General features: G+C 41.0%; 1 protein-coding gene across 2 annotated transcripts; it reads right to left on the bottom strand.

Moving 5' to 3' along the window:
- Window positions 1-25,969: 25,969 nt before the first annotated feature.
- Window positions 25,970-119,986, bottom strand: pip4p2 (phosphatidylinositol-4,5-bisphosphate 4-phosphatase 2). Of its 2 annotated transcripts, none has more exons than XM_072570267.1 (7): window positions 119,819-119,982; window positions 88,947-89,095; window positions 76,689-76,795; window positions 73,545-73,668; window positions 67,349-67,401; window positions 44,169-44,259; window positions 25,970-27,022 (listed from the first exon to the last, which is right to left on the bottom strand). In XM_072570267.1, the coding sequence occupies exons 1-7, from the start codon at window positions 119,922-119,924 to the stop codon at window positions 26,879-26,881; spliced, it is 774 nt and encodes a 257-aa protein (XP_072426368.1). In that variant the 5' UTR covers window positions 119,925-119,982; the 3' UTR covers window positions 25,970-26,878. The 2 variants fall into 2 exon arrangements, with proteins under 2 accessions (XP_072426368.1, XP_072426369.1); XM_072570268.1 differs by lacking the exon at window positions 25,970-27,022 and adding an exon at window positions 41,540-41,578 and having other exon boundaries at window positions 119,819-119,986.
- Between the last annotated feature and the right edge of the window lie 24,193 nt (window positions 119,987-144,179).

Below are 144,179 nucleotides of genomic sequence, written 5' to 3'. Positions count from 1 at the left end.
CCTCACGTGGAAAGGGAAAGGTAGCACTCATAAGGATAACTTACCACAGGATAAGAAAGAAACCTTTGAGGGGACAAAAGAGTTAAAAAGCTCTGGTATTTTCAATGTAATAAAGTGGGCCCCCCAAAATCACAGTGGGCTAGGAGAAAGCCAGATGTAGGAAAACCGGACAAGCCTGGGAGTTTTGTTGGACTAGTAACAAAAAGTGCAAGGGAAGTTAGACAACTGCCTCCGAGTATTCAAGGTGATCCTTGATTAAGGAAGAAGTGCCAGATCTGCTTAAAAATATACATGCAAGGGTAAAGTTTATTCACATAGGCCAGGAGTAGCAGGTAAAGAGGTTACAATATTAATGTAATGCTGAAGGATGAGGACATATGTACTCCTGAGGGACTATTCCCAGAAAAGGTACTGGTAACAGGAACTCATGGTGAAATAAAAGCATTCAATTATGTAAAGTGAGGCTAGAGAGTCCAGAGAAGACTGGAGAACTTGTGGTTGGAGTCCTGGACAAACTCTCAGCTCCAGTAATACAATTTATCCTTGCAAATGATATAGCTGATTCATCGGTGGGCATGCTGCCTACTCTAGTTGAAAAGCCAGTGGAGAACCAGGCAACTGAAGAAATGAAGAATCTTTATTCAGGAGTTTTCCCTGATTGTGCGGTCACAAGATCATAGAGGCACAAGTTAAGCAGGAGAGATCAAAAGGCACAGAAAAGAAAGCTGACATAGTTTTATCTGAGACCTTTTTTGATCAGATAAGTGGAACAGAGAAAGTGCAAAGAGGTAAACATGCAAGTATCTTTAGCTCTTTTAAGCTGATCGAATTACAGCAGGAAGAAATTAAAACAGTTTTAGCAAAAGGCATTACAGAAAAGGAAAGTGAATGCATCCCTGTGTGTTATTATTTAACAAATTATGTCTTAATGAGGAAATAGAGACCATCACATTCAAGCAGATGGGAAATGGGCACCGATTCATTAAATTGTTTTGCCAATAGGGTATAGAAAGAAGGTGCTGCAAGTGGCGCATGAACGACCACTTGGAAGTCATTTAGGGGTGAGGAAAACACAGGTTAAAATACAAAGACATTTTTACTGGCCTGGACTACACAAGGATGTAGCCGTGTCATAAATGTCAGCTCATCGGAAAACCATAGGCAGTAATAAAGCATGCATCTTTAATACCTATTCCAGCATTTGAGGAACTTTTCACAAGAGTCCTGATTGATTGTGTGGGTCCCCTACCTCAAACAAAAAGTGGGAATAAGTAACAATAATGGATGTGTCGACTAGATTTCCAGAGGCAATCCCATTACACAGCATCACAGCTAAAAGGTTGTAGAGACATTACTTAAAGTGTTTACTAGATATGGACTACCAATAGAGATCCAGTCAGATCAAGGGTCAAACTTCACATCCAAACTATGGATAACTTGGGAATAAAGCCATTCAAATCTACTGTGTACCATACAGAATGGCAGGCAGTGCTAGAGAGATGGCATCAAACTCTAAAGACCATGTTGGGGGCTTATGGTCAGGATTATCCAGATTATTGGGATAAGGAAGTTCCATTGTATTTTTGCGATCAGAGATAATTCAGTTCATTTGAATTATTTTTTGGGCATGAGGTAAGAAGACCGTTAAAACTGATTGAAGACAAATTAATAAGTCAGAATTCAGAGACCACCCATTTGGACTACATGTCAAATTTTAGAGAATGATTAAATAGAGTTGGTGAGTTGGTTAAACAGTATTTAAAGGTATCACAGCATACAATGAAACAGGAAGTGGATAAGAAATCATAAATTTGCAATTTTGCAACTGGGAATAAAGTATTGGTGTTACTTCCAGTAACAGATGAGCCTTTAAAAGCAAGAGTTAGTTTATCATACCAAATCAAGAGGAAATTGAGTGAGGTGAACAACTTGATAAGGACTCCAGACAGGAAGAAATCTCACAGAGTGTGTCATGTGAATGTGCTCAAAAGGTATTTTGAGAAGGAAGGAAAGCAAGAGGAGATGGTGTTAAGATTACAGCACAGAAGGAAGAACCAAGTTCAGAGGATTCTGAATTGGCCATTCCTCAAATCAAATTGGACAATGAGGAAGTTGTCAAAAATTAGGATAAAATATTGAGTTACCTTCCACAAGAAAATTGAAATGACCTGAAAGACTTATTACTATTACATGGGATGATATGCAGAAATAAACTTGCAAGTACTAAAATAATTGTGCATGATGGAGATATAGGAGTTGCTGTTCCGATTAAGCACCATCCTTACAGGCGTAACCCTCTAAAGTTGGCACAGGTTCAGACGGAGATAGAGTATATGCTTCGAGATGGCATAATCAAAGTGAGTTACAGTGACTGGAGCTCACCCATAGTCATGCTGCCAAAGCCAGATGGTATCCAACAGTTATGTGTGCACTATCGCAAAGTCAACGCCATTACAAAGACTGATGCATATCCAATTCCACAGCTGGAGGATTGTGTCAAAAAAGTGGGACAAGCAACTTACATTTATAAGTTGGGCTTGCTCAGAGGCTACTGGCAAGTCCCCCTGTCAGAGAGAGCAAAGGCAATTTCGGCTTTTGTAACACCAAATGGACTATATCAGTTAAAAGTCATGCCATTTGGTATGAAAAACGCTCCAGCCACATTTAAGAGACTGACTAATAAGGTCATTGCTGGATTACCCAACTGTGTGGCGTATATTGATGACCTGGTGTTTTTTTAGTCACTCATGGAAGGACAATTTACAGCATTTATCAGATTTGTTCCCTCGACTTTGGAAGGAAGGCTTGGTGATAAACCTAGCTAAAAGTGCATCTCCCAAAGCCCAAGTCACCTTCCTGGGGCGTGTTATTGGACATGGACAAAAGGCCCCTCGGGATGTGAAAACAAAAGTAATTGGGGAATTTCCCACAAGGTCTACAAAATAAGCAGTACTACGGTTCCTGCGGTTGAGTGGATTTTACCAAACATTTGTGCCAAACTTTAGCACTGTGGCTGCTCCACCCACTGCATTGTTAAAAATGGGAAGAAGTTTCAGTGGACAGCAGACTGTCAAAAGGCATTTGACAGCCTATAAATTGTGTTAACCACTGCCCCAGTATTAGCCACACCTGTTTATATGAAGCCTTTCAAAGTGGCTGTCGATGACAGTGATGTGGGTGTCGGTGCAGTGCTCCTGCAGGAGGATGACGAGAGAATAGAAAGACCATCGGGTATTTTTCCAGGAAGTTGAACGTTCATCAACAGAAATATTCAATGGTGGAGAAAGAGACCTTAAGCTTGGTGTTGGCATTACAACATTTCAGAGTTTATATTACCAGCAATGCATCTGAGACAATTGTATACACTGATCATAGCCCATTGACATTGTCGAAAAATTTAAGGACAAAAATGCCAGACTGTTTAGATGGAGCTTGTTGTTGTAGCCATTTAATTTTACAATTGTGCATGTGGCAGGTCACGAAAATGTGATTGCTAATGCATTATCAAGGCCCAAATGAAGTACGGAAGGGTTCGGTGGCAGGTGTACCGCAATCTGAATTTGCATGTGGTTGTGCATTTTGCATGTGTATAGTTAGTCTAGTATACATGTGTGTTTAGACTACTAACCAGTTTATTTTTGAAGAGTTTTAAAAATGAAGCCATCGGGTTCATTTGGTATTGATGGTTCTTTGTTTTAAGGGGTGGGATGTCACAAAGCTGGTTCCTTTTTTCTAAAAGCTGTTCCTTTTCTCAAGAATATTATATCCTTGACTTTTCTCAGAGGGGTTGTAAATGCTTCCAATCGGACTGGTTTGGTACAGAGATTAAAGGGTATTGAGAAGCCTTTTTGTTTATATATAAACAGATGAGACTTCAGGTCAAAGTCATCATGTTTTAGAAGTGACCTGTATAATGAAAGGGGAGTGGTCAGCTTTCTAGCTGAGCAGTTCTGAACTAGTTAAGAGTTCAACAGGGAGCTGTGTGGGAACTCTCTCTCCTTCTGCCCTTCTAACTTCAACCTGTAAGCATCTGTTCATTTTATGATTGTGTTTTAAGGTGGTTTGCTTAGTGGGACTGTTGTGCATATTCAGAACAGCATAATTAAGTCTAGTTTGGATAAACTGAGTTCTGTAGGGGTTCTTTATTCTGTTCTTTGTGTTTCATTGTGTAATTTTGTGAATAAATTTCTGTCTATTTTAAAACCTAATAGTCAACCTAGCTAGCTTACTCCAGATAATTCTCACATACACTTCCCAAAAGAAATTGCAAAGTTATGATCTAGGTTGCCTGCTCAAGAATGTTTTGAGTGGTCTGGCCTAGCCCATAACAATGAGCAACACCAGTCACATCAAAAAATCTGGTGGCAATCTAAAAGGTACAACAGAATTACATAGATACTAAACAGTGAAAGCAGTATGTCATGGAGCTAAGTAGTCCCATAACCAACAAATCAAAGCTTTGGAATCCTGTTACATCAAATCATGAACAATAAAGTCAGCTCCATAAGCATTCTCATGGATGGAAATGGATTAACCACTGAATGCTCTAGCTGAAAATGGTTGCAAAAGGTTTAGCCTTGTCTTTTACCTCACATACATGAGGAATGTTGGTACATTGGATGTTGCAAATTGGAATACCTTTAAAACTAAAATTTAATAGTATTGCCTGTATAACATCAGTTCTCATTTAACTGCTATTACTGCAGGTACTTGATTATTTCCTGAAACCATTATATTCCATAAATTGATGTCAAGAGCTATATGGCACCATATATACCCCATTATCAATGCATTGTTTCATAAAATAAAAGTTTTGTTCCCCCCAAAAATGCAAAGTAACCTTCAGATGAAGATGGACAAAGTGAAGAACCAATATCTTGACATCATGAATAAAGTCCCATGTCCATTGGCTGAAAGGGTTCAAATTATGATTGCCACAGAGTAAACCACCAGCTCCTCAAAATAAAGTACATCATCATGTTCTCATGGTTAGTGGGAAGTCCTCATCAGGCAGGCTTACGTGGTGCAGTCGTCAGGAACTGTCCTTTTCAGATGGGAGCTGCACCAGAAGGGAAGACCAGACAAGAATTCGTGACACTTCAGCTAGAGTGCAGGATACTGCATTCACAACTTCAATGAGATCAACATGCTCTATGTTAACATCCTGTTCATCCTCTGGCATCAGGGAACCATCCTCAATTATCAGGGTTGTATGCTTTTGTTTTGCTTAATTAACTTATGTATCAAATCTAACTGCTGCTTAACCAACTTAATAAACTACCTGAAAATTCCTTAAGAATTATCAACTGCCTTTATTAGGTAACTGTACTCACAAACACCCAAAATCTAACAAAGGACTGCATGTTTGATGGGAAGATATAATTCTCCAGAATAAATTGAGGGATTATGGTCTGCTATAAGTACTGTCTTTCAGATGTTAAAGCAAAACTTCATCTGCCTGTTTGTGTGAATGTCAGAGATACCACACCACTACCATGAAGAAGAGCAGGGCTATTATCTCAAACATATTGGCCAATATGTATCCCTCACAAGACAAATTATTTGGTCAGTATCACTGCTGTGTGCAAACTTGACTGCTGAGTTTTCTATGACAGTGACTACCTTCAAAAGTACTTTACTGCCTGCGTAGCGTAAGGAAGTGATTTTAAAAACTGCTGGACAAATGCAAACCTTTCCTTTTCACTTTATCCTGCAGCTTGTTTCTTATATTAGCCTCAAAGCTTGTTGATTATTTATACTGATACTGAATACTGGCTTAACTTATTTTCTAAGATACTGGCCAGCAGCCTCGAAATGCACTTTCACTTGGTATCCTTATTAGTCAGTAAACAGGCAGAGACAACAGAAAATTGTGCCCATGGTTTTCTCATGTCAATTAAAATGTAAATTTCCTCGCTATTTAAAAAAAAACATTCCTAATGATTAGGGCAATCTATGTAAAGTGAAAGAATTTAAAATTTGTCTGACAGAAATTCTGGAGTTAAATTTTCAACTGTACCTTTGCCCCAAAACTACTTAAATAATCATTGGTCACACGCAAAATATTATAGAAGTAATTGGGAGAATATTTAAAACTACAATTCCAGTCTTTGAGATATACAACACATTGATATTATGAGTCATTGTTTTCAACCTGAGTTGACATTGTAAAAGTAACTTCCAAAACCAGAACACAGAAAAACCATAAAGAAGCAAATTCACTGAGAAATGATAAATAGGAAACATCATTTTATATCTGTATTGAAATGTTGAACTTAGATTACAATAAACCTATTTTAGTTCTCTCTATACTGCATCCAGTGTGGTGCAACAAAGGCATTCTGGTATGATGAGCATTTGCTGACTTTGTACAAAATGTTATTTCAATTCACTGAATTGAAATTATTTTCCAGCTTGCTTTTACAATTATTACTGAAAATACTGCCATCTTCTGGGAAAGACACTTAAAACAAATTATAATGTTTTCAGCACAATTCAGAATTCAGGATTGTCAAAACGCGAAGATATTATTGTAAACCTCAGAGCTGGCCCATCAGAGCTAATGTAGTATTTATCATGTGACCTGTTTCTTGACATACTATACAGATTTTCTAATTGTCCTGTTCGGCTAGCATTTTTGGTTTACAGACAAATGGAAGCATTCATAATTTTGGATGTCAGTAAACAGGATTTAAACCTGTTCCACAAGTTAAGAAAAATCTGGAGCAGAGATTAATTCCTGATTTCATACTATTACTCTTATAGCAAAAAAAATACTGTCCCAGAATGATGATCAAAATCAATGTGAAATACTGTGTTAATAGTCATATTTTTAATATCATACACAATTATTAGACCTGACGTTTATATCTCCCTTTACTCACAAATTATTTAAGACACTTTCTATGTAAATTTGTATCTATTATTTTGAAGAAAATTATTCTTTTAAACACAGATTCTAATCAATCAGGAGATTCTGACCTTATTCATTTGAACGCACACCATTTCAATGGCTTGGGTCTTACTTCAATTTGATATCTGGGCTGACCATGTTATAGGAGTGATAATCATCCCTCACACATGCAGACTGGAATTTCCTGTTAGCTGTCTAATGGTATTTTCAGGATGAATGCCCCACTCAAAAGAAGACTGCATATCAATTGTTATTATACTTTGTTGAAACTGAGAAATAGAACAATGAAGAATGAAGTGATGAGCATCAACATTCTCCAAAGCAGCTATGGAAACATTCCTATTTAATGGAAAAAAAATTTGCAGGTAAAATTTGCAACTAGCTTGGAGTTAAAAATTGTAATGCCTGGATTTATGCCAAACAATATTTAAATTCTTTGACTACTACAGTTTTCATTATGAATGATGGTTCTTAAAAAAATTGCCAGTAAACAGGCAATAACATTAAAATTTTAAGTAACATGAAAAAATCTGTAGAAAGTATGGAGCCATCAGTCAATCATTTCCAATACCAGTTGTATCACATCCAAGACCTGAATTTATTGCTAGTAAAATACCTCCATTGCCTATACAAAACAGAATGGGAAATACAACTTTTTATGTTGCTATTTATTTACATTATACCTGCTCACGGAGGTTTTGTTCTCTGAAGCACTTTATGCTTCTCTCTCTTAATCTGCTTCTCCATCAATCACAGAGAAAGATTTACAGGCAGAAGTAATTCTCACTTAATTGTATAAGATGAAAGTTGAGTCAGCTAGTTCAGATTTAATCACTTACAAAAAAGGATGCAGACAGAACAGAGACTAAATGGAACAAAGTATTGTCATTGGTGGGCTCATCAACTTTCCACAAGCAAACACTACCTTCTCAGAGAGGTAACACCATCAATTCAGCCATTTAGTCCATATAAATGAGATGTTATGATCCCTGTTATGGAACCATATACCTAAATCATCAAATGTTAAAAATTAATCCATGGTATATGGGCATTACTAGCTCAGCCAACATTTACCACCCATTCCCAGATAAAGAAATTACCAACAACATTCCGCTTTTTGCAACTTTTACTTTGATACAAATCATAACTTATGAAAAGTCTTACAAATGAACAGGAAAATCATTTCTGATATAAAAAGGTATATTTCACTTTACACAGTTAAAGAAACAAAAATACATCACATGCAACTATAAAGGCTCACCACCTGTACAAATTTGGGGCCGTGTGTAGCTCAACCTCTGATAAATAAGGATTTGGTGAGTTGAGGATATATTAATCGCTTTCCAAAAAAAATGTAAATTTGTTTGTATTTTAACATTTAAAAGTTACAATTTAACTGAAAGTTATTGCTTAATTTTAGGAGCCAAAGAAGAGCCATTTGAACTGCCCACTGTGGAACAGCAGAAGTTCGTCAAAGAAGCTAGTCTGAATTGTTTTTTTTCTGTAGTTAAAGTTCAGCTAATTCTTCAATTTCAGAACATATAAATACAGCACCTCAGTACAACTTTGTGCTCAGTGTGGCTTGAATGGATTGCTGAGAGTGTGGTTAGTTCAGAACATTAGGTGAATAGGGGAAGGAACCTTTTTATTCTGTAGGAATTGGATCCTATTCTTTGCCATATATATTCAATTTTTTGGTTTAGAAGGAGGAACAGATTGTTAATGGTGAGTAACTCTACTTTCTATTATTTTTGATCTTAAATCTATCCTAAATTCAAATTAATCTTAAGGCATGTCAGAGCAGCTAACTACATGGAAACTCCTGTGACATATAGGGAGTCATACACACTTCATGTGACCTAAATGAATATAGGTGCAAAGAGTGTCTCCATTTGCAAAAAACGCATACTCCATTTTTCAGAGCTCAAATCGCAACCGGCATCACTGAGATTTTCACCGACGAGGCAAAAGACTAAGTGAATAATATGTTTAGGGATGTGGTCACATGGCAGGATAGGAACATGTGAGCAGAAGGAAATAGGTGACTGACATGGAGTCCAAGAGAACCAGGAGGATTGTACAGCAACCAGAGATGATTTTGCTCACTCATCAGCTTTGTGTTCAAGATAGTGGTAAAACCAATAGCTCCTCAGAGGTGTACAGCAAGAGCCAAACTAGTGACTTAGGTTGCTCAGTTGTTCAAGGGGGAAAGAAAGAGAGATGACCTGATAGGGGATTCATTAATTAGGTGAATAAATGGACATCACTGCACCCTTAGATGTGACTCCAAGGTTGTATGTTGTCTCCTTGGTGCACGGGTCAAAGATATCAGAAAGCAGCTGCATGACATATTTCTGGGGAGGGTGATCAGCCAGAGGTTGTGATCCATTTTTGTACCAATGATATGGGAAGAGACAGTGATGTGCTTCTGCAAATAAAACTTAAGGAGTAGGTAGAAATTTAGCAAGCAGGACTTCAAATGCAGTGATCTCAGGATTACTCAGAGTTAAATTCTCAAGTGAGTACAGAAATAGGAGACTACTACAGATTAATGCATGGCTGGAAAGCTGGCATAGTAGGGAGGGCTTTAGATTCCCAGAATAGTAGAATTGCCACCTGTACAAATAAATGGGGTGCAACTGAATCCTGAGATCTCTAATGGGGTAGTTTACTTTTACTAGTACTACTGGGGAGAATTTAAACTATAAAATGGCAGGGGTGCATAAGTCTGGAGAATATGAGAGAGGAATGCTACAGTGAGCAAAATGCCAGGAGAGACAGTTGGCATTAAAATAAAGAATAGTAAGTTAATAGTTGGGAGTCAGAATTAAGAAGAAATTTAAAGGTTGTACCCCTGGCCACCCTGCATTGTGGGGCACAAACATACTTTTGTAATTGTTGACTTATTCAGCAAATGGGTGGACGCTTTGCCTACCCAAACCAACACCATTAAAGTCACGGCAACCATCCAAAACCAGGAAGTTTTCACTAGTTGGGGCTTCCCTTGCAGCATAGAATCAGACCAAGACACTCATCTTACTGCCCCAGTGATGCAAGATGTGATTAAAGAAAAAATAAAATCTACAAATGCTGGAAATCTAAAAATAAAACAGAAATAGCTGAAGAAACTCACTAGGTCCAGCAGCATCTTTGGAGAGAAAGTACAGTCAGTGGTTTGGGTGACCCTTCTTCAGGACTGTACGTAGCTAAGAAAAGGTTGGTCTATGTACTGAAAGACAAGGAGAGCCCTTAGCCATGAAAAGACAGTCAAAACATTGATGAACAATGCCAAAGCTGCCCAGAAGGAAATTGCTGTTAGGACGGGTCAGTTAAAGAGACAAAGTAAAGCTAACTTGATGGCTATGTCAACCCCACCGAGTTCAAAATAGGATGAGGCAGGTCATGCTCGAGGCCTTCCAGCCAGGAACAATCCTGTGCCCCAGATACTCAGGAACCTCACTCAGAGGTGAGCAAGCCAAGTCCCTCGGTTTATAAGTGCTGGTCAACTCCAGGAAGACCAAATGGGATCACATAAACCAGATGAAAGAAACAACTCCTAAAACATAAACCCACCATTTTCACATGTCCGCGGAGGGATTCAAGACAAGGCCTCGCACTTAACTTTATCTCCAGGTGTTGAGGAATTGGTATTCTATCTGGTACAACCACAACATTGAAAAGTCATCTGGATAGGTACACAAATAGGAAGGATTTAGAGGGATGTGGGTCAAATGTTGGCAAATGGGACTAGATTACTAGAGGATATCTGGTTGACATGGATTAGTTGGACCCAAGGGTCTGTTTCCATGCTGTACAACTTCTACAACAGCCAACTTGAGTCCATCAGAAAAGGAAACCATTAGTGGTCTGGCCACACATTAAGGAATTTAAGTGCCACCAGAGCCCACAGAAGTATCTGATCCGGTGCTCCAATGGGGAAGTCGAGGAAGAGTCGGTCCCCAGCAGCCAGAGCCCACCCACTTAGAGTTATGACTCCATCAGAAACATATGCAGCACCACCTGCAATTGGTTTAGCTTTACGACCCAACAGCCAGCCCAGCAACCGCATTCCTGAGGCAGCTTTAGGACCCGACAGCTAGCCCAGCTACCACATTCCTGAGGCAGCTTTAGGACCCGACAGCTAGCCCAGCTACCACATTCATAAGGCAGCTTTGCTTTTTTTTCAGATAGTGTATTTTCACCAATGAAATCTTTGGAATGATCGGAAGACGTTCCATCTATCTCACGTGTTTACAGACCACCTACAATCCACCAACTAAGAGTTGCTCACATAAGCAATCTAGTTGTCTTTTTATTGCTTTTTTTGTCCCATCTCATTTTCATCCCAAGGATCTCTGCAAGCTTCCACAACATTTTTCTTCCAGGTGATCCTTTTTCACAGTCTGAGAATAATCTATAAAGCTAGTGTGCGATCCCGTCACATGTGCATTGAGTTATGTAGCACAGAAACAGACCCTTCGGTCCAACCAATCCATGCTAAACATAAAACTAAACTAGGTCAGGCAGCATCCAAGGAGCAGGAGAATCAATGTTTCCTGCATAAGCCCTTCTTCAGGAAGGGCTTATGCCCGAAACGTTGATTCTCCTGTTCCTTGGATGCTGCCTGACCTGCTGCGCTTTTCCAGCAACACATTTTTCAGCTCTGATCTCCAGCATCTGCAGTTCTCACTTTTTCCTATAAAACTAAACTAGTCCCATCTGCCTGCTCCAGGCTAATATCCCTCCAAACCTTTCTTATTTTTGTATCCATCCAAATGTCTTTTAAACATTGTAATTGTACCTGCATCCATTACTTCCACAGGAAGTTCATTCCACATGTGAACCACCCACTGAGTAAAAAACATTGTCTCATGTCTTTTCCAAATCTCTGTCCTCTCACTTTAAAAATCTGTCCACTACTCTTGAAATTTCCTATCTTAGGTGAAAGACAAATACCATCAACTATCTATACCTTATTTTTTTTATGAACATCTATCAAGTCACTTCTCAACCTCCTACCCTCCAGTGAAAAACATCCCAGCCTATCCAGCCTTTCTTTATAACTCTTATCTTCCATACCCAGCAACATCCTGGTAAATCTCTTTTGAACCCTCTCCAGCTTAATAATATCCTTCCCATAACTGGGTGACTAAGAACTGGACACAGTATTCCAGAACAGGCCTCAGCAATGTCCTGTACAACTTCAACATAACACCTCAACTTCTATACTTAATAAAGGCAAGTGTGTCAAACACGTTTTTAACCATCCTGTCTATATCTGACGCAAACTTTAAAGAATTATGTACCTGCACCCTTATGTCCCTCTGTTCTATAACACTACCCAAGACCCTACCATTAATTGTCTAAGCCCTATCCTTGCTTGTTGTACCAAAATGCAATACCCCACATTTACCCAGATTGAACTTCATCCGCCATTTTTCAGCCCACAGACCCATTTGATTGAGATCCTTTTGTAATCTTAGAAAAACTTCTTTACATCTACTATACCACCAATTTTAGTGTCATCTGCATTCTATATTCTTATCCAAATCCTTACAAAAGAGGGTAATCCAAGATGGAGAACGGGAAAAATTTCTGGCTGTAAGAGCTGCTCCTTTTTTTGAGGTATTTTAGGTGTTGGAGGTGATTTCCTCGAATTCCAGGAGCAGCAATTACTGTTTTATATGCTGTTGCATTGTTTTGGAACATTGGAAAAAAAAAGTCAAAACAACAGCAGTTTAAAAGGGAGAAGAGTAGACAAAGGAAGCACGTGGTGAGGACAGTGCAGGAGAGAGACAGACAGAGAGAAAACCTGCATAGTTTACTGCCTTTGAGGTTTGAATTCGTGTATCGCTGTACATTGGAGTGCATCTGGGAAAATTAACGAACAGTGAAATTCACAACTAATCTTGGAGGAACTGTTGGGCGAAGTTCACAGCACGGAATCAGATAAGTTAATTGTTGTTTTAAGTCTGTCCAAGAGAAAGGCTGCAGTAGTGAGGATAGTGGATTCTTTCTTGATTATATGTTTTTGGAGATAAGTCTCATGATTAAACTTAAAATATAAGCCATAGCTATGAATTTAACCTGGGGCAGTGTTTGTAGAGGAATAAGATGGTGTTATTTTCTGGGTCTGTAGATTGTGAAGGAGCAAAAATGGCCTTTGCAGTAATATGTACTTCTTGTCAGATGTGGGAGTTTAAAGAGAGTTTAAGGGTTACCGCAGATTATATCTGCCATAAATGCTGTTGAATGCGAATCTTATCAGATCGAGTGGATTGGTTGGAGAGACAGATAGAAGCGATGAGGAATTTGCAACAGCAACAGTATGTGATGGATGGCAGTTATAGGAAGGGGGGAAAGTCTCAGATACAGTCACATAGACGGGTTAACTCCAGGAAGGGCAAGAGAGGTAGGCAGCTCGTGCAGGAGCCTTTTGTGGAGAAACTCATTTCAAACAGGTATGCTGTTTTGGAAAATGTAGGGGGTGATGGATTCTCAGGGAAACGTAGCACAAACAGCCAAGTTTCTGGTGTTGAGACTGGCTCTAATGCAGCGAGGGGTATGTCGGTTTCCAAGAGATCAATTGTGTTAGGGGATTCTGTAGTCAGAGGTACAGACAGACGTTTCTGTGGCCAGCAGAGAAAAAGCAGAATGGTGTGTTGTTTCCCTGGTGCCAGGATCAAGGATGACTCAGAGAAGGTGCAGAATGTTCTCACAGGGGAGAGGGGCCAGAAGAATGTCATTGTCCACATTGGAACCAACAACACTGGAAGGGAAAAGGTTGAGATTCTGAAGGGAGATTACAGAGAGTTAGGGAGAAATTTAAAAAGGAGGTCCTCAAGGGTAGTAATATCTGGATTACTCCCAGTGCTACGAACTAGTGAGGGCAGGAATAGGAGGATAAAGCAGATGAATTCATGGCTGAGGAGCTGGTGTATGGGAGAAGGATTCACATTTTTGGATCATTGGAATCTCTTTTTGGGTAGAAGTGACCTGTACAAGAAGGACAGATTGCACCTAAATTGGAAGGGGACTAATATATTGGCAGGGAACTGCTTGGGAGGATTTAAACTAGTAAGATTGGGAGGTGGGACACAGAAAGAGATCGATCTGAGATGGGTACAGCTAAGAACTGAAGTGAGTCAAACAGTCAGGGTATGCAGGGACAAGGTAGGACTAACAAAGAAAACTACAGTTATTTCAATGCAAGGGGCCTAACAGGGAAGGTAGATGAACTCAGGGCATGGTTAGGAACATGGGACTCCAATATCATAGCAATTACGGAAACATGGCTCAGGGATGGGCAGGACTGGCAGCTTTATGTTCCAGGATACAAACACTACAGGAAGGATAGAAAGGGAGGTAAGAGAGGAGGGGGAGTAGCGTTTTTGATAAGGGTTAGCATTACAGCTGTGCTGAGGGAGAATATTCCTGGAAATATATCCAGGGAGGTTATTTGGGGGGAACTGAGAAATAAGAAAGGGATGATCACCTTATTGGGATTGTATTATAGACCCCCCAATAGTCAGAGGGAAATTGAGAAACAAACTTGTAAGGAGATCTCAGCTATCTGTAAGAATAATAGGGTAGTTATGGTAGGGGATTTTAACTTTCCAAACATCGACTGGAACTGCCATAGTGTTAAAGGTTTAGATGTAGAGAATTTCCTAAGTGTGTACAAGACAATTTTCTGATTCAGTATGTGGATGTACATACTAGAGAAGGTGCAAATCTTGACCCACTCTTGGGAAATAAGGCAGGGCAGGTGACTGAGGTGTCAGTGGGGGAGCACTTTGGGGCCAGCGACCATAATTCTATTCGTTTTAAAAGAGTGATGGAAAAGGATAGACCAGATCTAAAAGTTGAAGTTCTAAATTGGAGAAAGGCCAATTTTGACAGTATTAGGCAAGAACTTTCAAAAGCTGATTGGAGGCAGATGTTCGCAGGTAAAAGGACGGCAGGAAAGTGGGAAGCCTTCAGAAATGAGATAACAAGAATCCAGAGAAAGTATATTCCTATCAGGGTGAAAAGGAAGGCTGGTAGGTATAGGGAATGTTGGATGACTAAAGAAATTGAGGGTTTGATTAAGAAAAAGAAGGAAATATATATCAGGATAGATTGAGTGAATCCTTAGAAGAGTATAAAGAAAGTAGGAATATACTTAGAGGGAAATCAGGAGGGCAAAACGGGGACATGAGATAGCGTTGGCCAATAGAATTAAGGAGAATCCAAAGGGTTTCTACAAATATATTAAGGACAATAGGGTAACTAGGGAGAGAAAAGGGCCGTTCAAAGATCAGCAAGGCTGCCTTGCGTGGAGCCACAGAAAATGGGGGAGATACTAAATGAATATTTTGCATCAGTATTTACTATGGAAAAGGATATGGAAGATATAGACTGTAGGGAAATAGATGGTGACATCTTGCTAAATGTTCAGATTACAGAGGAGGAAGTGCTGGATGTCTTGAAACGGTTAAAGGTAGATAAATCCCCAGGACCTGATCAGGTGTATCCGAGAACTCCGTGGGAAGCTAGAGGAGTGATTGCTGGGCCTCTTGCTGAGATATTTATATCATCGATAGTCACAGGTGAGATGCCGGAAGACTGGAGGTTGGCAAACGTGGTGCACTGTTTAAGAAGGGCAGTAAAGACAAACCAGGGAACTATAGACTGATGAGCCTGACCTCGGTGGTGGGCAAGTTATTGGAAGAAATCCTGAGGGACAGGATGTACATGTATTTGGAAAGGCAAGGACTGATTTGGGATAGTCAACATGTCTTTGTGCATGGGAAATCATGTCTCACAAACTTGATTGAGTTTTTTGAAGAAGTAACAAAGAAGATTGATGAGGGCAGAGCAGTAGATGTGATCTATATGGACTTCAGTAAGGCGTTCGACAAGGTTCCCCATGGGAGACTGATTAACAAGGTTAGACCTTATAGAATACAGGGAGAACTAGCCATTTGGATACAGAACTGGCTCAAAGGTAGAAGACCTTTGGTGGGTTGTTTTTCAGACTGGAGGCCTGTGACCAGTGGAGTGCCACAAGGATTGGTGCTGGGCCCTCTACTTTTTGTCATTTACATAAATGGTTTGGATGCGAGCATAAGAGGTACAGTTAGTAAGTTTGCAGATGACACCAAAATTGGAGGTGTAGTGGACAGCAAAGGGGGTTACCTCAGATTACAACAGGATCTGGACCAGATGGGCCAATGGGCTGAGAAGTGGCAGATGGAGTTTAATTCAGAAAAAATGCGAGGTACTACATTTTGGGAAAGCAAATCTTAGCAGGACTTATACACTTAATGGTAAGGTCCTAGGGAGTATTGCTGAACAAAGAGACCTTGGAGTGCAGGTTCATAGCTCCTTGAAAATGGAGTCGCAGGTAGATAGGATAGTGAAGAAGGCATTTGGTATGCTTTCCTTTATTGGTCAGAGTACTGAGTACAGGGGTTAGGAGGTCATGTTGTGGCTGTACAGGACATTGGTTCGGCCACTGTTGGAATATTGTGTGCAATCCTGGTCTCCTTCCTACTGGAAAGATATTGTGAAACTTGAAAGGGTTCAGAAAAGATTTACAAGGATGTTGCCAAGGTTGGAGGATCTGAGCTACAGGGAGAGGCTGAACAGGCTGGGGCTGTTTTCCCTGAACCGTCGGAGGCTGAGGGGTGACCTTATTGAGGGTTACAAAATTATGAGGGGCATGGATAGGGTAAATAGACAAAGTATTTTTCCCTGGGCTTGGGGAGTCCAGAACTAGAGGGCATAGGTTTAGGGTGAGAGGGGAAAGATATAAAAGAGACCTAAGGGGCAACTTTTTCACGCAGAGGGCGGTACATGTATGGAATGTGCTACTAGAGGATGTGGTGGAGGCTGGTACAATTGCAACATTTAAGAGGGTGGGTATATGAATAGGAAGGGTTTGGAGGTATATGGGCCGGGTGCTGGCAGGTGGTACTAGATTGGGTTGGGATATCTGGTCGGCATGGACGGGTTGGACCGAAGGGTCAGTTTCCATGCTGTACATCTCTATGACTCTAAACCAAATATTCGCCAATAGCAGGTGCACTGAGCTAGGGTGCTACAGGCTCAGAAAAAGGATTGGAATAGGAGACAAATTTAAAACTATGGTAAAAACAATGACTGCAGATGCTGAAAATCAAATACTGGATTAGTGGTGCTGGAAGAGCACAGCAGTTCAGGCAGCATCCAACGAGCAGCGAAATCAACGTTTCGGGCAAAAGCCCTTCATCAGGAATAAAGGCAGTGAGCCTGAAGCATGGAGAGAATGCCTGAACTGCTGTGCTCTTCCAGCACCACTAATCCAAATTTAAAACTATGCTGAGCAGACAAGAATGAAGAAGACCACACGCAGACACAGAGGAATACCTAAAATGTGAGCCGTCTACTTTGAGAATGTGCTGTTTCTGATCACACGTCTACAGTGTATTATTCACCATCACTGCGTTGTTTGTCATTGTATTTATTTGCTAGTATTTATGCTTGTCTTTTCAATTGCTGTACAGTTTATAACATTAGACAATAAAAGCTGTCAACCTAGGGCCAGGTGCAGTGTGGTGGAAGAGCAAAGTCAGAGCTGTGTGACTTTTTCGCTGGTTTTCATTTGGATCGAGAAGAGGGACAGTAGTCAGATAGCCCAGGGCCTGAATGCTACACCAAAAACCAGAATGAGCAACCTTTGAGCAGAGAATCCCAAAGGGACTTTCAGGTGCAAAGCATTTGCACAAGATAAAGGCAGGCAAGGACAATCCCAGACTTGCTCTGGAAAACAATGCTGGTTTGTGAATTATTGAGTCATACAGCATAAAAACAAACTTCAGTCCAACTTGTCCACACTCACCAGACATCCTAATCTGATCTCGTTCCATTTGCCAGCATTTGGTCCATGTTCCTCTAAACCCTTCCTATTCATAATGCTGTAATTGTACCCTCCTCCACCACCTCCTCTGGCAATTCGTTCCATATATGCTGTGTGAAAAGATTACTCCTCATGTCATATTTAAATGTTTCCTCTTAACCTTAAATTTCTGCCCCTTAGTTTTGGACTCACCTATCCTAGAAAAAAATACCTTGGCTATTCACCCCATCCATGCCCCTCGTGATTTTACAAACCTCTGTAAGGTCATTCTTCAGCCTCCAGCGACAAAAGCTCCAGCTTATGCAGCCTCTCCCAATAACATTAACCCACCAAGTCCCGCACCATCCTTGTAGATTTTTCCTGCATCCTCCCAAGTTTAACATTCTTTCTACAGAAGGGTCACAAGAATTGTATACAATATTTCAAAAGTGGCCTCTCAAATGTCCTGTACAGACACATGACATCCCAACTTCTATGCGCAATGTTCTGACCAATAAGGAGAGAGACAGAGAGAGGGAGAAAGAGAAATGATGTGTGAAGATAACATTCACCCAAGCTCATCAGAGCTGACTACATAGCCTGGTCAAGTTCAATTGCATGGGTAAAACCTAGTCCTAGTCTCGTGACCAGTTGATTAGGATTGCGATGGGCTTAGTGTTGTGGTTGATAGAGTAATTAAGGTAAGAAACAGGAGTTTTATTACAAAACAGTAAGCTTTTAGCTAAAAGGCCGCTATGACCAAATATTGCATCCTTAGTGTATTTTGTGAATAAAATTGTGTCGACTGTGACCCTTTTATTTATCTGAAGTATAGTGCCAGAGTAAAATGAGTTTACATGGAAACTGGTCAAAGTGTCCAAAGCATAACAAACATATGTTGGTGGCATTGATCTAAAATTTACTGCTTATGAAGAAATTTGCTGGTAAGTTAACATTAGAATTATGCTGATCTTAATTTGCCTATTACAATAAAAGCATTAAAAAGTGAAATATTGTTCAAACTCTTCCAATGAGAATTTGTTTCCCAAATGACTTAAGTTGTTACTCTTTAAGGAGACTGTGACACTAAGAGCTTCCTGAATCATGCCTGTATGTTGCACAACCTTGTCAGAGGAAACATTAGCATTTGCAGAGCAATAATCTCCCCAAATGAGCAAGAATAAGCAAAACTGAGGAAACAGGAAAATGAAGAGTGTCTTAATGTCAAATCAGTACTAACATGCAAGAATCAAGTTAGTTTGTGGTGTTAAGATAACAAATATATATGTCTTAAATTAAAAGGTGCGGTATTGCAGCATGCCATCAAGATCAAGGGTAGAGAAGTGGAGGACACAGGTGTCATGATATTTTAAGTTAAAAGCTAAATGCTGGAAATCTGAAATACTCAGCATCTGAGAAAAAGGGAAAAGATGTAATGCTTCGGGCTAATGGTCCTCTGACTGCATTGTGGCAATGTGTGTAGTAGTCCTTTGCAACAAAGATGACAGTTGCTCAATGACAGAGTAAACCACACAGTCAGAATGAGGGAGACTTCACTGGAGTGAGACCGAGATAGAAGGACAAACTGAAAATTTGATGCAAACTGGGAATTCAACTGGCAAATCTTTTGCAAGTTTGATTTTAATGTAAAAGTCAGAATCAGACCTACAATCAAAAGCATTTGAGGAAATTTAAATAACCTAGTTAAAAGGCATCTGCTGGGTGGTGGCTGTTTCTATCAAACACCTGAAATTCCTGTCCTAATTTAGGTGCTTACTGTTACGATACAAAGACAGCCAGCCAAATCTAGTCAGTGTCTCTATCCCTGAATTACAGCACTAAAATTAAAACAATCAATGATCCTTAAAACTGACCCCAATGGTCCCTAACCAGACATTACGAAGAACAACGAATACCAGATTCCAAGTTTATTGCTTAAACAAAGCAATTTACAATTATTAATACAGTAGGTTTAACTGAACAAAGCTAAACAAGATGATATAATTCATGTCTACAAATGAAACCCATTTGATTCTCATAAACAAAGACAGACAGATGCAGTAAAGGATAAACTAAAAGAAGAAGAGATGTAATGCCCACCTCACTTAAGCAGTTTCTGTCACGCATCTTATGCCACACACATGAAATTTATCTTGCTTGATTAATGAAGACATCAATCAATGCAAATAGCTTCCAGCAGGATTCAAAAATATTTATTTAATTCTTACAACTGAGATTCTATTCTTCAAACTTTTGATAAGTTGACAATAGGAGGAGACAGGTGTTGTGATGTTCTAAATTAAAAGCAAAATGTTGTAAATGCTGGAAATCTGAAATAGTCAGCATCTGAGAAGAATGGAACAGATGTAATGCTTCAGGCCAATGGTCCTCTTGGTTTGCAATAGTCCTTTGGAACAATCAAATCTCTACCCTGTAGCTTTGGCAGCCACAATCCTCCTGACCAAAAACACATTTCAAAACCAGTTTAAGCTTTGGACTTTACTCCTTTTTCAACGTTCTCTTTGTTGGACTACTTGGCACCAGCCTTCCTGTTAACATCTGGCAACATGAGCAATAATGCATCTCTGGACCCAAAAACTCAGTCATACTCTTTGAACAAGAATCAATCCGCAATTAGCTTCCAGGCCTCCTACAAACAAACTTAAAGGCAGATTGATCAGTTTGTACTCGCCCTCTTTCAAATAAAACACAGCTCACAATTCCAACCAAAAAATGAGGAAAATAATGAAGATCTCAAAAGTAGCAGGAAATTAGAAAAAACAAGTGACTCATTATGTTCTGTACATAAGGAGGGGTTTGTTTAAAATGCACAGCCAGTGTAAGCTACACAGTCAGAATGAAGAAGACTTTGCTGAGTGCAACTAAGACAGAGCTGGTAATTGAAGACTTGGGGCAAATTACAAATTTTAGCAGAGGGTATTTAATTAAGGTTTACTGCAAGAAGTAAAGTTTCCACTCAGACGAACAAGGAGAGGAAATAAATTGGAGATTGAGAGGCCTGCCAGCATTGAAACCAATACAAGGGAAAACAATCACACATATCGATATATGTATCAACACCAATTAATTAATTAATAAGGTCTGAGGTCGTACATTCAGAATATAGAGAGTAAGATGTAAATTAATAGGTAGTACCTCAAAGTTAGTAATCTCAGGATTACTACTGGTGGCCAAATTAACGAGAGTAGAATAAGATATAGCATATTAACACAATTTGTGTGTGGGGTTGGAGAAATGATGTAAGGAAGGATTCATATTCCTGGGACATTGAGAGGACCAAGCATGTGGATGAGGGTAGAGCAGTGGATGTAGTGTACATGGATTTTAGTAAGGCATTTGATAAGGTTCCCCATGGTAGGCTTATGAGGAAAGTCAGGAGGCATGGGATAGAGGGAAATTTGGCCAATTGGATAGAAAACTAGCTAACTGGTCGAAGGCAGAGAGGGGTGGTAGATGGTAAATATTCAGCCTGGAGCCCAGTTACAAGTGGAGTTCCGCAGGGATCAGTTCTGGGTCCTCTGCTGTTTGTAATTTTTATTAATGACTTAGATGAGGGAGTCGAAGGGTGGGTCAGTAAATTTGCAGATGATACGAAGATAGGTGGAGTTGTGGACAGTGAGGAGGGCTGTTGTCGGCTGCAGAGGGACTTAGATATGATGCAGAGCTGGGCTGAGGAGTGGCAGATGGAGTTCAACCCTGCCAAGTGTGAGGTTGTCCATTTTGGAAGAACAAATAAGAATGCGGAATACAGGGTTAATGGTAGGGTTCTTAGTCAGGTGGAGGAACAGAGGGATCTTGGGGTCTATGTACATAAATCTTTGAAGGTTGCCACTCAGGTGGATAGAGTTTGTAAGAAGGCCTATGGAGTATTATCGTTCATTAGCAGAGGGACTGAATTCAAGAGTCGTGAAGTGATGTTGCAGCTGTACAGGACTTTGGTTAGGCCACAGTTGGAGTACTGTGTGCAGTTCTGGTCGCCTCACTTTAGGAAAGATGTGGAAGCTTTGGAGAGGGTGCAGAGAAGATTTACCAGGATGTTGCCTGGAATGGAGAGTAGGTCGTATGAGGATAGGTTGAGAGTTCTCGGCCTTTTCTCGTTGGAACGGCGAAGGATGAGGGGTGACTTGATAGAGGTTTATAAGATGATCAGAGGAATAGATAGAGTAGACAGTCAGAAACTTTTTCCCCGGGTACAACAGAGTGTTACAAGGGGACATAAATTTAAGGTGAAGGGTGGAAGGTATAGGGGAGATGTCAGGGGTAGGTTCTTTACCCAGAGAGTGGTGGGGGCATGGAATGCGCTGCCCGTGGGAGTGGTAGAGTCAGAATCATTGGCGACCTTTAAGCGGCATTTGGATAGGTACATGGATGGGTGCTTAATCTAGGTTAGAAGTTCGGCACAACATCGTGGGCCGAAGGGCCTGTTCTGTGCTGTATTGTTCTATGTTCTATGTTCTATGAAGATGATGAGACTGGTACAAGCAGGACAGGTTGCTCTTGTCTGGACCACAACCAATGTCCTCCTTGGGGGTGGTGTTTGCCACTGTTAGTGGAGAGGGATGTAAACCTGAGCAGGTAGACAGAGGAGGGGAAACAAAGGGCAAAAGATAGGAGCAGAAATACAAGACAAAAAAATACAAGGGGAAAAAAACAAATGCAGCATTAGTGCAATATCAAGTTATGACTATAAAGTTTAAAAGACAAGTCATACAGTTATATAGTACAGAAGCAGACCCTTCGGTCCAACTCATCCGCACCAACCAGACATCCCAATCTGACAGAGTCCCATTCATTAGTATTTGACCCATATCCCTCTCTAAAGCTTGTGTATCTTATATGGACAGAGCATTCACAATGAAATAGACAGATTAGCAATGCAAATAGATAAAAACAATTATGATATAGTTACAATCATAGATAATGGCTGCAGGGTGGCCAAGGATAGGAATCAAGCATCCAGGCTATTCATTATTTAGGAAGGAGAGAGAAAAAGATGAATGATGATTTTATTGTCACATGCATTTTACAGTGAGAAAAACAATAAATTACATTGAAAGGTTTCTCCACTGTCACCACAATCCACTGCCGTTTTAAGAATAAGAAAAAAGGGAAAGGAAGTGGGTAGCATTGTTATTACAGGATAAATCAGTTCAATATTGAGGGAGGATATTGCTGATAGAACTATGTAGAATCTGTCTAAGTGGAGATACAAAACACCAAGGAACATATTTTGGGGATTGTCCATAGACTCCCAAAAGGTACTGGAAATGTAAGGGAAGACATTAAACAAGAAATTCCGTGAGGGTGCAACTATAACCACATAACTTTAACTTACATATTTGGACATACCAAATTAACAATGTGTAGAGGAATTATTGCTGGAGCAAGTACATTATATTTTTTAGACCAGTACACTGAGTAAGAAACCAGACAACAGGCTACTCTAAACTGACCACTTTGCAGTGAGGAAGCATTCATCAACAATCTTTTGGGGGGAAACAACAATAGGAAGTTATAATTCTTAATTAACATGGAGCATGAAGTAGTCAAATCAAACCTGGATCCTGAATGTAAATAAAGGGAACCATCAGGATATGAGATGCAAATTGGCAAGGGTGAATTTGGAAATCTTATCAGAAGTACTAACGGTTAGATATAAAAAGCATAAGAGAAGAAACGGAGAATTATAGACCAGTTGGTCTGACATCAGCATTGGCAGTAACATCCAGGTGACAGGCAGTGACCAGTGAGCACAGACAAGGATCAGTGCTTGGTACCCAGCTATTCACAATAAATGTAAAATCGCTTGGATGAGGGAACCTAGTGCAACATTTCTAAATTTGTTGATGACACAAAACTGGGCAGGATTGAGAGTTGTGAGGAGGATGTAAGGAGATCTCAGGTGATTTAGCCCAGCTGAGTGATGCGCAAAAAGGCAGAAGCAGGAAATGGTGGCTAAATATGAATTTAAGCACTTCATTGTGAAAAACAAGCAGAGTATTTATTAAATAGTGAAAGTTGGTAAATGTAGATGTACAAAGGTATCCGGGTGTACTTGTACACCAGTCAAAGTAAACAGGCAGATGCAGCAGGCAATGGAAGGCAGATGGCATATTAGCCTTGATAGCAAGAGGATCAGAGTTCAGAAATAGGAAAATCTTATTGTAGTTATCCATGGCCTTGGTGTGACTAAATGTTAAGTACTGTATAAAATACATATTTGCTATGGAGGAAGTGCAACAGAAGCTCATTAGACTGAATCACAGGCAAGATTGTCCTCTGAGGAGAGACTGGCTTACTGGACAATATTCACTCAAGTTCAGAAGGATGAGCAGGATCTGATTGAAAACTCTCGCAGAACTAGTCAGAATTGATGCAGGGAGAATGTTTTTCCTGATTGCAGAGTCTAGAACCAGGGGTCAGTCTCAGGATAATGCTTTTAGCATGCCTGCCTTCATTGCTCAGATCTTAGTATCAGAGTTGAGACGTCATGATGAGGTTGGTGAGGGGTGTGCAGTTCCAGTCTCTCTGCTTTGGGAAGGACATTATAAAATTGGAGAGGCTCAGAAAAGATTTACCAGAATGTTGCCAAAAATAGAGGGTTTGAGTTAGGAGGACAGGCTAGATAGGCTGGGACTGCTTTCACTGGAGCAGAATAGCTTGAAGGGTAACCTTACAGAGGTTTATAAAATCATGATGGACATAGATAAGGTCAGTAGCAAGGGTCTTTTCCCTAGTGTTGGGGTGTGGGGGGGGTTTAGATTAGATTCCCTACAGTGTGGAAACAGGCACTTCGGCCCAACAAGTCCACACTGACCCTCCGAAGAGCAACCCACCCATTCCCGTACATTTACCCAAGACTAATCCTAACACTATGGACAATTTAGCATGGCCAATTCACCTAACCTGCACATCTTTGGACTGTGGGAGGAAACCAGAGCACCCAGAGGAAACCCACGCAGACACAGGGAGAATGTGCAAACTCCACACAAACAGTTACCCGAGCCGGGAATCGAACTCGGATTCCTGGTGCTGTGAGGCAGCAGTGCTAACCACTGAGCCACCGTTCAAAGCTAGAGGGCATTTTTTTTTAAGATGGGAGGAGAAACTTTTAAAAAGGAGCATGAGGGCCAACTTCTTTTTTAAAAAACACAAAGTGATTTGTGTGTGGAACGAACTGTCAGAGGAAGCAGTGGATGTAGGTATAGTTACAACATTTAAAAGACATTTGGATAAGTCCATGAGTATGAACTGCTTGGAGAGATATAAGCCAAATACAGGCATGGAACTAGTTTAGTTTAGAAATATGGTCAGCATGGACTGTTTGGACTAAAGGATGTTTTTCCATGTTTGTGACTCTATATGAAGTAAGCCACTTAGCACTGAGATGAGGAAACATTTCTCAAATCAAAGAGTAGTGACCATGAGAATTCGCAACCATAGAAGGCTATGGATACCAAGAAATTGAATATATTCAAGAAAGAGATTGATTTTGTTTTTAAAGTTACATTTTAATTTTAAAATCAAGGGGTATGGGTATAAATTGGGAACATGGTCTTGAGATAGAGGACCAGCTATGATCATACTGTATGGTGGCACAGGCGTAAAGAGCCAAATGGTCTACTCCTGCTCTAGTTTCTATCTTTCAAAGAATCCGCACGTGGAGTTTTATCGTGGGAAAAGCTGTGGCACAGTGCCTATCTTTTAGTTCTGGCTAAGTAGGAACTCTTGCTCTTACTACTTGCTGTGAGTTACAGATCAAAAGTGTACCAGTTTGACACCATTACGACATAGCTTCTAAGGCCATATAATGATACACTTTCTGTGGCCATCAAATCCTAGGGTGGGATTTGAATGCAGGAGTCCTGATCAGAGGTAGGAACACTCTTCCTGCACCATAACACTTCCATTTTTGAGATATACTGGTTAGACGTGGGGAGTGTGCAGGGTTGCATCCATCTTTGTCACTCCTGGAGTAATTAAACTTCTCTTACATTGAAACTTTGTTCTTCTGTTCTGCCTACACAAGTGGATAACTTCACTTTTATCTACATCATTTTCCATCTACCCAATTCTTTTGCCTGCTTAATGTGTATTCATTTGCAGTTTTAAAGTAAACGCTTGTCTCTTATCATTGAAACTTTGCACACTTTTCATTCATAACATCATAACACTGTAGTGAACAAATGTTTATTTTATTTATAGAGTAATTTTTATCACATTATTAAAAAAAAAGACTGCATCCAGTTCAGCAAAAGCAAAGTTGTTAATAGATTGGTGGTTAATTTGGTACAAATTTTGACATCACATTCAACAATTGAGGTTTGTGTTTCTTCTTAAATTACATAATCCTATTACAATATTAGCAAAAACTAACTTCTGATGTTTTCCCAAATAGATGTTTGTCAAATGGTTATATTATAGATTGTTACACAATAAGATTAATATGATCCAATATGTAAAGCATCACTTACTGTTTTCACTATAATGCTTTGACAATCTCATTACAGGCATTTTAAAAAGCTTTATACTCTAAAAAGCAAATACTTAAAATTATGGAAGTATTCAAAATATTACATACAGAGCTTATTTTTATTTCTTAACTATGATGCAGTTTTGTCCAGAATGTTCAGAAATACAGGAGCAATTTAAGCATCAAGCCTGTGTAGAAGTACCTTGAAATGTACAAAGCCAAACTGTTTATTATGATGCTTCTCTGTTGCAGTTTGAAAGATCAAGAGTGGCATCAGTAAACATTAAAAATATCACTGTCACCAGAAAAACCAAAAACCGTTAAAAGATTTGTTTTAACAAATTTCAACAAAAGTATAACAAAGACAAATTGAGTTGTATACTACAAACAAATTAAATTCAGAATGTATTTTAAAAACATAGCAAGCTGGATGCAACAAACTGTCTACTTGCTAAAATCATAGTGCAATATGCACATGTTCTAACACCATTGCCCTCTTTAGGCCTAGTAAGTTTATGAAGTAGATATACATGAACTCAAAATGTCCATTTGCTTGGAATTAAAGATTTTGTAGAATATTGTATCGTTTGCAATGAGTCATCTGATTGGTCTATGCAAAGGTGTGCTCAGGATAGCTAACTTTTATGGCTCCCCAATAACAAGCTCGGATTAGACAGATCAAACCTAGGAGATAAGCAAAAATCCAGGAAACGTACGTTGCAGTATAACGCCTGGCAAATTCTTGGGTCCCAACCTTTTAAAAAATAAACACAATAGTTAGATCTTCTACAATTACATTGTATTTTCAAGACCAATTCAAGATTCAAGTCAACACAGACGTTAATTATTTATTCTGTTAATTGTCTAGCTAAGAGTCACCATTCAGGATACAAAATGAGCAAACTGCTGAACTGTTCATACCCTTCATAAATTGACAAATTTACTTATAATACTGAGAAACAGAAGCAAATATCAAGTATGAAGGAGACAAGATACAGCTGTATAAGATGATTTTCCAAGCTTAGTTCAGACATTTAAAAAAACACATCTAAACTGCTTCCCAAACCTACTCTCACAAAACCAAACACACAGCAACTGCCTTTGGCAAATAGGTATGAAAGAATTATGGTAAAATTAGGAGCCAAAAAGACAATTTCAATTGGAAGCAAGGATAAATAGCAGATATTATATGAAAACTTGTCATCTTTCCAAACCAAGAAAACACTACCCAGGGCATAGAAAGAGGTGGTAATTCAAACAGTAGAGGGATTTACAAGTGAAAAGGTGGTCAAGGATAAACTGCCTTTATTTAAAGGTGATTAAGCATCAAATGAGATAAATGCAAGCATAGGTATGGAGGAAAGTGAGAGGAAATCGTATGGACACTGGCTGTAATTTTCCACACTTTCTTAAACTCAGTGATGGCGTTGAGACAACTGGAGGATTGCAAATGATGCATAGTTCAAAAATCTTCAGATTAGAATTAGAAACAAACCCTTTGGCCTCAAGTCCACATCGACCCTCCGAAGAGTAATCCACCCCTATGCTATATTTACCCTTGACTAATGCACCTACACATCCCTTAACACTATGGGCAATTTAGCACGGCCAATTCACCTAACCTGCACATATTTGGATTGTGGGAGGACATGGAGAGAATGTGCAAACTCTACACAGATAGTCGCCAGAGGCTGGAATTGAACCCAGGTCCCTGGGTTTCAGTCAACATAACTTCAGTGGTGGGAAATTTCAAGAAACAATGAATTGGGATAAAATTAACAGTCACATGGATAAAAGCAGGTTGATTAAAGAAAGCCATCTTGGGCATACTTTTATGCATTCTTAGGACGTGAGTTGTGCCAGTGGTTAGCTGCCTTTTTGAACCACTGCAGGCCATTTGATGTTGATAGACTTACAATGTTGTCTGGAAGGGGGTCACAAGAGTTTGATGCAGCAACGCTGAAGGAATTATGTATTTGCAAGCCAGCGTGGTGAATGGCTTGGAAGGGAACTTGCAGGTGGTAATGTTCCCGTGTATCTGCTGCCCATGTCCTTCTGGATGGTCGTGGTCATCGGCTTGGACAGTGTTGTCTAAGAGGCCTTGGTGATTTGCTGCAATTCATCCTAGACAGTACATTGGTGGAGGACGAACTGGGGGTTGGTTTAGATCAGCTGGCTGGACGATTAGTTTGCAAAGCAGTGTGATCTGTGGGTTCAATTTCTCCCACCAGCTGAGGTTACCATGAAGGTCTTTCCTTCTCAGTCTCTCCCCTCGCCTGAAGTATGGTGGCCCTCAAGTTAAATTACCTCAAATGAGAGTAGCTCTATGGTCTGGCAAGACTATGGTGACACATATGTTTGTATGTATGGTGCTAAACAATGCTTTGGCCTGGATAGGGTCAAGCTTTTTGAATGATGTTGGAGCTGCACTCATCCAAGCAAGTGGTAAGTACTCCATCTAACTCCTGACTTGTGCATTATAGATGATGAACAAGCTTTGGGAGTAAAGAAGTGAGTTACATGCTGCAAGATTCCGAGCATCTGAGCTGCTTTTGTATGACAGTATTTGTATGGATTGTTCAGTTTCTAGTTAATAGTAATTACCAAGATGTTGGTAATAGGGTATTCATAGCGGCAATGCCACTGAATGTCCAGGGATGATTGCTAGAATCTTTGTTGAAGATGGTCATTGCAGGGCACTTACATGGAGCAAATGTTACTTGCTACTTGTCAGTCCAAATCTAGATATTGTACAGGTCTTTTGGATATGGATTGCTTCAGTGTGCAAGGAGTGGCAAAAGGTATTGAACATCACGTGGACACCACTACATCTCACTTTATGATGAAGGAAAGGTAATTCATGAAGAAGCTGAAGATGATTAGACATACAACACTGCCTGCTCTGACGTCCTACCTCCAAAATCACCGCCATCTTGCTTTTGCCAGGTTTGACCCAAACCTGTGGAGAGATTTCCTGATTCCCATTGTTTGCAGTTTTGATATAGCTGCTCGATACCACACTTGGTAAAATGTGGTCTTGATGTCAAGGGCTGTCACACTCATCTCAAATCTGGAAATCTGTTCTTTTGTCCATTTTTGAAACAAGGTTGTAATGACATTAGGAGCTGATGAGCTTGAACAAATCCGGGCTATTCCTGAGAAATGCTGCATGAGGATGACATTTTTCATCACTTTACTGATGATTCAGAGTAGACTGATGGGGCAGTAATTGATAGAGTTGGATTTGTCCTACTTTGTGAGCACAGGACTTATCTGGGCAATTTGCCACATTGTCTAGTCGATATCAGTGTTGTAGATATACTGGAACCGCTTGGCTAGGGGCATGCAAAGTTATAGATCACACATTCAGTACTATAATGTTATTAGCCTTGGCAGCATCTAATGTCTTCATACATTTCTTGATATCAAGTGGACTGGATGGAATTGGCTGAAGACTGGCATCTGCAATTCTGGTGACCACTGGCAGAGGTGGAGATGGATCATCCACTCAGGACTCTAGCTGAAGATTGTTGCAAATGCAAGGACAGTCACTCTCAATTCACACCTGGAATTCAGCTCTTTTATCCATGCTTGAACAAAGGCTGTAATGAGGTCAGGAGCTGAGTGGACCTGGCAGAAACCAAACTGAGCATCAGTGAGCAGATTATTGCTAAGGGAGTGCCACTTAATAGGACTTTTGAGGATGTCTATCACTTCGCTTGATCATCAGTAGACCGATGGGGGTAATAAATAGCTGGATTGGCTTTGTCCTGCTGTTGATGTACACAACATACTTGGGCATTTTTCCACTGTTGCAGCTAACTGATTGTATTCAAGTTACTTGGAGGTTTCTTTTTCCAAAAGACATTAGAGAGGGTTGGTGAGGATCATTTTGTTGATATAACTTCCAAAAGACAATTGATTTAATGTTGCACACGGGCGGACCTCCAGCAAATTTATAGCCTATGGCAACAGGAAATATATGGGAATAGTCACTTGTTACTTTTCAGGCTGGAGAAAGGTTTGAAGCAAAACTCGCAAGGTGTCAGTATTAGAAGCCTTTGTTTTCCTGGTATATGCAAACAATGGGGAAGACCTTGGTGAACAGGGCACAGTTCCAAAATTTACAAATGATACAAAACCTGGAAGCATTTTAAACTGTGAGGACAGTACACTGTAAGTGGACAGACAGGTTTGTGGAATGGGTATACAAATGCAAATGAAGTTTAGTGTGGACAAATGTGAAGTGATTAATTTTGGTAGGAAGAATATGTACAGACAATACAAAGTGTACAATTTAAAAACGGGTTACAGGAGCAGAAGGACCTGCGTGTGTATGTGCAAAAGTTATCCAATATGACAGGAAATGTGGAGAGAGTGATTCATAAACCTTATAGCATCCTATCGTTGTTTATTAATAGAGGCATACAGTCCAAAAGCAGGGAGGTTATGTTAAACTTGTATAAGATACTGCTTTAACTGGTCTGGAATACTGTGTCCAGTCCTGATTGCAGTTAGGAATGATGCAGAGGTGCTGGGGAAAGTGCAGAAACAATTCATGAGAATGGTTCTAGGAATGAGATTCTTCAGAAATGAAGTTACATTGAAGAGCCGAGGAATGCTTTACTTGGAAAAATACAAGGCTGAGATGAGACTTGATTAAGATATTCAAAATTCTGAGCAACTATAATAAAATTATGACCACTTGCGAAAGCATCAGGATGAGAAGACACAGATTTAAGGTATTTGAAAAAGCAAGCAAAGACAAAATGAGGAAAATCTCATCAATACAAGGAGTGGTTAAGGCTAGAGACCTGAAATAAAAACAGAAATTGCTGGCAAAACTCAGCAGGTCTGGCAGTTTCTAAGAGTTAACATTTCAAATCAAATGACTCTTCCGCCATTCTGAAGAGTTACCAGACTCGGGACACCAGACTTACTGAGTTTCACCAGCAATTTTGGTTTTTGAAACAATACATACTAATGAGAGAGGCTCAAGGCTTACTCATTACAGATCAAATTACAAAATATCGCATTAACAAAAAATGCAAATGTTTAAATGCAAAAGACATCAAAAATAGAAATGAAAGCATCCGCTATAATTTCAGGAAAGCTATTAAGATAATGGTTTTATTGGCAGGATAAAATACCAAACATGGATGTAATGTGGCTATGAAAAGCACTGCTCAGACCTTTATTCAGCAGTGTTGTGTAACAGTTTAGTCACTTGATCACAGGAAATATTGTACTGCCCTTGAGACTGCAGAGATGATGATTATATGATTCTTTCTCACTCAATCTCCACACCCTGACACAGCTGCACACTGTTCCGCATTCTTAAGCCAAATTCTTATCCCTAACAAGTTACAAGCTCTGAAACATTCTCTAATGAGAAACATTTGAGAGAGTTGATAATATTTTCTTTTTGAAAATATGTGTCAGAGAGAGTCATAGAGATGTACAGCATGGAAATAGAGCCTTCAGTCCAACTCATCCATGCCAACCAGATATCCCAATCTAATCTAGTCCCATTTGCCAGCACTTGGTCCATTTCGCTCTAAGTGCTTTCTATTCATATACCCATTCAGATGTCTTTCAAATGCTCTAATTATACCAGCCTTCATCATTTCCTCTGGCAGCTCATTCCACACACACACCACCCTTTGCATGAAACGTTGTCCCTTAGGTCTCTTTTATATTTTTCCCCTCTCACCCTAAACCTATGCCCTCTAGTCTGGACTCCCCCAACCCAGGGAAAATACCTTGTCTATTTACCCTATCCATGCCCCTCATGATTTTATAAACCTCTACAAGGTCACCCCCTCAGCCTCCAATGCTACAGGGAAAACAGCCCCAGCCTGTTCAACCTCTCCCTATAGCTCAAATCCTACAACCCTGGCAACATCCTTGTAAATCTTTTCTGAACCCTTTCAAATTTCACAAGATCCTTCCAATAGAAGGGAAACCAGATTTGTACACAATATTCCAAAGTTGTCTAACCAATGTCCTGTACAGCTGCACCATGAGATTTGATGATTATATAATTGAGGTTTTCATGAGTACAAAAGAATCCAACAACTTTGCTATTTCTGCTCATATTTCTTACGTTCTTATGACAAGATCACCAGATAACTAAAGTGGATAGTGAATTTTCAGTAAATTACAAATTAAGTTAGAAGTACTAAGAGGAGCGATGCTAAAAAGAAAACTGATGAAAGCACACAGCCCTTTCATAATATAGTCCATCTACTTTCTTTCCACTGACTTCAGATACCACCAAAGAGAAAGTCATCTCCAATTTAATGATCTCAACCAGGTGATTCTTAATGATAAAGAATATCACTATAATTGTTAATATTTTAATGAAAAAGGCACATATCTATGGGCATTACAATGTGAATCAGCAAGTAGCAACTCTTATGTTCAGTAGATAGTCCAATATGGGAAGCCATTCTCCAGGCTTTCTGTATGTTCTGTAGTAAGGAAACTCCAACAAAGCAGTCTCTTGCAGCTCAATTATAAAGAAGCTAGCTATTTGTTGTAAATAAGGTTATCCAGATGACAAGAAAATGTGTTTCAATGCAGAGACTGATCTGCATATAAAAGTGGTTTGGTAGTACTCCTTCAAACCAAAAGCACATTTATAAGAAAGCTTTTCTAAGTCCTAGTAGCAAACATTACCAATGATGCATGCCGCTGCATATCAAAGATGGTCATTGATCAAGACGGTTCCTTCCAATTGCAAATATGTTGTCTGTAGTATTGGATAAGGGAAATATAGGGTTCCTTTTACCCATGCTTGATGCAGACATTAGGACCTATGCACATTTACTCAGAGAAACTGGTCCTAAACATTGTCTGCAGTAAAGGTAAATAACCAGAGCTGAAGCCCTTCCAAACTCTTTCCACACAATCAGCTGATGAAGGAGCGTCGCTCCGAAAGCTAGTGTGCTTCCAATTAAACCTGTTGGACTATAGCCTGGTGTTGTGTGATTTTTAACTTTGTACACCCCAGTCCAACACCGGCATGTCCAAATCATGACCTTTCCACACTAACAGCTCCCACCTCGCTCCCCACACGGCCACTCCATCACTAACTATATTGCCAATCCAAATATCCTCTCTGCTCCAAGCTGAACCAAATATTGAACCCACAGACTGATTCCAAAGATAATTAAGCTTTTTGTCATCTTAATCTCTGGGGGTCTCTAATAAGATGAGATTTGTGCTAGGAACCCAATATCTGAATAACCTCAGGACACCTTCAGTTACAGGAATCATAAATGTGCAAAAAACACAGCCCACAAGCCAGGAAGTCCAACCAATCCTAAACAAGAGATAGGGCCCATAGCCTAAATGAAAGGTAAATAGGGAAAGGGAAATTATATATCTTATCAAGTAAGACAGGGAGAGTAATTGACAAGAAATATAAGAGCCTAAATATAAACCAAAAGAGAAATGCAGCAGAGGAAAAAATAAAGTAAGGAACAGCATTATGACAAGCAAATAAAGTTTGTAGAACAGGATTCTTAAAAAAGGTGGTTAAATGTGGAGAGAGGAAATTAAAATGAGTTAAAGTGCCTGTACAGCAATGTGCAATGCCCATAATACACCAGGAGGCACTGGTGCATTGGGAAGAACCATAGATTATAGTATGAATTACTGAGACAGTGACAGAAAATCAGAACTGAGACAGAAACATGACAAGATACAATATATCGAGCAAAAATAAATAGGGAAGTGGAACAGCAGCATCTATTTGGGATAAAACAATAACAGTAGGAAAAATGCCATCAGCAGGAGAAATACAAAATCCAAATGGAGATTAAAAAAAAAGGATTAGTCATAACAAAGTGCAGACAACCAACAGCAGCTGGGAAGTTAAGGTCGAAATATGCTGATGTTTTGGGGAATTGAGTCAAGAACATTGAATAATCAACTTTGGGCATTTCAACTACTCTGATATTCATTCAAAAGAGTTAGGGAAAAGGCATAAAATGATTGTAGGGATTTCAATGTGTTTAACTTTTTTAAAATGTAATATAAAGAGCCTAAAAACGTGGAATTTATTATTGGGATTTTGATTGGTGAACAAACCAGAGTGGCAAGAAGAATTATAAGGTAGGGGAACAGTTAAACAATAGGGACCATAACACAATATGCTTGAAGATATTATATGATTAAAAATCAAGCTAATAGATCAGGGAAAAAAAAGCTGATCTTGAGAGATTGGGAAAAAATCTTGGGAAAATAAAAGTCACCAATACAAGACACCGTGAAAAGTTCAACAGAGTGCAGAAAAAAAATACCCGAAAAGGAAAGAAAAAAAATAAACAAACACCAACATTGCACCACATGTCCATGTTCACAGAGACACTTACAGGAATACGCAATGTCATGGAGGAGAATTTTAAAAACTTCACAAGAATAAATTAAAGAATGGGCAGAAAACATGCCACAATGAGAACAATTCAAGCATGAAATGAAGTAGTGGAATTATCACCACTCCAAAATAAACCTCTGAAAGCAAAATAGCTATAAAAGGTAGTTAGCAGGGTTATCAAAATTACTTACAAATACTCCTGATAAAATGACAAATACAATACTGCTCCTTACTTTATTTTTTTTCTCTGCTGTTTTCCCCTTTTGGTTTATATTTAGGCTGCTTACATTTCTTGTCAACTACTCTCCCTGTCTTACTTGATAAGATATATAATTTCCCTTTCCCTATTTACCTTTCAGTTAGGCTATGGGTCCTATCTCTTGTTTAGGATTGGTTGGACTTCCTGATTTGTGGGCTGTATTGCTTGCATATTTACCCTTCCTGTAAATAAAGATGTCCTGAGGGTTTCCAGATATTGGTTCCTGATTATAGGAAGAAAAATTAATTCTGTTGCATGAACATGGAGACAAGAAAAAGAGAAAGAGTAAGTATGTCGGTGGTAGGGGTAGTGAAGAAATGACAAAGACACTAACAGTGAGTCGGAGGAGAAGACAACAATTCGGCTACAATTTGACTGGCTAATATGGAATTACTAGGATAATTACACACTATTGTCAGACACAGTAAGAACAATTGGAAAGACCTAATAAGGTTAATTAAGGGGTACAAGGAAATCTGGACTGAGACACAGACATATGATGCAGCTAGCTATGATGTAAAGAGTCATGACACAGACAGGTGGAGGAATAAATAGTGTTGAGGAAGTGGGCCGGCTGTAAAGGATTAGGACAGTGGGCAAAGTAGCAGCAGATGGAATTCAGAATGAATTCAGTTAAGCACTTCATTTGGAAGAATAGAGGCAATGACTGTTTTCTAAACAGGGAAAGGCTTCAGAAATCTAGTGCAGGACTCTCTTCAGGTTCTGTTGGCAGTTAGGAAGGCAAATGCATAGTGAGCATTCATTGCAAGAGAGCTAGAATATCACAGCAGAGATGTACTGTTGAGGCTGTATAAGGCTCTGGTCAGACCACCTTTGGCATGCTTTGAGCAGTTTTGGGCCCCAAATCTAAGGAAGGATGTTCAGGCATTGGGCAAGGTCCAGAAGAGCTTTACAAGAATGGTCTGGGGATGAAAGGCTGGTCAAAGGAGGAGTGGCTGAGGACTCTGGGTCTGTGCTCGATGGAGTTTAGAAGAATGGGTGAGGAGGCATATTGAAACTTACAGAATACTGAGAAACCCGGATAGAGTGGATGTGGAGAAAATGTTTCCACTAATAGGAGAGACTAAGACACAAGGGCACAGCCTCAGAGTGAAGAGATGATTCTTTCGAACTGAGATGAGAAGGAATTTCTTAAGGCAGAGAGTTGTGAATCTGTGGAACCCATTGCCACAGAAGGTTGCATAGGCCAAGAATGATAAAAGGAAAGGCAAGGATGAAGTTCCCCATTCCTAAAACTAAAGAAATCATACTTCTTTAAATAACATATACATTTGATCATAACTTTGCACCGAACTCTAACTGTACTAATATATCCAATCTTTTACGGAAACAGGCAAAGTGGTTTAGTCGGCAAAGTACAAAGAAAAAAATGGGGTAATTTTTCTAAGAAATGAAATTAATATCAGAGGTAGTAAGGGAGGAGACTTTGGGATTGTTACTGACACTAGAACATTCTGAAGTCTTTACCCAAATGGTTGCAATGCAACATGAATCTATATTGATCATAGCCTATTAACAATCACTAAAATGCTTAAAACATGATATGAGATTGTACAGATGGAATTTACTGATGCAACATTTCAATGTAAAGATTGTTCACAAAGCTAGTAGAAGAGACGATAACAGAAGCTTTGCCCAGAATATGAAAAAAATTAAAAATTTAAGAAAACAAAGATAAAGATTGTATAAGACTTGAATAATGAATGAATGAGGATGAATAGATGTAACTATCATGTATTACTGTCAGCATGTTCTCTACTTGGTAATAAAACTAATTTTCAAAATGGTGGTTCATCTCTCCTAAGGAGGCATACAAAGCCCACTTTTTTTTTGGAATGTGGATTTCAAAATGGTAAATGATAGCACCTTAAACCAAAGGATAGAATTAAGGAAAATACAAAGAGTTTCTACAAATACATTAAGGACAAAAGGGTAACTAGGGAGAGAATAGGGCACCTCCAAGATCAGCAAGGCGGCCTTTGTGTGGAGCTGCAGAAAATGGGGGAGATACTGTTGGAATATTGCATGCAATTCTGGTCTCATTTCTATTGAAAAGATGTGAAACTTGAAAGGGTTCAGAAAAGATTTACAGGATGTTGCCAGTGTTGGAGGATTTGAGCTATCGGGAGAGCTGAACAGGCTGGGGCTGTTGTCCCTGGAGGGTTGGAGGCTGAGGAGTAACTTTATAGAGGTTTACAACATCACGAGGGACATGGATTGGATAAATAGACAGTCCTTTCCCTAGGATCGAGGAGTCCAGAACTAGAGGGCATGGGTTTAGGGTGAGAGGGGAAAGATATAAAAGAGACCTAAGGGGCAACTGTTTCACACAGAGGGTGATACGTGTATGGAATGAGCTGCCAGAGGAAGTGATGGAGGCTGGTACAATTGCAACATTTAAAAGGCATTTGGATGGGTATATGAATAGGAAGGGTTCGGAGGGATATGGGCCGGGTGCTGGCAGGTGGGACTAGATTGGGTTGGGATATCTGGTTGGCATGGACAGGTTGGACTGAAGGGTCTGTTTCCATGCTGTACATCTCTATGACTCTATGATTACCATTTTTAAAAAAATCTTCAGATGGCCTTATTCAAGCAATTTTTTTTTGGGAGAGGGTAAAGAGGAGTAGCAGCAGCAGGAGGAGGAGGAGGATGGTCGACATTGGTTCTGTAGATGCAAGTTCAAGGTACTGTGCTTAATGATAAACCTTTGATTGGTCTGTCAACCAGACCTAGGTGTGCACAAGTGTGTGCATGTGTTCAGGAGTACTCAGCATTGAAACATCCTCTTAAGTGGTTCCAGGGCCAGTGACTACATCTATGTGTCTGGACAGTACAGCAGAAACATTCAACCTGTGAATTGCTTCTCAGAAAACACCCCATTCTCCATGTGGAGAATGCAGAAGGGAAGATCGTTTGAGACAGCAAACGTTTGTCTTTCTCAGCAAACGTTTTTACTGAGAGGAAATAAGAAAAATAAAAACATCTTCAGAATACTGAAATGGTGACTCCTCAACCTATTAATGAAAGATCGAGAATCAGTGTGTCCACAACCTCAAACTCAGAGTCAAAAAGAACCAGAGACATATTGAAGGTTGGAAGAACTGTGCTTTGCTGATTTCTTTTGGTCCTACCTCACCAATTGTCTCGTCCGTGTGTATGTTTGAATGTGTATAGGAATATGTTTTCAAAAGTAAAATTTAAGTTGCAGAGGTGTACAAGTTCCTGCCAGTTAAAAACAATTGGCTTGCAATAAATGGGTGTTTTGTTTTTTAAAGAACTGAAACTTGAGTGTTTTCTTTTAACCTGGTTCATGAGTCGGGTAAATGGGGACTTGGAGGTTTGATTAAATCTTTTCATATTTGTACCAATCCAGGGAAAGATTTTTCATGCCACAATTCATTCTCTCTTCAGAATGTTCCCCAGCCACTGAGCAACAGCCTAGAACCTAACACCAGGAGACAACATTCCATCTGAGTGTCAGCCCTGCAGCTGCAGAAAGCTGATCTGTTTCTCTTATGATAGAATTCTCCCACCACTGTGCTGTCGCACTCTTGATCCTTGATTTGTCCTTCAGACCAAATGCAGCTCATGGAGCCATAGACCTGGATGCTGCTGCGTTCCAAAAGAAACCATTTCCCCAGATGTATCCAAAACAGATAATCTGTTAAAGGGATGATGGCTCTGGGAAACTCTGCATTACCTGCCTGGTGCTTTTCCTCCATCTAGTGGTTATCGATTCCTTTCGCCTGTGTACTCTTGACTCGCAGTGTCACCACCGTGGGCTTTTGAGAATGGCCCACACAGGTCCAGGTGATACTCCAATTCCAGAATGTGGATTTAATAACAGGACCATTGAGCATATTGTAATTACCTGTTGCATTATTCATAGTCAATTGGCAAAATAATAAATAATTAGAGAGTCATAGAGATGTACAGCATGGAAACAGACCCTTCGGTCCAACCTGTCCATGCCAACCAGATATCCCAACCCAATCTAGCCCCACCTGCAAGCACCTGGCCCATATCCCTCCAAATCCTTCCTATTCATATACCCAACCAAATACCTCTTAAATGTTGCAATTGTACTAGCCTCTAACACATCCTCTGGCAGCTCATTCCTTACACATACCACCCTCTGCGTGAAAGAGTTGCCCCTTAGGTCTCTTTTATATCTTTCCCCTCTCACCCTAAACCTATGCCCTCTAGTTCTGGACTCCCCCACCCCATGGAAAGGACTTTGTCTATTTATCCTATCCATGCCCCTCATAATTTTGTAAACCTCTATAAGGTTAGTTCTCAGCCTCCAGGGAAAACAGCCCCAGCCTATTCAGCCTCTCCCTGTAGCTCAAATCCTCCAACCCTGGCAACATCCTTGTAAATCTTTTCTGAACCCTTTCAACTTTCACAACATCTTTCCGATAAGAAGGAGACCAGAAATGCATGCAATATTCCAACAGTGGCTTAACCAATGCCCTATACAGCCATAACATGACTTCCCAACTCCTGTACTCAATACTCTGACCAATAAAAGGAAAGCATACCAAACGCCTTCTTCACTATCCTATCTACCTGCGACTCCACTTTCAAGGAGCTATGAACCTGCACTCCAAGGTCTCTTTGTTCAGCAGCACTCCCTAGGACCTTGCTTTTGTATTTAACAGGGACATTACCTTGAACAGTAAGCAATATGATAATTGCATTAAATATAAAACAGGGAACAAATCAAATCAAACTCAAAATAATTAAAATCCTTGCTCCAGCTGAATTATACTGTGCATTTTAAAAGTCTATAAGGGAAAGAGATTTGGCAGAGGAAATTCTACATTTCTTTAATGTGTTAGAAAAAGGTATGTTGGAAGAAAACTGGAGCAGCTAATTTAATTCTTACACTTAAAAAGGTGGAAAGAACGCGCCCAAAGAATTATAAATCAGTGAACTTGATATTGGAGCTATGAAAGCTAATGAATTCCTTACTAAAGGAGAGATCAAACATAAAATCTATGAAATAACACATAATAATGAATAATTAACCATGACTTTATAAGTGAATAATCTCGGTTGGTCAACATTACTAAATTATTTTGAGGAAACAACAGAATAGCACTGCTACCTCACAGCACCAGGGGCCCGGGTTTGATTCCACTCTTAGGCTGCCGTCTGTGTGGATTTTGCATGTTCTCCCAGCATCTGTGTTTCCGCTGGGTGCGCCGGTTTCCTCCCACAATCCAAAAGATGTGCAAGTTAGCTGGATTGGCCATGCTAAATTGCTCATTGTGTTCAGGAATGTGCAGGATAGTTGCATTAGCCATGCGAAATGTAGGTTACAGGGAGGGTAGAGAGATGGGTCTGGGTGGGATGCTCTTTGGCAGGTCGGTATGGACTTCTTGGGTTGAATGGCCTGTTTCCACACCGTAAGGATTCTACCGAAAAGTCTATGGACTGACCTCCAACAACCATAACAATCTTCCTTTGAGCAAGGTTCAGAAGAATTTTCACTTGAATATCATTGACTCCAGCTTTGTACGAATTCCTCGAGGCCAGATTCAGTTAAATGCTACTTTGATGTAATGGGCAGTCACTGCATCTCACTTCTGGAGTCTAGTTCTTTTGTTTAAGCTTGGGCCAAGGCTGTAATGAGATCAGGAGCTGAATAGCCCTGGCAGAATTCAAACTGAGTGTTAGTGAGATTTGTTTCCTTTACAAGCATCATTTAATAGCACTGTCAATGACCTCTTCCATTACTGTGCTGATGATCAAGAGTAGACTGATGGGATGACAATTGGTTGGGTTGGGTTTGTCTTGCTTCTAATGGACACAGCATTACTGGATAATTTTCCACATTGTCAGGTAGATGTCATTGTTGTAGTATTCATGAACATCAACGCCAGGCAATGACCATCTCCACAAAAGAGACAATCTAACTACTGCCCTTTGGCATTTAGTGGGGTATTCATCACCGAGTGCCCACTACCAGCATCCTGGGCTTACCATTGACCAGAAACTCAAATGGATTCACAAAATAAATACAGATTTGAAAGGCTCTTATGGCACAGTGATAGTATCCCTACCTCTAAACCAGAAGGCATTGGTTCAAGTCCCACCTGCTCCCAAGATGTGTCATAATAGGCCTGATTAGTTAATTGAATATATCTAAATACAGATTCAACAATAGCAGTCCAGAGGCTAGGAACCCATCAGCTGGTAATTCACCTTCCGACTTCTGAAAACCATGGAAATATGAAATACTCCCCACTTGCCGAGATGAGTGATGCTCCAACAACACTCAAGATGCTTGACACCATCCAGAATAAAACAGCTCATTAGATTGGTAGCACATCCACAAACATCCACTCCCTCCATCAAGAGTTGCAGCAGTACGTACTACCTACAAAACATTCTGCAGAAATTCATAGAGCCTTCCAAACCCATGATCACTACCATCTAGAAGAACAAGCACAGCTATATGGGAACACCAACACCTATAAAGCTACTCCCCTTCCAGACTTGGAAATATATTTCCATTCCTTCAGTACCATCAGGTCAAAATCCTGGAATTCCATTCGTAATATCATTGAGAGTCTACTTACAGTGCACAGATTACAGAAGGTCAAGAAAGCAGCTCACCACCACCTTCTCAAGGGCAACTAGGGATGGAAAATGAAATACTGGTTCAGCCAGCGTCCCATGTGTGAATTACAAAAAAAACATATTGGTATAGCTCAGTTGGGTGCACAGCAGGTTTCGGAGCACACGTCTTCAGCACTATTGCCGGAATGTTGTCATGGTCCATAGTCTTTACAGTATCAAGTGCTGTCAGCTGAGTCTTGCTATCACATGGTGTGAATCAAATTGGCTGAAGACTGGTACATGTGATACTGGAAATTTCAGAAAAAAGCCAAGATGGATTGTTGACCTCTGGCCGAAAAAGGATGCAAATGCTTCAGCCTTGTATTTTACACTCATCTTCTGGAGATTGTCGTTAAGGACAAGAATATTTGTGGAGCCTTCTCCTTAGAAGAGTTGTTTAATTGTCCACCTCCATTCATGACAGCAAAGCTTATTTGATCCATTCGCAAAGGATAACTTAACACTGCCTACTGCATGTTGCTTTTGTTATGTGACAACAAGTAGTACTTTGTTGTAGCTTCAGCAAGTTGCTACCTCCTTTTCAGGGGGTTTGGTGCTATTTCTGAGACATGCACTGTTGGTTGAACCAAATCAGTAATGGTAGCGTGAAGGCAGGCTGGGCAACTATGTTACATATTCTGTTTGGGCAGGCTCGGAAAGTGCCAATGATTATTGCAAGAGCACCGGCTGAGCTGAAACCCAGCCAGCTATTCGTAATGGAACAGCTATCACAACAAGAACTTTCCGCTTAAATGACAGGTCAGTTATCCATTTCAAAGCACAGGCCTGGTTAATAAACAACTAGCTGTCTTTCTTTACAAGAAAATCCCAATTGATCGATATTAAAAACATGACAATAGCAAACCTTTAAAACTTCTCTTTTCACATTTCACTTGATGGCGCTTTTTCCATTACTTAACTGATGTATTGCATCTGAATAACAATACTACTGGCCAACTTAAGGGTCGATTCACTTTTGCAAGATGGATTCCTGTGATGAACTATAGACTAAACAAGGTTATCGTGATGGTAGCAGTTTGTAAAAGGATTCCTTGTAGACAGTGAAAGAAAGCCTCCAAACATCAAATGAGCATGAGCAGATTAGTCAACTTGATTTTACCAATTATATCCTAGGAAGTAAAGTGTGTCGACCATTCCTCCTCCAATTGACAGATTAGTGTTTTGGTCAGCACCATGAGCAATCACATGGCTTGGGAGATGAAAGTTACTGTAAAGGTTATGAGCGAGAATTCCTCTACATGAAGGCAGGTTGGGCCAGCAAAGGCAGACACACCAGTCTCTTCAGCCTGAAGATTTCCACAGCAGAGCAAATAGCATGATTTTAAGGATGGTTGAGTGATTATTGCCAGACTGTCTCTACCCAGTTCTGAGGGCTCCCAAAAATCCACATTTTGCTTCATCCCCAGTCTCTTGAATTCACCATATAAGTGGTTAAGAGACAGTCACACAATGCTTCCATCCTGCCAGGGACAGGGTATGAAGATCCAAGACTATATTTTTCCATGCCTCTATTCTGCGTGTTATAAATGTTGGGCTGCTTCGTAGAGACACATTTGTGGCATTGCTGAAGTAGTTTTTGCTTTTCATCTTTGACTATTCATAGCAATGATATCCATAGCATAGTACAAAAAAATGTGAGCCTATGAGTGTGCACATTAAAATGCCACACCACATAACGACAGTTGAAGTTGTCAGAATATGGTACTTACCTTACAGAATGTTCCCAACTGCTCAGCAGACTTTCCTTCTCCTGACACGCCTACTTCTACACAGCTTCTAAAATCCTGCATCATCAGATGAAGATGTGTAGCATAAGACCCCATTTCATTCCTCCCTCTCTATTTAAAGTGTTGGACCAATCCCTGGATGCGTGTAGTAGCATTTTACACATTTCACATATTCCTGACCCACCACAAACACCAGAGGATATTGCACATGTGCAGGAAAATCAGAATCCCCTCAACAAACAAACATGGCCAATTGCACGCCAAAACTGATTCTCTATCTAGGTGAAAGTTCAGCCCTTGGCCTTTCTGTAAAAGTCCCATTAAAAAATTACGTGCTGCTCAATGAGTTTTAACAATATATTGTGTTCATACTTACTGCTAAATAACTGTACTGGCCATGAAAGAGCAAACTAGTATCTACTAAAGGGAATTTTCTCCATAATGATAAAAACATCAAATATATGCAACTTGTTGATATTGCATTCAAACTTAATCTCCTGTAGATGTCTCGATCATCTACTTTACTATCCATGAAATTTTAAACTTAAAAGTGAAAGGATTCTCAAAGTTTCATTTCATGGCTTGTTGCCTGTGCAATTACTTCAATATGATTGGCTGCTTGATGGCAGTACTGCTAGTGGATGACTGGAATACGCAGTGGCTTGGTATCAGGAACAAATTACCTTTGGGAAAAGATAGTCTGCTTCACCAAGATCTCTAAATCTTTGTAAGTCGATTTCTTTGAGAACAACTGAAAGCACACTGCATTTTACACTCAGGGTGAAGCAATCTAATGCATAAAAGCTTCCAGACTCAACACTTTTTACACAAGCTCTTCAATAAATTAAATTCTACTTACAGTTAAACCAACTCCAATGAAAACACATATCATTCCAACAGTAACATATGCACAGCAACGCCTTCGAGGCAATGCACTGCCAACAGATGATCTAAAAGGAAACCAAAATAAAGAGCAGATTATGTTGTATCTGCAGTGCTAACCCAGCAGAAAGTTATCACCATGTTGTGGCGGTGAAGTAAAGAAAGAGGAACAATTTGAATACATAATGACTCCTTTTTATAAAATTACAATTCTAACAATTAATAATGCACAGTCAATACACAGTATACCCCAAATGGCATTTAACAATGCTGTCTTCTGTGAGAATATAACACCATTTAATAGAGTGAATGGTAATTCTTCCTTCCTGGCATCATTACACTGTTGTTGATAATTAAGGACGCACTCAAAGATCACAGTCAATCTTATAATCAATTGCCAAATGGCACATTAACTCAAGGATGATAGTCACTCAACTTCTCTTTCAAGTGCTTGACCTTTGTAATGAACATAGGTATGTCAACAACACTGCAAGTTCAAACTGTAATGCATCACCATCCCACCTATATTAAATTTTAAATGAAACTGTCAATCCATGCAATTTTGTCTTGGCACAAACACATTATCCAATTTAGCTTCTATTTCTCCAATATTGAGCACAAAACAGAGCCTTAAATCACATACATAACAATACTAAGCTAAGTGCTCTGTTTCACTGTGAAGTAATGCATACAATCTCTAACATGATGAAATTAATATTTCATAATTAGATTAGATTCCCCACAGTATGGAAACAGGCCCTTTGGCCCAACAAGTCCACACAATCCTCTGAAGAGTAGCCTACCCAAACTCTTTCCCCAACCTTATATTTACCCCTGACTAATGCACCTAACACTATGGGCAATTTAGCATTGCCAATTCACCTCACCTGCACATCTTTGGACTGTGGGAGGAAACCGGAGCAAACCCACACAGACATGGGGAGAATGTGCAAACTCCACACAGTCACCCAAGGTAGGAATTAAACCTGGATCCCTGGCGCTGCAAGGCAGCAGTGCTAATCACTGAGCCACCGTGACACAACGGTACTGTAGAGACGAATAGGCTGCAACTCTCTTTCACAAAAAGCACGGAAACAGTCTTTGAATTTTTTTTAAGGTAGACGAGATCGATTTTTGAAAAACCACAAGATGAAAGATTTATAGAAGGTTGAAGTTGATATTACAATTAGATCAGCCATTATTTTACTGGATGTCAAAGCAACTTTGAGGAGCTAAATAGCCTACTCTTGATCCGAATCTGTATGTTCTTATGTTCATTCCCAAGTAGACAGCGATGAATTGCCTTCTTGAACCATTGCAGTGTATCTGAAGTTAGTGCACTCATTTAGCTGTTAGGGACTGTGTTGCAGGATAATTCTGAAACAGACATTATTCTGAACAGAATGCACAGTAAATAATTTCTCTTACACGTTGTAACCTGGTTAACCACAATCACTCAGATATTTGATGGCTGGCAAATATGAAAGTGCTGCTGGCTTCAATGGATACAAAGAGATGCAACTTCCATCATTTCAGGTTACTCTTCTCAGAAGAGCAAGCAACTTATTTGGTAATTAGGTACAATGCTGCATCCCGCACCTCTGACCATGAAACAGACATAGGTAAACAGAGATTGATAACTGCGCAGTTATCTAAACTATGCTCACCCTCAGCTCTTTGTGATATGCATACATAGCCTTATACTGCTACAAAATGTTACCTGCAACTGGTTTCACATTTACTGCATTGGCAATCGCAGCCTTTACATACTAATTATTGTTTGATGATACAAAGCTTGAATATTGTTGAAGACAGCGAAATATATTGTCAAAGCATTTCCAACCATTGCACTTATCAGGTCAAACACAAAAATGCAGAATACAGCGGAAAGAGTGTTAACAGCTCGATTGATTTTTTTATTCATAAGATAACCCGTTGCTGACTGGACTAGCACTTACTGCACATCTCTACATCCATTACTCTGGAGAAGACAGTGGTGATGAGCTGCCTTCTTGAAAAACTACAGTCCTAAGTTGTAGGTACACCCACAATGCCATTAGGGAGGGAGTTCTAGATTTTAACCCAGTGACAGTGAAGGAACAACAACACACAGGATGGTGTGCCTTGTGCCTCGCCTGTGTATCTGTTGCACTTGTACTTTGTGACGATGCTGCTCCTTTAACAAGATTATGCTGTTCTTGCCTTTGTTTTCCCCAGAGACGTCAAAAGAGCAGTGGGTTTAACTATTTGAGAATGTATTCAAGGCTTTAAAAAAACACTTGTACAATGAAAGGGGAGCAGCCAGTTCTCCCAGTTCAGCTTTTCTCTGGTTTGATTTGGTTTTGACAGGCTGGCTGTTCACTGAAAGCAGGCAGTCAGTTGTGAAGCTGCTGGACCCAAAGAAGCAGGTCCATGCTGATCCTCCCCATCTCTCTGACATCTCTCTTCCTGTATGAACCTGTGTTGAATTTTTTCCTTTTTTTGCAAAGGGGTATTTAAGGGGATTATTGTAAGTATTACGTTGGGATAATCAGTGGGGTTTTTGGATAGGTTAAGTTACTTTATATTCTTTTGGTTGTGTTTCATTCAGTAATCTTGTAAATAAATTGTTTTATTTAAAACTAACTGGTACAGTTGAGAACAGAAGCGAGTCAAACAGTCAGGGCAGGCATGGACAAGGTAGGACTAATAAATTAAACAGCATTTGTTTCAATGAAAGGACCTAACAGGGAAGGCAGATGAACTCAGGGCATGGTTAAGAACATGGAACTGGGAGAAATAGCAATTACAGAAACATGGCTCAGGGATGAGTGCATTGGCGCCACCTCGTGCTCCCGCAAGGAGGTTGAGCAATTCATCAACTTCACTAACACATTCCACCCTGACCTTAAATTTACCTGGACCATCTCTGACACCTCCCTCCCCTTCCTAGGCCTCTCCATCTCCATTAATGACAACCGATTTGACACCGACATTTTTTACAAACCCACTGACTCCCACAGCTACCTGGATTACACCTCTTCCCACCCTACCTCTTGCAAAAATGCCATTCCGTATTCCCAATTCCTCCACCTCCGCCGTATCTGCTCCCAGGAGGACCAGTTCCACCACAGAACACACCAGATGGCCTCCTTCTTTAGAGACCGCAATTTCCCTTCCCACGTGTTTAAGGATACCCTCCAATGCATCTCGTCCACATCCCACACCTCCGCCCTCAGACCCCACCCCTCCAGCCGTAACAAGGACAGAATGCCCCTGGTGCTCACCTTCCACCCTACGAACCTTCGCATAAACCAAATCATCCGCCGACATTTCCGCTACCTCCAAACAGACCCCACCACCAGGGATATATTTCCCACCCCACCCATTTCCGCCTTTCACAAAGACCGTTCCCTCTGTGACAACCTGGTCAGGTCCACGCCCCCCTACAACCCACCCTCCCATCCTGGCACTTTCCCCTGCCACCACAGGAATTGCAAAGCCTGTGCTCACACCTCCTCCCTCGCCTCCATCCAAGGCCCTAAAGCAGCCATCCACATCCAAAGTTTTACCTGCACATCCACCAATATAATTTATTGTATCCGTTGCTCACAAAGTGGTCTCCTCTACATTGGGGAGACTGGACGCCTCCTAGCAGAGCGCTTTAGGGAACATCTCCAGGACACCCGCACCAATCAACCAAACCGCCCTGTGGCCCAACATTTCAACTCCCCCCTCCCACTCTGCCGAGGACATGGAGGTCCTGGGCCGCCTTCACCGCTGCTCCCTCACCACCAGATGCCTGGAGGAAGAACGCCTCAGCTTCTGCCTCGAACACTTCAACCCCAGGGCATCAATGTGGACTTCAACAGTTTCCTCATTTCCCCTTCCCCAACCTCACCCTAGTTCCAAACTTCCAGCTCAGCACTGTCCCTATGGCTTGTCCTACCTGCCTATCTTCTTTCCCACCTATCCATTCCACCCTCCCCCCAACCTATCACCTTTATCCCCTCCCCCACTCACCTATTGTACTCTATGCTACTTTCTCCCCACCCCCACCCTCTTCTCATTTATCTCTCCACCCTTCAGGCTCTCTGTCTCTATTCCTGATGAAGGGCTTTTGCCCGAAACGGCGATTTTACTGCTCCTCGGATGCTGCCTGAACTGCTGTGCTATTCCAGCAACACTAATCCAGAACGATGGCTCAGGGATGGACAGGACTGGCAGCTTAATGTTCCAGGATACAAATGCTACAGGAAGGATAGAAAGGGAAGCAAGAGAGGAGGTGGAATGGCGTTTTTGATGAGGGATAGCATTACAGCTGTACTGAGGGAGGATATTCCCGGAAATACATCCAGGGAAGTTATTTGGGTGGAACTAAGAAATAAGAAAGGGATGATAACCTTATTGGGATTGTATCATAACCCCCTAACAGTCAGAGGGAAATTGAGAAACAAACTTGTAAGGAGATCTCAGCTATCTGTAAGAATAATAGGGTGGTTATGGTAAGGGATTTTAACTTACCAAACATAGACTGGGTCTGCCATAGTGTTAAGGGTTTAAATGAATAGGAATTTGTTAAGTGCGTACAAGACAATTTTATGATTCAGTATGTGGATGTACCTACTAGAGAAAGTGCAAAACTTGACCTACTCTTGGGAAATTCGGCAGGGCAGGTGACTAAGGTGTCAGTGGTGAAGCACCTTGGGGCCAGTGACCATAGTTCTATTAGATTTAAAGTAGTGATGGAAAAAGGATAGACCAGATCTAACAGTTGAAGTTCTAAATTGGAGAAAGGTATTGGGCAAGAACTTTCAAAAGCTGACTGAGGGCAGATGTTCGCAGGTAAAGGGACGGCTGGAAAATGGGAAGCCTTCAGAAATGAGATAACGAGAATCCAGAGAAAGTATATTCCTGTCAGGATGAAAGGAAAGGCTGGTAGGTATAGGGAATGCTGGATGACTGAAGAAATTGAGGGTTTGGTTAAGGAAAAGATGGAAGCATATGCCAGGTATAGACAGGATAGATCGAGTGAATCCTTAGAAGAGTGTAAAGGCAGTAGGAGTATACTTAAGAGGGAAATCAGGAGAGCAAAGAGGGGACATGAGATAGCTTTGGCAAATAGAATTAATGAGAATCCCAAGGGGTTTTACAAATATATTAAGGACAAAAAGGTAACTAGGGAGAGAACAGGGCCCCTCAAAAATCAGCAAGGCAGCCTTTGTGTGGAGCATCAGAAAATGGGGGAGATACTAAACGAGTATTTTGCATCAGTATTTACTGTGAAAAGGATTTGAAAGATATACAATGTAGGGAAATAGATGGTGACACCTTGCAAAATGTCCATATTACAGAGGAGGAAGTGCTGGATGTCTTGAAACATATGAAGGTGGATAAAGGTAGATGTGGGGGCGGCACAGTGGATCAGTGATTAGCACAGCTGCCTAACAGCACCAGGGACCCAGGTTCGATTCTAGCCTTGGGCAACTGTCTGTGTAGAGTTTGCACATTCTCCCAGTGTCTGCGAGGGTTTCCTCCAACAGTCCAAAGATGTGCAGGTTAGGTGAATTGGCCATGTTAAATTGCCCGTAGTGTTAGGTGCATTAGTCAGGGGTGAATGTGAGGGAATGAGTCTGCGTGGGTTGCTCTTTGGAGGGTCAGTGGGGACTTGTTGGGCCGAAGGGCCTGTATCCATACTGCAGGGAATTTAATCTAATCTAATCTTATCCCCAGAACCTGATCAGATGTACCCGAGAACTCTGTGGGAAGCTAGAGAAGTGATTGCTGGGCCTCTTGCTGAGATATTTGTATCATTGATAGTCACAGGTGAGATGCCGGAAGCCTAGAGGTTGGCAAACGTGGTGCCCCTGTTTAAGAACGGTGCTAAGGACAAGCCAGGGAACTATAGACAAGTGAGCCAGACATCGGTGGTGGGCAAGTTGTTGGAGGGAATCCTGAGGGACAGGATGCACATGTATTTGGAAAGACAAGGACTGATTTGGGATAGTCCACATGGCTTTGTGCATGGGAAATCATGTCTCACAAACTTGATTGAGTTTTTTTGAAAATATAACAAAGAGGATTGATGAGGGTAGAGCGGTAGATGTGATTTACATGGACCTCAGTAAGGCGTTCGACAAGGTTCCCCATGGAAGACTGGTTAGCAAGGTTAGATCTCACGGAATACAGGGAGAACTAACCATTTGGATACAGAACTGGCTCAAAGGTAGAAGACAGAGGGTGGTGGTGGAGGGTTGTTTTTCAGACTGGTGGCCTGTGACCAGTGGAGTGCCACAAGGATCGGTGCTGGGTCCTCTACTTTTTGTCATTTACATAAATTATTTGGATGCGAGCATAAGAGGTACAGTTAGTAAGTTTGCAGTTGACACCAAAATTGGACAGCGTGGACAGCGAAGAAAGTTACCTCAGATTACAACGGGCTCTTGATCAGATGGGCCAATGGGCTGAGAAGTGCCAGATGGAATTTAATTCAGATAAATGCGAGGTGCTGCATTTTGGGACAGCAAATCTTAGCAGGACTTATACACTTAATGGTAAGGTCCTAGGGAGTGTTGCTGAACAAAGAGACCTTGGAGTGCAGGTTCATAGTTCCTTGAAAGTGGAGTTGCAGGTAGATAGGATAGTGAAGAACGCGTTTGGTATGCTTTCCTTTATTGGTCAGAGTACTGAGTACAGGAGTTGGGAGGTCATGTTGCGGCTGTACAGGACATTGGTTAGGCCACTGTTGGAATATTGCGCGCAATTCTGGTCTCCTTCCTATCTGAAAGATGTTGTGAAAGTTGAAAGGGTTCAGAAAAGATTTACAAGGATGTTGCCAGGGTTCGAGGATTTGAGCTATAGGGAGAGGCTGAATAGGCTGGGGCTGTTTTCCCTGGAGTGCTGGAGGCTGAGGGGTGACTTTATGTAGATTTACAAAATTATGAGGAGCATGGATAGGATAAATAGACAAAGTCTTTTCCATGGGGTCAGAGAGTCCAGAACTGGAGGGCATAGATTTAGGGAGAGAGGAAAAAGATATAAAGGAGATCTAAGGATCAATTTTTTTCCACACAGAGGGTGGTACGTGTATGGAATGAGCTGCCAGAGGAGGCTGGGTACAATTGCAACATTTAAAAGGCATTTAGATGGGTATATGAATAGGGGAGGGTTTGGTGGGATATGGGCCGGGTGCTGGCAGGTGGAACGAGATTGGGTTGGGATATCTGGTCGGCATGGACAGGTTGGACCGAAGGGTCTGTTTCTATGCTGTATATCTCTATGACTCTGTGACTCTAAGTGTTTGGGCCAGCTGCAACACTCCTAGAATATCCACATTTCACCTGCTTAAAACAACCAAAGTTAAGGTCTGGGCTACTTTCTTGGAATGTTTTGAGGGGGTCTGGCCTGGTCCATAAACGTTTGGAAATGAAAGCTATCTCCATTTGTGCATTCAGTTTGCTGACAGTTACAATGACATATCCACGCTCTGTCAGTCCATGTTGCCTAAGACGTTCACCTCAACCCTTAAATGTGGACGCTTCCTTTGGGTTGGAGGGACACAGTTTGGAGAAATAGCTATTCATTTCTCTATGAGAGCTTTCTCTATGGCACTTGCTCATTTTGGCAACTACTGAGCAGGGAATCAAACTTCACATGGTGTGATCCAGTTCTTGTTCCAGAGCCCTTCAATAAACTCCTGGCAAAAAATAATCTTGCTCATTCTAGGAGTCTGCTTTGAAGTTCTCAGTCTGTGGCAGCTATACTGAATGACTGAAAGAGGGCACCAGCTGGCATCTCCTCCAAAATGTTCTACACCAATGTCATTGCTTAGTCCGGGTTACTTTGCAGGGTCAAGTGGGCAGAGCTTATTATTGTTGTTTCCCGTGCTTTAGTCAATGCCAGGTAGTCTATCAAATTTTGTGACTTTTTATGAGACGTTTTAGTGATTAAGCAAACTAAATGGTCTGCTTGGCCAATTCAGAGGGCGGTTAAGAGTCAATTACATGGTTCTGGAGTCACATGAAGGCTAAACCAGATAAGGATGACTGATTTTCTTCTCTGAATGACACTTGTGAGCCAGACGGCTTTTCTTTATGACAATCGACAATGGTTATTAAATTAATTCCAGATTTTTAATGCATATTTTACGATATACAGGATTTGAACCTGGGTCCTCAGAACATAACTTGGGTATCTAGATTACTAGTCCAGCCCCAATATGCCATTGTGCTTCCCTCCCTGACAAACATGTTGGAAGCTTTTGAGGATATTGTATTAATGGAAGCAATAAATGGAAGACCGTGAAACATGGATCTGGATCTCACAGAGGTTAGAAAGAGACAACAGATAGGAGGCAATGTGCTGACATGGATTAAGGATTGGCCAAAAAGCAGAAAACAAAGAATAGGAATAATAGGTCAGAGGACCTCCTTGTAGGTCTGCTCCTGGGCCTGGCCAAACTGGTCAGAAACAGGTCCAGGCAGCAGCAAGTGGAGGGGGTCGTTAGGGCTGATTGCCTGCCCCTCTTCTGCGGTTATGTCAGGGCCTGGGTATCCCTGGAGAAGGAGCACGTTGTGTCCACCAACACCCTCGAGATTTTCAGGGAAAGGTGGGCACCGCAGGGAATGGAATCAAAATCAAATATATTTTGATTTAATCCCTGCCCTCCCCTTCACTGTTTGATCACGCAGCATTGCCCTTTGATGAGATGGGCACTGCTTGTCACTGGCCACTCGTGTTTTTCCTTTCTTCCTGGTGTGGAATATAAATAAAGATTTACACACTTGTTGTTTTTCACTTTGTCCGACACCTGCACACACGCAACATGGGTACTGGGGAAAAATAAGCACTCCTGTTGTCAGGCGGTAGTATGGGAATATAAAACAAATAGAAAAAAAACAAAAAAATGAATAGGAATAAAAGGATCATTGTTATGAAGGCAGGCATCCCAATTGGTCACAATCTACATCAATTGAGGACCACGAGAGTCAGGAGGGTCAGGGGTTCCTGTCCCACCTGATGGAGAGCTGTGCAAATACCATCACTGAAAAGGTTGATTCGATAATATCTAGATTTGGGGATCAAATGTAATATTTTTAAAGTTTTCAAATGACACAAAGTGGAAATGTGCATTCTGAGGAAGATATTAAGCAGCTTAAAGTAGATCTCATCAGAGTTAGTGATTGAGTAAAAATATGGCAGATAAAATGTAATGTCGAAAAATGCAAAATTATTCACTTTAATAGGAAGAACAGATGCATAGTGTCTTTCATAAATGAGGATACTGTAAAACATAAATTTATGAAGGGGCCTGGGCATCAAGTCAATAAATGACTGAAGGCCAGTGTACAGATGCAGCAAGCAATTATCAAGGTCAGTGGTATGTTCATCGTTATTGCAGGAGGATTCCAATACAGCAGTAGCAAAGCTTACTTTCCAAATATGTGCAGATGACATAAAGCTATTCAATTTAGATAGGCTCAGTGACTTAGCAAGAACATGGCAGATGGAATGTACTGTGGAGGCGATCCACTCCAGTAAGAAGAACAGATATGCAGATAATTTATTAAATAGCGAGAGGTTGAAAAGTGTAGTGTACAAAGAGATTTGGGTATTGTTATCAATAGGTCACTGAAGGCAAACGTGCAGGTGCAGCAAGCTATGAGCAAAACTAATGGAATGCCAGCTTTTATTGCAAGTGAAGGGAGCAGTGAAGTATCGCTTTAACTGTATGGAGCCTGGTTAGACCACATTTAGAGTAGACAATAGGTGCAGGAGTAGGCCATTCTGCCCTTCTAGCCTGCACCACCATTCAATATGATCATGGCTGATCATCCTTAAATCAATACCCTGTTCCTGCTTTATCTCCATAACCCTTGATTCCACTATCCTTGAGAGCTCTATCCAACTCTTTCTTAAATGAATCCAGAGACTGGGCCTCCACTGCCCTCTGGGGCAGAGCATTCCACACAGCCACCACTCTCTGGGGTGAAGAAGTTTCTCCTCATCTCTGTCCTAAAACTTTTCAAATGACACAAAGTTTTCAAATGACACATTTGAAAACTTATTTTTAAGCTGTGTCCTCTGGTTCGGCACTCACCCATCAGCGGAAACATGTTTCCTGCCTCCAGAGTGTCCAATCCTTTAATAATCTTATATGTCTCAATCAGATCCCCTCTCAGTCTTCTAAACTCAAGGGTATACAAGCCATCGCTCCAGTCTTTCAGCGTAAGGAAGTCCCGCCATTCCAGGAATTGACCTTGTGAACCTACGCTGCACTCCCTCAATAGCCAGAATGTCTTTCCTCAAATTTGGAGACCAGAACTGCACACAATACTCCAGGTGTGGCCTCACCAGGGCCCTGTACAGCTGCAGAAGAACCTATTTGCTTCTATACTCAATCCTTCTTGTTATGAAGGCCAGCATGCTATTAGCCTTCTTCACTACCTGCTGTTCCTGCATGCTTACCTTCATTAGCTGGTGTACAAGAACACCCAGATCTCTTTACCTAGTAGTGTGCAGTTTGGCCTCCTTACCTCAGGAAATATAGTATTGCCATAATGGGAATGCAATAAAGGTTCACCTGTCTTGTTGCTAGGATGGCAGGACTATATCTAATGAGCTGTCATTAGGCAAACTGGACTTTTGAGTTTTGAACAATGAAAAGTGATCTCATTGAAACCTACAAAATACTTAAAAGGACAAAAATAGTTCAGGAAGCAACATTTTCCCTAGTCAGCATGGCTAAGACTAGGTATATTTTCAAAATAATGAGGATGCTATTTCAGATCAAGATGAGGAAAACTCTTTTTTGTCAGTGGGTGGTGAATCTTTGGAATTCTCTGCCCTCGAGAGCTGTAGAAACTCAGTCTTTAAGTATATTAAATTAAAAAGATGACAGATGTTTGATTATCAATGGTATAAAGGGTTATGGGGTTTAAGTGGGTAAAAGACAGAGAAGTGCTCAATCAACCATGATTGTATTAAATGGCAGAGTGAGCTCAACGGCCTACTGCTGTTTCTGCAAATCTTGATTGAATCACACCTGGAGTAGTGTACAGCGCTTTGGTCACTTTACCTTGTGGCGAACATTACTGACACAGAGGGAGTGCAATGAAGGTACATGGATTAGCTCTCAGGATCGGTGACTTTTTTTACTCAGTGGGTTGTGACTCATAGGTATTCTCTAATTACCAAGGTTCTGAAACCTCAGTAATCAAGCATATTTAAAGAAGAAAATGATGGATTTTAAAATACCAAATGATGTGTAAAGGAATAGGAGGATAGCGTGGAAAAAGACAATGAAGTGCATGTTCAATTATGATCACATTCAATGCTAGAGCAACCTCTATTGGAGCAGGAGTAGGTCATTCACCCTATGCTTCTAGCAAGAGGGGACAAATACATAATTTCCAAGGTGTAACTTGAGTAGTGAAGTGTCACAGGGATGAATGCTCAGGCTCTCAACTATTTTTAAAATAGGGAATGGCTGCTAAATTTGCTGATAATGCAAAGATAGGTAGGACAGTAAGTTGTGAAGAGGAAACAATATCTTGCCTGACTAGGTCAGGATTTGGCAGATGGGGTGCAAGTGGGAAATGTGAACCAGGCCACTTCAAAGGAAGAATAAAAATACTTCATAAAATTTACCCAGAGATAACACAATTCTGTGATACAGAGGGATCAGGGTGTCCTAGTACATGAGTTACACATTTAAAGTGAAGGCACAGTAAGTAATTAAGAAGTCCAATCTATTGCAAGAGGAGGGAAATAAGTATGATGTTTTGGTATAATTGTACAGGACCGTAGTGAGACCACAAGTAGAGTGGTGTGTATAGTTTTGGTCTCCTTAATTAAGAGATATAACTGCATTAGCAGTTCAGATAAGGTACACTTGCTTGATTCTGGGATGAAAGGGTTATCTTATAGGGAAAGGTTGGATGCGTTGGGTCTGTATTCATTAGAGTTAAGAAATATTAGAGGTGATCTTACTGAAACATACAAGATCTTGAGAAGACTAGGTAGGGTGGATGTTGACAATGTTTCTCCTAATCGGAAGGACTAGAACCAGGGGACACAGATTAAAAACAGTTTCCCATTTAAGGAGAAGATAAATAGTTTATTTTCCTCTCTCTGTCTGAGTTACAAAACTATAGAATTCTGTGTGTAGAAAGAATCAGAGGAAGGCTCACTGAATTTTTTTTTTAAGGCTGGAAGAAAGATTCTTGATTGACAAATGGGACAAAAAGAAAATGAGTTATGCAAGAAAGCAGAAGCTACGAACAAATCAGGTATTTTGGGCTAAAGAGCCTCTTCCCATTCTTAATGTCTTTGTTTGTGTTTTATTTTAAATTCTACACCAGCATTTATTAGCCATGGCTAATAGCTCAAAAAAGGTGGTACTGAGTTACCTTCTTGTACCATTACAGTATTTGGAGTGTAGAGTGCTGTTTGGAAGCCCCAAGTTTTGACTCTAGACAATACAGGGGAAACCTTGATTATCCGAACAAGATGGATGGGCACTATTTCGTTCAGATAATCAATAATTGGGTTAATCAATTAAATACCTGGCGTGCACCCCGTGCACCCCCTCCGCCCCCACCCACCACCCCCACCCCCCCAACACCACCCCCACCCCCCATCCAACTCCACCACCTGCCCCTCCCCGCTCAACACCAGCCCTAATCCCATCAAACAGCGCCGCCGACCCCAATACCGTCCCTAGCCCCGCCCAACACTGCCCCCCCCAACCCCAACACCGCCCCCTGCCCCAACCTCATCCAACACCACCCCGACCCCAACACCATCCCTAACCCAATTCAACATAGCCCCCCTGACCCCAACACCATCCCTAACCCAAACCAACACCGCCCCCCTGACCCCAACACCATCCCTAACCCAAACCAACACCGCCCCCCTGACCCCAACACCTCCCCCTGCCCCAACCCCATCCAACACCGCCCCCTGCCCCAAATCCCAACCCCATCCAACACCGCCCCCTGACGCGACACCGTCCCTAACCCCATCCAACACCACCCCACCAATCCCAATACCGCCCCCAACCCCAACACTACCCCCTGTCCCAACCCCATCCAACACCGCCCCCTGACCCCAACCCCATCCAACACCGCCCCCTGACCCCCAACCAACACTGCCCCCTGACGCAACACCGTCCCTAACCCCATCCAACACCGCCCCCTGACCCCAACCCCTTCCAACACCGCCCCCGATGCAACACCGTCCCTAACCCCATCCAACACCATCCCACCAATCCCAATACCGCCCCCTGCCCCAACCCCATCCAACACCGCCCCCGACCCCAACACTACCCCCTGCCCCAACCCCATCCAACACCGCCCCCGACCCCAACACTGCCCCCTGCCCCAACCCCATCCAACACCGCCCGACCCCAACACCACCATCCCGATCCCAACACGCCCCCGCCCCAACCCCATCCAACACCACCCCTTGACCCTAACACTGCCCCACCCCCAACCCCATTCAACGCTGCCCCCTGACCTCAACACCATCCCTAACCCCATCCAACACCGCCCCCGCCCCAACCCCAACCCCATCCACCACCACCCCAACCCACTGACGCTAACCCCATTCAACACCTCCCCTGCCCCCAACCCCATCCAACACCACCCCCCCCGACTCCAACACCGTCCCCACAACCCCAACACCACCCCCTGCCCCAACCCCATCCAACACCGCCCCCTGACCCCACCACACTCGTCCTCAACCCCATCCAACACCGACCCCGATGACACCTGCCCCCACCCCATCCAACACCGCCCCCTGATCCCATCCAACACCACCCCTTGACCCTAACACTGCCCCACCCCCAAACCCATTCAACGCTGCCCCCTGACCTCAAGACCACCCCTAACCCCATCTAACACCACCCCTGCCCCAACCCCATCCACCGCCCCCGACCCCAACCAACACCACCCCCAACCCCACTGTCCCTAACCCCATTCAACACGGCCCCTGCCCCCAACTCCATCCAACACCACCCCCTGACCCCACCGCACCTGTCCCCAACCCCATCCAATTCCGCCCCCAACGACACCCTCCCCCAACCCCATCCAACACCGCCCCCAAGACCAAACCCATCCAACACCGCCACCTGACACGAGCACCCCTCCGTCCGCCCTACCACTCCGCGCAGCCACCCCATGCGTCTGCACATACATACACCCCCACCCCCTCTCTGGGACAGCTGGACTGTACACCAGCATCAAGACTGCTGCTGCTGCCTTTGTGGGGTAGGTCTCCAAATAGCGTGCGCATGCGCACACAGCCACAGCCACACACACAACATTTTACTGCAACGTTTTGACAGGTTTAACGTTTGCCTTGTACAGGATAATACAGGAAATTATCTGGGGAAGTGGGGAGGGGGGGGTTTTAGGGTACACCCTTCTATAAAACTCCAGGGTAAGTGTGGGAAGAGAGAGAGGGCGGGAGGTCAGTCATTTGGAGACAGTGCCTGTTTAATCACTGTAAACAAGAGATGCGATCACTTTTGGAAACATGTCTTGGATGTAATGTTTCTATCGGGACCTCGAGATCTCCTTCGGATAATCCAATTTTCGGATAACTGATATTCGGATAATCGAAGTTCCTCTGTAAAGGCAGGGCGATTAGTTCCAAGTAAGAATGGCATGTAATGTCATGTCTCTGCCACTGTCTTTCTCAGCAGTAGAGGTCATGGGTTTGGAAAGTACTGTTGAAGTAGGCCTGGCGAACTGCTTCATTGCCTTTTGTAGAATGTTACCATTATCTGTTGATGGTGAAGGGTTCACAGAATGATTATTAATAGTTTTTTTTTAAGAAAGCAAAATGTATTTGAAAATTCTGTTTTTTAAAGTTTGCTTTAAGTTTAAAGCCTACCTTTACTCCTATTAATAATTAGTGTAATCTAAACTTATTTAAGACGAATACAGGAAGCAAAATTGCTGGAGAAACTCAGGAAACTGTGGAGAGAGAGAGAGCAGAGCTCTGAAGAAGGGTCACCAGATTCAAAATGTTAATTCTGCTTTCTCTCCACAGATGCTACCCAGTTTCTCCAGCAATTTCTGATGTTATTCCAGATTTCCAGCATCTGCAGATCTGTGTTATACATTTAAAACTAAGTTTATTTGTGTTTCCCCCTCTCGAGACTTTGACATTTCTTCGATACAATTAGCTGCTTGGATAACTTGATGGCATCACTCCAGCTCCACAGCTGAACTTCCGGTTTAAAAAGAAAGACTGCAATTTGCTGCAGAACCACTGTACAGAGATGGAAATTATATACTCAGAGAGATTACAAGGATGAGTGGCAAAGCAAAAGTATCTCAGATTTATTTGCTTTGCCAACGACTGTACACTTGAACTGAATAACATCAAATGCTTTGGCATAACATTTTTGAGAGCACATTCCCAGTTTGTTTACATTTGTCCAGATTTGTCCTTGATTAAGAGTTACAGAACTTTTTTGTCTTACTACTGGGTGGCAAATTGGCCCCATTTACCGTTAAAAACATTTATTACACATTTGTTGCCCTCCAGACTTCAAGTACTATCTCCCTTTTCAATAAACCTTTGAATACTGCTGTCAGTCAGTCCTGCCAGGAAGTATTTGTACAGGAGGTAGAAATTTGGTGCAGCAGCAGGATATAAATGTAGTTAGCAAAGATGATAGCCAGAAAGAATAAATGAATAATATTAATTCAGGGAGCTGCAAATGTACTTTCTCCTTACAGACACACTACAGAATGATTTTGTGGAAGGAGTTGACAGTGTGCCACTTCCTTACTTTGCAACATAGGAGCTCATTCATTAACCTTACCAGAAGAACTAAGTATATTGCCTGGAATTCTTCCTAGCAGGTTTTTAAATGCACAGTCATTTATTATCCTTTCAAGTATCTGAAAAGTCAAAGTAAGGTCTGACAGTGAAGTACAGAATGCCATTGAAATCCTCATCTTCCCAAACCTGTTGCCCAAGATCTCTGGGGTTTCCTTCTAAATGTAATCTGTTTTGCCAATGATAACAATCTTGGAGAATTAAAGATACAGGTTAGGCATCACGGCACGCTCCTAATCTGTTCTCACTAATCAGCAAACTTCAATCAAATTACAGCACAATGTGAAACAACTAAAAGCACCAGGAACACTTACACACATCCCATCCGCAACTGCGAGACAATATGATGAGACTGCAACCACCTTCTGGCATGCCATTTTATGAAGATGTGGGTGTAATATACCTTTAAGACAGTAAAAGCTAGGAGTGACAGCACCTAGTGTTCTCAATAAGATACAATGCAACATGTGCTCCAGCTACTGGGGTAGCTGGTCGCCTGGAAACGACAGAACTTGATTGGAGTTTGGTATTTTTGGGGGGTATCATTTCAACTGATTGCCTTAATTCGAATCTGTTTTGTCATAGAGTCATAGAGATATACAGCATGGACACAGACCCTTCGGTCCAACCTGTCCATGCCAACCAAATATCCCAACCCAATCTAGTCCCACCTGCGAACATCCGGCTGATATCCCTCCAAATCCTTCCTATTCATATACCCATCCAAATGTCTTTTAAATGTTGCAATTGAACCAGCCTCCACCACTTCCTCTGGCAGCTCATTCCATACACATACCACCCTCTGCATGAAAGAGTTGCCCCTTAGGTCTCTTTTGTATCTTTCCCCTCTCACCCTAAACCTATGCCCTCTAGTTCTGGACTCCCCGATCCCAGGGAAAAGAATTTGTCTATTTACCCTATCCATGCCCCTCATAATTTTGTAAACCTCTATATGGTCACCCCTCAGCTTCCGACGCTCCAGGGAAAACAGCCCCAGCCTGTTCAGCCTCTCCCTTTAGCTCAAATCCTCCGACATCCTTGTAAATCTTTTCTGAACCCTTTCAAGTTTCACAACATCTTTCCTATAAGGAGACCAGAACTGCATAGAAAAATTGATTTTAAAAAAACCAAGAAGCTGTCCCAAAAATCTGAAGCTTTCTGTCTTACACCAACCCTAGGAGCACTCCTAAAAAGAATGACGCCCTTCAACAGGAATTTAGAGAGTTAGATTGTAAATGAAAGAGGAAGACCACAAAAGAATGTAATCTCTGGATTACTTCTAGTGCTACGTGCTGCAAAGTTTAGAGATAGGAATGGAGGTGCTGGTGTTGGACTGGAGTGGGCAAAGTTGAAGGTCACACAACACTGAGTTGTGGTCTAGCAGGTCTGTGTGGAGATACAAGCTTTTGGAGCGAGCCAACGAAGGAGGAGTACTTCGAGGGCTGGTACTTCCAGGTGGATCCGTTGGACTGAGGCCTGGTGTTGTGTGACTTTAAACTAGAGATAGGAAGATAGGTCAGATGGACACATGGCTGAAGGGATGGTGTAGGACAGAAGGCTTTAGATTTTTGGGACAGCTTCTTGGTTTTTTTTTAAATTTATTTTTCTGCACAGTTCTAGTCTCCTTCCTATCGGAAACATGTTGTGAAACTTGAAAGGGGTCAGAAAAGATTTACAAGGATGTTGCCAGGGTTGGAGGATTTGAGCTACAGGGAGAGGCTGAACAGGCTGGGGCTGTTTTCCCTGGAGCGTCGGAGTCTGAGGGGTGACTTTATAGAGGTTTACAAAATTATGAAGGGCATGGATAGGATAAATAGACAAAGTCTTTTCCCTAGGATCGGGGAGTCCAGAACTAGAGGGCATAGGTTTAGGGTGAGAGGGGAAAGATACAAAAGAGACCTAAGGGACAACCTTTTTACGCAGAGGACGGTACATGTATGGAATGAGCTGCCAGAGGAACTGGTGGAGGCTGGTACAATTGCAACATTTAAAAGGCATTTGGATGGGTATATGAATAGGAGGGATTTGGAGGGATATCGGCCGGTTGCTGGCATGTGGGACTCGATTGGGTTGGGATATTTGGTCGGCATGGACAGATTGGAACAAAGGATCTGTTTCCGTGATGTACATCTCTATGATTCTATGACAAAACAGATTTGAATTAAGGCAATCAGTTTAAATGATACCCCAAAAAAAACCAAACTCCAATCAAGTTCGAATTGAGTATATTGATAATCTTAAAAGCCAATGACACAATCCGATGCTTTGGGCTATAAGACTAGGGAAAATTGAACAGTTGGGAGGAGAACAGCCACCAGACCAACAGTTGTAGACTGCCGGTCACAACTCTGAGAGGTACCTGTCTAGAGAAGGACTTTGCACAGAGAAAAACCTCAACACTGGCCTGGGGAACAAATCTACAGACGAAGATAAAGAGAAGATTCGACCGCTGGCTGGTTTTAAGATTTGAATTTCCTGTAAATCTTAATTGGGAGTGTTATTGGACTAGTATTATAGAAGGCAAGGTAAAGGATAGGTTAGAGGAAGGAATTGTAAATAGCTGTTAGTTAATTATTCAGTTTTACATTAAGAAACAAAGTAGTTCATTTTTACTTCAAATAGTTCTTGGTCACTCGAATGTTTACAGATTACTGCATGGTATAAATCTTTTCTGTGCTACAGGTTTTAAATTAAGCAGGAGGGTTTACCCCATGTTGTAACACCATCCCTTTCAGTTTGTAGCATCTGACTAACAACCCAGGAGGTATTCAGATTGTAGATATATTTAGACATGAATTTAACACAATGTGCTTAAAAATTGAGACTCTGACCCCCTAAGTTGGGAGCTAGCTTGTCTTACAAAACATGTAATAGCAGAGTGCAGTCAACACTACTTGGGTATCACATCACAATGTATCCACAATTAGTTTAAGAACAACAGAAAAACACAAATGGTTAAGTGTGCAATTTAAGCATCTGCTCTACAAGGACATTTAATTTTAGTGTCACTGTAAAAGAATGCCATTCAGCTTCTCATTCATCTAAATCTGATCATCTGTTCAAAAACAGATCACGTTTGTTTTATTTATATATATATATATATATATATATATAATATACACACACACACTATTCCGTGCTTTACTCTATATGCTGGATATACTCTCTCTATAAAAATCGCTCATTCTTGAAGACTTAACTGATGATTCCGAACAGAGAGCATTTGGAAAGACTTCCAGATTTCCACTAACCTTAATGCAAAACATTGCTTCCATTTTCAAATCAAGTATCTGAGCTCCCATTTTCAAAATGGGTCAACTTATTGTGAGTTGCCCCCCAGGGGAAATAGCTTCACCAGAATGACACTGGTGCCAGGCAATGACTATCTCCAATGACAGTGGCCTCACCACTGCATGCAGTTTAACCATATTCAATGGCATTACTGTTACTGAATCCACCACTATCAACATCATGGGTCCATTGACCAGAAACTAGTCTGGACTCACTATAAACACAAAATATCCTGGGTACAAGAGGAGGTCAGAGGTACAGAATCCTGTAATGAGCAACTCATCTCCTCATTCTCCAAAGCCTATTCACCACCATTCTGAAGGAGGGTCACTGAACCTGAACTGTTAACTCTGCTTTCTCTCCACCACTGCTGACAGACCTGAGTTTTTTCCAGCAATATCTGTTTGATTCCCAGCATCCACATTTCATTGTTTTGGTTTTTCCTATTCACCATAGTCAAGGCACAAGTCAGGAGTGTGTTGCAATTCTGTCCACTTGCCTAAATGGGCAAGTACTCACTGAACACTCAGGAAGCTTGAATCATCCAGGTCCCTTGATTGTCACCATATCCACCGTCGTCAATATTTACTATAGGGGCAGTAGTGTGTACAATTTACAAAACGCACTGCTGTAAATTACCCAAACTCATGTACATGCAATCACTACTATCTAGAAGGACAAGGCCAGCAGAAACAATGGAAACACTTGCAAATTCCCCTTCAAGCCAGTCACCAACCGGACTCGGAAATTCCTTCAACGTTGCTGGATCAAAATCCTGCAACTTCCTCCCTAAAGCACAGTGAGTGTCTCTACACTCCAAGACCTGATGAAGTTCAACAAGGCAGCTCCTCACCAGATCCTCCCACAGTAAAAAGAATGGGCAAGAATGGAAGCCAAGTCAGCAACAGTCACACCTCATGAATAATTTTTTAAAAAATTTTTAACAGCATGAACAATTTGATTGGTACTCACCCCTTCACTTCCAACACCAAAATCAAATGTCGCAAAAAACCTCAAGGGACTAGAAACTGAGTTATCAACTGGCCATCATAATTTACTCTTATAGATCCCAGTATTATTCTTGTGAACCTCTGCTGTTATTCCTGCCAAGACCAACGTTCATTTCCTGAAGTGTCGTTCCCAAAGTGAACGCAATACTCATATGGAGTTCATACAATAGACACCACGATAGAGGTTAAAATTCTACTGAAGAGTAGTTATTTTTCATTGCTATACACTCAAGTTTTGTAATTTGGTTACACATTCAAATTAATTCCTTTCCTCCTCCCCACTTCATTATTTCAGTAAGTCTTCAGTATAAGTTCCCAGGCAGTGGCAATATGAAAGATGTTGAACAGAAAAATGAAGAATCCAATGAACTGTACTGAAATACAGGATTCCCCAGGTCACCAACATATTTTTCAGAGTACCTGTATAGTGTACTTTTATCTTTGTGGCTACTTGCACTTCATTGTAGTTTTGCTACTCTGGAAATCAATGTGACATGGAACATATAATGGCCTCCAAAACCTAATATACGCTGGAGACGAGTGCAAAAATGACAAGATAGATAAGCTTAGCAGCATTAACAGTAACATCCTTAGACTTGTGGGTTAGGGCATTATAAGTGCATAACCAAATACTTTTAAAATGTGATTAGGGTTTATGTTTCTAACATTTAACCTACTACTTACTTGGTGAAAAAAATCCTTTTCTTCCTCTATTCTCACCTGTAATTGTGGCAAATTCTGCCAGTGGATATGTTCATTTTCTGTTTGTTCAGATGTCCAGTACATTAACAACCAATGGCCCTTTCACACTGAGGGGAGAGATGTTTTGCTAGCGGGGCTTAGCTACATTAACACCTTGGACAGGGTAAGCTGGCTTTAAAGGCTGGAGTGCTTCACAGATCTCAACCAAATTAGAGAGGGGTAGACATGGTGGTGGAACTCTTCCTTCCCTGTGCTGAAGGTGATTAAACATTTGGCATGTTATGGGGCTGGCTAGCTCAACAACAACAGATATACTAGTGTTGTAGGGCTACCAACTCTAGTTGAAAGCATTCCTGAGGGCTTGATCATGTCATGTTCTGACCACATGACCTTTTTGAATGTTGCTGATTTACTGCCCCTTTCATGCTTGAGAATTTTTGACTTGCGGTTTCACAACATAAGAAATAAGAGCTGGAGTAGACCATTCAACTATTCAAGTCCACTACGTCATTTCGATGAGAACCCAGCTCATGATCTATCATTTCCCTGCACCATCCTTGTATCCATTAAAGTTTGAAGAAATCATACTGACTCTGCATTCCAAGTGTCCTTTTATTGTACTCGATATTATGCTTTCTGGCATTTTTCCTATATCTGATGTTAGATTAACTGGTCTGTTATTTCTCATTTTCTGTTGTTCTCCTTTTACATTTGACACCTTCCAATCTGCAGGAACCATTCACCAATACATCTACCATCTTTTCTAATTCAATCTTTAACTTTTGTGGAAAGTTGCAAGGATCAGCAAGCCACCAAAGGACACGTAAAGAGGAGAATACGGAGGACCAAAGAAAAGACAAATATAGCAAAAAAGGAAAAACACATCATCCCTCTCTCTCTCTCTCTCTGAACCTGACCACCCACATTTCAATTTTCCCCTCTCTAGAACCCAAATATCATGCACACAGTTTCAGACAACCCATTCATGAAATCTGTGTGTGAAGGTTATCTTTCACCCAGCAGTCAGTGGCACAGAGTCCCCTCAGAGCTTTACAAGCAAAGAAAGTCCTGTGATCTATGCATGCTTAAGACACATGCATTGCAAAAATATATCTTTATATCACCACTCCTTATTGCTTCATACTTACCTTCCTGTCAAATGTTTTACTTTGGAAACATATTTGGAACATTGAAGGCTGTTCATAGTTTGAAAATCTAAGTGTTTGTCGTTTCAATGGTAGTTTGTATGTGTGCAATGCAAGTTATTTGAGATTCACAGTGACTGTGCACATTTTTGGGCTATCGGCTTGTACAGTATTGCTGTAATGTCTAACTCTGGAAACTACCAAGAATAAAAACCAACAGAATTGTGGATGCTAGCTATCAAGTATAGTCCAATTTAGCAAATGTGAAAATATTCAAAATGCAGTATCAAGATGATCAGACCAGAAACCTTGCTTTAGATAATAAAAGGGACATGTTGCACAGGTGAGAAGAACAGGACAGGCTTGGGGTGAAAATCCCTCAAGTCTGTTTTCTCACATGCTGTTAATTCCAGATGTGTTTTTTTTTTGGTCCTGAGAGATTCAATGCCTGGAAGTCAGTCAGTTGGATGGACTGCAACCCAAAACAGTCCACAAAACTAGGTCAGATCGATCCACAACCCTGACAGGAGGAGGGAAGAGGTCCTTGTTCCTAACTGTGATTGTTTTTACACTTGTGTACCTGTGGGGCAGCCAGGAGGTGGAAAAGAAGCAGGACTTCCCTCCATCCTGGTCCAAAGGCAGATCTGTGAAAGCACCTACCTACTGTGAAGCTGTACTTGCCTCATGTCAACTACCAGGTTGACTGAAGCCCAAGAAACCAAACTAAATCAGAGTCTTGCAGATTTATTAACCAAACTGTCTCAGGATGACTTTTGTGAAACCAAAACAAAAAAAAAGAGACTGGGTTCAGAATTTCTAGCAAGAATAAAATTATACACAATTTTGAAAAATGACATAGCTCAGTAATGTCAGAACTCAGCAAGTTAGTGAACAAAATATTACCCCAATGATTCCAAATGGGCAGAAATGCAGCACTCACCTTTTCAATCATTAAAGCTAAATTCCATTACAAAAAAAAATTCACATCATTTTTCTAGTCAGCAAATAGCCATGGTCAGTGAGCAATGAAAATCATTCACATCCTTTCAACACATTGTTTTTTTTTGTAAACCGATCTTTCACCTTTAGACATAGAAAGCAAATAATAATGAGTAAAATGACTGTAATTGATAAGAAATCAGATTCACATTTGTCATAAAATGATTTTAACTTACATTCTTTTGCAGTGTGGGCATTTTGCCAGAGTGTTGAATCTAACTTCCATCCACTGTAAATAAACAGAACAAAACCAGATCAGAGATTATTTTTCTATAATGTCTCCAAAGGTCACCTAGAGCTTTCCATTTCTCAAGCCTTAAATCTTCCTGTTCCTCCATTCCCTTTTAAGGGAAAATGCTTGATACTTTTTTTTAAAAACGCAGCATCATTCATTTGACTTGGGCATTCACAGAAATTTTCCCATGATATAACAAAAATGGTTTCAGTGCCAATAAATGGAATAGTTTAACGTAATGACTCAGATTATGAATGGGTTACAAGACTCAGACAGAAATGAACTGTTTTTGAAGATTTTCAGAAGTAGAGACCAAATACTGACCCTTGCTGATGTCTGGCTGGCTGGCTCCATAATCTTAGTGGGAGGCAGCCTCTGGGAGCTGTGTCCAACCAAGGACAGTGCAGCAGGGCGGGCTATCGGGACAACCTGCATCACTGTCCTCTAAGCAGCCCCATTAGCAGTCAGAAAAATGTGAACATATCTCCTGAAAATGAGGCAGCTTTTACCAAAAGAGAAAACTTACAAGTGACATGTAACAGTCCAACTCATCCCATCTCTCTCAAATGGAATGCCAGTATATTCATTTCCAAGTATTACTGCTGCCTGACAAATATTGGCAAACTGTGCTAAAAGTGTATCAGTAGTGGTGATGGAGGTGGTGAGGAAGGGTAAAGGTGCTTTTGCTGCCTCCTGACTCCAGGGATCGGCCAGAGACTCGGGGATTCATTCACTCCCAGCAGCATCCCCAATCAGGTCCTAATTGATCATTTTGGTACTACTCAGTTCCCACTGCTGCCAGGTAACTCCATTGTTCACCAGCCTACAGTAAGATTGACCATGGATCAAAAACAAGGGATTCTGACCCAGCCTACAACTATGAAACTTTATACAGCCCCAACACCACCAAAAGCAGCTGGCATTGTTGTTGTTAAAGAACTAAATCAAATCAAGGGAGTACACCACGGATCACGTGTCTTTCTTACAAGCAGTCAGGCTCTTATCTAAAATATTATCTCTAATCCTTAAGCCGTGACACATACAGAGAAATCTGAATTTTGTTTCATAGAATCAGAGTCACAGAATGGCATAGCACAGATGATCATTCAGTCCCTCTGAAACAGTTATTCATTTAGACATAATCCTCTTCTCTTTACTCAAAGCCCAGCTCACTTTTGAAAGCAGTCACCGAACTTATCTTCCCCGTCCCTTTCAGACAGTGCACTCAAAATCACCATGTACCAAGTACATTATTTTTCATGTCATCTCCCTGTTCTTTTATCAATTAATTTTAAAATGTTCGCTGGTTACTAATTCTTCAGCCAATGTAAACAGTTTCTCTAGCAAAACACTTCAAAATTTGAACACATCTAAATTCTCATCTGCTCCAATTTCTCTAGTCCTGCTGTACATTTTAAGTCTTTCATTCCCTGACACCATTACGATAAATCTTCTCTGTAACCTCTCCAAGAAGGTGGCATCCTTCAGTTTGGAAGATGCTAAAGCTTTCTCAACTTGTAGTACCATCTTCAAAGGTTTTGTTTTTAAATACATCATTACCTCTCTAGAATCAGTGAATATTTGAAACACAGGAGGCAGCCATTCTCTCTGCCTTGCCCATGATAGCTCTCCACAAGAACAACTCAGCTACTCCGATTTCCCTACAGCACTGTACCTCTACAGTTAATTACCCAACATCCTCTTGAAAGCCACAAACAACTCTGCTCCTGATAAACACTCAGGCAGTGCACTAAAGATCTTAATCACTGGGGGTAATAAAAACTTTCCCAACGTCGCCTTTGAGCTTTTGCCAATCACCTTACTTCTCAGCCATTCTGCCCTTGATAATAAACGCACAGTTTTTAGTCTATTCCTGTACCTCATTTAAAACTGCTCCATTCTTTTCAAATTGTCTCTCATTCTTCCAAAATACTTCACTTCATCTTTCCACATTAGGTTTAAATGTGCCATTGCCACCAGTTTATCTACACCATCCTTTTCAGTACCTTGTTAAAATAACGTTCTTTCCCCTTTCCTTACCCCATGCAGTTAGTTTTTTGTTCATTTGAGAGAAGTGAACAACTTTCAAAATGTAGGCTCAAACTGAAATAATAAAAAGCCACAAAAGTAATCTTTCGGTCAAAAGACTGGCCATTAGACCAATGCCTGATAGTAGAACTGTTTTTAAAGGTTGTTCCATAGGTCAAACCAAGGATGTGCAAGTTTTCTCATCTACAAAGCTCCAAGTGAGACCACTTTAAAAGTTTCCTGGAAAATGTAACCAAAATTTATTTTGTTGATTTACTATTTTCACAAACATACAGATTTCATATTGCTTTCATGTTCATTTTCAGAATGACAAAATTGTACAGACTGGCCAGGAAATGTTGAATTAACATTACCTACTCAAACAGAGATTCTCTCATACAGTCTGAGAACAGCAGTTGTGTGGGAATTCTGCATCTCTCCTTCCCACTATTTATCTACTTGCATGCACTTCCTATGCCTATGTTTATCGATACCTTTTGGTCAGGCATATTGATATAATGATTAGGTCCCTGATGAGTTTACTTAATGTTCAGTTCAAAAAGGAACAATTTCTTCATACTTGCAGTACATCAGATCCATTGGGGCTGGGATAGCTTCCCATGGTGCACTTTTGCAGATGGCTGAAGAGACAACTTCACGACACAGAAAACAAAGAAGGCTCACATTGTTCACAAGCAACAGGTCATTTGTGAAAAGTGCCTAACCAATCACCAGATATCGAGGTCACATTAACATTGAGAATTTGATTGCTGATCTAACAAGGAAGTCACAAATCAAGACAAGCAGTAAGGATACAGAAGGGGAAAAAATGGCACAAGAAAAGTTTCTGGAGTTTTCAGGCCAGATGATGGACTAAAGCTAACCTTCTGCGTTAAAGCAGCATATTCATGATTTTGTGACAGTAAATCAATAGTAATCAAATTGACTGTACGATGTTATCTTTTATGCATGTTGTCTATTGCCTTTTTTTTGACAAAGAACTTCCCAAAACAAACAATACCTTACCTAATCATGAACAGTATATAAACAGTGGACATATTAAATATGACAGAGATTCCATCCAGATCACAATGTACTGTCATAGCAGCTACAGGTTATGAATACTTAAGCAGTACTGTGTTAGACTGACCCAAATACAATGATGGACTTTTCAACCAAGGTTAATTCAAAGTCATCTTAATTCAAACCAACTGTTGTGAATTCCACGTGATGTATCACTGACACAAAAAGCCTGCATGTGAACTGAAATGAGGCAAAGCAACAAGAAAATAGACGTGTTCTTGAAGATGTTATGTAAAAGGAAGTTTGTTTCTCAAAATAAAACTTCAAAAATCAGATGATTTAGACAAAAAAAAAGGAAAATTAAAAGTATGCTTTGCAAAGGACTGAGTTTTGTGTAGAACACATGAGACAGAGGAAAAGTCAAGTCTGCTATCAAAGATGAAACACGAATGTAGAGAAAACACTATCAGTCCAATAATGAAGGAGTCTTATCACTGGTTAGTAACAGCCAGAGGGAGTAATAATGGATTGTGGGGCAATGTAACATGTACAAAGGCCAAAGTCTGCTGAGCTTTTAGCCAGCAAAAGCTTCAAATGTTCATTTACTAGCTGAATTGTTTCAAAAGAATGAATTTCAAATCGAACCAGTCACAAAATACGGGGATTAAGACCGAGGCGACAGTTGGGCAGGGATTTTGTTTAGGACGCAGATAAACAACATTTATAATGTTGACAAAATCAACCATTTTTAAAATAAAATTAACTCCCTCCTAAAGCACAGGACTAGCTTTTCCTTGACTGATGGATTATAACTGAACCACATATGGTGTTACTTCAGTCTATCGTATCTGCACTGGCTCTGTGAGTGAACAAGTAATTCAGTGCCATTCTCCAGCCTTATCGCCATAACCCTGCACATTCTTACTTTTCAAATGATGTTCCAATTCCCTTTCACTAGTTTCAATTAAACCTGCCTCTGCTAGACACTCAGGCAGAGTATTTCCAGACCTCAGCCACTTAATGAATATATCTTGACTGTGCCCAAAATAGTACTACTTTGCTCAACTACAGTTTTATCAACAAACCTTTGCCTCCAATTTATCAGGTACAGATCTTACCCCCAGGTTATTATATGTTTCCTCTACACTATTCATTGTCCTTTCCTGTGGTCAGCCTAAACCTCATGATACAACGATCACAATTGCCTAAACATCCCCTACCGACATTTGACCCACCTGATTTTTACAACTATGCCTTGCAAAGCCTCCTTTCTCACTGGATTGGAAACCTACTACTGTTAAGAGTGTTCTGAACACACTCCAGGCACTTTAGCTCCTCCAGTTTACTTAATGTCTGTTATTGGGAAAATATTAAAAGTATATTATAAAAGGATGTAATAGCAGAGAATTTAAAATATGAGCAAAAGTCAGCATGACTTCATGAAGGGAAAATCATGCCTGACAAATTAATAATTCAAATTCTTTAAGGCAGTAACAAGCATGGTACATGATGGGGAAGCAGTTGATTTAGCGTACTTAAGATTTTCAGAAGAAATGTGATAAGGCTACTTAATACAGTAAGATCCCAAAGAGTTGGAAATCGCACATCAGAATGGACGAAGGATCAGCTAACTAATCGAAAGCAGACAGCTGGATCAGAGGGCATTTTCAGGACGGGACCTGTAACTAGTTGTGTGCCACAGGGAGCAGTGCTGGGGCCACAATTATTTACAATATATGTTAATGACTCAGATGACAGTGTGAATGTTCTATACCCAAATTTGCAGATGACACAAAAATAGGTGGAAAGGCAAGTGCTGAAGATGACACAGAGTCTGCAGAGGGATACAGATAGGTTATGAGAGAGTGGAGAAATTTGGCAGATAAAATATAATGTTGAAAAATATAAGTTGATGCACTCTTTCAATATTCAGAAGCTGAATATTATTTAAATAGAGAAAGACTGCAGAAAGCTACAAAATAGAAATTTGGAAGTCTTTGGCCTTGAATCAAAGTACCATCCAATTTCAGTGGGTAACAAGGAAGGCCTTTATTTTAAAAAAAAATGGAGTGTAAAAGCAGGGTGGCTCTCCTATAGCTATACAAGATGAGAATACAGATGGAACACTAACAGTTTTGGAACCCCACTATCGACAGAGATCATCCCTGATCAAATAATATTCAATTTCACTTGCTTGCAAACCCCCAGCCCCCACCCATGAATATGAATATGAATATGAATTTCCTTACTGATGGAAAATTTATGACAGCCACAGATTCATTACCTTCAGAGAAGAAATTCCTCCTCATCTCATTCTTAAAATGTATAACCTTTTGCCCTCTGGTCCTAGGTTCTTCCCAAAGTGGTAAACAAACTTTCTACACCTAACTAGTCAAGTCCTCTAAGAACCCTGTATGTTTCAATAAGGTCACTTTATTGCATGAACCCTGCCAGGATCTCATGCGTCAATAAAATTACGGAGGAACCTCAATTACTTGAATTTCAGATTATCCGAACAAGATTGCAAGGTCCTGATGCTTGGCTAAACTGTGTTATCTGGCATTCAATTATCTGAACAAAACACTCCCCGCCCGTGGCGTTCAGATAATTGAGGTTCTTCTTTATACATTATTCTTCTAAACTCCTGAAGATAATGCCCCAGGCTCTGTCTAACCTTTCCTTATAAAAGGCCCCACAACTAAACTCCTGCTGTCATACCCCCAATCTCCATGTACCAACTGAGTGAACACACTCTAAACTGCCTCTAATAGATTTGTATACTTTCTTAAACAAGGAGACCAAAACTATACCCAGCTCTCCCAGATGCTGTCTCAACACCACCCTATACAAACAGTATTCCTTTTATCTTCCATTTCTCTTGTAATAAACAACATTCCATTGTCACTCAGTTTGATGTGCAGTGAACGTGTACTAATCAAAGCAAGTAAATGTAATGGAAAGGAAGTTACTGCATACATATCATGTAATTCATGCTTAAGTCTTTCCTATTGCTACTAGATCCGGCAGATCTCTCTTATTCATTGCGATCAACTATCTTACTCCTCATTTAGTATCTACATACATACCAGAAAGGTATTCCCACAATGTCCACACACTACACGTGTACCTTCCGGTTGTACTGGTAAGGCAGGCTGAGCAGGTTGTTCCTCTGGGATCAGCATCACTGGACCCAAATTAATTATGCGTCTACTGTGGGAAAACAAAATCTGCATTAGAGTTGATATTTATACTAATCTTTAAGATTAACCACTGAAAACATTTCTCATAGTTTATCAGCATTTTCTGAAGTTAGTTCCACTGCTGATGTAAAGAATAAGGTTCTTCCAGATAAAATCTTAAACCCAACCTGATGTCATTCAGTTCAATAATAAATAAATTGTTAAAATTTGCTTCAATATGGATTTCCTTACTGGTGAAAAATCTATATCAGCCACAGATTCACTACCCTCTGAAAAGAAATTCTTCCTCATCTCGCTCTTTAAATGCGCAACCTCTTGCTTGGGGATTATGCCCTCTGGTCCTTGACCCTTCCCAAAGTAGAAAACAACCTTTCTGCACCTAACTAGCCAAGTCCCCTAAGAATCTGTATTCTAATGCCATATTTATAATTAAACATTAAGTTTTTCCAGCTTAACACAGAACATTACAGTGCAGTACAGGCCCTTCAGCCTTCAATGTTGCGCTGACAAGATTAATACTTAAAATCATCTCTTTTGCATATGGAATAGGCATAGTATCACCTGCAGTACCTTCTGTGGAATACAGGCATCTCACTGCTAATATTGAAACGTTAGCAAAGAATATCTAAGGAGAAGGCCACTCAGCCTGTCAAGTTCAATATGATCACGAATAATCATCCACTTTACTACTTTTCTCCCCCACTCTATCCCCATAACCCTTGATGCCATTAGTATTTAGAAAATCTGTCAAAAGTCATCTTAAAAAGATGTCTTGTAAGGCAAAGTTAGATAGTCTAGGAGGAATGGATGCATAGATTATTTCTTAAATGATAAGAAATTAGTAAGTCTAGATATACAAATGGACCATACAGTTCTCACTAATAAATCATGAAGGCAAACCCACAGGTTACTAGTGGTATGTTAGCCTTTGTCAAAGGAGAAAGTGAGGATTGCAGATGCTAGAGATCAGAGTTGAAAAGCATAGCGCTGGAAAAACCAGCAGGTCAGGCAGCATCTGACGAACAGGAGAATCAACATTTCGGGCAGACTAGGCTCAAGTCTGCTGGAATTAGAAGAGCAAAAATGCCACTTAATAGAAAGAGGAGATCCTAAGGGACTTTGACAGAGTAGATGCAAACATAATGTTTCATCTTATGGAAGAATCTACTATTAGAGTCACTATTTAAAAATCAGGGACTGCCTATTTAAAACAGAGATTAGGCTTTTTGTTTCTTTGAGTGTGGAGTGTTTGAAACTGAAAAGGTTGGTGGAAACAGAATCCCTGAATATTTTAAAGACAGAGGTAGATAGATTTTTGCTAAGCCAGGAGGCTGAACAGTTATCCGAAATAGGCTGGAACGGGGATTGGAGATTGGAGATTACAGGCAGATCTGCCATGATCTCAGTAAATGATGGATGAAGCTCAAAGTGTTTAAAGGCCTACTCCTGCTACTAATTTGCATATTTGTAGGTTAGCAGCACACCATCCTGACTTAGAACTTTATTGCTGTTCCATCAGCATCACTGGGTCAAAAATCTTGGATCTCTCTTCCTAATAGCACTGAAAGCGTAGCCACATCAAATGGATCGCAGTGGTTCAGAAAGTTGGTTCAACACTTTCTCCAGTGCAATTTGCAAAGATGAACAATTGTTGGCCTTGTAGGCAATGCTTGCACACCATGAAAGAATAATTAAATAAAAGGTTAATTTCTGCTCAACACCTTTCCCCAGAATACATATGGGAAATTCCCCTGTCATTTCCAATTGCTTAATTAAAGTTCCACGAGTATTCAAGATTAATTAGCCAGTTGAAATACTTCTACTACCATAACTTCTAACAGCTCATTCTGGCAATGAGATTTTCTGTAAAGGACATTTTGAAATATGGTACTATTATACAAGTACAAGATAGTGAAACAATGGCCAGTTTAAAAGATCATAGACAGCTGCAAATGTCAGTAATCTCATGGGAGGATACCTGCATATTCCAATACCTACGCTGGAAGTATATTCTAATAGCTGCGCTGGAAGCATATTCTAATACCTGCGCTGGAAGCATATTCCAAAAGCTGCGCTGGGAGCATATTCTAATAGCTGCGCTGGGAGCATATTCTAATAGCTGCGCTGGGAGCATATTCTAATAGCTGCGCTGGGAGCATATTCTAATAGCTGCTAATTTCCTCAGCTATTCCCCATATCACATAAAGCGGCATGGTGGCTCAGTGGTTAGCACTGTTGCCTCACAGCGCCAGGCACCCTGGTCTGATTCCAGCCTTGGGCAACTATCTGTGTGGAGTCTGCACATTCTCCCTGTGTCTGCATTGGGGCGGCACGGTGGCACAGTGGCACAGTGGTTAGCACTGCTGCCTCACAGCACCAGAGACCCAGGTTCAATTCCCGCCTCAGGCGACTGACTGTGTGGAGTTTGCACATTCTCCCTGTGTCTGCGTGGGTTTCCTCCGGGTGCTCCGGTTTCCTCCCACAGTCCAAAGATGTGCAGGGCAGGTGAATTGGCCATGCTAAATTGCCCGTAATGTTAGGTAAGGGGTAGATGTAGGGGTATGGGTGGGTTGCACTTCGGCGGGGCGGTGTGGACTTGTTGGGCCGAAGGGCCTGTTTTCACACTGTAAGTAATCTAATCTAATCTAATCCTCTGGATGCTCCAGTTTCCTCCCACAATCCAAAGATGTGCAGGTTAGGTGCTAAATTGTCTATAGTGTTCAGGGCTGTGCAGGTTAGGTGCATTAGTCAGGGGTAAAATGTAGAGTAACAGGGTAGGGGAATGAGTCTGGGTGGGTTACTCTTCGGAGGATCGGTATGACTTGTTGGGCCGAAGGGTTGGTTTCCACACTGTAGGAATTCTATGATATTATGAACTTGACCAGAAAACCCCAGGGAGATACATAAATAGAAATGACAATAGCCTTTGGTCTAAGTCATAGGTTGTCAAAATGGGTTAATGAAGAGTACATAAAGCCCTAATGACAGAATTAAATTCCTGAAACTAAAATACAGCAAGTTCATACCAACCAGTTAGGCCTTGGACACCCAATGCGTCGTGATGTGTCCTTGCAAATAAGGAGACAATTGCAAGGACATCGTACGTACTTCTTTCCTGCTGGAGGATTTTTGATTGGCTGAAATAAAATATCATTTGATTACAAGACATATATTCCAAAACATTAACATTTCTGCTTTGCAGGTACCTTCCACAAATATCTTAAAATACAAATGATGCAAGTTACGAATTTTACAAGGCTGGTTTAGGTTCAAGTAATGCTGTACAAAATGTAAAATACATAATTCATCAGAATCCTGAAAAACACAGTAGTTATTCCTATGGAAATACTGGCAATCTAAACATTGTGTCGGTCATTTCCTTAGGAACACAGAAACTGTCTATCCATTACTTAGTTTGCGACCTAATTTGATTTTGGTTCCCTTTGTGTTGCACCCTTAAATAACTGGGTAATAGTCATCGAAACTAAAAATTTATAGTCAATCTAGCATCAAATACTTTGTGAAGAAGAGAGTCCCACATTTTTATCACACCATGTCCAAACATTTCATTCCTGGAAAGTCTGTTTTAAATAGACTGACTATGTCCTTTATTCCTTATCCTCCCAACTCACAAAAAAAGCCTCTAACTGTTCTCTTAACATCTTAAACTTTGATCAAACCATCCCAGAACTGCTAAATTCCAAGCATAATTTCCACTCCCTTTCTTTGTAATCCTCTTGCTATCAAGGCCAATTTTCAATAACTTTTTTTGTACTTTGCTGTACCTGTTCCTGGCATTTTAATGAAGTGAATACTTGGATCCCAAGTACTTAGGGTGGCACGGTGGCTCAGTGGTTAGCACTCAGCCTCACAGCACTAGGGACCTGGGTTTGATTCCAGCCTCAGGCAACTGTTTGTGTGGGTTTCCTCCTACATTCCAAAGATGTGCAGATCATGAAGATGAGCATTTTAGCATGGCCAATAGTGTTAAGTGCATTAGTCAGAGGGAAATGGGCCTGGATGAGTTACTCTTCGGAGGGTCGGTGTGAACTTGTTGGGCTGAAAGGCCCGTTTTCACACTGTAGGGAATCTAATCTACTTTTGAACCTCTTGTTTCTATTTAGGAAGTTCTTTGGTTTAGCTTTTGAATATGCAAAATCAATATTCTCATTTGTCTACAATGAAATCCATTTACCATAGTTTTGCGATCCACTTGACTTAGTGATATCTCTTTATATCTTTGTGCCTTCATAAACATTGCTTGCACACTGCCTTTGTGGCATTGACACATCCGTGGCTTTCTATTTCCTTGTGTCACTCATTAGTAAATGCACAGTGAAGGCCTCAGCAGACCTTAATACAACATCACAAGTGACATCCTGCTAACTGATGACTTAATGTGGCCAAATTATTCAAAAAATTTAAGAAATGGCTCAAACCAGCCAGGATTATAAAAGTGAACAACGTTTCCCTCCAAAATTCTGCCTCTCAAATGATTATGATATTTTACTCAATACTTTTCACTAAACATACAAAATGGTTTAATAATAACCGCTGACCAACTGAGAACTGCAATTGGACTACACTGTTGAGTGAGGCAAAGGAAAAAATAGCAGGAACACTGGCAATAATTTGAAATTCCTCCCGGCCACAGCAGAGGTACAGGTAACTGGAGGACAATCAATATGATACTGTCATTCAAGAAGGGAGAAAGAGATAAAGCTTAAAACTACAGGCCAGTCAGTCTAACTTTAACGGTTGGAAAACTAGTGGAAACAAGTCAAAGGGGCATAATTAATCTGCACTTGAACAGGCAGGAATTAATCAAGAACAATCAGCATGGTTTTGTTAAGGGAAGGTCATGTTTGAAAAATTCAGATTGGTCAAAGAGGTAACCAGGTATGTAGGTGAGGGTAACACATTTGATGAAGTCTACATGGAATTCAGCAGGACTTTTGATAAGATCTCACATGGGAGACTGATAGCGAAGGTAAGCACTCATAGGATCCAAGGAAATTTGATTAATTGGATCCAGAATTGGCCGAATGACAGGAAGCAGAGAGTGATTTTTGTGACTGGAAGCCTGCATCCAGTGGGGTTCCGCAGGAATCAGTGCTGGAACCCTTGCTATTTTTGGTATACTTAGTCTTTAGAAAATGGTTTAGACTTGAATGTAGGAGGTTTGATCAATAAATTAACAGATGATACAAAAATTAGTGGGATGGTAAACAGTGAGAAGATGGCATTTGATTAGAGGAGGATATAGGTGAGTTGATGACAGTGACAAATTATCAAACTTGATAAGTCAGAGTTGCAAAGTCGATATTCTCATATCTGTCCATGACAAAATCCATTTTCCTGGGTAGGCCAACAAGGCAAGGCAATATATGATGAATGGTAGGACCCTATAGTGTAGTGTTCAACACTGTACACAGTATTCCATCTGTGGCCTCACCAATGTTTTATCAAGTTGTAATAAGACTTCCTTTCTTCTATATTCTATCCTCCGGATGATGAAGGCAAGCGTCCTGTCTGTCTTCTTCACCACCCTGTCTACCTGTGTTGACACCTTCAGAGATCTATGGACTTGTACACCAAATTGGGTGTTTTGACCAACACAAACTCAGTAAGCCAAAAGGACCTTTCTCTGTGATGTAGACCACTATGACTGAGTAATTGCCAGAAGAAATAACTCTGCAAGATTTTTTTTTCTAAACAGATAGACAAGAACAGGTGATGGACACCTAAAAAAAGTCTATATTCTTGCATCTTAACTGTAGATTATGCTGATCGGTTAATTCTAATTACTTTCATGACTTAAAAAAGTACAATGCTGAGAAAATGTAACAATTTAGAAGATTAAATTTATTATTTCATACCATGCTAATGAAGTACATAAATCTATTGCGTTTCCAAGGCAGAGATTAAATACCCAGTAAATTGACTGTTTTCTACATCACAGACCAGGTCAAGAAACCAATAGAGAATTAATCCATGAATAAGCACAGTTTTGAGTAATTATTGGTGGAGAATTTTAAAGGAATAAGATGAATGCAACCTTGACTGCAAAAAGCACAGGAAAGCATGGAGTACAAACACAACACATACTGTACTTTTCAAAAGTCATAGAATGTGGGCATCACCAGCTGGAGCAGCTTTTACTGCTTCTACCTAATTGTCTTTGTGATGGTGCTGGAATACCTTTATGAACTGCTGCAATCCATGTGATGAAATTTCACCCACAGTACTGCAAGAGTTCCAGGATTTTGACCTAGCAAAGAAATGGCAATATACAGAGGAACCTCAATTTATCCTGCATTCAAATATCAGATTATCCGGCAAAATCGCAAGGTCCCAATGCTTGGCTAAACTATATTATTCAGCATTTGTTTGTCCAAAATTCGATTAACCAAATGAAATACTCCCCGCTTGAGTACTCCGGATAATCGAGTTTCCTTTGTATTTCCAAGTCAGGATGGTTCGTGGCTTGGAGGGGAACTTACAGGTCATAGTGTACCTGCTGCCTTTGCCCTAGATGGTACAAAAGTAGATTCAGATGGCGATTTGAGAAGCCATGGTGAATTATTACAGTGCCTCTTGTAAATACTGTCACTATGCATCAGTATGAAGAATTCGAATGTCAGAAGTAGTGGAGGTGGTGCCAGTCAAGCAGGATATTTGTCCTGATATGTGTAAAGTTTCTCAAGTATTGTCAGGGTCGCATTGACTCAGGCAAATGAAGAGTGCTCCCTTAAATACCTGACTTGTGCTTTGTTTGTACATGTAGGCAAGCTTTGGGGAGACAGAAGGAGAGTTCCTCACTGTCGAATTCCTGTCGTCTGACTGCTGTGTTTATTTGCTCATCCAATTCTGCATCTGGCCAATCTTCCTGATCAATAGTTTAAGTGTGGCAGATTCATTCAACAGCAAGATGCAATAGATTAGATTCTTTCATATTGAAGATGGGCATTGCTTGGTGTGAATGTTACTTGCCATTTTTCTGTCCCATTTGTCCAGATCTTCCAACATATGGGCATAATTGTTTCAGCATCTCCATCCCTTGGAAGTACAGAATTCCAAAGAGTCACCACACTGAGTGAAGAAATTCTTCCTCATATCAGTCTTAAATGGCCACCCTTATTCTGTAATTTTGTCCCCTGGTTTTAAACTCACATTGAGCATCTTAATTATAACCATCTGTCCTGCCCTGCAACAGCTCTCTAAGTTTCAAATAGATAAATTTTCACTGTTTGGAACGCTAGAGAATACGGACCGACCAGTTACTCATTCTTTCCTCATGAGACACTCTGCTATTACAGAAATTAGCTGAGTGAAACTCCGTTGCAGTTTCTCTAAGGCGAATATATGTTTCTTCAGATGAGGAGACCAAAACTGTAACAATACTAAAGGTGAAATCTCTGCTAGGATCTATTCAACTGCAGCAAGACATGCTTAATCCTGTACTCAAAACCCTTTAGAATAAAGGCCAACATACCATTTGCCTTCCTAATTTCTTGCAGCAGCTTTGTGATTGTTTTTAATGACTCACAAACAATGGCACGTAGCCCCTGTAGACAACAGAACTTCCCAAACTCTGTTACAACACGGGAACAGGTCCTTCAGCCCACAGTTTACTGGTACCAACTAAAACAATGAGAAGAATGCATTATCTTTAGCAAGGTACAGTTTATTCCATGAAATCAATCAGGTAAATGTTACATTACTAAGGTAAACATTGTTTTGAATGCTGCAGAGAGACCTGTGGATATTGGTCTTCGCTCCTTGAGGTCAGAACATGTTTTTACCTTATTGCTACTCAAGCCAATGTGACATCATTAGAATGGGAGGAGCTCAAATAAAAACAAAACAAAATACCACAGATACTGAAGATCTGAAATAAAAACAAAGTGCTAGAGAGACTCAGTAGATCTGTCAGCATCTGTGGAGAGAGAGAAGCAGAATTAACATTTTGCGACCGAAATAAATTTTCTTCAGAACTAGACAGTAATCGTGACTAGTTCTGCCCATGTTTAACCTGATACCATGAGACTTCATGGGGTCTGGAGTCAATGTTGCCAACAATTAACATTAACAGCTGTATACAGAGAAACGGCAATTTGCAAGGGAGAGGAGCGGCAAAGCCCGCCCCCAAATCCTACCATTTAACCAGTTTTCAGGGAATGAGGACAAACCTCAAATCCCACTTTCAGGCATTGCAGAAAAAGCAATAACAAATACATACAATACACTCCAGTTAGATAAGAAACAGAGCATAAAATATAGATCTCCCCCAGCAACCCAGCAAGCCTCCCATCCCTCCCACCTTCAGGCTACTTTAAGACAGCCCGCCCCTACGCCCCTTTCGGCTCAGTCTGTCCATGCCCCTTCTGGCTCTCGATCCAACCTGACACACATCTAAGACAGCCCGCCCCAGTATCTGTCCAGGGTGATACTGCTGAGAATGGCCTACCCGCCATCCAGCTTTCGGTCTGCCCCTACATACCAATCGGGTTTCACCCACCCCGATGCTCCATTTGGTCTGTGGACTGCTCGGACACATCATCTAGCTAGCTCTAGGACAGCCTGCCCCCTTCCCTGGGATGACAGCGCAGAGGGCAGCCCACAAGCCTTCCGGATCTTGGCCTGCCCCATGCACCTTCTGGCTCTCAGCCACTCCAACACACCTTCTGACCACTTCTAGGAAAGCCCATCCTGATTGTCGTCTTGAGAAGGGGCAGTGTTCAGAACAGCCTACCCACTTTTTTTTATTTCAAAAATATACTTTATTCATAGAATGATTTGATGGTCTGTACATTTGATCATGCCATACATATGTCCATATTTACAAACACAGATTCGACTTTATTCTTGTCCTTTACAATCCTGTGCATTTTTTCAATCTGAACAGCCTACCCACCCTCCAGCTCTCAGGGTGACAGCTTTCAGGATGACCTATGTGCCTCCCAGCTCAGGTGATTCCTGCCAAACCCTGGGACACACAAGACAGTGCAGGTGATAAACCTAACAAGCAACAAGACAGAGTCAATTATCAACAGAGTCACTTCTGGTACAGAGTTCATTAGCGTAAACAGTTCTCTTCAAAATGTAGAGTCCATTCCCAGAAACAGAATCCACTCCAGTATACAATTTGCATTGTCAGAAATGGAATCCACTCCAAACTGCAGAATCCATTTCCAAAAATAGAGAGCACAACCGAGGGCAGAGTCCACTCCTGAAGGCAGCAAATGCACACCCAACAGCGCTTGCACGCGCGCGCGCGCACGCGCACACACACACACACACACACACACAGTGTTCAATCTCCATAGAGGCCTGGCCCATCCATAAAGAACCAGCACTAAGCTCAGGAACGCAGTAAATGTGTAGTTAGCTCACAGGGGTTTGGTCCATTCCCAAACTCCAGGACACAGCAAATGCTCACTTCCCAGCATACACACAGGTGTTAAGTCTTTACAAAGGCCTAGTCCACCAACAAAGGGCCAGGCCTACCCACAGGAACAGATCATCTGGAAAGATGCTTTTTTTCAGTGGCTCAGACCAAACACCAAAAAAGTGAAAACACATTCAAGAACAAAGAAAACAAAAATCAAGGGCTAAGCCTTGCCACAAAATCAAAATTGTCCTTTTCTCAAAGTAAAAGAGAAAAGAGTAACATACAGGCTGTAACCAGCCAGTGAAATAACAGCTCCCTAATGAGGGCTGAATTACACCTGAAACACACTGATTGATTTCTAAACTGCCTGATATACACAATCCTCAAAAAGAAATACCTGTTAATTAAACAGTACAAACTACAGTTGACAATAAACAGAAAGCAGCAATTTGCAAAAAAAAAACACAACATTTAGGGGAACAGGCAGTAAAGCCAAACCCCAAACCCTGCTGTTCAACTAGTGTGGCAGTGGCACTGCTGCCTCACAGCGCTAGAGACCCGGATTCAATTCCCGCCTCAGGCGACTGACTGTGTGGAGTTTGCACGTTCTCCCCGTGTCTGGGTGGGTTTCCTCCGGGTGCTCCGGTTTCCTCCCACAGTCCAAAGATGTGCAGGTCAGGTGAATTGGCCATGCTAAATTGCCCGTTGTGTTAGGTAAGGAGTAAATGTAGGGGTATGGGTGGGTTGCGCTTCGGCGGGGCGGTGTGGACTTGTTGGGCCGAAGGGCCTGTTTCCACACTGTAAGTAATCTAATCTGTAAGTAATCTAGTTTTCAGGGAGATGAGGACAAATCTCAAATCCCACTTTCATACATCACAAAGATAACCGTAACAAACACAGGCAAGACAATGCAATCAAATCAGAAACAATGTATAGAACACAGACCCAATATAGTTATAAAAAAGACACCTGACACCCATCTGTACCAGACGGTCTTTGGCTAGCCTTCCTGCAGGACAGTTTCGACCTTCCGGTCTCTGGCCGCTCTGCATACTGACTGACCCTCTCCAGGCGTGCTCCAGGTTGGTCATCGACCACACAACTCCCAGTCGCCCTGCGTACTGACTGGACCACCCTAGGGCACTTTCATACGAGCTGGTTGCTGGCTTTTCAGTCTCCAGCCGCCCTACGTACTGACTGACCCTCCTCATCCCACTCTCCTGTGACGGACAATGGCTCCGGGCTCCTGGTCACCCCACATACTTAGCAAACCACCCCGACGTACTTTCCTACAGTCGGGCTGGTAGCCTTCCAGCACCCAGCCACCCTGCATACTGATTGACCTTTTCTTCTGGCCAGCATTCCTATGGACCGATCAGCCTCCTTACATACTGACTGCTCTTTCCCTGTTCGGCTTTCCTACTGGCTGCCATTGGCCACCTGACGTAGCCTCCCTCCATTTTGCACTGACTGGCCAACCCTATACCGGCTTTCCTGCGAGGCCAGTACCTGTTGCCTGGGCCAACATGCCCCATGTACTGACAGGCTCCTCCCGGCCCGCTTTCCTCCAGGCTAGTCATCAACCCTCTGGCTCCCAGCCAGCCAGTGTACTGGCTGCCCCTCCCTTGACCAGCTTTCCTATAAGCACGCTGTTGGTTGCCTAGCCCCCAGCCACCCTGCATACTAACAGACCCCTGCCCATGTGCCCCAAGGCCAATCATTGACCTTCCGGCCACCCCACATACTGACCAGCCCATTCTGGCCCATACTCAAACAATTAATTACAAAACCCACATACAGTAACAGAATTCACAAAATCCTCAATACAGTTTCCAGGACAAAGACATGGTCCATGCCCGAAAGCAGAGTCCATGCCCAAACGCCAGGATGTAGCAAATGCTCACATGCCAGCATACATACAGGTGTCCAGTCTCCATATAGGCTTGGCCCTTTTAGAGAGAACCAGGCTCACTCTCAGGAACACAGTACATTGTAAAGCTTCAGTTAACTCACAGCAGTTTGCTCCAGTCCTGAAGGCAGAGTCCACACCAAACACACAGGTGTTCAGTTTTCAGAGGGCTGGTCTATCCAAAGGACCAGGCACACTCACAGGAACACAGTACATTGGAAAGGTGCAGTTAACTCACAGGTGTTTGGTCCACTCCACAATGCAGCAATTGCTTACCCCCAAGTACACACACAGGTGTTCAGTCTTTACAGAGGCCTAGTCACCCACAAAAGGCCAGGCCTACTCGTACAGGGCCAGCTCATTTGGAAAGATGTATTTTCTCACAAGGGCTCAGTCCAAACATCAAAAAAGTGTAAACACATTCAAAAAAAAAGAAAAGGGCTGAGCCTTGCCACTAAATCAGCAAAGGGGTAAAAACAATGATTGCAGATGCTGGAAACCAGATTCTGGATTAGTGGTGCTGGAAGAGCACAGCAGTTCAGGCAGCATCCAAGTAGCTTCGAAATCAACATTTCGGGCAAAAGCCCTTCATCAGGAATAAAGGCAGTGAGCCTGAAGCGTGGAGAGATAAGCTAGAGGAGGGTGGGGGTGGGGGTGGGGAGAAAGTAGCATAGAGTACAATGGGTGAGTGGGGGAGGGGATGAAGGTGATAGGTCAAGGAGGAGAGGGTGGAGTGGATAGGTGGAAAAGAAGATAGGCAGGTAGGACAAGTGCTACTTGGATGCTGCCTGAACTGCTGTGCTCTTCCAGCACCACTAATCCAGAAACTAAATCAGCATAGTCCTCTTCTCAAAGTAAAAAAGAAATCAGTAACACACAGGCTGTAACCAGTCAGTGAAACAACAGTTCCCTAATGAAAAACGAGTTACACCTGAAACACTGACTGGGTAGATTAGACAGTTTCGAAATCAGTCCTCACTAAAAAAGGAATACCAGTTAACAAACTGGCTACAGAATTCAGCCAGTTCAGGAATCAGATATCCCCCAAAAAAAAGCAGAAACCAACTGCGGCAAGAATACACTGACTGTGGCCCAGCGAGCATACAGTCAGTATCCTAAACTGAAGAGACTCTAGATCTCCTGGTAATATTTTTTATTATTTTATTAAACAATACAGTTTACAAAACAGTTAATATTAACAGCTATATACAAAGAAACAGCAATTTTACAATGGATTAAAGCAGCAAATCCAGGCCCCAAATCCGACCATTGAACCAGTTTTCGGGGAAATGAGGACGTATCTCAAATCCCAGTTTCAGTCATCGCAAAACAGTAACAATGATAATACATATAACAGTCCAATTACATCAAAAACAATGCATAAAATACAGACCTTACCAAAAACCCACCTGTCCCTTCAAACTTCTGGCCACTAAGGCAGCCTTCCTCTATGTTCCGTCCAGCTCACACAAGACAGCATAGGTGATAAACCCAACAAGCAACAAGACAGAGTCAATTACCAACAAACAGCAACCTTTCTGGTATACAGAGACCATAACCATAAACAGTTCTCTTCCAAATGTAGAGTCCATTTCCACTCCAATATACAAAGTGCATTGTCAGAAATAGAGTCCACTCCAAACTGCAGAGTCCATTGCTAAAAACAGAGTCCACAACTGAGGGCAGAGTCCATTCCTGAAGGCAGCAAATGCACACCCCACAGCACACAGGTGTTCAGTCTACATAGGGACCTGGCCCATGCATAGAGAACCAGGCCCAATCACAGGAACACTATATTGTAAAGGTGCATTTAACTCCCAGGGATTTGGTCCACTCCCGAAGGCAAGGTCTACTCACAAACCCCAAATAACATCATTAAATCTTTTACATTAATTTAAGGGTTGACTGTGCATCAGTTTAACATCTATTTCAATGTGTAGTGTAGCGTTCTTTCAGTACTCAATAGTGTTAATTTTGGTGATCTTCTTATCCAGCAGTGAGAATGTGAATACTGCAACTGACAACTTGGAAATATTCTCGGAGCTTTGATCCGCTAACATGGGATTTCCATTGTCCTTGTATTTTAAGTGGTTCCCGTTCAATAGTAATTTTAGGGTTTACCCTCTTGTTCTGCACATCCTCTTCAGATGCAATGGTTTCTGTTTATTTCCACTAACAAATATTGTAATTACCCTGTACATCCGAATCTTCTTCACTCAACAGAATGGAAGACTTGTCTGTGCAGCCTGTGATCAATTTTTCACCTTAAACACACCTGTACTGATGTACTTTTAAACAAAAATCTGTATTGCACCCACTCCAAAATAACCATATCCTGTCTGAGATGCCTTGCCTAGAAATTGAAAGCAGTACATCAGATACTGGTCAACCAATATATTAGGTCCTTACAATTTCTACTCTTCCTGTATTCCAATCCACCAGAAATAAAGAACAGCAGTTCATTAGCAACTTCACATTTTTTGTACCAGTCTCCTATATCTGTACATGGCCCTTTAAATCTCTCCATTCTTTCACAGTTTCCAACATTCTCTAGGTTAGAAAAAATACTCAGACACATCTTTATTACACCCAAAGTAATTTGTAACTTCCTGTTCCTACCTACATTACTTGGTTGACCACCAAAATGAAAGCCATGAACCAACTTGAACAAACAATTCTCTATTTCTTCATGAAATGGCTAACTTCAATATTACTCCTTAAAAAGAATCAGTCAGGCCCAAAAGTAAATTGAAGAAAGTAATGATAAAGAGGGAAAGAGGCTGTGTATATTCGCATGTGTTTTTATCCAAACCACATAGTTACAAATTGAATTTAAGTTGTACCTAACTAATAACCGCAGATGAAAATATTGCTCCATAAACAGTATTTTCTTAATTGTGTCAATGTGGTAAAATGATCACAAATCAAAAGAAATTGAATAATTAGTATATTTATCTTAACTTCAAAAAGCTTGCTGGTGTACATAATCTTACAAGGACACTAGATGTGCGTTACTAGTTACTCTCAGATTCAGCTGTCAAATTTTATAAGAGTTCAAACAAAATGGGAACTGATAGACAAGAGAAAACGTTTGTGTTGACAGATGGTACTTTGATTCATCCATGCAATTCTTTGCCATTTCGGAACTCTCACATTCCAAACTGAAATCATGTCTTTGCTTGAAAGCAACGCAAAAAAACAAACAGCAAATAAAACTTCTCAATGGTTCAAAGTAAACTGGGTGTTCGGCTGTATCCACCTTGTATCCAGAACATCTCTTTTCTAAAGGGAGAGCTGACATGCAGAAATAAACTGTGGGTTCATTTCAGTATGAATCCTAAGGAATTGCAGCAACAATTCTTTTGTACAATAAAACGCTGTAACCTTGAATCATGATTTGTAGTCATGGGATCCAAACAAAGGAAATGATGAATTGATTGGATTATGGGCATTAAAGTTTATTTTATATACTTAATGACAGGCCATTAGAAAATCAATGGGAATACCTGGACACAGAGAATTTGAGCAGAAAGTATGTTGCTGGAAAAGCGCAGCAGGTCAGGCAGCATCCAAGGAGCAGGAGAATTGACGTTTCGGGCATGAGGCCCTCTTCAGCCCTTCGGGCTCATGCCCGAAACGTCGATTCTCCTGCTCCTTGGATGCTGCCTGACCTGCTGCGCTTTTCCAGTAACACATTTTCAGCTCTGATCTCCAGCATCTGCAGTCCTCACTTTCTCCGACAGAGAATTCGAGTGTAGAATTGTACAGCATCACTTCAACACCAATTTACTCAATATTGCTAAAACAAGAATATTAATCTTAATATTTTTCACAGAAAACAAAACATTTTTGAATGTGCAAATGTAAATTATGATCAGTACCTTTACAAAAGATAAATGAAGAACTATACATATACAAGGGAAGCTACTCTTTATTATGTGGTACCTGTGAGTCATTGATTTATATAATATTTACATATTCTTACCGTGGCTTCATTACAAATGGTACATTTAACAACGTGCTGGTGGAGCTTGCCCTCCAAGTTAATCAGGGATTGGCACACACGACAGTTTATTACTGGCACTCCTCCAACGTCAGGACTAGCCACTGGGCTGTAAGGAGGTGGGAGTTCTCCTGTGAAGAAAACCACCAACCACAAAATTTTATGAAGCTTCAAAATAAATATCATTTAACACAACAGTTACAGGTTCACACAGTGGATCAGTGGATGAATGCTAATTAAATTGTGCACCAGGTTAAAAAAAAGTACAATGTTTGATCCCCTAGGCTGATCAAAATGTTGGGATAACAGCGTCGCAGTACATTCTTGTACATTCTTGAGCTAAGGAGAGAAATTTATGCTCCTCATCATGTCAACTTATCCATTTCTCAAAGTGTGTTTATGGATGCTGTTAAGAACAATAACAGACTTAGGTCAGCACCTTCATTCTCCATGGTATAGGCAGTCTGCCAGTGCTCTTCCTATCTGATTATTATCCCATTAGGAGACTTTGGAAATTATGCAAAATCATTTCTGTGAAGAACTTTTTTTGTTGGACCAGCAAAGAGACATATAAACGTTCTGATAAATTAGCAGCTATTCATTCCCCCAGACTGACCTTTAACCACTCCTGTATCTGTCCAACTGTTTCATAGAATTCCTACAGTGTGGAAACAGGCCCTTTGGCTCAACAAGCCCATACCAACCCTCCGAAGAGTAATCCACCCAGACCCATTCCTCTACATTTACCCCAGACTAATGCACCTCACCTACACATCCCTGAACACTTTGGGCAATTTAGCATGGCCAAATCACCTGACCTGCACATTTCGGATTGTGGGAGGAAACCAGCCATCTGGAGGAAACCCAAGCAGACATGGGGAGAATGTGCAAACTCCACACAGACAATTGCCCGAGGCTGGAGTTGAACCCAGGTACCTGGCACTGTGAGGCAACAGTGCTAACCACTGAGCCACCATGCCGTTCTCTCTCTCTTTGGGTTCTATCTCCACCTATCATTTACTCTCCCCTCAACCCCATCTTCTGTATAAAACCCACCCTTTTCCAAGCTACGTTCGGTTGTGATGAAGGATCACTGGACACAAAACATTAACTCTGCTTTCCCTCCACTGGTGCTGCCTAATCTGCTGAGATTTTCCAGCAATTTCTGTTTTTGTTTCAAACTTTATGACTTACTTTGTAATAATTCAGCAGGATCCATATTGTTAAGATTGAAATATTGTTAGATTGCAGCAAAGCTATCAGAAGAGAAACATTGTGCTCACCAAAATTTGAGGAGACTATGATAGAAGACAGTACTTTCCCAGGAGCAGTTGCTTATATGTCCTCAATTTTGCTAAGAAGATACCCAAAAGTTTGATTCAACAATATCAGCACTTACTGATAATCAACTTCTTGCAATGTCACATAGGGGACATTGGGAGGATGAACCTTGCCACAGGAAGAACTGTGTCAGATAGTATAATGAAAGCATTTATATGCAGAAGGTCGAAAGATTGCACAGAGATGGGGGCCCAAACAGAAGGAAAAAAATCCAGTGGAACAAAACAGTGCCAGAAACTCAAAACCAGGTTCTCAACAGAAGGGTAAACTCTTAAGGATATCAGTAATTAAAGAATCAGCACAGTGGCACAGTGGTTAGCACTGCTGCCTCACAGCGCCAGAGACCCGGGTTCAATTCCCGCCTCAGGCGACTAATTGTGTGGAGTTTGCACATCCTCCCAGTGTCTGCGCGGGTTTCCTCCGGGTGCTCCGGTTTCCTCCCACAGTCCAAAGATGTGCAGGTCAGGTGAATTGGCCATGCTAAGTTGCCCGATGTGTTAGGTAAGGGGTAAATGTAGGGGTATGGGTGGGCTGCATTTCAGCGGGTCGGTGTGGACTTGTTGGGCCGAAGGGCCTGTTTCCACACTGTAAGTAATCTGATCTAAAAAAAACCGCAGGAAATTGAAATTATAATGAAAAACTTATAGCAGGTAGAAATCTCTAGCCCAATGTGATATACCTTGGTATAGCTCTTCCTTCCTGTCCTATGTCATGTTTACTTTGAGACTAGGAAACCTGGAATTTTTATGCATGCTCCCAGAGGGGTTCTACCCTCTAGCCTTCATTGGCCCTGTAACTTATCAGTAAACAATTCACAATGCAATGCGGAAAAACTTTGCAATTAACAGTGATACAGCATAACTGGTTTGCTGACTTTTTCGGGTTGAACCCAAGGATACTCAGGAACAAGGTAATTCTAACGAGATGACTTAACAGTTTAATTTAATTTGTATTTGATAACATCTTGCCAAATGGGTTTCAGTTAAGAACCTGAAGACTACTTCTGTCAAGTGTGCTGCTTTCATACACACAAACTATAAAATTCCACTAACATGCACGGAAAGTCCTTTCAGTACATAGCCAAACCAGGATGGACTACCCCAGATAACTTCTTTCACAAACAGAGTTGTTAACATAAAGAAAGAAGAGACAAAGCGAGGTGATAAAAAGGGTGTCTTGTAAGTGGTTGATTTCCCTGCAGAACAAAGGAGGCTTTGAAGGAGGTTATACTATTTATTCAAAGTAAGGTTTAGGAATGCATTTCAAGTTAATCAGTATACCAATTTAACTGCCTTCTAAACAGACCAGGTTGTCAGGAGATTCTTACAAGATTGACATTGGTTCTGATGACATGCAAAACAAAAAGTTTGTGAATGCCATCTGAACTCTCACTTTCTTCTTGGTCTTTATTCTGCAAAGTATATTTATAACACCTTCCTTTCTTTATTTTGTTAAAACTGGTGATTAACAATTTAATGTGTCAAGTGATGGTTACAATAATTCAGTTAAAAGCTAGACAATAGTGTATGAAGGTAATTAAGGGTTACAGCCAAAATCAGCACTCCACATCTGATCACAGGACTGCTATTCACAGTACAGGAAGTACAGCTAAATATTAGATTGATAATCTGCAAAATATATGCCCAAATACCTTCAGAGTTAGATCAGAATTACAAGACTTTTCCTCTCAAAGTGTAATGATCAATGTAAGTTGAGAAAACTCGGGTGCTCTATTTTCTTTTGTATAATGTTAGCATCACCAGAAAGGCCACAGCTGCTTGTGCTGAATTGCCCTCAAGAAGGTGGTAGTGAGCTACTTTCATGAACTATGTTAAAAAATCACACAACACAGGTTCTCGTCCAACAGGTTTACTTGGAAGCCCTAGCTTTATGAGACCTGCTCCTTCATGAACCACTTTCTGGTCCAAATTCTGAAGGAAGATCCACAAGGCCATTAGCGAGGGAGTTCCAGGATTTTGATGTAGTAACAGCAAAGAAATTTAAGAACATCAGATCACACACAGTCCTTCCAGCCTGCTCCATCATTCGATGAAATCATGGCTGATCATCTACTTCAGCACCATTTCCTGCGCTCTGTATTTCTTGATATTTTGAGTATTTTGAAATCTTGAACATATTCAATGATTGAAGCTTACTTATAGAGAGACCTCTGAGGCAGAGAACTGCAAAGATTCATCCTTTACATTGAAAAACATTTTTCTTCATCTCAGTTCAAAAGGGCCTCTTATTCTAAAACAGTGTCCCTTGGTTACCCTGTTCTGAAGGAGGGTCACTGGGCCTGCAACTTTAACTCTGCTTTCAATCCACACATGCTACCAGATATGTTGAGTTTCTCTAGCAATTTCCATTTTTGTTTCAGATTTCCAGCATCCACAGTTCTTGATTTTATTTCATGGCTTTAGCCTAGCTAACAAGAGAAAATATCCTTCCTGCTTGTACTCAGTCAATCCCTGCAAGAATGTTGTACATTTGAATGAGGTCACTCATTCTTCTAAACTTCACAGAATATAGGCAGAGTCCAGTTAAACTTTCCTCATTTGACAATCTCTCCATTCAGGAATTAGCTTGGCAACTCTTTGCTGCACTGTCTCTATAGCAAGTATATTTTTCCTTAGCTAAGGAGACCTAAGCTACCCACAGTACTCCAAGTGTGGTCTCACAAAAGTTCAGTGTAATTACAAAGGTAACCCCACTTATATGGAAGAAGAGAAAGAGAAAGTGGGGAATTAAAGATCCATAAACATAACATCAGTAGTAAAAAATATGGTACAAACTATACTAAAACAAGGTGATAACAGCACACTTAATGACAGAACTAAGCATCATACAACCTCCTTCAGTTCCAAAGTTATCTTTGGATTTGAAATATTAACTTGATTTCTGTCCTTACAAGTGCTGCCTGACCTCCTGAGTTCCTTCTTTTTTGTGTTTTTATTTGGGCAGAATCAGATATAAATATTTGACAAACCTGGAGGATATAACGAGCAAAATAGATAAAGGGGAACGTGTAGTATATTTAGACAACACACAATAAGTTTAAAGAAGTCAGTGAACAAAATTAGAGCATATCGAGTTTTGGGGCTAGGGGGCAGGGAATAATAGATTAGAAGCAAGCTAAACTGGTAACAAGAATAAGGAAAGCTCTGAGGTAGATGAGAGACAGGAGAAAAAAAGGGATGAGCTTAGAATGCTTAAAAAGAGGAATTATGTCAAAAAGACAAAGTTAGGGGCACTTTATCCAAATGGTCCCAGCACTCTCAATAAAATGAATGATCTAAAGTCACCAGTAGAATTAAATGGTTATGATATAATTGCCTTTACAGAAACATAGCAGCATGGCAACCAGGTCTGCAGAGTAAATATTCAACATATAGGAAGGACAGATAAGGAGGTGGAATTGCACTAATCTTCAGGGATCGGATCAGTGCATAACTAAGGGAGGGTCTCAGATTGGAACAATATGTAGAATTTGTTTAGGTGGAGCTCAGAAACAGCAAGGGACAGCAGGCATTGGATGGAGTTATGTCTAGAGTGGTAGAGTGGGCATTGTATACATCAAGAGAGGAGAGAAACATATAGCATGTGTAACACAGTTATCATGAGGACTTCAAAATGTACAGGGACTGGGGAAACTAAAGCTGTGGTGGACAAGTTTCAGGAGTGTCTGAGGGATGGTTTTCTTCAGCCGGATGATGTTGAGCTGAATAGGGGATAGGCTATTTTAAATCCAGTATCAGAGATGAAAAGAAGATTATGAATAAAATTGTAAAAGAATCTTTAGGGATGAGTGACCACAATATGCTAAAGCATTACGTTATGTTTGAAAGCGACATAGCTCAATCTAAAGCAGGGCTGTTAAATTTGAATGAGGGAAATTGTGAAGGTATGCGGCATAAATTGGCTAAACTGGATTAGGAAAATACATTAAAAGACATGATTGTATACAGGCAATGGACAGTCTTTAAATTAGGATTATTTCATGGCCTCCAGCAACTAAACATTTCTTCAAGGTTCAAAATGGCAAAAGAATGCAATTTCCCAAAAAGCAAAAATGGACTGTAGAACTTTTACAGTTACCTAAAAAGGAAATGTTTGGCTAAGACAAATGCCAGTCCATTAAAATCTCAGTTAGGAGAATTTACAATTGGAAAATAGACAAATGGCAGAGAAGCTAAATTATTATTTTATCTGTTTTCACAGAGGAAATGTGAGAAATCTCCCACAATTAGAGATCTAAGTGAATAGACAGAATGACGAGTTGAAGGAAAGCAGAAGAAGGAGGCTGTACTAGAGAAATTAATGGAGCTAAAAGTTGACAAGTCCCCAGGATCTACTACTCTACATCCCAGGGCTTTGAAGGAACTGGCTATAGAGATCATCGATGCATTGGTAATTGCCTACCGAAATTCCTCAATTCTGGAACAATTACTGCAAATTAGAAGCTTACAATTGTCACCCTACTATTTAATAAAAGAGCAAGGGAAAAGAAAAGGGATGTGCAGACCCATCAGTAGTAGGGAAAGTGCTGAAAGCAATCCGAAAGGATATCATAAATAGACTTCGATAAAAATGATCTGATTTGGTGTACACAGCATGGATTGGCACATGGAAAATTGTCCTTGAAAATCTTGCTGGGCGTTGTTTTTTTGAGAATGTTACTAATAACTTTGATGAAGTAAATGTTATGGATGGAGTACTTTTGGATTTTCAGAAGGATTTTGACAAGTTCCTCACAGGAGGCTGTTTAGAAAAAACCTAAAGCATATGAGATAGAAAACAGTGTACTGGTTGGGATTAATGATTGCGAACAGACAGAAAACAGTATGAATCTATGGGTCACTCTTACATTGAGAGGCTGTGACGAGGGGGACACCGCAACAATCAATCCTTGGAACCAAGCTGTTCACACTATATACAATGATTCTAAATTTGGGGGGGGGGGGGGGGTGGTGGTCTAAAGAGGGTAATGTAATATTTCCAAAATTGTAAATGATACAAAACTAAGCAGCAAATGTGAATGCTGAGGAAGGTACAAAATATTTTGAGACAGCCATGAACAGACTTCATGAATGGACAAGAACATAAGAGATAAAATAAAATGTGGAAAAATGTGAGATTATCCATTTTGATAGTTAAAACAGATTTGCAGAATATTTCTTAAATGGAGAGAAATTGGAAAGTGTAGATGTACAAAAGGACGTCAATGTCCTTGTCAATGAGCACATGGGTTCAGGAGCTATGAGGAAGACTAACGGAATGTTAGCCTTTATTGCTTGAGGAAGAGAGTGCGAGAGTGGTGAAGTCTTGCTTCAATGTACAGGAGCTATAGGAATTGGACCTATAGTTTTGGCCTCCTTATCCGAGGAAGGATATTATCGCCATAAAGGGACTGAAACCAAGGTTCACCAGACATGTTCCCAGGATGGGAGGCTTACCTTATGAAGAGGTTGGACAAACTAAGCATGTGTTGTCTGAAGTTTAGAATGATGAGAGGTGAAATTTACTAAAATCCCTCAGAATTTGCTATGTTTCAAGAAGATCATCTCTGATTCTTTGAAATTCCAGCAGATGCAGACCCAATCTGGTCAACCCTTCTTTCTAAGGTTTAGATTAGATTAGATTAGATTAGATTACTTACAGTGTGGAAACAGGCCCTTCGGCCCAACAAGTCCACACCGCCCCGCCGAAGCGTACCCACCCATACCCCTACATCTACATCTACATCTACCCCTTACCTAACACTACGGGCAATTTAGCTTGGCCAATTCACCTAACCTGCACATCTTTGGACTGTGGGAGGAAACCGGAGCACCCGGAGGAAACCCACGCAGACACGGGGAGAACGTGCAAACTCCACACAGTCAGTCGCCTGAGGCGGGAATTGAACCCGGGTCTCCGGCGCTGTGAGGCAGCAGTGCTAACCACTGTGCCACCATGCCGCCCATATACTCTTCAAGCCAAGAGTAAGTTGTGAGAGCCTCCTCTGAACTGCTCCTAATACAATTATATCCTTGCTTCAGGAAACCAAAGTTGTACACTGTAAACCAGATACAGTCTCACCAACACCCTGCACAAGTCAAGCAAAATGTCTGAACGCTTATACTCCTTTCCCCTTGCAATAATGCCAATGTTCCATCTAGTTTCCTAACCACTTGCTGTACCAGTGGAGTTATTTTATGTTCTGCAGTCTTCCCCCATTAAATTGTATATTGCTTTCCTATTTTTTTGCCAAAGTGGAAAAGTTCACATTTTCTCACATCACATTCCGTCTGTCAAATATTTCCTCATTCACTTCACCTATCTGTATCCTTTTGTACCCACTTTATCTCTCTTGGCGTCATTGGCAAAATTTGCTTTCATTCATTCAGATCCTTCAACTAAGTCATTCATATTGGTCAGGTAAGTCCAAGAGGTGGGCCACAGGCCAGCATTTGGGTTGGCAAAGAGTCCTGATGTTTCAAAGATTTCTATCTCGCAGTTACAATCATCTTCTTCATGTCAAGTTGGATTTTAGTCACTGTAAGGCCTTTCCTTAGCCAGCACTGGCCTCGGAGGCATTCTTAATAAACTATGTTTCTCATTTTAACTTGAGCTCATGGTCAGATCTAAGTTGTGGCCAACACCTTAAACCTAGGGCAGAATAGATCAGTGTTACCTGAACGGCCAACCAAAGATAATTGGTGATCGTTTCTCAGCACAATTTAGAATCATACAGTCAAAGATGTACAGCATGTCCAACTCAGCACGTCACTCCATGCCGAACAGATATCCCCATCCTAATCTAGTACCATTTGCCAACACTTGGCCCACATCCATCCAAACCCTTCCTATTCATATACCCATCCAGACACCTTTTAAATGTTGTAAACGTACCAGCCTCCACCACATCCTCTGGAAACTCATTCCCCACACGCACCATCCTCTGCGTGAAAACATTGCCCCCTAGGTCTCTTTTATATCTTTCCTCTCTCACCCTAAACCTATGCTCTCTAGATCTGGACTCTTCCCCCCCCCCCCCCCACCCAGGGAGAAAAGTCTTTGTCTACTGACCCTATCCATGCCCTACATGATTTTGTAAACCTCTATAAGGTCACTCCTCAGCCTACGACGCTCCAGGGAAAACAGCCCCAGCCTAGTCAGCCTCTCCCTTTAGCTCAAATCCTCCAACCCTGGCAAAATCCTTGTAAATCCTTTCTGAACCCTTTCAAGTTTCACAATATCCTTCCGAACTGCAAGCAATATTCCATAAGCGGCCTAACCAATGTCTTGTACAGCCACAACACAACCTCCCAACTCCTGTACTCAATACTCTGACCAATAAAGGAAAGCATACCAAATGCCTTCTTCACTATCCTACCTACCTGCGACTCTACTTTCAAGGAGCTATGAACCTTCACTCCAAGGTATCTTTGTTGATCAACAGTCCCTAGGATCTTACCATTAAATGTATAAGTTCTGCTGAGATTTGCTTTCCCAAAATGTAGCGCCTCGCATTTATTTAAATTAAACTCCATCTGCTACTCCTCAGCCCATTGGTCCATCTGAACAAGATCCCATTGTAATCTGAGGTAACCTTCTTCGCTGTCCACTACACCTCCAATTTTGGTGTCACCTGTAAACTTACTAACGAGGTCTCCTACGTTCACATCCAAATCATTTAGATAAATGACAAAAAGTAGTGAACCCAGCACTGATCCTTGTGGCACTCCACTGGTCACAGACCTTCAGTCTGAAAAAGAACCCTCCACCACCCTCTGTCTTCTAACTTTGAGCCAGTTCTGTTTTCAAATGGCTAATTCTCCCTTTATTCCATGAGCTCTTACCTTGCTAACCAGTGTCCCATGGGGAACCTTATCGAACACCTTACTGAAATCCATACAGGTCATGTCCACTGCTCTGCCTTCATTAATCTTCTTTGTTACTACTTCTAAAAACTCAATTAAGTTCGTGAGACATGATTTCCCACGCACAAAACCAATATTGACTATCCCTAATCTGTCCTTGCCTTTCCAAATATGTGTAAACCCTGTCCCTCAGGATTCCTTCCAACAGATTGTCCACCACTGACATCAGGCTCAACCCTCTATAATTCCCTGACTTTCCCTTACCATCTTTCTTAAGCAGTGGCACCATGTTAGCCAAACTCCAGACTTCCAGCGCCTCACCTGTGACAATCGTTGATACATATATCTCAGCAAGGGCCCCAGCAATCACTTCCCTAGCTTCCCATGGAGTTCTCTGGTACACCTGATCAGTTCCTGGGGAGTTGTCGACTTTTAGCGTTTCAAGACATCCAGCACTTCCTCCTCTGTAATATTTTTCAAGATGTTACCATCTATTTCCCTACACTCTATATCGTCAATGTCTTTCTTCACAGTAATCACTGATGCAAAATACTCGTTTAGTATCTCCCCCATTTTCTGCAGCTCCACACAAAGGCCACCTTGCTGATCTTTGAGGGGCCTTATTCTCTCCTTAGTTACCCTTTTGTCCTTAAATGTGATGATAAAACCCCTTTGGATTCTCCTTAATTCTATTTGCCAAAGCTATGTCCCCTTTTTGCCCTCCTGATTTTCCTCTTAATTATACTCCTACTTCCTTTATACTCTAAGGATTCACTCAATCTGTCCTGTCTATACCTTACATATGCTTCCTTCTTTTTCTTAACCAAACCCTGAATTTCTCCCGTCATCCAGCATTCCTTATACCTACCAGCCTTTCCTTTCACCTGAACAGGAATTTACTGTCTCTGTACTCTCGTTATCTAATTTCTGAAGGCTTCCCATTTTCCAGTCATCCCTTTACCTGTGAACATCTGCCCTCAATCAGCTTTTGAAAATTTTTGCCCAATATCGTCAAAATTAGCTTTCCTCCAATTTAGAACCTCAACTGTTAGATCTGGTCTATCCTTTTCCATCACTATTTTAAAACTAACAGAATTATGGTCGCTGGCCCCAAAGTGCTCCCCCACTGACACCTCAGTCCCTTACCCTACCTTATTTCCCAAGAGTAGGTCAGGTTTTGCACTTTCTCTAGTTGGTGCATCCACATACCGAACTAGAAAATTTTCTTGTACACTTTTAAATTCCTCTCCATCTAAACCCTTAACATCATGGCTGTCCCAGCCTATGCTTCGAAAGTTAAAATCCCCTACCATAACCACCCCATTATTCTTACAGATAACTGAAGTCTCCTTCAAATTTGTATCTCAATTTCCCACTGACTGTTAGGGGTCTTTAATACAATTCCAATAAGGTGATAATCTCTTTCTTATTTCTCAGCTCCACCCAAATAACATCCCTGGATGAATTTCCGGGAATATCCTCCCTCAGTATAGCTGTAATGCAATCGCTTATCAAAAACTCCACTCCCCTCCTCTCTTGCCTCCTTTTCTATCCTTCCTGTAGTATTTGTATCCTAGAATATTAAGCTGCCAATCCTGTCCATCCCTGAGCCATGTTTCTGTAATTGCTATGATATCTCAGTCCCATGTTCCTAACCATGCCCTGAGTTTCCTGTTAGGCCTCTTGCATTGAAATAAATGCAGTTTGATTTATCAGTCCTATCTTGTTCTCTGCTTTGTCCCTGCCTGCCCTGACTGTTTGACTCGCTTCTGTTCTCAACTGTACCAGTTTCAAATTTATCTCTTTCCTCACTACCTCCTGAGCAGTTCTAGCAAATCTCCCTGCCAGTGTATTAGCCCCCTTCCGATTCAGATGCAATCCATCCTTCATGTACAGGTCACTTCTACCCCAGAAGAGATTCCAATGATCCACAAATGTGAATCCTTCTCTCATACACCAGCTGCTCAGCCATGCATTCATCTGCTCTATCCTTCTATTCCTACCCTCACTAGCTTGTAGCTCCGGGAGTAATGCAGGTATTACTTTCCTCAATGACCTTTTTAAATTCCTGTCTAACTTTCTATATTCTCCCTACAGAATCTCATCCTTTTCCCTATGTCTTTGGTACCAATGTACAATCATCTCCTGTTGGTCCCCCTCCCATTTGAGAACATTCTTCGATTACTCCTTCTGTTGTTTTGCAGATTAATGAACAATATCTACAGCATTATTGTCAGGATATGATCAAGATCCATTTTCTTTAACTGTCGAGTGTATTCATTCACTTCTTGTCATATTAAAGGCTGAACAATGGCACTTAGCATGGTAGGGATCTCAGGAGAAGCATCAAACTATTTAACACTTTGGGATATTTACCAACACTGCACCTTTATCTTCTGTATTGATATCTGTTCCCCAAAGTTCAGAATTGAAAAGTTTATCAATCTAACTCTTTTCATGAATTGCCCAATTATCCATCAACATGTAAAACTTGAAGATAGGGAGATAGAGCCAGAGAACCTTAACCCACCAGCTGACGGAGCTCAGGCTGTGCAGAAAACCTGTTGATTTTGGCATTCAGAATAAACCCAACATTGTGATGTAGTCTCAACAGACGTGTGCCTCATTTTAACATACGTCTGATGTTGTTTCTGACGTACTGTTTCATATACTCTCTTGAACTGAATCAACCACATTGGCATGGAAATGATCACGCAAATATTTTTGTTTATTTAGCAAATGCCAATTCCCCAGAGTCCAGCATTTGTTTCCACACTGCGCCAACTCTTGGGAGGTCAAAGAAGGCAATGACAGATGTTACTTCGAGTCTACTAAACCTGATGAAGGCTCCTCTCACAAGATACCCAAATTAGCAACTGAGGTACAAATTGCACGTTCATTGCAAACAGAGAAGAATGGAACAATAAGGCATGAAAGTGTAGCTACAGTCTATAATATCAAAGGGCATCTTTCCTGTATCACAACATGAGATGTTCAACCAGTACAGATCAAATGCAGATTTGTCAATCCAATGTTATGCAAGAAAGTGCATTTTTAACAAAATGACTAATGCTCTTAATGGGGCAAAATCTATGCTCACAATGGGAACTCTTCATCTGAAGGGTGTTCATTTTATACTGGAAACACCCGGTTATCTGAACCAGAGGCCAGCTTTCAGGCTCAAAAAGAAATCATGTCTCTGATAATATCAGTCTCATTGAAAAGCTGTTCATTCCCTGGATAGGAAAAATCCTGTTTCCAGTATCTAACCCTTCCATTCCTTAATTTCATGAAAATTATAGGTGGAAGAGGTGAAATTGTCCTTTTGGCTAAGATCAAGTGTCTGTTCTTATCAGGACAGGTGTCGAGTTGCGAGTCATCAGAGCTAGTGAAGAGATCATCACTGGATCGTGATTGGACGTTGGAGGATCGTTTGGTTGTGCTGACCTGCTCTTGGTGGATCTTCATGCTGGCTTCGGCCTAACGCCAATTCAGGGACCAGCCAACCTCAGAGCTATGACCTCGACAGCTGACCACAGCCCTGGGCAGGGGGTTCGAAACACAGTCAGGGTGACTGTGAAGAAGATTGAGGATCATACACCACTCGACCGCACCCTGTTTATCAAGAAGGTACTCTTGGGATGCTGTGGACGTGTACTGCCTGCAGGATTTCCCTGGGGCAGGCTACTTTGATGTGACCTTCAGAAGTGTGGAGCAGTGCGAACAGCTCCTGAAGGTCTTCAAGGAGAAGGAAGGGGAGCCGCTGTTTTCCATCTGGTCAGCGACCCCATTGTGTGTGCTTCCTGCGCAGAGGAATCGGGTTGTTACAATCCATATGTACAACCCTTACGTTCCAGCGGCTGATGTCCTGACCTTCCTGGGAAGGTACGTCCAAGTTGAGGAAGAAGCCACTGATGTGATCGACCCTTTGGGATCTGGACCAGTAAGCGGCAGGTCAGGGTAACTCTGAGGGCCGATGATAGTGGGAACGTCCTCCACCCACCCTCGAGCTTCGCAATTGGAGGGAGCAGAGGCTACCTGACATATGCAGGGCAGCCGAAAGTGTGCCGAACCTGCGGGAAGTCGGGACACGTGGCGGCGGATTGCAACGTGACCATCTGCAGGAACTGCAAACAGGAGGGTCACTTGACTAAGGACTGTCAGGAAGAAAAGAGCTGCAACCTGTGCGGAGAGGCGGGCCACATGTACAAGACCTGCCCAAGACGGGGGGGCCCCACTTACGTACAGATGGCTGGAGGTGGCAATGTGAGCCGTGGACCCCCAAAGACCAGTAAGGTCCACCCAGACAGCAGGGAAACGGAGTCTGGTGGCACCCAGAAAGAAGAACAGGCTGGAGTGGAGGAGGCGGCAGCCAGTGGGGAGACACAGCAGCTGATCCTAGCTCTAGCCGGGCAGATGGAAGAAATGGAGGAGGAGGAGGTAATCAAGCAGGCAGAGGAGTGGATACCTGTTAAAAACAGGAAGAGGAAATCTTGCCAAACCCCCAAAGCCTCCCAGCAAAAGGGGAAAAGACAGCTGCATGAGGGAGGGACGGACAGCTCTTCGGAGGGGGAAGATGGACGCAAAGAAGGCCATCACCACCAGAAGAGGAGACAGAGCGCCGTTGGTAAAGAGGAGGGCATTTCCTCCCAACCAGGAAACAACGGACCCCCCCCGAAGTCCACCCTCCACCCAGTGAGAACCAGGGGGTACCCACTGCCCCACAACTACAGGCAACCGAGAGCTGTGATCCTCTGACAGTCCCATTGTCAGACACAGAACTGGACAGTGAGGACCCTTGCCTTGGCTCAATGACACCAGAGCGGGTAAATGACCCCAGTGAGGAGCTGGATAGCTACCTCAGCCCAGCGAAGGTCCAGCAGTTTGTGCTTACCATGGGGATGTAGACAAGCTACCCCAGAGACAGGACAGTCAAATGGACAATGGTAACCCCATAAACTGGGGGTTAAAGAAGTTTCATTTGCTTTCATATAACAGGGGACCCACTCTTTAGGTGGGTTCCGCTGAAGCCACAGCCAAATACCAAGAGACTGGATAGTTAATAAAGGTAACTGTTAATAGGATAACTGTGAATTCGATTAATTCAATTTGTTCTTTGTAATGTAAAGACATGCAATCTATATAACTATGAACAACATGGAAAAATTGGACAAGTACCAGAGATTTATTTACATGAATAAAGTATATTTTGAAATAAAAAAAAGGTGGAATTGTAGGTGAAACATTATCCATGTAATGACATATTGCCACAGAATATGGAACCTTCAGCCAATGAAACCATACGTTTAGTACTGTATGACCTAACTTTCAGACACCCAGCTCGTGAACATGTCAAAAAGCAAATTGCTCCAGAGCAGGCAGCGTGATTTCAGAAAAGGAAGGTCATGTTTAACTAGCCTGCTGGAAATGGTCCAGAAACCACTAACAAAGCAGTGGCAAGTTATAGTTAGAGTCAGAGTTTTTACAGGAGGGAAAGAGACCCTTCAGTTCCTTTTGTCCTTCCCAGTCATCAAACATCCATCTACTCGAATCCGACTTTCCAGCATTTGGCCCATAGTATGCTACAGCATTCCAACTGCTCATCTAAATACTTTCTTTAAATGGCTTGAGGATTCCTGTCTCTACCACTATCTCAGTGAGATCCAGAACCTTATGACTCTGTGGGTGAAAAGAATTTTCTTCAAATCCCCTGTAAGTGTCCTGCAGCTTAACTTAAAACCGTGCCCTTATGTATTGACCCGTCTACTGAGGGGAAAACTCTCTCCCTACCTCCCCTATTGATGCCCGTCAGAACTGTGCACATCTCAATCTGAACTCCCCTTAACCTTCTCTGCTTGAAGGAAAACAACACCAGCCTCTCCAGTCTCTCTTCATTACTGGAATGCTCCAGCCCAGGCAACATCCCGGTGAACCCTTTCTGCACTCTCTCTCACGCAATCACATCCTTCCTGTACTGTGATGACCAGAACTTTTTTTAGTACTCCAGCTGTGGCCTAAATAATGTTGTGTTCCATCATAAACTCCCTGCTCTTGCATTCAGTATCTTGACTATTAAAGATAGTACCTCACATTCCTTGACCACCTTATCTACCAATCCTGCTGCCTTCAACGATCTATGGACCTGCATACACCAGTCTCTCTGATCATTTGTACTTTCTAGGGTCTTACATTCAACATGTACTCCATTGCCTTGTTATATCACACCTTTCAGGATAAAATTCCATTTGCACTGATCTACGTCATCCTTTATTCTAAGACTTTCCTCCTCACTATTTACCACATCACCAATTTTTGTGTTGTCTGTGACCTTTCTGATCATAGCTGACATCATTAATGTACACAAAACACAGCAAGGGACCCTGTACAAAAGCAAGCAGCAATGGACCATTTGTAACCTCAAAACATCAGGAGAACACCTCTGGAATTCTGCCTCTGTATCTTTTGTTCACTAGAAATCACATTAAGTGCTCCAGCTGGAATGGTGAAGCATTGCTATGTCAATTTCTTCACTCCTTCCACTTTCCAATCAGGTTAAGTAAAAGGAGAAACTGAGCTTTCAGGAAGCCCTCCTGATCCTGTAAACTGTTTCTGTATTGAGGATTTTAAGTGCTGAAGTTAGCTTTAACCTTTTCCCACACGAAGCAGGTTATCCTTGGCCCCTCAAATCCTATTAGTTGTATTTTCAAAAGAAGCTTTCTAACAAGGTTCCACAATTCATGCCATGGTAAGAGGCACAAAAGGAAATAAAATAAGCGATAAGGCCTATAGTTATTTACAATTGCAGCAGCCATTAAGAGTGCTACATGTGGGATATTGTTGGTCTAAGAGGATTGGCCTTTTTATTTAAAAAAAAAGAGTTGCACTGGTTCACTAAGAAATATTGGCCAGGACACTGGGAAATTTCTCAGCTGTTCACGCAATCTTGGCAAAGGGTATTTTAATCTGAATAGGCTTACAGGACCTCAGTTTAAAACCTCATCCAAACAAAACAGCTGCAGTGGGAATGCAGCACTTCCCTGATCGTACATGAATATGTAGGTAATATGCAGAAATACTGGGCTTCCCATACAGTCGATTATAACCTCTAATAGGATTGGCAGCCAATAATGTTTTGAACATAAGCTCAGATGCAGCAATGGCAACTTTGAAGCTCCAACCAAATGCTAATAGATATAAAGCTTTCTAAATCTCAGCTTTTTACTTAGCAGTGGGTGTGGCCCAAGCACCTGATGCTGTAGGCCTGAATGCTATTCTCAAAAATCTAATAGGAAGGTAAAATCTACACAGATTAGACAGTTTTCCTGTCACTGCTCTTACCCGCTCTCCTTAATCTCCTCCTCTCTCTGGTATTTCCAACCTCCTCTGCCAAGGCTATTCCCTTCCCTGTAGTCTCTCAGATATTCCTCCATACACTGCTCTCACAAGTCTGGTCTGTCGACATTATTGAGAACCAAAGTGGGGTCACCTTGAGAAAAAGGCTGGGAAGCACTGCGCTAGTTATATTACACAACCTTGTTTTAGTCAGCTACATTTTTGTGGCCTAAGGGCATTTACTTCCCTAAACTGGATATCTAGGTAACTTCATAGCATGTGCAGGAGTAAAAAAACACAGCACTAGTTTCACATCACACTTCCACATGATCTTCAATGATCTTGGAATACACAGTACATTACATCATGGCTGAGGCTTCAATGGCTAATCAAATAAATTTGGCAATAGAAGAGTCAGCAAATAGCATCAATAACATAACATGCACTTTAAAATACTACAGAATCAATAAATTGCTTGAAAATGATGTAATACATAAAAGATCCTTCACTCAGTATAACCACTTATGTTATCAATATATCCAAAAGCACTTCACAACCGAAAATTGAATTGAATTTATTGTCACGTGTACAGAGGCACAGTGAAAAGCTTTGTCTTGCGAGCAAACTGTTTCGAAACCGGCTGGTGCATGTGTTCTGGCTTCTGTACCTTCTCCCCAATGGAAGAGGTTGTAGAAAAACATTGCCAGGGTGGGATGGATCTTTGAGAATGCTGGCGGCCTTTCCTTGACAGTGGGCCTGTTAGATGGATTCTATAGATGGGAGATTGGCCTTTGTGATTGTCCAGGCCGAGTTCACCACTCTCTATAACCATCTCTGATCTTGAATGGTACAGTTGCCATACCAGGTAGAGATACATCCAGACAGAATTCTCGCAATAGTGCACTATAAAAGTTGGCAAGGGTATTCACCATCATGCCAAATTTTCTCAGCTGCCTGAGGAAGAAGAGACATTGTTGGGCCTTTGTAACCAGTGCATCCACATGAAGAGTCCAAGGAAGCTTGTTGTGGATGACCACTCCCAGGAGCTTGACATTCTCCCCTTGTTCCACCTCTGTGCTGATAACGTGTAGGGGCATAAGGAATATATTGCCGAAAGTCATTAATGATTTCCTTGGTTTTGCTGGCATTGAGAGCTAGGTTGTTCTCAGTGTGCCATTTTTCCAAGTCTTCCACCCCCTGTGTGTAGTTTGTTTTGTCACCATCTGATTACTTCACCAGAACATCACCAAAACAATTACTTTTGAGGTCTAATCACTGTTATTACACAAGTTATATACTTATATAGAGATCTCCTTTTGCCACTATCTACAGAAGGTATCCTAGGCGAAAGCGAGGACTGCAGATTCTGAAGATCAGAGTCAAAATTAGAGTGGTGCTGGCAAAGTACAGCAGGTCAGGCAGCATCCGAGGAGCAGGAAAAACGACGTTTTGGGCAGGAGCTCTTTTCCTCAATCGGGCAAGCCCGATTTTCCTGCTCCTCGGATGCTGCCTGACCTGCTATTCCAGCACCACTCTAGAAGGTATCCTGCTTATCTATACTGCCTGGCAGACTTCAGACTGATTTGAAAATTTACAGCCTGGTAAATACCATTCAAAAACAAAAGACTGTGAATAAAATGAATATGAGAGTTATTTCGTTCTACAATGTTACAGAACTCCTTTGAAAAACTATTAAGAAATATTTGTACTAGAATGAATAGCTTTGATTTTCCTGTGGCCACTTGGTCCAGTCAAATTAATTGTTCAAGTTAAGCTGGTTTATGACCTCTGAATATAAATCCATGTACCATAATAAATTTAAAACTAAATCTTGGACAAAGACCTTTCATTTTTGTTACAATCACCAGACAATGACCTCAACCTCATCAACAAGTAAAAAACTAAGTCAATTGCGAGCAAATGCTACTCAACATTTCTGGTTGTAAAAACACTAGCTTATGGCAAGGGCAGCAAGAGAAATATTCTTCCTACTTTAAGCACAACAACAATGCAGCATGACTGATGGAGACAAATATTCTAATTACAATTTCCAGCATAGGTTGATTTAACAAAATAAACACAATGACTGCAGATGCTGTAAACCAGATTCTGGATTAGTGGTGTTGGAAGAGCACAGCAGTTCAGGCAGCATCCAAGGAGCAGCGAAATCGACGTTTCGGGCAAAAGCCCTTCATCAGGATTTAACAAGAGACAGATACAAGGTACAACTGTCATCAACAGTCTTTGTTGGACCCCATATGGAATAATGTTGCAATTATGGTTGCCAAATCATAAAAATACCTGTAAAACACATGAAAGAGTATACAGGTGGGCAATGGAAATGTTTTAGGCTTCTGGAATTTAATTTATAAAAGGAACAATTAAGGAAGTTACTGAACAAAACAAAAAGTTCATTGAAAGGAGGATCATAAGGAGGTAAAAGGTTACAACATAACTGCAACTGAATTTGAGCAAGATTTAATGATGACCTTAGAATCACTTTAATAACTTTTTATAGAACACTGACATATGGGATGTTTATATAATACACATGCTAACAGCAGCTGTTAACATACTTCAAGTTGATATGCAGTAATTTTCAAGTCAACAGATTCACAATTGAGGCATTACCACTTACAAGCTTCTTACCAGAAATTCAATGACTAACTTAGAAAGGCAGTAACAGGAAGGAAATCTCAAAGGAATGTGGTTTACCAGATAGGGCTACAATATTGTGATACTGGTTAATATCCAACCCATACTCCTATCAAGACTAACTCTGCTGTAGGAGAACAGAGCACTGCAATTACTCACTCAGGTTCTGAAATTCCCTCCCTGAATCTTTCCACCTCACTATCTCCCTGTCCTCTTTTGGGTTCTGTTAACTTTTTTTTGGACAACACTGTTATCTCCCTCTTTGGCTGACTGTCCATATTTGTCTCAGAACTCCTCTGTTGAGTACCTTTTGATGCTTGTTAAAGGCACAACATAAACAGAGTGTTTAACATACATTTTGTTTGACTGAAATCAATTCAATATCAATACTCAAAAATCAGATCACCATTTGCAAAACGAAATCAGCAAAAATAGTACAATTTTCATATATTGCCTTAATTGGGTGGATTAATTAGTTGCTTTTGTCTGACCAAACAGGTTGCTTTAAGACCCTGAGCTATTTCAATATCAGGCCTCATAAAAATTAAGATGCTGACTGCCTGCATAAAACATTCCATTGTTCTGATCTGGGAACATAAAATCCTTCAAGGCAGCCGATTCTGAAGGGCTTGGAGCAGTGACATTAAAAGGGAGGATAGCAAACATTCGACACAAAGAAATGAGGCAGTTCCTACTACTGGAGCCTTTTCTATAAGAGATATGGTAACATGAAGATGAAATTGGAAAGCTTTAGTACCCAAATTTACAAGCAACTATTATGAAAATGAATACCAAAACCAGCTTCACTCATAGCAAAATCCTGCACATGCTAGAAACAGAATAAAAACAGAAATGTCTGGAAAATGAGAAGACTAGGCGTGACTAACGTCAGACAAAATGACCTTCCATCAGAAACCACATGCAAAATATAACTTTTGAAGAAGGATCTGAGGTTCTAAGCAAGGGCCACTGGACCTGAAATGTTAACTCAGCTTTCTCTCCACAAATGCTGAGTTTATCCAGCAATTTCTGTTTTGGCTTTAGATTTCCAGCATCCACAGTTCTTTCAGTTTTTTGAAAAATATTATGGACTGGAAATGTTAACTCTATTCTTATTTCCTCCAGATACCAACTGATGACTTTCACCAGATTATTTTTTTGTTTTGATTTCAAATCAGCAGCATTTTCTGTGATAAAATGGGAGCAATATTTAGCATTATTTGGACTTTGAATTTTAAAGAGAAATAGATCGGTGCTTTACTGTTTTAAAAAGAAAAACCAGGCAGTAACAGGTACAACTGAAGTAAAGAGTTTCTGAGGCAATATAACTTCAGTTCAGTGACTTGCTGGATATCTGTAGGGTTAATAGATTGAAAATTTACTGGTGCATTTAGGAAAAACAAATCTTAGGTAACTAGGTTTTGCTTTAGACACAACTTCAAAAATAAAAGAAATTCAGTTCAGAAAGGACAACAGCTTACTCCTTGCAGGAGTTCAGGTTTTATTTCAGAAGAGAAAAGTTATTTTGTTTCTTTAAATTTGTGAAGCTTCCAAGCTGAAGGAGTTGGTATAGAAGTCTTCAAGTTGTCAGACCTGAAGACATGTTTAGGCCAACTGACTTAGAAAGAAAACTGTTCACACCAGGAAAGAAGTTGTTCATCTGCCTCAACCAGAGAAGGAGACCTGAAAAGAGTCAATTAATAAAGAAATTAAACAGTCGAGATAAGATGATAGTTCTCTGGAAGCTATGCATCTGTAATGAATATTGACTCAAATTTTATTTTCTACTTGCATGGAGCTCTTTCTCAACTACCATTTATATAACATTTTTCCCCTTTCTGAGATAAACTAATGTTCTCTTGCCAAAGGACAGTTTCAGCCTTATGTGAAAGTATCTGTGCATGACCCACATTAACCAACTACAAAAGTTAAACTTATGATCTATCAAGCCAGATTTCATTCTGGGATCTGTGCCCAGTGTTACAATCAGCTGGAATCACATTTCTTTTTGTGTTTTGCTTAATTCACTGTCAATTCTTCCTCTTGCATGGCCTCCTTGAAAAAAAGTGTGCACTATTTTCTTTTGTCTTTTACCCTGTTGATGTTCATTGCTGTTCATCTCCTATGCTGTATTCACTAAAATGTTTTCTCACAAATACCTTTCTTTTCAAAGCAAGTGTTTCAGTCTTCAGACCACAGATTTTTCTTATTATAAATTAAGGATCAATTCAATAATATAAATTCCCATTTCTCAATATTTATTTTCATATTTGGTAGGTAGAATGAAGAACTTGTAACAGCAACAACAGCAAAAATGAGAATGATTTGAAGTTAGTTACTATGCCACCTGACTCCAGTGTGCATATAATCCGACTTGCTTCCAACAGGAACTCTGGCTACCTATCCAAAATCTGAACAAGTGGTTAAGTTCCAAGTCAGTGCAACTAATTTATTCGTGAGCAGTGTGTCCAGCTTTGGTTCCACACTTTAGGAAGGATTTCAAATTATTGGAGAGAATGCACAAAAGATACATAAGAATTGTCCCAGGGATGAGATTTTTAATTATATAGTAGATGAGAGGGGTTGGAACTGTTCCTTTTGAAAAAGTGAAGGTTGAGAAGAGATTTGATGGGGGGGCATCAAGATTATGAGGGGTCTTGATGGAGTGGATTGAGCAACTGTTTCTGTTGCTATCAGGATTGAGAACAAGAGGAAATAGATTTAAGGTAATCGACAAAAACAGCAATGGTGACACAAGGGAAATGTTTTCAGACAGCAAGTAGTTAGGATCTGAAACTGCCTGACATTGTGATGGAAGCAGTTTCAATTGAGGCGTTCAAGAGGGAATTGGATTGTTATCTAAGAGGGCAGGAAGTAAACTGCTTCCGAGACTGGTGCACACAAAGGGCTGAATAGTTTCCTTCTGTTGGAATAATTCTGAAAGTCTGTGATGAGGTTTATCTCAATACTGCTCTAACCTCCGATACAAACTGGATGCAACTCGATGGATAGAAATGTCTGATGAAACTCTTATAAAAAAGTTATAGCTGCATAACAATGAACGAGTTATAAAATCGAATGGAAATTGACTTTCTTTTAAGATCTAAATAACTTAATAGTATTTCCCATCTGTTTTTAATTACTTGAAAATAGTTTGCAATAAGACATGCACTTATACTATATCTGGTCCCCTTTGAAGACATTTACTCTAACTCAATTTAGTTTACAGCTTGGTCTGGCAAAACTTAAGAGAATCTTTTTGTTGCAAAGGTACATTCAGAGCACTTGCCCAACGAGGGAAGATTTACTACTGAATCTAGAAATGAGGAATAAGCCAGATCACATAAAAGTGAGGGAACATCTCAGTAAAAAACACCTCAATTAATTTGTTTTATCACAACAGATTTGTCGGAAATGAGCACACAAAGACAATCAGGGTAATCAATGGGAGAAAGCAGATGTTAAGGAGCTAAAACAATAAGAAAAATGAAATCAATAACAAATATTATCAAACCAACAATGCAAAGTTGCAGCAAAATAAAATTAAGCCGTATTCAATGAAGGCCATGAAAATATATTCTGCTTAAAATAGAAACAAACACTTTAAGAAACCAACCTGATGGAATAAAGACATTCGGAATAAACGAAGGCAAAGAATGATGCTGAAGGTGGATAGCAGGGGAGACAATGATAAATGAGAAAGTAGACAGATTTGGGAGCAAAGTCAAAAAGAATTCAGAACGGCAAAGAAGAACAAAAGAGTAAAATATTCCACTGCCACAAAGTCAAAGAAAAGGAAGCTGGGACAGGAATAAGGACACCAGATGATAGATAGGATAACCTGCTGCAAAGATGTAACATCTCTGAACAAGGTGATTAGAAAAATAGGATAAAAATCATGACAGTGAAATGACAGGAAAGTGACTAAGTACTCAGCTTCAGTATTTATCTGTGAAACAGATCAGGTAGGTGAAAAATGGGAAGATGAGAGTCGTAATAATATTATTTAAAAGGTAAAGAGGAAATGTTTTAAAAACGTATCCCTCCCACTCACCCCAGTATTTCTAAAACATTCTTAGAGCCTGCTCCTTTCTTTGTAAAGCAATAAGAAAGCTGACTGCTAATATGTACCTATTACCATTTGGAGATTTCTCCATTCTTCAGTATCTGTTTTAAAAATGCAATATCGAACCTCAGTCTTTTCTCATTCACACATTTTGTTGAATGTACATGATCCAATTGTTATCCATGATTGATGTAGCACTCAATAGCTATCAGTGTTACAATCCCTCCGATTCTTTTGCTGAGAAAAAAGAAGTGCCATATCTACCACCTCGATAAGAGCAAGAGTTTCTACTGCCTAACTTCTTACTATTTTCTGATCTTTTTAGCTTGCCAAGCTGAAAACTAACATTACTCTCCCTCTCAAAAAGAACACTATAGACTTTTCTTCACTTGAGAACCCATCAAAGAGATTTGCATAATAGCACCACCAAATCCAATAAATTTCATGATCATGGAATCTACTCATGATGGCAATTTCAAACAATATTGGTTTAATCTTTTCAATATTTTGTTCACCTGAATAATATTTTCCAAGTTGGGGTTCTCTTATTGTGCTCAGCCCAAAAACCTCAAAATTAGCATCTGACATCAGCTTTGAGCGCCCAACCAATTCCAATGTCCAATGAGGCTTTGTAATTCTTTCATCTCAGTTTTGAAATCATTGCCACTTTTCATGAGGCCATTCTTTGGCTAACTGGAAAGGAGCTAACGTTTTAGAAATAAAATTGCTGATACAAAGCAGCACTCAGTCCATTCTGCCAAATTTCCAGTCTCATGTACTTAAAAAGCCCAGAAGAAGCCTGACTTCCAATTTTGAATACTTCTTTAAGCCAATTCATGATAATGGTTTCACCCAACACAAAACAAATCATTTACATGCACCAGAAAAGCACCTACAAGCTGCCGCTCATGACACCAGTAAAATCTCTGCTTTCAACTGGAAATACTCCAACTTTAATAAATCAGCCATTTCTGAGAAATACCAAACTCATTTAGGCCACATACACATTTATTTAATTCCCAGGTGTCTCCACTGAGTTTGGCAGCTTTTTTGGAGAACAAAGGAAGCTGTAATATCAACTGATTTATATTCTTAAGTATTTGTTGCTCACAAAGGCAAAAACATCTTAAATGGCTTTTTCTGCCTAGGCAAACTGACTAATATCTCAATCCTGCATTTTTTCTTCGAAATCTTGTACCACTAACCTAGCTTTGGCCTTACAAGTCCCATCAGGAGACACATTCTTTCCAAGCATATCTATCTGTGAGATAGGGTTGACTGTCCCCTATCTGGCACCTCTGTGTAAACTCAAACTCTATCCAGCTTTGGAACTGTTGTTATTAATTTGTCTAATTTTTCCATAGCCACTAAAAACTTCCCAATCCCACTGGCTTACATTTCTGGTGATACTCTAGTTATGTAGTACGTTTCCTGACCTCGTTTAGAACATAGAACAATACAGCGCAGAACAGGCCCTTCGGCCCTCGATGTTGCGCCGACCTGTGAACTAATCTAAGCCCATCCCCCTACACTATCCCTTTAGCTATGTCCTTTATCTCATTCTGTTCTGTTATTCTCTCCTGGCAATGGGATATTTTTGGCTCTTGCCTTACCATTAGCCAAGCTGTTCCAGAACATCAACATTGGCACCTAACCAAACAAGTGGAAAACTGTGGGTACATTCTGATTGTCCAAGTAGAAAGCTTTGTCATTTTCATATCCCATTTTATCTACATTTTTTCCCATTGTTGTCCAACTTAATACGTCTTTCACTGGATAATACGTTGCTCCTATTAAAGTGATTTATGAAGAATTACTACTCTTTTTTTAAGGATTTTAGTGGCATAATTTGCAAATCTGAAACATTTGATGAATTTGAGCACTCCACTTTGTACTAACCCTTATTACTCAGAGTCTGGGTATCACTTTGGGCTCTCCATTCCACACACTGCAGACATAAATCCGCTGTATAACACTGCACAATGAAAGTTTCTGCCACTATGACATTCTTCACTGGACTGAAACTTCTTGTGATCAATACAACTCCCTCTCTTCAAAGTCTGTCTCGATATTCTGTTATATGTTTAGTTTCAAAATACTTTATTGTACTAATTGGTACAGTTTGTGGTATAATGATACTTTAAATCACACAAAACATTGAACTGACTATGTCCTAGGCGTTATTAGGGGGTCATTCTTTTATTCTAAGTGTCACATTTTTGTTTCTCAAAATTGTCTTTGTTTCTCTTTGCTAAAATTCTTCAATACTGTTGGCTACAACCTGTATTTAACCTGTTAACAACACGCCCTCCGTTTTCAGTCATATGGCCAATTGTCACATTTGCTCAATGAACACTTCTAAAATAGGAATACTCCATGTAGTGCTACCGACATTTGTTCTAGCAGTTTGCGCTTATCTGTGAGTATAACTCATGCCAAAACGTGATGTATGATACTTTAGCAAAGTGTAATAACCTAAGTGCCAGCAGCTTGAGGAATATCCAAATAGTATTTCTGCAGTCTTCATATACTGAAAAATCAACTGAACTGAATCAAGAACACTTCCAAGGAACTTTCTTCACTCTTTCCAAATTTGTAAAAAATCTGACCGTGCTAAAATCTAGTCAACATGCCTTTGTGCGTGGGAAATCATGTCTCACAAACTTGATTAAGTTTTTTGAAGAAGTAACAAAAGAGGATTGATGAGGGCAGAGTGGTAGACATGATCTATATGGACTTCAGTAAGGTGTTCAACAAGATTCCCCATGGTAGACTGGTGAGCAAGGTTGGAGCTCATGGAATACAGGGAGAACTATCCATTTGGATACAGAAGTGGCTCAAAGATGGAAGACAGAGGGTGGTGGTGGACGGTTGTTTTTCAGACTGGAGGCCTGTGACCAATGGAGTGCCACAAGGATCGATGCTGGGTGCACTACTTTTTATCATATATGTAAATGATTTGGATATGAATATAGGACGTTCAGTTAGTAAGTTTGCAAATGACGCCAAAATTGGAGGTGGATGTGGACAGCGAAGAAGGTTCCTCAGATTACATAGGGATCTTGATCAGAGCGTCCAATGGGCTGAGAAGTGGCAGATGGCGTTAATTCAGGTATATGCAAGCTGCTGCATTTTGGGAAAGCAATTCTTAGCAGGACTTATACACTTAATGGTAAAGTCCTAGGGAGTGCAGCTGAACAAAGAGACCTTGGAGTGCAGGTTCACAGCTCTGTGAAAGTGGAGTCACACGTAGATAGAATAATGAAGGCGGCGTTTGGTATGCTTTCCTTTGTTAATCAGGAGTATTAAGTACAGGAGTTGGGAGGTCATGTTGCGGCTGTGCAGGACATTGGTTAGGCCACTGTTGGAATATTGCGTCTCCTTCCTATTGAAAAGATATTGTGAAACTTGAAAGGGTTCAGAAAGGATTTACAAGGATTTTACCAGGGTTGGAGGATTTGAGAACTTGTCAAAAGCCTTACTGAAGTCCACAGATGACATCAACTGCACTACCCTCATCTACAAAACGTAGTCACCTCCTTGAAAAATTCAATCAAATTTGTGAGAAATGATTTCTCCATTACAAAGCTACCCTTGATTAATCCTCACCTCCACAGAGGAAGATATATAAAACTCCCAAGAATACTAGAGAACCAAGGAGCTAGCAAGAAAGCTGAACTAAAAGAAATTAGTACCATGAAGAAAGCAGTACTGGCTAAAAAAAAACCAGGCTGAAAGTCAATGAATACTTTGCACCTGCTGTTATGCACCTGTGTACTGAAAGAGATAGCTATAGAAATAATGAGTTGATCATCATCTTCCAAAATCTTTGGATTTTGGAATGGTACTTATACATTGGAAGGCAGCCAATGTAACATCACTGCTTAAGAGGAGGAGGAGAGAAAATGGGAACGACAGAACTCTCAGCCTTCAAATAAAAAAGGGGGAAACTACCAGAATCTATTATAAAGGATGTGATTACAGGACACTTGGAACATCACAGTAGGATTGGGCAGAGTCAACATGGACTTATGACGGAGGCATCATGTTTGGCTTACCTCAGTTTTTGAAAATGTAAATAGCAAAACAGACAAGAGGCAAAAAGAAGTTCAGGTGGCATATTTTAATTTACAGAAGGCTTTTGAAACGATCCCATCCAGTGGTTAGCGAGCACAAATTAGAGTATACATGGGATTGGGGGTAATACATCAGCACAAGTTAGTTGACAGACAGCAAACAGAATAGGAATAAACAGGTAATTCTCAGGTTGGCAGGCTCTGACTAGTAGAGTATCATAGCAACCCAATAATTCACAATCTATATCCACAATTTAGACACGGGGACAAGGTGTTACATTTCTGATGATAAAAACTATAGGGTAATGAGTGTTTGAGGATGGAAAACAGCATTGAGAAGAATGGGCAAGAACATAGCTAATGGAATCCAATAAGGTAAAATGTTAAAAAATCCAGAAACGTAGAATATAGTGAGAGTTAGAAAAGGTTGATGCCTAAAGTGACTGATGTCTTTGTTGAAGAGTCACTGCAAACCAACTCACAGGTGCAACAAGTAATTACAAAGGCAAAAAGTGTGCTGGCCTTTATTGCAAGAGGTTGAGGCTCAAGGAAGAAAGAAACCTTGCAACAATTACAGTGTCTAGAATCCTGGTGACCCCATACCTAGGAGTGCTCTGTACACTTTGGATTCCTTACCTAAGGAAGGGTGTGCTTGCCATAAAGGAAGTGCAACAAGGTTCACCAAAGTGATTCCTGGGTGGGCAGGAAAGATTTCGGAGGCTGGGTCTATATTCCTTAGAGCTTAGGACAATGAGAACTGCTCTGTTTGCAGCATACAATATTTTTACAGGTGTGACAAGGTCGATGCACGAAGGCTCCCTCTCATTGGAGTGTCTAGAACCAGCAGACAGACTCAAAATGAAAAGTAGGACATTTTGGACTGAGATGAAGAGGAATTTCTTCAGAGAAGATGACAAGTCTTTGGGTTCTCTGTATCAGCAGATTGTGGAGGTTCAGCCGCCAAGTACATTGAAGGCAGAACAATAGGTTTCTGTACATTTCTGAGAACAGGGATTGGAATGTCATTCAAACTTAAGGCTAAGTTCCCCTTCCCATTACAATCTTGATTTATTTAAAAATGTGTCCATACTATTTTTTACATATTTAAAAACACTGGAAGCATAATAATTCTTGAAAGAACAAATTTAAAATGAGAATGTCAGCAAAATAATTGACATTTCATTTTGGAAATTTATCTCCAATGCAGGGCAAAAATGAAGAGAAACACATTAATAAGCTTTAATGTGGATAAGAATAATCTCAATACATTTGCAGCTTCTCCTTAGTACTGACGCAAACAGAATGGATTATTTGCTGTTAACCCTCATGTACCTACGTGTGGAAGATAATAGCACAGGAAAAAATGACTAAGACATGACTCCAGCCATTTTGCATTCAACATCCATTAGCGAGCGAACAATTGAAGGAAGCTCACACCTGAATAAAAGGTTTATTTTTAAAAACAAAGTAACAACAATGCAGAAGCAATGCAGTAACATTTTTCTGCTCACTACACTGGGCTCACTTCCATCACTTCTCGATATCATCAATGTTAAGTGAACACCTAGGGTTGCTAGTTATGGAGCAGCAAACAGAAGAAAGTTCAAAAGGTCAGGAAGAAGATTTGTAATATAATTTATAGGCCATATTTGTTCTTTCAGATCCTTACAGGATTCCATGGACACTTCTACTATTGTCTTTATTTATTTTTGCACCCGCACAATTGGAAATTTGTCATTAGAGGGATTTGAAAGCAAAGCATAAATAAAGGAATACCAAATACATGAAACTGCACAAGAAGTACTCTATCCCCAGCACAAACACATCAACATTTACAGATTACAGGAGAATGCTTAGTTTCAGTAGATATGTACAGCACCCCCAACTCCAAAGGCAAGTTGTGACAAGATATGTAGGGGAGCCTGTGCTACCATTATGCTAAGTAGCACTTCCAATGTATCCTAATGACAAGGTATCATACTTTCCACAACATTATATTGAAGAAAACATGTCAGAGTGATCAAACAAAATGTGATGCGTTTGTGTAACAATATTTGCAGGTATTATAATGGCTGCCTGTCAGCAACTGGAAAATGAGAGATTAGTCAGCAGAAAGACAAACTCAGCTGTTGCACCTCTTCTACAGTTGACTAAAAGTAGTCATCTGTGACCTTTATGCATGTCTTCCCTTGTTGGCTAACAGTGTTGTGATGAATCTAATGGGAGTGGTGTTGTGGGTAATTAGAGAACAACCCACTCCGCTTTGGCATCTGTCAAAGATACAATCCGTCAGGAAAGGATCACGTCCGAGACAGCTTTCATTCATGCACATATGGGACTTCCTTTCGCCATGTTGTTTATCAATTTTAATCTCAATTTTTCACTTGGGTCCCAAAGTCTTGCGCACTGTACAACTGTGTTCGGCTTTGCAACCATGTCAATGTCATTTACAGCTCTGATTTCAAGTATCTACCTTTCAGTGAACTCTTTCCAATATCTCCTTTCTTGCACTCCTACTTTCTTCATAAATGAAGACCGAGGAATTATTTTTCTACATTAAAAAGGCGCTATGTAAATGCACGGCTTTTTAAAAAGAAAGATTCTGACAAGGTTTGTAACGATTCGTACCCATTTTGAGTTGGCTCACCACAGTTTAAGCCTCTAAATGAACAGTGCAATTTCAAGTTAAGAGGAAGCGCTGCACACTGAAGAAACAGCTAAACATTTCTAATGCACTGTTAGGTTGTATGCATAAAAATAAAAGGAGGCTATTTATGGATGCAACCCACCCCAGCCTGTGTTGTCTTATTCAGCGCACGATTTCACAAGCAAGGTCGCTCTCCAGAAAATATCTTATGACTCTGCTTGAAAATCTCAGCGCGATCGAAAATCGCCTTTAATCTGAAACCCTGGGAGGGCGGGCGCTGCATAAACGCTTCAGACGCTGCTTTGTAAAATTGTAATTTTTTGGGGGGGGGGGGGGGAGAGAAGAGAGAGAAAGATCTGTTATTCATGTGCTAAATCCATCACGAACGTATTCACAATGGAAAGAAAGAAGTTCTGAAGGAGCCCTGCCTCAGTCGTTAGCACAACAACGTTAATGCAAAACCAGAAAGCATTGGCTGACATCGATAACGCTGACTTGCATTTCTGGTTTTGTCCCCCAACAGCCTGCAGATTGGCTCGGTACAGGAACATCTGCAGTGAGCGCTGTACGCAGCAACGCAACGCTGGGGTTAACTGCTGCACAACGAATATCGAGCGGGTATTCCCCTCCTGCAGTTCTGCTATGGAAAGCTTTCCCATTTTAAAGAATGGTTTTGCTTATTGCTGACATTGTTGCAATCTGATGCAGACGAGCCACTGCCGGCCTTGCAGACAACTGAAAGCTTCCTCACCGCACAAGCTTTCATTATGAGTGCATTTTTTTTTGGTTTCAACAGTACCAACAAAAAAGGCTTCTTTATTCTCAAATGGGCATTTTTTAAAGATTTGTGCAATAAAGGCAGACGCACTCACCCCGAGGACTAGGTTCCTCGACGTACAGAGGCGTTGTAGGAGTGACATTGCCAGAGTTATTTCCTGAGAGCAGCGGAGAGCGTTCATCCAACCCTTTATCAGCCATGACTACAGCCCCGGGCCGCAGAGCAGAGAATGAAATCAGAGAGAGAGAGAGAGGGGGAGAGGAACTCTTCACCAAGTGGGGAGGAGCTTGGTTAAGTCACGAGGAGAAAAGAATAGGATTTGCAGAGGAATAGACGAGGGGGAAGAGTGTAGCTTGAAACAAAAGGGAAGCTCACATATTTGTTGCAGGAAGAGACCATTCGGCCCATTCTGTCTATCAGCGCTGCGCAAGCTTTTCCTTTTCATAATGATTCACATTCGTCATGAATACCTCCAGTGAACTTGCCCCCACCACACACACAGGCAACATATTCCACATTTTGAACACTTTTGCCAATGATTCTCTCCCTGTCTCCATTGCTTCTTTTGTCAATTACATTAAATCTGCATCTCCTCACTCTCAATCTTTCTGCCTGTCGAAACAGTCTTTCCCAATCTGCTCTGTCCGCCCTTCGTGGTTTTGAATATTTCTGTTTAATGGCCTCTCAACCTTCCCTTCTCCAAAGAAAATACTCAATTTCTCTGACCTATCCACATAACTAAAGTTCCTTACCTGGAGATTCAGGGAAGCGATTTCTCCAAGCCATGATTTCAGTTCATTTCTCAGAAATGGACAACAGAACGTGCAAGCTTATGCCGCCCATCACAATATGATTTCCTGAATAATTTTGGTTTTGTTAGCATCACTTTCCACTTCAACTTTAACAGCTTATATTGTGATAACAACACAATGCAAAGACAACATACTGATGTTATAAATCTGAAATAAAAACAGAAAAACCTGCGAACAGCAATTCGGGGCAGCATCAGTGGAGAGGGAGAGAGCCATGTGCTAGCTTTCAAAAGAGAACACTCATGTTTACCTTGTTGCACCAGGTGCAGAGATCCTAGTGTGGTAAGCTTCTCCCACTTGAAGTCAATATCAAAACTCAGAGATGAAATTTCCATAGTGTTTTTTTTGTTGAGCTTCCTTTAACAACCATGAGAGTGCATCCCAGACCTGTATTCTCATTGGAGGTTTGTTTGATAATTAAACATGTATCAGACATTCTCGTTGTATGGTCAGCCCAACTCAGCTTCCAAAGTCCGTTCGTGTGAAAGCTGTTGAATGTCTTGGAAAGTTGCTGGTAGACAGTCTAAGTCTAACATGAGAAGAGAGCATGGTAGGTAGAATCCTCAGTGGACTTACTCCTCTCGCCACAGACAAATGTTTAAAGCTTGCTGATGGCTACACTTACATTGGTAATTCCTGTATTTGTCACTATCAATATATACAGCTTGTGAGAGCATGCTTGAGATGTGAACATGTCCACTGCATGTATGTTCTATCCATGAATGAAACCTTGAGCCAGAGATATTGCTTTCCTGGATTAGGTTGGTAAAAGATCAACTAGGAGAAAGTGAGGACTGCAGATGCTGGAGTACCAGAGTTGAAAAATGTGGTGCTGGAAAACACAGCACCTCCTGTGCCTCGGATGCTGCCTGGCCTGCTGTGTTTTTCCAGCACCACATTTTTCAACTTAGGTTGGTAAAAGACTACACTTTTCTTCATGATGATCATAAGACTGAAACTATTGCATGCTTTGGAAAACATATGCATGCTACATTGCATTCTCAGCTCTGAATCTTCAACTTGTGCATCAACATGGGCAAACAGGAAATTGTGAAGCATAACCTTGTCAGCTTTGCCTGGTGTCATCTCAGAGTGAGCAGATTTCCATCCATGCAATACTTAATGTCTGGACCACGACTATGAATGGCATCAGAGAGCATCAGAGATGGTTAATGTTAGCCCTATTTAACTCCATTAGTGGCTGGGAATTGGTCAGAAGATTCACTGTGATCTAGGATATGTATGAGCATGCCTTCATGGAACTGTCAACAATTATGATGATGATGATGAACTATGACAATTAGAATTGTTAGGTTTTGACCGGTTTGGACATGATGGGCTGAAGTGCCTTTTTCAGTTTTGTGGATTTCTATGACTCTATGATTTTCATAGAGGAACCGTCTGTTTTCATTAGCTTCCAGGTGAATCACCACAAGTCACCTTTAATTCGGCTACTTATGAAGAAATCTCACAGATAATCAAATGCTGAAGCAATAATTTAAACTTTATTCAGACCCCTCAAGTAAGCAAGTATAAACCTGTGACCCAACTTAGCTATTACTTGATTAATGGTGAAATCTGGCCAATTTTCAACTAAAAGTCATCTGTCTCTGGAATTTTCCAGGGTTCAGTCCTTCTGCAGTGTTGTTCTTTGAAGTTCTGCTGTTAAGTTGTTCTGGCATTGGATTCTTATACAATTTTCTCTCTTCCAAGTTTGCAATGTGACCTTATAACTATCCTTTTGATTCTTTCATTCACAACATTGATTATGCTTTTCGTGAATTCAAGTCTGCAGCTTGCCTTCTTATCAAAAATAACTCCTTTGCTCCTTGTTACATTCGGAGTTAGCTGTTCGTTTAAAGCACAGCTTTCTTCTACAATTAACCCCTTTGCCTCAGAACTTTACTTCTGCAGGCAGGTCTAATTGCCCATTTGTCATGAAGCATCAGATTATCAAATAAGTCTTATCTTCCCTATCCCAGGAAACAGCTTGTTTATGTTGTTTTTGTGTCACCTTTTTCCCAGGGATGTTTAATTCACGTCTTGTTATAACTCATTTTATAACAGTTCCTCATTGTTCCTTTCATCTCAAGAAGCACTTTATTCCAGAAAAAGAGTTATCTTTGTTTTGTTTTCCAATCCATGAACAGTTATTAAAATTCTGAAGTTGACATTATCACATCCTCAGAAATGACTGTGTCAAAGTTCTTGGTTAGGTAAACAAATGTGGTGCAAAAGTCCATATTCTGTTCTTGACATTTCTCCTGTAGCTGACTATCTACAAACATATCAGTGGTTATTCACCCTTTTCTGAAACTGCACTGAACCTTCAGCAGCAGATGATGTTGAGCTCTTGCACTGAGTGGTTCAGAAGGATTTGGGTGAATATTTTGCCAGTCAATGAAGGTGCATGATTTCATTGGAGAGATTCCACCACGTTTGTTATAAGATTGCTCAGTTGCTTTTCTTTTTGTACAGATGGACAATGGAGACATTGTCATATTATTGAGAGATTGTTTATTACTTTCTCATACACTGAAATAGTTCAGTGAGCTTCCTAACCAGATATTGATCTCCAGCCTTGTAGACTTCAACTGGGATAGCATGATAACCTCCAGTTTTTTCCACAATAGAATTTTGTTTTGCATTCATCATATCTAACAGCATGGAAGGGTTATCTGGAGAACATTTAATGATAACCTATGGCAGCCTGATGATTGCTGCTGCATTGATGAATGAAGGTCAGGAGAGGATGTGGTTAAAGTGCTCTGCCCATCTTTCTTTTTCTGTGAGCAGTGTTGATCCTTGGCAACAGATTGGTAAGGAACAAGAGGACTAGGGCCCATAGACAAGAGCATTACAAAATCTGTTCCAGTCTCAGCGCTATCTATATGAATGAAGTTCTTCTGCTTTTTGATTGAATAAAATGTCTTGCATGTCCCTGAGCTTCCATTGAACAATCCTGGGGATGATTTTGTAGGCTTTGTGCTTGGATAGTGATCACTTCTGATTGAAGTAAGTGGTGATGTTTCTCCTCTAGTCATTCCTGGATTATCATATAGTTTACATCAAACCAGGCTTGACGCTTACAAGAGGTTGGACTCAAGATATCTAGAACAATAGAGTACAATATATCGCTGAAGGCCTCCCAGTCATCCTCAATTCAATGCACACGAATGAGTCTCAGGTTTCTCTGTAACAGAATCCTTCATGACTATCTGCTTGAACCTTGAGTCATTGAGATGTGTCTGGACATTCAGGCTCTGAAGGCAGCCAGGAAGATGGAATTCGATAACCATAATTTAAATGTCAAGATGGCAGCCAGTCAGCAGTGCTCATGGTTTACATTCTTGCCTGTCTGTATATCCATATCCAGTAATGACATAGTTGCTTAAAGGATAATGTATAAAATTGGATGCATTCATAGAGTCATAACGCTGTACAGCATGAGTAGAGTAGCTTTTATTTGTTATTTCTATCATATACAATTGATACATTAAAACAAGACAGCGTTCCTCCAGGACTGAGGATGCTACATGGACAGCACAAACTACACACTCATATGTGGCATAAAGTGCGTAAGAAGTGCAAAACACGCAAGTTACAGTACAATAGAAGAATGATAAATAGCAGCGATTTGAAGTCGTGCAAAGAATTTCAGATGGGAAAGAGTCCGAACATACTGTGTTAAGGAGCCTGATGGCTTGGGGGACAACATTGTTGCACAATCTGGCCGTGAGAGACCAAATGCTCTGGTATCTTCTGCCAGATGGCAGGAGGGAGAAGAGTTTGAATGAGGGGTGTGTGGGGTCTTCTACAATGCCCTGAGCCTTTCAGATGCAGTGTGTGGTGTAAATGTCTGTAATGTAGGGAAGAGAGACCATGATGATCTTCTCAGCTGTCCTCACTATCCGTTGTGGGGTTCTACGATCCGAGACAGCGCAATTCCCGAACAAGGCAGTGATGCAGCAGCTCAGAGTACTCTCAATGAACCCTCTGTAGAATGTGGTGAGGATGGAGGGGAGACATTGATGTCCAGCAGAGAGTGATCGCTCCGTGCCTTCCTGAAGTCAACAACCATCTCTTTCATCTTATCCATGTTCAGTGACAAGTTGGTGGCTCTGCACCAGTCCGTTAACCGCTGCACCTCCTCTCTGTATGCTGACTTGGCGTTCGCGCTGATGAGACCCACTGCAGTCATATCATCAGCGAACCTGATGATATGATTCGACTGGATATCCTAGATTAATCTAGTCCCATTTGGTCCATATCCAGGTTAACCTTTCCTATTCATATACCCATTTAGATGGCTTTTAAATGTTTTAACTGTGTCTTTTTTTGTATCCAAAGTTCCAAAACAATGCAACAGCTTGTAAAACAGTAATTACAGCTCCTAGAATTTAAGGAAATCAGCTCCAACACAGAAATTACATCAAAAAAAGAGCAGCTCTTACAGTCCCAATTTTTTTCCCATCCTCCATCTTTGATTACATAGAATCCTCCATTCAAGGTGACTTGTTATAACTAAAAAGGTGGAATATCATGTTGCATGCATCTTTAGCAAATGGAAACGTTGCTCTTACAACTGCTAAACTTGTTTTTTTAAAACTCTTAACGTTCCCTTCTCCAAGGAAAACGCTTAAAATTTCTCCAAACTATCTAGGTAACTGAAGTTCCTCATCCCTGGAATCAACTTCATGAAACACGACAATATTTGGATGTGAATATAGGAGGAACGTTTACTAAGTTTGCAAATGACACCAGAATCGGTGGATAATGAAAAAAGGTTATCTCAAAGAAGAACAGGACCTTGATAAGGTGGGCATTTTGGTAAGGCAAATCAGGGCAGGATGTAATGGTACGGTCCTCAGGAATGTTGCTGAACAAAGAGACTTTGGGCTGCAGGCTCATAGTTCCTTGAAGGTTGAGTCACAAGAAGACAGGATGTTGAAGAAAATGTTTGGTATGCTTGCCTTTATTGGTCAGTGCATTAAGTTAAGATGTCACGTGGCGGCTGCACAGGACATTGGTTAGGCCACTTTTGGAATACTGCATCAAGTTTTGGTCTCCTTGCTATAGAAAAGATGTTATTGAACTTGAAACGGTGCAGAAATGATTTATAAAGGTGTTGCCAGGGTTGGAAGTTTTGACATACAGGGAGAGGCTGGAGCTATTTTCCCTAGAGTGTCTGAGGCTGATGGGTGATCTGATTGAAGTTTGAACTAATGAGGGGATAAATAGACAAGACCATTGGAGAGGGTAAATAAAGAAGGTCTTTTTCTGAAGGTTGGGGAGTCCTAAACTAGAGGATGTAGGTTTAATTTGTGAGGGAAACAATATAAAAGGGACCTAAGGGATACATTTTTCACGCAGACGGTGTTGTATGTATGGAATGAGCTGCCAGAGGAAATGGTGAGGCTGGTACAATTACAACATGTAAAAGGCATCAGGATGGGTATATGAATAGGAAGAGCTTAGAGGGATATGGGCCAAATGCTGGCAATTGATTAGATTAGCTTCCCCACAGTGTGGGAACAGGCCCTTCGGCCCAACCAGTCCATACCGACCTTCCGAAGAGTAACCCACCCACACCCATTTCCCTCTGACTATTGCACCTAATATTATGGGCATTTAGCACAACCAATTCACCTGACCTGCACATCTTTGGACTGTGGGAGGAAAGCGGACCACTCGGAGGAAACCCACGCAGATACAGGGAGAACATGCAAACTCCACACAGACAGTAATCCAAGGCTGGATTCAAACCTGAGACCCTGGTGCTGTGAGGCAGCAGTGCTAACCACTGAGCCACCGTGCCGCCCCTTGGCACAAGATGAATTTAGAATGTCTGGTTGGCATGGACAAGTTGAACCAATGGGTCTGTTTGACTCCTTGACTCTCATAGAACATGCAATTGAATAGCATCCAGCTCAGCATCCAATGAACAATTTCATTATTGTTACTATCGCTTTCCACTCCAACTTTAACAAGTCTTAATGTGATAGCAACATAATACAGAAGCAAAATACTGGTGTTGTAAATCTGAAATTTAAAAAACAGGAAACACTACAAACAGCAGAGAGAGAGAAAAAAACATGTGCTAGCTTTGAAAAGAGAACACACCCATCTTTATCTAGTTGCACCAGGAGCAGAGATCCTCGTGCGATGAACTTAGAGTCATAGAGATGTACAGCACAGAAACAGACCCTTCAGTCGCAGAGACATACAGCACAGAAACAGAACCTTTAGTCATAGAGTCATTGGGATGTGCAGCACAGAAACAGACCCTTTGCTCATCGAGTCATAGAGATATATAGCACAGAAACAGATCCTTCGGTCAAAGAGTCATAGAGATGTACAGTGCAGAAACAGACCCTTCTGTCATTGAGTCATAGAAATGTACAGCACAGAAACAGACCCTTTGGTCATAGAGTCAGAGAGATGTACTGCACACAAACAGATCCTTCAGTCATAGAGTCATAGAGATGTACAACCCAGAAAGTGATCCTTTGGTCATAGAATCATGGAGATGTACAGCATGGAAACAGACCTCTCAGTCATAGAGTCATAGAGATGTACAGCTGGAAACAGAACCTTTGATCATAGAGTCATAGGGATGTACAGCACAGAAACAAATCCCACGGTCAAATGCAAGGGGCCTAACATGGAAGGCAGATGAACTCAGGGCATGGTTAGGAACATGGGACTGAGATATCATAGCAATTATGGAAACGTGTCTCAGGGATGGACAGGGCTGGCAGCTTAATGTTCCAGGATTCAAATGCTCTAGGAAGGATAGAAAGGGAGGCAAGAGAGGAGGGGGAGTGGCATTTTTGATAAGCGATAGCATTACTGCTGTGCTGAGGGAGGATATTCCCGGAAATACATTCAGGGAAGTTATTTGGGTGGAACTGAGAAATAGGAAAGGCATGATAACCTTATTGGGATTGTATTATAGACCCCCTAACAGTCAGAGGGAAATTGTGAAACAAATTTGTAAAGAGATCTCAGTTATCTGTAAGAATAATAGGGTGGTTATGGTAGGGGATTTTAACTTTCCAAACATAGACTGGGACTGCCACAGTGTTACGGGTTTAGATGGAGAGGAATTTGTTAAGTGTGCACAAGAAAACTTTCTGATTCTGTATGTCAATGTACCTCCTAGAGAAGGTGCAAAACTTGACCTACTCTTGGGAAATAAGGCATGCAGGGTGACTGAGGTGTCAGTGGGGGAGCACTTTGAGGCCAGTGACCATAATTGTATTAGTTTTAAAATAGTGATGGAAAAGGATAGACCAGATCAAAAAGTTGAAGTTCTAATTTGGAGAAAGGCCAATTTTGACGGTATTAGGCAAGAACTTTCAAAAGCTGATTGAGGGCAGATGTTCGCAGGTAAAGGGACAGCTGGAAAATGGGAAGCCTTCAGAAATTAGATAACGAGGGTACAGAGAAAGTATATTCCTGTCAGGGTGAGGGGAAGGCTGGTAGGTGTAGTGAATGCTGGATGACTAAAGAAATTGAGGGTTTGGTTGAGAAAAAGAAGGAAGCATATGTCAGGTATAGACGGGATAGGTTGAGTGAATCCTTAGAAGAGTATAAAAGCAGTAGGACTATAATTAAGAGGGAAATCAGGAGGGCAAAAAAGGGGATATGAGATAGCTTTCGTAAATAGGGTTAAGGAAAATCCAAAGGGTTTTATAAATACATTAAGGACAAAAAGGTAATGCAGTGAGAACTCTCCAGTTGGCAACAGAATTGGCTCTAAAGGTGGAAGACAGAGGGTGGTGGTGGAGGGTTGTTTTTCAGACTAGAGGAGTGCCACAAGAATCTGTGCTGGGTCCACTACTTTTCATCATTTATATAAATGATTTGGATGTGAGCATAAGAGGTATAATTAGTAAGTTTGTAGATGACACCAAAATAGGAAGTGGATGTGGACAGTGAAGAAAGTTACCTCAGATTATAATGGGATGTTGATCATGTGGGCCAATGGGCTGAGAAGTAGCAGATTCGAGTTTAATTTCGGTAAATGTGAGGTGTTGCATTTTGGGAAAGCAAATCTTAGCAGGACTTGTACACTTAATGGTAAGGTCTTGAACAAAGAGACTTTGAAGTGCAGGTTCATAGCTCTTTGAAAGTAGAGTCGCAGGTAGATAGGATAGTGAAGAAGGCATTTGGTATGCTTTCCTTTATTGGTCAGAGTATTGAGTACAGGAGTTGGGAGATCATGTTGCACTGTATAGGACACTGGTTAGGCCACTGTTGGAATATTGCTTGCAATTCTATCGGAAGGAGGTTGTGAAACTTGAAAGGGTTCAGAAAAGATTTACAAGGATGTTGCCAGGATTAGAGGGTCTCTACCCCACCGGCCATCTCTGCTCCGTGAGGACCTCTACCGTGCTGCCATCTCTGCTCAGTGAAGGCCTCTACCGTGCTGCCATCTCTGCTCTGTGAGGGCCTCTACCCCACTGCCATCTCTGCTCAGTGAAGGCCTCTACCCCGCCGGCCATGTCTGCTCAGTGAGGGCTTCTACCCCACTGCCATCTCTGCTCAGTGAAGGCCTCTACCCCACTGCCATCTCTGCTCAGTGAAGGCCTCTACCGTGCTGCCATCTCTGCTCTGTGAGGGCCTCTACCCCACTGCCATCTCTGCTCAGTGAAGGCCTCTACCCTGCCGGCCATGTCTGCTCAGTGAGGGCTTCTACCCCACTGCCATCTCTGCTCTGTAAGGGTATCCAGATGCTGGCCATCTCTGCCCCACAGGGGCCTTAACACCACTAACCATCTTCATGAGAGCCTCAGGCCACTGGTCATCCCTGCTCCGCAGGGGCCTCCTGGTTGCTGACCATCCCTGCACCGCTTGGCTCTCTAGAATGCTCTTCTCCATTCCTCCTGCCCTGGAGAGAAAACCAAGGGAGTAAAAGAGGGGTAAAAAGAGAAGAAATTGAGAAATAAATGGAAGGAGCTGAGGAGCTCCAGTTGGAGTTTTCTACTCCGTTGCCATATTGACCGATATTCTCCAGGAGAAATGTCAAGACCAGAACGTGTGCCTCTGCACCATCTTTGTAGACCTGACCAAGACATTTGACATAGTCAGCTGTGAGGAATTTGCAAGCAAGTACAAAAAAATAGATTGCTTAAGAAAGTCATCATCGTTGTTGGCCAGGTTCATGATAGCATGATCACACATGTCCTTGATGATAGTCTGATAAAAGCAATGAAGTCTCAGTAAGTTGTGAGGTTTTTTGTAGTTGAATTGTCAGGAAATTCCAAGTAAACATAAAGTGGAACAGTTGGGGGATAGTCCTTCTGGGTATAATTACCTTGTTGGCATAAAGCTGATACATTGGAAACAATCTTCAGTCAGAAGTGCCAAGTGAATTATCTATCTCAGGCTCTTCCAGTGGTCCCCAGCATCACAGTTACCAGTCTCTAGCCAATTTGATTCACTCCATGTGATATCAAGAAATGGCTGGAGGCACTGGATACTGCAAAGGCAATGGGCCCTGATAACATTCCGGCAAAAGTACTGAAGATGTTTGCTCCAGAACATGCCGCTTCCCTAGCCAAGCTCTTCCAATACAGATACAACACTGGCATCTACCTGACAATGTGGAAAATTGCCCAGGTATGTCCTGTACACAAACAGCAGAACAAATCCAAAACCACCAATCACCTCCCAATCAGTCAACTCTCCATCATCAGTAAAGTGATGGAAGGGGTCATCAACAGTGCTATCAAGTAACACCTGCTCAGCAACAATTTGCTCAGTGACACCCAGTGTGGGTTTCACCAGGGTCACTCAGCTCCTTATCTCATTACAACCTTGGTTCAAACATGGACAAAAGAGCTGAATTCCAGAGATGAGGTGAGAGTAACAGCCCTTGACATCAAGGCCACATTTGACTGAGTATGGCTTCAAGGAGCCCTGGCAAAACTGGAATCAATGGGTATCAGAGGCAAACACTCCACTGATTAGAGTCATACCTGACACAAAGGAACCTGACACGTTCTGGTTGTGAAGGGTCAGTCATCTCAGCTCCAGGACATCTCAGGATAGTATCCTAGGCCCAACAATCTTCAGCTGCTTCATCAATGACCTTCCCTCTGTCATAAGGTCAGAAGTGGGGATGATTGCACAGTGTTCAGCACCATTCATGACTCCTCAGATACTGAACCAGTCCATGCTCAAATGCAACAAGATCTGGTCAATATCCAGGCTTGGGCTGACAAGTGACACATAAATGTGAGATAATGACCATCAACAATAAAAGACATTCGAACCAATGCCCCTTGATGTTCAACGGTATTACCATCCCCACTATCACCATCCTTGGGGTTACCATTGACCAGAAACTCAACTCGACGCACTACATAAATACTGTGGATACAAGACCATGTCAGAGACTATGGATACTGTGGTGAGTAACTCATCTCTTGACACCCTAAGTCTATCCACCATCTACAAGGCACAAGTCAGGAGTGTGATGGAATACTCCCACTTACCTGAATGGGTGCAGCTCCAACAACACTCAAGCAGCTTGACACCATCCAGGACAAAGCAACCTGCTTTATTGACACCACATCTAAAAACATTTAATCCCTCTACCACCGGTGCTCAGTAGCAGCAGGATGTACTATCTACAAGATGCACCACAGGAAGTCACCAAAGATGATTTTGAAGCTAGTGCTTCCAATTAAACCTGTTGGACTATAACCTGGTGTTGTGTGATTTTAAACTTTGTACACCCCGGTCCAACACCAGCACCTCCAAATGATAAGTATTTAGTGTTTATCTAGCTGGCTGCATCTGAGGACAGCGATGAGTCTTCAGAGGCCTAGCCTGTGCAGCTCTGATGGTGAATTCAAAGATCTTCTTCCAAAGGAAGGTTGGGCTGTGTGTTGTAGCTTTCCACAATCTTAGAGTTTTTGAGACAGCAACAGCCTTTGTAATCAAGTGGGCCATTCAAGTCTAACAATACTATGATTTACTTTCAGCAAAGGAAATCAACTTTCAAGTCACTGTAGCCAAGTTAAAGTGGAAGGCAAGTCAGCTAATGTAAAATAGTCTTGTTTTATTGTTACTTCATCTTTAACAAAGGGAATTCTGAATTTCACAGGTAGCTATGATTGTTCGTATTTTAACTGAGAATTTGCTTGAGCTCATAGTCTGCCTGGAGCTGTTACAGCTAAAGTCACACCTTTTATGCAGCCAGCCATCTGAAAAGCTGTTGTGACAATTTATTAAAATAGTTAAGATTTCTATATTTTTATGCCTGGACTCTGGTCATTAATTCCTAGTTTTCTTTGTTCTGCATCTGTTTTTACTCATTTGCAGGATGTTGGCGTTATTAGCTGGATCAACCGTTATTGCCATCTGTAGCTGCCCTTGAAAAGGTGATGGAGAGCTGCCATCTTGAATTACTACAGTCCATTTTCTGTAGGTAGATCCACAATGCCATTAGAGAAGAAGCTCCAGGAATTTAACCCAGTGACTTTGAAGCAAGGTACTACCAAGTCAGATAAAATTAGTAGGTTGGAAAGGAATTTGGAGAATCTGCTCCCTTCTTCTAAATTCTTGTTATTCCCTCTATTGCTTGACTGTTCATTCTTATTTGATGTCCCATTAACTCGGTGCATCCTTTATATTATGCCTAAATGATTTTAATTTCAGTTCAATATTATTATAACAAGCAAAAGAAAATAATAACTCATTGAAATTGGGGGAATGAAAGACAACTTGATTGAAACATGCGAGAGTCTTAAGGGACTTGACAGGGTAGATGCAGAAAGATTGTTTCCCTTTGTAAAACAGTCTAGGAGCTGAGTTTATAATTTCAGAATAAGAGGTCACATTTAAAACAGAGGTGAGGGAGATTTTATTCTTTCAGAGTGTACTGAATCTGTGAAATTCTTTACCCAAGAGGACTGTTGAGACCGGTTATTAAGAATATTAAAGGCTGAGATTGACAGATTTTTCATTACTAAGGGAATCAAGGGGTGAGGGGATAAAGCAGGAAAATGGAGTTGAGGATTATCAGATCAGCTACTGTCTTGTTGAATGGCGGTGCAGAGTCGATGGGCTGAATGGCCAACTTCTGTACTATGTCATAATTCAGCATCTGTGTACTAACTAATGTCATTGCAAAAATAATTTTACGAACATGGAGAAAAGTTATTGATTGTATTGTAAACATCAATACAAAATAAAAACTTAGCATGAACTTTTTATAAATTTGCTGTTTTCTTCCTTACTGTCTACAACTTTCAGAGCTCAATCTTTAATATTTTCAGAATTTCTGAGCTGATATGAAGTTATTTTTGATCAATCTTCCAGATTGTTTATGTATATTATAGCTTCTGGACACTATCTTCTAAATGATGCGCCACCCCACCTTCAGCTATTTGTTAATGTTTCCCCACAATTACTGTTCACAATACAACAGAATTAATACAATATACTGCCATATATGTCCCACAAAAAAACAAGTGCTTGGTTATTTCTTGACATTGGTTTTTTGAGAGTACTAAGTACAAATTATATTGATATGATAAACATAATGAGAGACCATGATGAACATCTGATTGGTAAATTTTATTCATTTGAGATCCTAAGCTATTCTCTCACAAAATCCATATGATGTCATCATAATAGGTGTGCCTATTGTCCCTACTCAGTATTACTACACTTATACGCTGTACAACACTCGCTGGACATCCATTCTCCCAAGATTGAAGTACATTTCTGTGCCAAATCTGGATCCAATGGTGACCTCCAAATGCAGCATTGTTCTTTTTTGTGTTTTGTCCTGGATCCAATTCTGACCACCTCCAGGACCTTCTCATTGACCTAGCTCTATCATTGCATCCTCCCACACTCTAAATTTCAAAGAGCTTCTGGAATTAAGATACCCACAACATTTCCTCTCTCTCTCTCTCTCTCTCTCTCTCCCTCAATGCATCAACTTTTCATTCTCAGTAATTTAACCTGCATCTCAGTTTGTGTTATTTTTCATCGAAATTCACAGCTATTCTATCCTGTCTTACTCTCTCCCTCCATATAAACTTCCCAATCCATTCTGGCCCATTCAGGGGAGGGGTTGCGGTGGTGGTAATGACTCTGGAGTAGTAACCTCGAACTCCCGTATAATGTTCCAGGGACATAGGTTTGAGTACCGCCATAGCAGATGGTGAAATTTGAATTCAACAAAAGTCTGGAATAAAAGCTAGCCTAATGGTGACACTATTGATTGACATAAAAACTCATCTGCTTTATCAAGGTCCTTTAGGAAAGGAAATCTGGCGTTCTTGCCTATATATGACTCCAGGCACAGAGTCATGTGCTTAACTCTTAACAGCCCTCTGGGCAATTAGGGATCAGCAATAAATGCTGGCCTAGTCAGTGATCATTAAATCCTAACCAAAGTATAGGGCAGGCAACTTCCTTCCCCCTCCAGTGAGAATGCTCGCTGATCAATCATAAATTAAGTATTTCGTAATTATCTAGCCGACTCCATCTGAGGAGAGCAGTGAGTATTCAGAGGCTTAGCCTGTGCAGCTATGAACAGCTGCACCAACAATTAGGTCTTTTCACCAAGTGGAAATCAGGGAATTGTGTGGTGTGGATCATGGTGGCGAGTGTCTGAAATATTGGCAAGGATTGGCTTTCAGTAGTCACCCTTCTGCCCAACTTCCTCCAACCTGAGAATGGCTGCCAAACCCCACCCAATCTGCCAGGCAGATTGTCCTTGGGGAGGCAGCCTTTTTTTATCATCTGTCAAAAATCAGCCAAGTGGTGGCTTGAGACCCTTAAGCAGTTGTTTATTGACCATTTAAGGGTCTTAAATGGTCATGAGTTGACATTGTGGCCCATCTTCTTTATCAAAATTTAATTGCTGAAGTGAACCAAGGTTCATGTTCCCCACTGGGAAGTTTGCCTTATCTACCACCTTCCTCGCCACCTCCAAGGAAAGGAAAATCACATCCATCATATGAAGTGGGACATGGACAACATGGACTTAATGTGCACAAGTTTATATAAGATGGAAACTTGGCCCAAAACACAATGGAACAAAGGCTAATAAAGACATGGATGAGGATTTGAGAACCAGATGTAGGGCCCAGTTGGCTCATAGAAATAATGTGAAAATAATGGTGGAGTGATGTGATTAGAAGCACAATTTGGAAACAAATAGGATCAAACTTTCATTAAAAAAAGGCCTGGAAGAAGGTCACTCAGTCCATTGAGTCTATTCCACCATTCAATAAGCTCATATTGACCTGATTGTGGCCTTAATCCATTTTCCTGTTATTCCCGATAATGCTTGACTCGGTATCAATCAAATTCTGACTAACTGACTAATTCATCCTTAAATCTATTCATCGACCCACACTTGATTGCTCTCTGTAGAATAGAATTCTAAAACTTAATGAAGCTCTGAGTGAAAAAAATTCTTCCTCAATTCCATATTAAATGGAAGAATTCCTTATTTTTAAGCATTCCATTTACATTCCTAATTAAATGCTGTACCTAAGGCTATTGTTTTGTGATTTCTGTGCACCCAGATATTGTTTTAATGTTGCAGGTCACAATCTCTCTCCATTTAAATAATCTGCTTTTCCATTCTTCCTGCCAAAATGGTCAACGTCACATTTTCCCTCATTATACTCCGTCTGTCAAATAACCATTCACCCAATAATCTATTTATATCCCTTTGGAGACTCAATAACTTGTTTTTCTTTCCTTTTTGTATGATCAGCACATACAGTTGGAAACTATACATCAGCCCCTTCTTCGAAGGTCTTAAATAGTTGAGGCCGTAGCACTGATCCTTGTGGCACTTCATTAGATATGATTTGCCAACTGAAATGATCCGTTTATCCTGACTCTGTTTCCTATTAGTTAGCTAATCCTTTATTCATGCTAATAGATCAACTCCAATACACCATGACCTATCGCCCAATGCAGGAATTTTCTTTGTGGCACTTTAGTGACATCTCTGCTGAAGTTACTTAATGTGTCCCAGGGCCCACCATCTTCAGCTGCTTCATCAATGACTTTTCCCTCCATGATACGGTCAGAAATGGGGATGTTCGCCGATGATTGCATTATGTTCAGCACCATTTGCAACTCCTCAGATACTGAAGCAATCCATATCCAAATGCAGCAAGACCTGGCTTGGACTGAAAGGAAGCAAGTAACATCCTTGCCACACAAGTGCCAGGCAATAGCCATCTCCAATAAGAGACATTCTAACTACCATCCTTTGACATTGCCATCATTGCATCCCCAATGATCAACCTCCTGGGTGTTACTATTGACCAGAAATGAAACTAGACTTGTCATAAAAATACAATGACCACAACAGCAGGTCAGAGGCTGGGAATACTGCAAGGATTAATCCACCTGTTGACTTCCCAAAGCCTGTCTAACACCTACAAGATACAAGTCAGGAGTGTGATAGAATACTCCCCACTGGCCTGGATGGGTGCAGCTTCAGCAACACTCAAGAAGCTTGACACCATCCAGGCCAAAGCAGCCCAACTGATTGGCTCACATCCACAAATATTCGCCCCCTCCACTTCTGATAATCAGTCACAGCATTGTGTGCCATCTACAAGATGCATTGTAGAAATTTATCAAAGATCCTGAGACAGTACCTTCCAAACCCATGACCACTTCCATCTAGAAGGACAAGAGCAAAAAATCTTGGGAATACCACCACCTGCAAATTTCACTCCAAGCCACTCACCATCCTGACTTGGAAATATATGGTCATTCCTTCAATGTCATTGGGTCAAAGTCCTGGAATTCCCACCCCAAAAGCATTGCGGGTCTACCTACAGCACAAAGGACTATCGCAGTTTAAGAAGGCAACTCAATACCACCTTCTCAAGGGCAACGGTGTGGACAATAGATACTGGCCCAGCCATCCGTGCCCATATCCGACAGATGAATTTAAAAAAACTTTCCTGAATGTGTTTTAAGAATCCAAATGCACTACACCTACTTTATCCATTCAACTTGTTACTTTCCCAGGAATTATAATAAATTGTCAAACACAATTTCCTTTGACAAAACCATCTATGCCTAATTGTATTTTAATATTTTAAATGTCTCACAACTATCTCATTTTAATGGACTCAAGAGTTTTCCCACTGACAGATTTTAGACTAGCTAGACTATTGGGTGGAATTTTCCCCTCGCCATTGCTGTGAGCAATGGCAAGAAAATTAGTAAATCTGAAGGGTGTGAGAAAACTCGATATTCAGAAAGTTTTTTGTGACTGTCCACTTAAACTCTAAATAACAACTTCAGAATTTTGCCATTGTGCATCCACTGTCTTATTTCTCGTGAATCTGTTTCTCTTTATGAGTCAACTTGCCTTATTTTTGCACCATTTTGAATTTTCCTCTCCATCCCTGAGAAAATAAGTGGAACAAATTCCCAACATGCAAGTCAGAGTGAGTATCTCATGGCTGCTGCTTGTCAGTTGCTTGTCCCAGTCATCATCCTGTGTCTTCAGCACAGTGTTGCTGCACGCTCCATGAACATCTTCCTTTTGGGCCCTACATCATTACAAGTCAGCAGAGGTAAACCACCATCATTATCCCTGCTCTTGCACCAATGTAATGGACTTCCTTTCAGGTCAGCCACATTTATTATATGTTTTAATGACTGATTTTTCAATCCAAATCTCAAATTTGTTTAACTGTTGTAGGGATTGTGCTTTAATAAAAATATAAAAGATCATAGTCATGATTTTTTTGACTGGTCTGTGGATGTAAAATTATATGAATGGAATTACTATAAATACATATAACACTTCCTGTCCTATAAACAGCTAGAATAGCCACTTTGTATTTGCTCTGACATCAATCTATCTGTGAATCACTTTGTTCCATGCCAATTGCCTTTGAATCTCTGCAATAAGTAATTTTAATGGCTTAGAGAGGTAAATGTAAAATTCCTGTGGTCATGGCCTAGCCTAATTTCTCGTGGTGGTTGAGAAATTTCTGCAAATCTGAAGCAAAAAAATTAATTGAAAATTCAATATACCTAAAGCTGATTGTTAGGCATTGCGTTTTTTGGGAAGGCTATTTATTTTTAATTGTTCACGGGATGCACATGTCACTGGTATTTATTGCCCATTCCTAATTGCCCTGCAAAAGGTGGTGGTGAGTTGTCTTTTGGAATCATTGCAGACCTTGTGGTGTGGGGATATAATATTTATAGTGCTGCTATGAAGGGAGTTCCAGGATTTTGACCTAGAGACGGTGAAGGAACAATTATACATTTCTAAGTCAGGAACATATGATTCTTGAAGGTGAATTTTCAAATGGAAGCCTTCCCAAGGTTCTATTACCACTGTCCCTCTTGTGGTCAAGGCTGTGGGTTTGGAACATGCTGAGTGACTGCAGTTCACCTTGTAGATTGGACATAAAGCTGACACTGTGTGTTGGTGAGGGTAGTGAATGTTGAACATGGTGAATGAGTGTCAGTAAAATGGCTTGTTTCAAGCTCTCTGAGTGGTGTTAGACTGCTACTTACGCAGGCAGGTTGACATTATACCATCACAGTCCTGACTAGAGTCTTGTAGATTGTGGACAGACACTGGAGAGATAAAAGATGAGTCTCTCACTGCAGAATTCCTAGCTTTTGAACTGCTGTTACAATTACAGTATTTATGTGGCTGGTCCAATGCAGTTTTGGGTCAATGGTAATGGGGGAAATTCAGTGATGGTAACATCATTGAATATGAAGGAGCAGTGGTTAGATTGTCTCTTAATGAAGACAGTCATTGCCTGGCATTTGCATAGCACAAGTGTTACTTGCCACTTTTCAGCCCAAGCCTGCATATTATCTAGGTCTTGTTGCATTTGAACATGGACTGCTTCAGTATTTGAGGATTTGCGAATGGTGCTGAACATTGTGTAATCATTGGCTAACATCCCCACTTCTGACCATATGATGGAGAAAAGATCATTGATGAAGCAGCAGAAGATGGTTGGACCTAGGGCACAACATTAAGAAACTCTTGCAGAGATGTCCTGGAGCTGAGATGACTGACCTCCCTACAAACATCCATCTTCCTATGTGCCAGGCATCACTCCAACCAGTGGATAATGTGTTTCCTCATTCCCATTGATTTCAACTTGTTCAAAACTCTCAAGTAATGGCAATCACTTTGCCTTTCCTTCTCTGTTCTTTTGCTATGTTCCATGCACTGTTCAATTGCTTGGATTGTTCACCTGCTGCCACCATCTGCCATGTGCTTTGGTTGGATTGCAGGAGAGGGTTTGCAAGAGTGAAGTCTGCAAACATTACTTTTTGTTTAAACATGGTAAGTACTAACTATGTCCAAGTCAAGACATCACCTCTTCTCCACCATGAAGTAATTATTGAAGGAGATCATTATATGATCTTACATCGTAACGATCACGTGGGCTATCTTATTCACATGCTCCCAGTAACTGATAAAATGAAATTTTCTGTATTTCTACACAATTTTGAATAGGTAAAGTTGCCTTGCCTTAAATCAAGTTTGAAATGCTAGCTTAGCTAACAACACCATTAATTAAGCAAAATAATTTGCAAGTTAGATGGCTGGCTCTTTAAATAGCACCAGTGGGTGAGGACATTTCCTGTTTCAGTTCAATGCATGTTCAGCCTTGAGTGACAAGGAATACAATCAGTGAACCTTCACAGTTGAAGTTTCAATTATATGCATCAAATTTGCTCAACACCTGTATAACATCATGATCTGGCCAGTTTGGAAGTTTCCATTACACATGCAGGATGCCCTTTCCAGTGTGGAGCACTGTGCATCCCACTTAGAGACTCCAGTTTCCAAAGTGCCACTGTTTTTAACCACAGCAGTATGACTGAAATTTCCCAGGTTGAAATTAATCAAAATTAGAAGATGCTGTTCATAATGATTTGGAGACCCCGGTGTTGGATTGGGGTGTACAAAGTTAGAAATCACTCAACACCAGGTTCATCAATCTTCACAATCACCTGATGAAGGAGCAGCACCCCAAAAGCTAGTGCTTCCAAATAAACCTGTTGGACTATAACCTGGTATTAGGAGAAAGTGAGGACTGCAGATGCTGGAGATCAGAGCTTAAAAATGTGTTGCTGAAAAAGCGCAGCAGGTCAGGCAGCATCAAAGGAACAGGAGAATCGACGTTTCGGGCATAAGGGCTTTTAAGCTATAACCTGGTGTTGTGTGATTTCTAATGCTGTTCATAATGTACACACTGTTGCTGTTCAAATTCATGGCTGTTGTAAAACATAAAGTATTCCACGTCCAAATTTGTTTTCTTTTGGTCAGGTTACTGCTTGAGTTGCTGTAATTGGATCGAGAGATTCACTTTGTTGAACTGAGTTTCTTTTTGCATTGAAAACATAGAAACATATAAAAGTAGGAACAAGAGAAGGCCATTTGACCTTTCAAGCCTGTTCTGCCATTCGATATGATCATTGTTGGTCATCTTACTTTGTAACTTTTCCCTGAACTTTGCCCCATACCTTTTGATCCCTTTAGCTCGAAGAACTATATCCATCTCCTTCTTGAAAATATTCATTGCTTTGTCTCAAATTACCAAAACCATTTATTGCTCAGTTGTTGTCAGAGAAGCTCATGTTTAGAAGCAAATTATAGCTGGCAATGAATATATATTTAAATGCTGTTTTCTTTCTCTCCCACCATACTTAACTATTTCAGTGTAATATATCTAAAACAAAATGAGTTAATACCAAGTCCAGCCAAGTTATAGAGTCATAGAGATGTACAGCATGGAAACAGACCCTTTGGTCCAACCCGTCCATGCCGACCAGATATCCCAACCCAATCTAGTTCCACCTGCCTGCACTTGGTCCATATCTCTCCAAACCCTTCCTATTCATATACCCATCCAAACGCCTTTTAAATGTTGCAATTGTACCAGCCTCCACCACATCCTCTGGCAGCTCATTTCATACACGTACCACCCTCTGCGTGAAAAAGTTGCCCTTTAGGTCTCTTTTATATCTTTCCCCTCTCACCCTAAACCTAGGCCCTCTAGTTCTGGACTCCCCGACCCCAGGGAAAAGACTTTGCCTATTTAGCCTATTCATGCCCCTCAAAATTTTGTAAACCTTTATAAGGTCACCCCATAGCCTCCGACGCTCCAGGGAAGACAGCCCCAGCATGTTCAGCCTCTCCCTGTAGCTCAGATCCTCCAACCCTGGCAACATCCTTGTAAGTCTTTTCTGAACCCTTTCAAGTTTCACAACATCCTTCCGGTAGGAAAGAGACCAGAATTGCACGCAATATTCCAACAGTGGCCTAACCAATGTCCTGTACAGCCACAACATGACCTCCCAACTCCTGTACTCAATACTCTGACCAATAAAGGAAAGCATACCAAACGCCTTCTTCACTATCCTATCTACCTGCGACTCCACTTTCAAGGAGCTATGAACCTGCACTCCAAGGTCTCTTTGTTCAGCAACACTCCCTAGGACCTTACCATTAAGTGTATAAGTCCTGCTAAGATTTGCTTTCCCAAAATGCAGCACCTCGCATTTATCTGAATTAAACTCCATCTGCCACTTCTCAGCCCATTGGCCCATCTGGTCAAGATCCTGTTGTAATCTGAGGTAACCCTCTTCGCTGTCCACTACACCTCCAATTTTGGTGTCACCTGCAAACTTACTAACTGTACCTCTTATGCTCACATCCAAATCATTTCTGTAAATGACAAAAAAGTAGAGGGCCCAGCACCGATCCTTGTGGCACTCCACTGGTCACAGGCCTCCAGTCTGAAAAATAATCCTCCACCACCACCCTCTGTCTTCTACCTTTGAGCTAGTTCTGTATCCAAATGGCTAGTTCTCCCTGTATTCCATGAGATCTAACCTTGTTAATCAGTCTCCCATGGGGAACCTTGTTGAACGCCTTACTGAAGTCCACATAGATCACATCTACTGTTCTGCCCTCATCAAATTTCTTTGTTACTTCATCAAAAAACTGAATCAAGTTTGTGAGACATGATTTCCCACGCACAAAGCCATGTTGACTATCCCGAATCAGTCCTTGCCTTTCCAAATACATGTTATTTGGAATTTCAAAAGATTTGTGCGTACACAATCTACTGGGCTGTGCAGTGCAGTGATATAATCAAGGAACAATTTGGTCATATATGCACAGAAACCAAATCATAATGTTATCTAACATTCACCATGTTAATCCAAACCAAAGACATATATGACAATTCAGTTGACATTTATAGAATTTCCCAACTTGTTATGTGTTCATTATGTCATAGATCTTATTATTAGTGTGATATGGCAGGCAAGGTGGCGAAGCCATGTGACCAACACAAAAGAGTTGGCTTGGTTTTCAAATTATTGTTGAGACAAAGAACTATAGAATCTTTGAGCACAAAAAGAGGAGTATGGCTGGTTCATTGTTGCACCGATTTAATACAAACCTCACTGTTCATTGTCATTCTGGAGCCCTGTATCTTTCTGTGATTCAAACTTTTTGTCTTTCCTCCTTTGAAAAGTTAAAATCAACTAATTCCTGTGGCAAAGCATTCCATATTCTGAACAATTGTCTGTGTATAGAAATATCTCCCCACCTTTTCATTTTCTTATAGTCAACTTAAATTTGTTAAAGTACATAATTATTCCCAATTCCCTCTATTAAAACCCTTCACAACTTATTTATTTTAGAGACATTACACTGAAAATTATTAAAATATCTCAAATTATTTCCCCACTATGTCACTTTTGATACTCTACTGGTGAATCCATTGCTTGAATGTATTTTATGTAATGCAAGTCTATTTCTGTCTGTATTGATGTTTTTTGATTGCACACTACACTTAAGAGAAACTGTCTATATGGTGTAAGTTATGTCAGTTTGTTTGTAAGCTGGGATTGGCAATCACAGAAAAAACACGTTGCAATATTAGTGGTTCAGATTCCCATGCCATTAACTGTGTTAATCTACATCCACAGATGCTGGCTGACACGCTGAGAATTTCCCGAATTTTCTGTTTTTATTCCATGACATTAGTTAGTCTTCTTTCTGCACGTTACAACTCCAAAATATTTTGCTGAGAAAATTTATGGAACAGTGAGTTTAAAATAGTATTGGAGGGAAACAGGCTATTTGATAAACAAAAAGCACAAACAGTGTATACCCTTAACCAATGAAATTAAAAGATCAAGAAATAAAGGTCTGAAAAAGGGTGAATTTAAGCAAGTGAATTCAATGTTAATTCAGACTCAGAAATTGATATCAAGAGAGGAAAATAATGACTGGAATGACCAACAACTTACAACTGAAGGAATGAGAAACTACACTTGCATTTGTTCAATTTTGGGAGAAGAGGTTGAGTGAGGTTGCAAACAATTGCCATGTAGTTAAAAAAGCAATAGATTACTCAGCATAACTCCTCAGATGAGTTTAATTGACAATAAAATTACAAATGAAACAGTCTTGTGAAAATCACAGAGAAGTTAGTGCAATATGGCATTTGATAAAACAATAACGTTTGCATTCTGGTCAGTCGAAATTCAAAGAATATTTCTTCTACACCATCATTTGTTGTGGCCAGTTTGCATATTCAAGCTATTGACATTGTTTAATGTGCCAGGATAATGCACAAAGATTAACATATGTTAGTGTGAATAACATATAGAATTATGTCAATAAAGAACCAAGACATTTACTTATATAAATGCAGATAGTTACAGGCATCTAATTCTAATTATGGTATAATATTCTTTGTGTGAATGATCAAGGAGGGGCTGAGTTTTGTCGTGTTCCAATTCCTTGCCTTATTGCAGCTGAGATATTAGGATGAGCCAGCCAAAGAAGTTATTTTTTTTTCTTTTTTTTATTTTTCTTTGTTTTAAATTACACAGTGAAAGACACAAGGTGCACAAACCTTTATTCAAATTTCCACCACCAGGAAGAAAGGAAACACCCGAGTGGCCAGTGGCACCAAAGAAGTTACTAGCTGTTAAGAGCCATTTCATGGCCAGTTAGATGCTAACAGGCTGGAGGCAGGATTTCCACCCTGCAGCAACAGGTAGCTATTGGAATAAGGTCTGCCAGGTGGACCTCATGGAATATGAGTTCCCCGATTGGGGCTTTTAATCCAGTCCTGTCAGGGAGCCTGGGCTAAGAGGTTCTGTTGACTCTGAGAGCTGACTTTGAGAAAGACAGACCAGGGTGAAGTACAGTGCATGTGCAAATAAAGACTGATGTGTGACGGGATTACAACCTCTATGGAGTTATTTCAAAACAGGGAGTCCTCGCTCAGCCACTTATCAGCCAGTCAGAGCCTGGCAGCTCCAGATTTAAATGTGAGTAAAGATATTGGAGATGTATTTGGGTCCCAAGCTGAAAGTCTCTGAGAAGGAGGATGATTGTGTAGGGGCTGAGTTTTGATGGAGAGAACAAACTGGAGAGAGAAATTAATGGGACGGGGTGGGGGGGGGTCCCCTCTGATGTATGTGGGAACTTGTAAAAGTGAGGCCAACTCCTGCCCACCACCAGCCCACACAGACAAATTTATGGTGATACCACTTCCCATTACAAGGTAAACACTGGCAGCATCACATTGAAGCCCTCAAGTGGAAATA

The sequence above is a fragment of the Chiloscyllium punctatum genome, chromosome 5 (genome assembly GCF_047496795.1).
Source record: "Chiloscyllium punctatum isolate Juve2018m chromosome 5, sChiPun1.3, whole genome shotgun sequence".
NCBI lineage: Eukaryota > Metazoa > Chordata > Chondrichthyes > Orectolobiformes > Hemiscylliidae > Chiloscyllium > Chiloscyllium punctatum.
This window is presented reverse-complemented; position numbering and strand designations above follow the sequence as displayed.

Excerpts from the sequence above, each read along its gene's own strand:
- pip4p2 (XM_072570267.1), bottom strand. The coding sequence starts at position 119,924 with ATGGCTGATAAAGGGTTGGATGAACGCTCTCCGCTGCTCTCAGGAAAT. Across the intron at positions 73,669-76,688 it reads GGGTGTCCAAGGCCTAACTG|TAGACGCATAATTAATTTGG; the intron begins GTTGGTATGAAC and ends GTTTTCCCACAG. Across the intron at positions 27,023-44,168 it reads TCATTGGAGTTGGTTTAACT|GTTGGGACCCAAGAATTTGC; the intron begins GTAAGTAGAATT and ends ATTTTTTAAAAG.